General features: G+C 41.4%; 7 protein-coding genes across 7 annotated transcripts; 5 read left to right on the top strand and 2 right to left on the bottom strand.

The window, feature by feature from the left end:
- Positions 1-669: 669 nt before the first annotated feature.
- LOC308303721 (poly(ADP-ribose) glycohydrolase) lies at positions 670-42,887 on the bottom strand. The gene is made up of 18 exons (XM_080748205.1): positions 42,416-42,887; positions 42,175-42,263; positions 41,685-42,001; positions 38,103-38,612; positions 36,997-37,119; positions 36,589-36,660; positions 36,181-36,252; positions 27,998-28,090; positions 26,431-26,591; positions 22,324-22,403; positions 22,123-22,183; positions 21,960-22,035; positions 20,008-20,155; positions 11,611-11,689; positions 10,698-10,806; positions 7,820-7,919; positions 5,295-5,423; positions 670-3,234 (listed from the first exon to the last, which is right to left on the bottom strand). Exons 1-18 carry the CDS (start codon positions 42,517-42,519, stop codon positions 3,095-3,097), a joined length of 2,463 nt encoding a protein of 820 aa, XP_080604331.1. The 5' UTR covers positions 42,520-42,887; the 3' UTR covers positions 670-3,094.
- Positions 42,888-45,445: 2,558 nt separating this feature from the next.
- On the top strand, positions 45,446-57,230 carry adam9b (ADAM metallopeptidase domain 9b; the record flags this gene model as incomplete). The annotated part of the gene is made up of 16 exons (XM_080747293.1): positions 45,446-45,460; positions 46,261-46,340; positions 46,952-47,144; positions 47,284-47,346; positions 47,696-47,767; positions 47,906-48,075; positions 48,278-48,368; positions 49,128-49,258; positions 49,838-50,003; positions 50,500-50,592; positions 50,800-50,995; positions 52,166-52,271; positions 53,948-54,128; positions 56,177-56,263; positions 56,374-56,479; positions 57,094-57,230. The coding sequence occupies 16 exons, from the start codon at positions 45,446-45,448 to the stop codon at positions 57,228-57,230; spliced, it is 1,887 nt and encodes a 628-aa protein (XP_080603419.1).
- A 1,948-nt stretch (positions 57,231-59,178) lies between these two features.
- Positions 59,179-62,218, top strand: pstk (phosphoseryl-tRNA kinase; the record flags this gene model as incomplete). The annotated part of the gene is made up of 6 exons (XM_080747294.1): positions 59,179-59,460; positions 60,003-60,264; positions 60,625-60,826; positions 61,346-61,421; positions 61,539-61,632; positions 62,010-62,218. Exons 1-6 carry the CDS (start codon positions 59,245-59,247, stop codon positions 62,216-62,218), a joined length of 1,059 nt encoding a protein of 352 aa, XP_080603420.1. The 5' UTR covers positions 59,179-59,244.
- A 1,899-nt stretch (positions 62,219-64,117) lies between these two features.
- On the bottom strand, positions 64,118-66,913 carry LOC308303255 (zinc finger protein Pegasus-like). The gene is made up of 4 exons (XM_080747584.1): positions 66,829-66,913; positions 66,428-66,590; positions 65,659-65,850; positions 64,118-65,055 (listed from the first exon to the last, which is right to left on the bottom strand). Exons 2-4 carry the CDS (start codon positions 66,561-66,563, stop codon positions 64,127-64,129), a joined length of 1,257 nt encoding a protein of 418 aa, XP_080603710.1. The 5' UTR covers positions 66,564-66,590; positions 66,829-66,913; the 3' UTR covers positions 64,118-64,126.
- An 8,862-nt stretch (positions 66,914-75,775) lies between these two features.
- On the top strand, positions 75,776-82,169 carry acadsb (acyl-CoA dehydrogenase short/branched chain). Its single transcript, XM_080747682.1, has 11 exons — positions 75,776-75,817; positions 76,517-76,679; positions 76,947-77,047; positions 77,193-77,399; positions 77,846-78,016; positions 78,459-78,584; positions 78,680-78,772; positions 78,899-78,988; positions 79,243-79,380; positions 79,485-79,584; positions 80,125-82,169. Exons 1-11 carry the CDS (start codon positions 75,785-75,787, stop codon positions 80,199-80,201), a joined length of 1,299 nt encoding a protein of 432 aa, XP_080603808.1. The 5' UTR covers positions 75,776-75,784; the 3' UTR covers positions 80,202-82,169.
- Positions 82,170-86,718: 4,549 nt separating this feature from the next.
- Positions 86,719-88,315, top strand: LOC308303739 (homeobox protein HMX3-B-like; the record flags this gene model as incomplete). Its single annotated transcript, XM_080748235.1, has 2 exons — positions 86,719-87,010; positions 87,627-88,315. 2 exons carry the CDS (start codon positions 86,719-86,721, stop codon positions 88,313-88,315), a joined length of 981 nt encoding a protein of 326 aa, XP_080604361.1.
- Positions 88,316-91,543: 3,228 nt separating this feature from the next.
- On the top strand, positions 91,544-97,785 carry bub3 (BUB3 mitotic checkpoint protein). The gene is made up of 7 exons (XM_080747558.1): positions 91,544-91,681; positions 93,059-93,253; positions 93,894-93,963; positions 94,155-94,306; positions 95,134-95,292; positions 95,485-95,662; positions 96,207-97,785. Exons 2-7 carry the CDS (start codon positions 93,059-93,061, stop codon positions 96,425-96,427), a joined length of 975 nt encoding a protein of 324 aa, XP_080603684.1. The 5' UTR covers positions 91,544-91,681; the 3' UTR covers positions 96,428-97,785.
- Positions 97,786-144,179: the final 46,394 nt, after the last annotated feature.

Consider the following 144,179-nt stretch of genomic DNA (forward strand, 5'->3'; position numbering starts at 1 on the left):
ACAAAAAAAAGTACAAGTCAATAATGTAGGGCAGCAATTATTGATTGTTTTCTTGGCGATTACTTGATCAATTACTATCCTTTTTTTCGATTAATCGAATAATTGAAAAGCCTCTTTAGGTTTTATTAATGAATCAATGTCGATATATTTTTAATAATAGACTATATTATTCTGATGAAACACTTATGCGTGTCTCTATTTTTAAAGTTAAAGTAAAAAAAAGATCAAAATAAATATGTTATAATCGACTGAATCGATCAGTTCAATTAACTGTTGCACCCTTACTATAAACATCTGGAATCAAGACCATTTGCTTCATAACTTGTTGGCAGATGGTCAGACAGGTCGGTCAAAAAAGGTCAATGACGGTTGAGGTTCAGTGCATTGTGGGAAAATACGATACGATACCCCTGTGTTTCTATGGAGGGGGGTCACCAAAGGCTTGTTTGAAATCAGCAGGCTACAAAGAGTGACCCCCTACTCGGCCCCGGCTCTGTGGAGGCAGAGAATGCTACACTCCACCTCTGTCATCCATTTACAGGCTTCCCGAGACGCATTCAATCATCTGCACCATGGGGATTGAACTGAGCATACCCTGAAAAACCCAAGACCACAATGGAAAGAAGTCTTTGACTTTATTGTGTTTTAATCCTTGACGTGTTATTTCACAGAAAATCATGTGTTTCATGTTCTTTTCTTTTAATGAGATTCAAATAATAAATCAAATCCTATTCAAAAGAAAAAAAGCATTTAGGAAAATCAACACACACTACATTGCATATTGTCGCTGTCGGGCAGAAACCTCGTCCAAAACCGTTATCTTTTCAGGAAATGGAAAAAGGAACCTGCGTTCCAATGGATCAAAATGTAGCCATTTAGTCACCAGCTCTTCTTAATACTTTTCATTGGTTCAATATTTATAAAACCCACATACACACTTAAAAACCTTTCACTTTTACTTTCACAATTTGGGGAAAATAGCAGATCTGCAAGCTCAAAAGGAATTGTTTCACCAGATATATCGTTAGGCCGAGATCTCCAATCGTCTGGCTACGCAAGACTACATCCTGTAACCCATCATGAATAGTCAAATCACGTGGATTTCAGGCTCATACGTCAATGACGTATGACTCCAAATTGTGCAAGGTTTCAGCTTGATCAGAACCCATCGACTTCCATTAAAACATTTCTAAAAAATATTTCAAAACGTATAAACCTTACTGTATGTGGAAAACAGTATAGTGAAGGTACTTCTGTGGCCGACTAGCAGTGTGAATAAAAAGTTTGGCATTGATCCAGCAGTTGGAGATCTTAGCTCCAAACGCACACGCACAGCCCAGAGCCCACACGGTGAGCCTCTTGCAGTCAGAGCCATGCTGTAAAAACTACAACTGGGTCAGAAAGTGTAGTTACAGGGAATACACAAATCAATGTCAATAGTTAACACTGTTCATTTTTAACTACTTAAACCCTATTTTGTTGCCCGTTGTCCAGCAGGGGTCCATCCTTGGCATCATCCTTTTTCCCCCTCTACACCAAATCACTGAAAATAGCCAATCTATAATCTCATATATATAATGCGTTGCATCGCAATGCGTTGGGAGCTTGTAGATCGGCTATTTTCACTATGTGAAACCGACATACGTGTATATATTAAGCATTTAAGCCTACTCTAATTTTGAGAATTTTCATCTATAATGACATGCCCAAAATAGGGATGCCAGGGTTACTGTCGGGTAATGTCGTGTGGCATAGGCATCCCCTCCATGCAGATAAAAGATGAACCAGGGAAATCACATACAGTATAGGACCTCCAGTGACTGACTATCGCGTGTGACTGGATCTTCCCTGATCCACACTTTACTTAATGAGGTGTCATGTACAGTTTATATAAAAGGTATGACCTTATTAAACCATGAGTGAAAGGGCGAAGCAATAGCCGGGGGAAGATAAATGGCAAGGCTGCATGGGGACTGCCATCCACTACAGTACAACATCCACGGCACAGAAGACGCTCGTAACATTTGACTTCAGTTTATACTGTACGTCTGAAGGGCCGTGAATGCAACACCAATCATAAACACAAATCAACTGCTTTGACACGGGCCAAGTCACATAGTATTATTACAAACCAGATACCAAGTTAAACTGAACATTTTATGCAGTAATTTATTTACTTCAAATGTCATTAAAACAATTACCAAGCAGCCACATTCTCAGCTGTTATTCAATTTGAAATTACAAAAACAAAAGCAGTTCCATCTTTAAATTAGATAAATATAAAATAAAAACCCTGGAACACTGGAAAATGTAATCATTGTTAAAGAGGGACAGGATCTAACAAAGCACACGCAAAAAGACGATGTGGCATGCAGCCAATATCTGAGCTACAGTGTTATTGCCAATATAAGTTAACCTACAGAGGCTAAAAGCCCATTTCCCTAAGAGCTGGACTGCTCTTTAAATCAAATGCCTTTTCTGAGACTGCGCCAAGCTTTGCCAAGCCTATTCTATTGGTTTGGCTTTTTCCTTTAACTTGATTTCTGACAGCCAATTCAATTAGGCTGGAAATGTGTGGGTGTAAAAAGAAAGGGAAAAAAAAGGCAACATGACAAACTCAGAAGATGGATGGCAACCTTTGCTTCACCATTAAAAATCGCAATTGTGTCGTATCGAAGCTCAATCCATCGGAGTATTAGCAGCAGCCGTAGCAAAATAAACAGCAGCTTTTAACCAAGTGCCAGACAGAGCTTATTATCGTCTTGAATTCTGTTTGCCATTCCTGTCGATGATAAGCATGGCTCATAGGTTTCCATTTTGAGCTGTGAATAGATTAAATGGCATTTGATACGTCTGCCATTTTAAATTCAGGGTTCAGGTGAAGACAGAAAAAGAAAACATTTGTACCGTATTCATTTTGATTGGAAGGCAGAAAGAGAGTGCTTTCGCACATAAAGCCTGAGTTTAGACACGCCTGTGCACACCTAAATGTAAATCAGCCATTATCCGCCACAGTGATGTCTTCGGGAAGGTCAGGCACAGTGACTCATCGAGGCTACAGGCAACCTGACCTTAATGGCGGTCAGCGGGGACCCTACAGTCTGGAGTCTCGGCCGTGGGAGGAGTGGCCGACCTGCTGGTAGATGAAGGCGTAGAGGTCGACATCAGGGAGCTGGCTACGGCAGCTCTTACACACAGAGCTGTAGTACCGTTCCAGGAGTTGATAAACATCCCCTAAAGACAAAAGCCAGGAGAACATGGGTCAGCTGGACATTCAATAGGGCAGTGTCAAGGCAACGTGTGGAGAAGACCTCTTCCACGAGAAGCGGTTCCAAGTCGACTTATGTCGTCCAGGTAAAGATCATACCAATGTCATTGTCTATTCACAGCTTTGATCATATAGTTTTTTCTGTAAGGGCTTAATATTTGGACTTTGTGTTTGTTATTACAACATTACTGAACTTACCTGAATAATCCAAGTCGGCCAAATATAGCCCTGTCTTTGCAAATCAATCTACTCCTTGAAGTGCATGAGGAGGCTACAATGCTAGCCACATATCAAAATCACACCCGTGTGAACTGAGCGGTGCCCCCCCCCCCCCCCCCCCGTGTGTGTGTGTGTGTGTGTGTGGGGCCTGGACAACAGCGCCCCTCCCTTAACATGTGTGGTCAGAAAAGGTACTACCACAGGCTTGAGGCTACATACAGACCCACCCACATACAAACAAACATACCTACACACACGGCCACGCTATGGAGACGGTGTGACCACCGCTCAAAAACTCACTGACATGGGAGGATTGAACCTACCCGTGTTCAGACACCATTACTGGCAAAGCAATGCCAGGCTCCTAACATACTGGCAGTGAGGATTCCCAGGAAAAAAACGAATGGCTTGATATGGAATTAAAAGCAGTAACTAAATCTTCTGTCGGCCATTCCCTTTAGAGTCTGCAGGCAAAATGGCTGGGGATGATTTTAAATTTACTGTAAAAAGAATAACCTCTGAAGATTTTGAAACCGATAAAATCTGCCCTCAAATTGCCTGTTGTTTCTACCTACAGCCCTATCTGTAAAAACCCAGCATTTCTACCATCGGAGTCAGACGGGTATTCACTGAAAGGATGGCCTAAGGACTTTCCACTGTCTGTGACTATATATAATATAATATATATATTCGTTTCAACAATTAACACATTCCCTTCGATTTTTGGTGCCCTAAAAAAGTGCCCTAAAAAAGTGCTTCCGGTCTGGACCGGAAGCGGATACGGAAACACATTTCTAGTTGGCAGGACATAACCGATCATCAGCTTCCTGATCCTGTTTCTGTTTGCTTACTGTGTAAACACAGCTGCAGTTAACCCGAGAACGGTAGGTTGGATTTCCAAGCAGATTTATTTTGTTTGAAAGCTTTGAACAGCGTGCAAACGCGTGGTGCATGATCCTAGCACAATCGTGCCTGATGGACACGCACATGGCCACGTTAAAAAGGTAAGAAAAGTCTGGCAGTCTGATCCAAAAGACGATTTTGATTTCTGGCAGAGAATGTGTTAAGAATGAAGTTTGACCAACCCCCAATCACATTACGTTATCTTCAAATTAGAAACTATGTCAGGGAGAATATCCCACAATTTGAAAATATACCAGAGAGTAACGCTTTCATTAAGCTCCTACATCTTTCCCCGGAACCTTCTTCTCTGATATTGAGGACTGTCGTATAACTAAGTTTAAGTAAAGGCCTATTTAAAAACATGTGAGGTCTAAAGATAGCTCTCCCCCAAACAGACTGTACTACAGTAATCTGTAGTTGTCTTATCTGTAGTCGTCTCATCTGCTATCCGACAGTCAACGCTTCCCTACAATGTGTGACCCGAGTCACCCGACACAACAGTGTACCCGCCGCCCATTCAACAGCAGATTTCCGGCAACAGATGCATCACTTACCACCGCTGACGTTGGTGCGGTGGAGAGCTACCTTAAGAGCCTACAACATTTATTTGCATCAGACAGAGCGTACCGTACTGTACTGAATATAAATGTTGAAATTACAATCAAAGTGTTATCAGGAACATTTTGGAGAGAAGCTCAGAAAATTCCTTTCTCACGTTTTAGGAAGATGCTGAACTGAGTAGCAAAACATCACGTACCGGAATTGGCAAGATAGATAACCATAATTATGTATTTGTATAAAGAAAAAAGGAAATCAGATCCATCCAATTTGTTAGTGAAGATTTTAAAAATAAATAAAAAAGACAACACAAAACAGGAGCTGGCAGAAGGATTGCTTGACTTACCGACACGGACGTCCTTCTGGGTGAGGAACACGTGCAACTTGTTGACGTCTGTCATGAGTTTGCTGTCACCAAAGGTGAAATAGGCCACATCTCGTCCTGCCTCAGCAGCTGCCAGCATCTGGATCAGAGCTGTGGGGACAGAGGCCCTATGCGTGTTAAAGAACGGCACTCCGGGGAATTGACACAAAAACACTGTCTCCGTTGACTGTAATATTCTATGAGCTACTATACACAGACCTATACAGATTAAACTGAGTATTTGTTATTTAATCATTTATTTGTATTTATTTAAAAAGAAATTTACCAAATGAACCCTAGTGTCCCTATTCTGGGGATGACATAATAGGCAAAACATGTTATTGTTGGGACATTTTGTGAGCTTGTAGATCTGCTATTTTACTGTGCTGTATCCTTGACAATCTATCTAGTACAAGTACCACTTCATTCGTGTATTCAATTGTCCAATGAAACTATACTAAAATCTGGAGTTCAACTCCAAGAGAAAACCTTAGCCAATGTTTACACTCTCACAGGGGCTATTTTTCCTCTCCAAACTTATATTAGCCCTCTAGATTTTATGCATAAGGATAGCAAATTAAATTCTTCATTCACTGAATATACTGTACTACATACAAAATGCAGTATTTTGTTATTCTAAATTATACACTGCAATCATCAGTTGCTGTTTTATGTTATTCCCTGCGAGCAAAAGACAATTTCCCACTTTGTGTGAACCCACCACTCGGTGGCTTGTAGGTTCTTTAGAGTCACATACAGTAGCTGTGTTAACATTAAATGTGAGTGAAACCAGTCTCAGTGGCCCGTTAAAGGTAAATAATCCAGGGGATTGGTCTCTCCAACACCCCCAGTGAGAACACTGGATCAGCGACAGAATTAGAAAGGAAGGCCGGGTCTGGCCCCGGAGACTTCTGAATATTTAAAGAGGTTGGAAATAAGTCTCCTGATTAACTCTCAAATACCTGGAACGCGCCCGAGTTGCGTTAGATTTTAACCACTTTAACCATTATTTTATGCTTTAACTTTAGAAAAATAGCAGATATACAAGCACACAGCGCGGCACCGAGTGCCGCGCTGCGAGCTTGTAGATCTGCTATTTTTGAAAAATCTTGAAAATGAGAGCAAGTCTTTGAATATCTTTGACCGATCTTTGACCCGACTTCTAAATCCTTCCCCTAAATCATGCTGTTCTCAAACCTTTTCATGTTAAGGACCCCCAAAATGACAGGTATTTGGCCACAGACCCCCATCTCAAAATATGTTGTTCCAGGGACCACCCAGAAGTAAATATTTGAGTTACAAATGTTCGCTTTTAAGTAGATATATTCAAAGACTTGCAAAATAAATCATGATTTTTCAAAAATAGCAGATCGAGTGCCGCGCTGTGTTCTTGTATATCTGCTATTTTTCAATAGTTAAAGCAGTCAATAATCCTAGTCCTAAATGGATTAATGAGGGCTGCCTGGGACAAAGGCACATTAATGAGCAATGCTGAACAAACATGTGCACGTGAAGGCGAAGTTTTATAGTTCCACACTTGTCTTGTTGCAGCTCTCATCTCAGCGGTTTCTTATAAATGACCTTGCAACAGCTGCAATAGTCAATCGAACGAATCAATTTAATCAATTATAGAAAAGGTTATTGATTATTTTTCAAAAGTAAAAATAGCAAAACTAAAAATTCACTACGGGTCATGATACAACATTACACTAGATTGGCTATTTGCCATTCTTGCACTTGCTGTTGTACAACAAATGTAAGCAATAAGGCTAAAGTAGTTAACTAAACTAATCGATGTATTCAGTTATATGTGTGTGTGTGTGTGTGTGTGTGTATGTATGTATGTATATATTTTTTACGCTTTTAATGGATTAATGGATTACTTTAAGAAGTAGACCACAGTTGATTTAGAGTCCATTTAGAGTCCCAGCAGGTAAATAGAGGGGAACATCATCGGCATTAAATGCCCATTCCCCACAGGCATGTAATTAAGGGGACAGTGGGTAACTCTGCCAGTGGAGAGCTGCTACTTGGCACTAATTAACCAATATGCATAGACGTGTGTAGAAGAGTCTGCAAATAGTCTGGCTCCTGGGCAGGTGGAAAGTGACAACAGCGTAGGGAAGGAGGTAAAGGGAAAACTCGCTCCAGAAATGCGAGCTGCTGCTGTGCAAAGCCGTCCTGAACAAACCCTGCTCCCTGACAGTGATACAGGGCTCCGACAGAGCCCCAGGAACAGATTGATGGGCCAGGGCAGGCGATCAATTTCGCTATTAATGAAAAATATAAACTTTGTCAGTTGATCAATAAGAGGAAGGCAGACGAATAGGCTTTAAGTAAATGAACGCATTCCGTGGAAGACTAATGGTCGGCCACACTGATCGGTTGGAGGTGGAGCGTGAGATTCATCCAGCATCGTGTTCCTATACAGTGCCAGGGCAGAGTGTGACTGAATTGTACTCTTTTGATAGAAGCCGGTGAGGACGGTGCCTTTCCTTGGAGCTTACCTTTAAGTCGGGTGTCTCCCCTGAACGCACCACAGCCCCAGTTCCCTGTGGCCACCGGTGTGAGGTGTCTTTCCCCTGGGCGAGCAAAGCCACAATAGGCCTGCAAAAAAAGAAGTATAGTATTTTCACCAATAAAAATGTAAAGACAACAGGATGGCATAAAGAATCCATAACACAACTCTATTTTATACTATGTCATACGAAAGTGTTGCACCTCAAATATGCATAAAATACACAACGCATGTTCGCGTCCCAATGAGACACATGATGTTGTGTGCTATTTAAAAGAAATATCCTATGACAAGCCTGGTGTGCCAAAATACTAGGGGCACCAGGTAGAAAGTGGCTAAGTGACATTATGTGGTGACACCACCAGCCACATGCAGCAGTGATATGTCATTTGCTGGGTAATGCCGGAAGCAGGTCTCAGGTCTGCCTCAGGTTTTACTGTACTGTTCCAGATCATGATACATTTCAACCCCATATTCACACTAAAAATGTAATTCATAACACAACCCACGCAACTCCAGTTGCCTGCAGGCTAATCACATTATTTAACGCAGGTACTGTACACATTAAAGGTTTTAGATATCCGGTTGGCCTGGTGAAGCATACATTTTTTAACATTACTGTATATTGTTGGCCAGCTTCACACGTATTTCAACTGTTGTTATAATTGTGGGTTCCACAAAATCTAAAAAAAGAAATCTAAAATAGCCTACAGTAGCTCACATTACCATTGTATGACAAAGTATGAAACAGGGCTTAAAGGGGGTTGAAACCCTAGGCTGATGTTGGAGTTTGTTTTCTAGTACAAGTAAAAAACTATAGCAGATAAATGGCAGGCTGGTAAGCAATGCAGCTACAGCTAATGGTTGTGTTAGATTTAGGTGTGACCAGGGCCATGGGTGTGCCAATTAAGCAATATTACAAGAGTGGGTGTGCATTACCGTGGTAAATGGCACGACAATGTTGATGCAGGAACGAGGCAGAGCCAAGTTCCGTAAGCAGCGGATAACACTTCTGTGACCCACAAGAGTTAGTTTTTAAGTCAGACTTCTGTACTTTATTGTCAGTAGGTATGCCAATCTGTACTAAAACACAGTGCATGCAGCCTGCCATGTTTTCGCCCTGCAGTAGTTCTGAACTTGAACCAAAAATCATCTAAAATCAAGCCTAGGGTTTTATTCCCCTTCAAATGGTTTGTAAGGCATATGACCTGTGGGCTGTACAGTTTGGTGCATGTCAATACACATCACTTAAGGACTGCAGAAGATTAAAAGAAGAATACATTTGATAAGGCACTCATTAATTTAAGATTAATTTTCAGCAAGGAAACGATGCAAACAGTGCAAATGAATTGTTAAGTGCCCATCCTCTTTCTGACCAGCCATAAATTCTCTCTGCAAAAGGGCAGATATGACAGTTTGCTAAACAATCTTCCAAACAGGATTGATCTCCATGTTGGGGCATTCCTCACGCCGCTGTCAAAGCTGTCAAAATCCTCCATGCTTTCTGAAAGGCAGACCTGACAACATAAACATCTTGATTTTCTTTTACAAATATCTATCTCAGTCAGGGAGAAACTCTGTATGCCCTGTCCAGTGATGCACTAAATTGAAAGATTTATCATAGCGTCATTTCAATCAATCGAGGTCCTGAAATCATGAATACTCACTGAAACCCAAAATTAGGCATAAAGGGCCGTCTGTCCACACCAATACAAGAATGCTAACTATGAAGATAACTGTAATGATCCACAATGATAAACAATGACGTTTTCTTAGACTTTCTTAGACGTTAATTTTTAGAATCGGACTCAGGTCTTAATGGGTTAATGGGTCGACATTGACTTGTGGTCTACTTAAGCCCAAAGTGAACAGAAAATGTAACTGAGGCATATTAGTATTTGCAGCAACCTTTCTGCTTCTCTACTGCTTAAGAGCCACGATTATACAACATCAAAGCTCAACATCAAAGAACAGGGGTAGACTGCCCCCACATTTCCACTGTCGTAAATAATAGAAAGTGTTCTTATTCAGTCTACAACATATTATTACACTTACAGCATTGCTTGCCATTTATAGCCACTAGAAGGTGTCTTACAATAACCTGAAACTCTAATTAACTAATTTGGTATTATTGATTATTGATTGAAACGGGGAAAGCATCCATGTCATTTTATATTTTTGATTGCGACCATAGGTCGCATGTACTACTAAACCAGCAGATCCTGTGCGTGTGTGCGTCACAGTGCGTGACACCTCATCCCAGCTCAGCAGAAGGATATACAGTAGCTGACCTGTTCTGACATTACAATGATGTTGCAAATTAATTCCGTCCTTGTCCCTTTTATGCCCATATATGGAGATCCCTGATGTCATCAATCTTTGTCCCTTTTATGCCCATGTATATATTATACCCTGATGTCATACATTTTAAGCTATATCTGGGAATATGGACATATTGTGACAGAAGGTCGCAGTCAGTATGTAAACCGCCACATCCTGTCAGTAGGTCCGTGATTCTGTAACACCTCGATGTCTATAGCTGACCTCAATGCCTATGGCTGACCTGTCCCTTAACTGTATCAGGTATCTCCATATATGGGTAATTGGTCCGATATACAGTATATAATAAAGGATAAAATAAAATAAAAGTCCATATATGGGTATTCCCAGATGATGCCCTGTTAGGGGAACCACACCAGCAGAATCCATATATGGCCAAGACAGATGGTGCATTTCGGGGCTGGCACTTCGCTGGCATTTCGCCCACCCTGACTCTCATTCCTGGATACGCCACTGAGTATAACATAGGCAATATGTGAATAAGAAACACATTAAGGAAGGAAAGAAAGAAAGGAAGGAAGGAAAACCTTATTCATTTCTCTCTTGATCTTGTCAGGGTGAAACTGCTCCAGAAAGCCGTGGTACTGCAGAGCATCGATGGCCACAATTTCAGTGCCTCTTCTCTGCCAGGTATCCCTGAAATGAGTGAAAGGAGAATGTTTTGTTGTGCTACAAAAATCATAACAAAATATATTATTTTGACTGAAGTGCACACATATAATCATGAACCAAAAGGTATGGATTTCTCAAGTAGCCATTACGTAAGGGATAATGAATGGCTCCGCGGGGATTGACGGTGCATAACAGACCGAAGGGCTGTTATGTACCGTCAATCCCCAAGGAGCCATTCATTATCCCGCTTATTACCCGGCTACTAAATAAAATTAATAATTTGACTCAAAACTAAAAACAAAACAAAGTATTTCCTTGTTTACAGACGGCTGGAAGTGTTCCACAAGTGTTGCGCTGGGCGTCCTCCCAGCGCGACACGTCGCCTTGGAAAACAAGGAAGTGCTGATTAGATAAGGTCCATTTTCTGGTACTACTATTTCTCGCTTAAAATATTTTTAAAAACATTCTTAAGAGCAACGTTTCGTTGTAAATGTCGCTGTGTGTTTGTTTACATGACTGACATGTTGGATAAAGCACAAGATTCACGCAGTGCAGCTTGACTGCAGCAGGTGCTCAGAGTCTTTGATTAGGCAGCGGTCTGTTATAGAGCGGAGCGGTCTGTTATCAGGGAATATCGGACCTCTGATTTCAGCGCTTGACCAATCAGAATCAAGCATTAAAACAAGCCGGGTAATAAACACAGTGAAACAATTGTCAAACATTTAGCCTGCATTGGAAAGTAAAAGTTATTATTGATTTCCTAACCTTCTTTCTTCTTTTTTTAGTTTTTCAATGTTTGCCATTAAACTGTCATCGTAAAGTAAATACCTCTTCGTTGTGTCGTCATATCTGCCGGCAAATTTGTAGCTTTGTGCGTAGCCTGTGTATTTGCTGTACTGCTGTGCGCCTGTTGATCACACAGAGAAGGACTGGGGTCACTTTCCATTAAAAGGTTAATCAATTTATACCCCTATCTAAGCATACACAATTTTAATTAGACATGACTAATCTGGGGGCGAGCGCAGGTGTAACAGAAACTAGGGAGGGTGGAAAGACAACAGCACAGTCAAACAAGGAGGAACACAAATGACCTTCCCGTTCAATTAGGGCTCATTAGCAGCTGTCTGTTGAGCCTCTTCATGAGACAGCTGATTAGTACAGCTGCAGGTCCTTGGTCAGCAGGTATTAAGAGGCAGTCTCCAGAGAACGCTGCCACTACAAATAATCAGCTCCACGAACTAGCATAATCACTAGCTCGTAATAGACGCTGAAGTAGCAATTCTAGCACCCTGTGTTGCAACAAAGTCCTTCAACATACGTATGGGATAACATAAGTTTAAAACAGGGGACAGATAATGACTGTCATGGTGTACTGACGTCATGGTTATGCTATGAAGTAATGTGATTACATTATCATTGCCCATGCTATTCGTGTGTAAGAGTACGGACTTGTACTTGAAACAATCATCTCTATACACTATACACTAAATCTTCAATAAATTCACAAAACCTCTGTGTGCATGGGAGTGAGTGGGTGAGTGAGTGAGTGAGTGAGTGAGTGAGTGCATATCTCGAGAAACGTCTGACCGACCAAAAAGCATTTGACGGGGTGCAGACCTCTCAGTCCTCTCAGGACAACTATAGCCCCCTTTCCACTGCAAGGTGGAACCTGAACCAATTTTTGGGGTCCTGGTTGTTTCCATTGCGCACGGCCCGGTTTCAGATGAGGTCCCTGGAACCTTTTTTCGTTCCTACTCATGAGGTAAAACTAAACTTGAGTTCTGGAAACCTATGGGCGGGGCCAGCAGCACTGCTGCTCTTTTTTGGGACCTTCCCAGTTAGTTCTGGTTATATGGAAACGTAAGCAGAACTGGCTCCCGGAAATTCACAGGTTCTTGAAAGTTCTTGGTTCTGGAAAGTTCTGGTTCTAGTTCTGGGTCGGCCCTACAGTGGAAATGGGGCTTATTAGAGGGAACTGATGTGCACCTACTTCTATGTACAGTATTCATTTGACCTTCACAAGTGGACTGCCTCCTGGATCTTTCCAAGTCATCAAATGCAATGATCTTTCTTCCCATTATAAATAGTTCCAAATTGGGAGTGGGGTGTCCATGGTCAAGATGTTTCTGAAAGGCTGATGCATAGCTCCCTGCCACTGGCTAAGAATCGTGGCATTCATGTGTAAATTATATGACTGATCACAAAGTCTGATATCTATGGAGAAACACTGACTGAAAAGAGAGAAAAAGGTCAGAGAATAACGCTCATTATTGTGATGTCAAGGCAAGACTGGCCAAGAGGACATTTTCCACGACATGTCATGGTTTGCGGGAGAGGTCTCCACAGAGAAAAAGAGAGACCCGGGATCCAATCGACACAACAAACCAAATCATTTTAATTGGTATAAAAGGTACTGTTCTACCAGTTAGTTATCATTAGTCTGTTAGTTCCTGTGGTGATAAATTGGTCTGTACTGTAGGCTGAGAATATAGCTTATAGTGTATAGACTGAATACACTAAGGACACAAATCCACATCCCTGCATGTACAAAGCGGGGTTTTGTGCCGATTTTCATTGATGATTTTTGTTTTAGTATGGACTAATGTGTGTTTTGTGAAAAAAGTGTGAAAGGAGCCTCCTCAACACTAATGCTAGTTTCCTAAACAATATAACAAAATATCAAATATGTAAAATTATGATGTTTCGTAATATTACTGTTGTTCTACATGCTGCCTTTTCGTCGGAAAGGTCCGGTTCAACTACAATATGACGTCACTCGCAACTTCTGAAAAGCATTACCCCGAATTAGAGTTCGGAAAGTCGGAACTCTCCGACGAAAGGTTCAGTGGTCGGAGACAGTATGGACAGCCCTTCAGGATTTTATGAAAGATGCTTCTGAACATATTGCTAGTTTGACCACTTCAAATGCCGTAATCTTAAAATAACACAGGAGACATGGCTGGCTTCTATGGAATCCAAATGACTGAAATCAGTTGTGGCGACTGAGAACTTTAATCCATGCGAGTAGAGGCAATGATCTCTCCCAGCCCACCGCGTCCTGCTCGCCTGCGTCACGTTTACTGGTCAGGACCGCCATCGATGAATCATCTCCTTTCCCCTTGATACTATTTATACTTTTGACCGCCCTGATGGCAGCCAGAGATGTAGCAATCAAAGGGAATTCAATTAGGCCCGGGCACTCTTGCAAATTTCACTGTGGAGGTAAGATCCATTAGGCCCCCTGCTGCACGCCAGGACGTACCACAGCGGAATATGATTTACCACACACACACACACACACACACACACACACACACACACACACACACACACACACACACACACACACACACACACACACACACACACACACACACACACACACACACACACACACACACACACACACACACACACACACACACACACACACACACACACACACACACACAAAACAGCTGATGCTTGGACTTTTAGAATGGAGGAGCCTACCAACGGTGGGCAGGGTTTAATAAGGATGATGGAATGGAAGAGTCCATTAGCAGCGCGGGTCTCGGGCAGGTCTTCCCGCTATAATTAATTCTGAGCCCCAGTAATATTGTTAAGTGGCGTAAGTGGAGGGGCGAGATGGGGCGAGTGAGAGAGAGGGAGGACCAGAAAGAGCTCTGAAGGTGACTCCTTCTAAGGCCTGACATATACTATATTAGCTGCGCGTTGGTGTCGCAGACCGAAAACAGACGATCTACAAGCTCAAGCTCAAAAAAGGATATTCAAACCTGATATCCTTTACACTGCCAAATGTATAGCAGACCAAAACTAGAGCAGCAGTATAGCTCAGGTAGAGCGACCACTTGGGAAACAGAAGGTCCCCAGTTCGATCCCTGGCCCGCCCTGAGTTACTGTCGAAGTATGCCGACAGATGTTATAGACTCGTTCCATTAAACAGGCTTAAGAGGCTTGTATGCAGCAATTCAAGTAGTTCAATTCCCTGTTCAGATTACAAAGGTAAATTCAGTACACCTCTGCAAAACAAATGCATTCAGACATCCTTATCATGGGCTAAGTGGAACTATCTTAAGGGAGAAGCCAGATTCTTTGCAGTTACTCAGCCATATCCTCTTTGTAGTATTGATTTAAACATTCTGGGGTCAGCTAGCATGGCTACCCACTATTGGTTTCATTACACAGTGAGTCAGCTAAGAACAAGATCTAAAGGGAGTAAAATAAACAAAGACAAAAAACATTTATGGCAAAACGACAAAGTGCAAAGACAAATGAATTCTGATTAGTTGTTAAATTAGCTCATTTATATTCCCAATCGTAAGCCACAGAATCAAACTGGGTATTACACAGTTTGACTTGACGAGTCTCCACTGAGTTTCTGTTAGCATTCAGAACAAAGTGTCTGCCACAGATAAAACATAATGATAATTCCATTTCTGCAACAGAAAACCACTATCAACCCCCTGGGGGTGGTTCCTGCCGTCGTCTTGCTATAGCTACTGTTTTACCCAGGTATTTTCCACAGTAGCTGGGAGGGAATCCGTCAAAAAACATCAACTTTGGGCACTTGGTGACAAGTTTTTGATTTTTGGTATGGTGTTAGGTATGGTTATAAGGTTTACAAAAACCATCGCAAACAAGCTGGGCTCGCCCCCTAGTGGTCTGTTTGCAATGAATCAAATATTCGATACATCAGTAAATGGTTGAAACCCCAAATAATTGATAAAAGAGATTTTTCAATGGATTCTGTTACTATTGAGTATGATAAACAACATACTAAAAATTCAGGAAGAAATATCTACCGGAAAGGCTCCATTTTCAAGATGGCGTCCACGATGGCTGCCGGGAGCTGAAAATGCCTATAAACTGGGTTTTAATGTGTAAAATTCATAATAAATCTGCACTTGGTGAAGAGTTTTTGATTTTTTGGTATGGTGTTAGGTATGGGTATACGGTTTTCAAAAACCATCGCAAACAATTTGGTCTCGCCCCCTAGTGGTCTGTTTGCAATGAATACAATAGTAGATCTGTCAGTATGGTTGAAACCCAAAATAATTGATAAAAGAGATTTTTACTAGGAAAAAATAACTACCGGAAAGCCATCATTTTCAAGATGGCGTCCACGATGGCTGCCGGGAGCTAAAAATGTCTATTTAATGTGTAAAAAATCATATAAAATATGCACTTGGTAACTAGCTTTTACATTTTTACATGGTGTTAGGTATGGGTATAAGGTTTTCAAAAACTATCGCAAACAAGTCAGGCTCACCCCCTAGTGGTCTGCAATATACTGACCTATCTAATATTTGATTCATTGCAAACAGACCACTAGGAGGCGAGCCCAACTTGTTTGCGATGGTTTTTGAAAACCTTATACCCATACCTAACACCATGCCAAAATTCAAAAACTCTTCACCAAGTGCATATTTTTGAATTTTTACACATTAAAACCCAGTTTATAGGCATTTTCAGCTCCTGGCAGCCATCGTGGACGCCATCTTGAAAATGATGGCTTTCCGGTAGATATTTTTTCCTGAATTTTTAGTATGTTGTTTATCATACCCAATAGTAACAGAATCCATTGAAAAATCTCTTTTATCAATTATTTGGGATTTCAACCATATACTGACAGATCTACTATTGTATTCATTGCAAACAGACCACTAGGGGGCGAGCCCAACTTGTTTGCGATGGTTTTTGAAAACCTTATACCCATACCTAACACCATACCAAAAATCTAAAACTCTTCACCAAGTGCAGATTTATTATGAATTTTTACACATTAAAACCCAGTTTATAGGCATTTTCAGCTCCCGGCAGCCATCGTGGACGCCATCTTGAAAATGGAGCCTTTCCGGTAGATATTTTTTCCTACATTTTTAGTATGTTGTTTATCATACCCAATAGTAACAGAATCCATTGAAAAATCTCTTTTATCAATTATTTGGGGTTTCAACCATATACTGACAGATCTACTATTGTATTCATTGCAAACAGACCACTAGGGGGCGAGCCCATCTTGTTTGCGATGGTTTTTGAAAACCTTATACCCATACCTAACACCATACCAAAAATCTAAAACTCTTCACCAAGTGCAGATTTATTATGAATTTTTACACATTAAAACCCAGTTTATAGGCATTTTCAGCTCCCGGCAGCCATCGTGGATGCCATCTTGAAAATGGAGCCTTTCCGGTAGATATTTTTTCCTGAATTTTTAGTATGTTGTTTATCATACCCAATAGTAACAGAATCCATTGAAAAATCTCTTTCATCAATTATTTGGGGTTTGAACCATATACTGATGTATCGAATATTTGATTCATTGCAAACAGACCACTAGGGGGCGAGCCCAATTTGTTTGCGATGGTTTTTGAAAACCTTATACCCATACCTAACACCATACCAAAAATCAAAAACTTGTCACCAAGTGCCCAATATTTACGAATTCCCTCCCAGCTACAGTGTCTGTTGTGACTTGTGACTGCTACTGTATATGCTTGAGTACAGCGAGTAGAAATTACTCAACAGAAGAGGCCGCAATCAACAGAGGCCCAGTGACTGACGGGGCTCTCGTACTTGTATTCAATCAGAAGTCAGAATGGGGTAGAGGGCAGCAGGAACACATAAAGCACAAAGGGGTGATTGCTACAAGCAATGCTTCGGCCTCCTGCTGTGCCGGGACAGGACAGTGGTAAATTGACCGGGTCTGCCTTGTAGGCTGCCTGCTGCGTTCGACAAGGGAAGCAAACATCTAGTTTCCTTCTGTCAGATTATAGGTCAAGTACTAAAAGGAGAGAACCCATTATCGACCCGCCACAGTTCAATGCATCTAGATGAATTATTAGAAATTCACACCAAAAAAAGGGGTGCTTGTAAGGGAATATGTACAGTAGGTCACAGCTTCTCAATTAAGGGGGGTTCCAGGGGGTCTCCAGCAAAACGATTCATAGTTAGGACACAAATGGACCCTTACAAGTATGCAACTCAGAGTTAAAGGAGCTATAGTCAACTTTTTCTTGTTAAACGGATGCTAAAATAAAAATAATGTTTCGAAAATATTTTATAAAAAAATAAGCTTCATATGTGTTTCTATTCAAAAATGACCACAAAAAGCGTAAAATAATGATAAAATAATCATTTTGGCCATTGTCAGACACTTTGTTTACATTCTAGTCTATAGACTAGGATGTAAACAAAGTGTCGGCCCTACAATTAAAAAGTTGACTATAGCTCCTTTAAATGAATGGGATTTTGCAGTTTAGACTGGGGTCCCAGAAATGAAACAAATCATTTTAAAAGGGGGTCTGTTAACCTGGGATCCAACCTGATTCGATACGTACGTCTTTTTCTCACTTCTCAGTCTGGCATGCAGGGTCCATTTGACTCATATTACGTAGGCAAGTCAGGAACTGACTCAAGTTTTACATTGGACAACATTGGTCCCGCCCCCTCCACAGACCAATCAGAAGCCACAAGTCGTTTTCACTCGTTTGGGAACGGAGATGGGAGGCTTTCCAAACTGTTACTGTAAGTGGAGTGAGAAAAACAAAACGCCAAACGTAGCAAGCAGGCTGGATCCCAGGCTAGGGGTCCGTGGCCTAATGTATATCTCTGCTGTCGAACAAAAACCAGCTAACTCCAAAATGTTAATTTTTCAGGAAATGAAAAAATATCCAGCTCAAGTGGAGTTCGGAGGTTTTGTCCATCATTGATAAGAACAGCTGACAATGGATTTCCAAGCTAATTCATGCCTCTGTAGCTGCTCTGTCACACAGGGGAGAGGGATAAACCAGCTAACTCCAGCCGTCCAGCCCCTCTGGTGAAGTTAGCTGGTTTGGCAGACAGTTTGAGGATCCAATGGAGTTAGCTGGTTTTGTCAGAAGCGCATGGGATGCGATCGGATCTGGGGCATATGCATCGGGGGACCGAGGGAACCTGCATCGCTTCCATGTGCATCGCTTCCACGTGCGTCACAGAAACGGTAGTTGGTAGGCCAATCAGAGGCAGGTGGGGGCAGGGCCTTTATGTACACAGCCTCTAAGAACAGCTGAACCCATAGAGTTAAAATAGAGAACGGTTAGCCACGCCCCCAGCAATTCATTTCAATGCAAGTTGCTCAGTGGCGTTTGATGTACCCTGAAGACTGCAGGAGGAGCTGAATTGGCAAACTTTCTTTGCACTGTGATTGGTTGGCCGGTGGTCACACGGTGAAAGTTTTCCCAACTTTGTGATTGGCCGAGGCACCAAGCAGGCGCTCTAGGGTAAACAGTAGCCTTGCGCACACGCAGTGGTGTTTAACTCAGGTTAAGCTGCAGTACCTCAAACGGCCACCATGTCCATTTGGCTTCAACCCACACGCTAGGTTCTGGGGGCTTGGCTGAACTGCGTAACATCAGGAACTGGATTGAAACTGTAATAGATTCTATGAAATGTAATCTATTTGTTTTATATGTGCAGTCACGTGTCTGTCACTTTACCTAAGAATACAGTAAGACTGACTCAGCAACAGCTGTCGGGACCGTGGCTCCACGCGCGCTCCGACGTCATCAGTCCATACATGGAAGACTCTTCAGAATTGTATCTTTAGACATTGTTTAGGATACACCCTCTCAACTATTCTTGTCACACTGTCCGTGTATATAATGGGACCATGCCTGAGAAATGGGAGCGACAGATGGGGATGCGTGTCGCTCAGAGCTCTTGATAAGATTGTTCAATAAATGTTGTATTCATTATACTCCACCCTCTAAGAATTCGATTCAATTTATTATGTTATTATTTATATAAGTATGATGCTTAAAGAATTCTATTACAAAACATGCCAATAAAGCTCAGTTGAATTGAAATGATTAAGTCCCGGAAAAGACGCGCTGTTATTGGCCAGTAGTCACTTTGACTGGCAGCGTTCCCTCAGTTTTTCCGGACGTCCGGACGTCCGGCGTCCAGTCGTTACACGTCGCTCCAATGAACTGCAGCAGGGGATGAGGTATCTAACTTTTTATATCTATGATGGGATGCCTAAGACATCCACAGGCGTCTTATTTTTTTTACCAACACAGAGGTGTTCAATAGCACTGATTTATGAAAACAAAACTAAAAAACTGAAAAGATTGAGTTAGCTGGTTTCCGCTGGAGAGTGATGACATCTAACCTTGAAATGAAAGGGTTTTCAAATCACTTGTTGTGTACACAGTACAGTAGGTGAATCAAAGTGCTGACCTGTGACGATGAGGCACTCGTTTTCGGCCAGGGATTCGGTGAAGAGGCGGGACAGGATGAGCTCCGGGTTGACCAGGAAACGGATCTCCTCCTGGACCAGCCCGTTAGACGTCACGCCCCCTCCAACAAACCGGTTGGCGAAATCCACCTGCACATGATCAAAACCAACGGTTGACCATCAAAACCTAGCGTACCTTCATAAGAGTAAGTCAGTCATAATAGGTGATCGTTCTGCAAAATGTCACACTGAACCAACTTGTTAGTTGGTTGTATGCCATCCGCTTTCCACATACACTTTATCTATAGTGTAACTCATTGCAATGACTATCATTGTTTTGAAGCTAAGCTGTTTCCTACAACCTTTATTTTCGTCTTTGTTTAGGTTCTTTTTTTAATTATTTTGTTGGTCTTATTTTGGAAAGATTTATAAAAAAGATTGAGTGTAGAGGGGGGAATAAGAGGGGGCCATGTAGTAATGTTAGAGAGTAAACCACAGTGCAGATGAGCTCCCACGATACATTTGTCAAACTCAATGTATTGAGTGCCAAATTTGGACACAAGAGGAAACACACCATGATGGGGTCGAAGCCTTTTCTCTTCATTTCTGACAGAAAAGGACAGAGAGAGGCCTTACGTGCTGCTGTTACTCAGACGTCGGACGTCTGGATTCGGTGCATGCTCCACGACCCCCAGTTTACTTATTTTAGTCTGTTTGGCATTCAAAAGAAAACCTGCATGCAGACATGTAAACAGATCGTTCTGTTACGAAAGCAGCAACGTGGAACATATACGATCTCCCATTTCTGGGACTGTCAGTCGCGATCAGTGACCTGAGGATGGCGCGGGGCGGCAGCCACGTCACCGCTGCGCCAGGAAGCGGAGGGAGCGCCACAGAGCGGTGGCAAGTCCGCCGGCAGATCTCTCTGAACTGGTCACTCAAAAAAGCGGGACAGGCGGCCACCCTCCTAAGCTCTGCTTTGACAGGCTGTCAGCTCCCACCCCACCCCACCAGTGTGTCCATCAATCGTGGGGGTGCGGAGGAGCCCCCCAGAGCCGGTCATGTGTGCACATCAGCTGTCAGCTTGTGGCAACCGCAGGCGGACAAAAGGTGAAAGGGAGAGGGGGCCGTTGTGACATTGTAACGGAAGCGCGGCCACCAACGAGAGCAGCGGAGGCTCAGAGGCCGTGACCCTCGTCCCCGGCAGGCACTCCCACAGACACGTCACAAGTTCCCTCAAAGGCCCTTTCAGTGAGCAGCAGTAAGCATTCTGGGTGAAGGTCTACAGCAGTGGGGAACAAGGCAGTTACTGGTGTCTTGATTCTTTCATACAGACAGAAGATCAGAGTGTGAACTGCGAAACCCTGCGTTTTAAAAGGAAGGGCAATAGATAAGGGACGACTATCTATCTATAAATTAGACAAATCTATGTCTGTCTGTCTGTCTGTCTGTCTGTCTGTCTGTCTGTGTTTACATCATCCAATGGGAAAACCCTTGAAAATACACAGGGTGACTTCATCCAATGGGAAAACCCTTGGTGAGCTTCACATGACATTTCAGCCAACCAGACTAGCACACAGTAAATGGGCAAATCTCCTCTCCATGACTGGTAAAGTTCCTGTGACATCATAATTTCTTACTATAAAACAGGCGGGCGCAAATCTCTAGTAATAAAAAAGGTAGATAAAAGGCCATTGCAACTGGACTTTGAGTGTACAAATGGAACCAAATGATGGGTCCATTTGCTACTGTGCTACTTATACGCTGAGTTGATGGTGCTTGGGATCGAACCCTCCTTGACCCATGACCAAAGGCGGATGCTCTACAAATTGAGCTTTCTGGACATCCCTTAGGATGCCCTGAATATAGAAAACAGCAAGCATCATCCAGGGCATCCCAAAATACCTCCTGCGAATGCCATTACGTGCATTTGCATCACTGTGTTCGGTCTTACCTGGAGCATGCCATAGCCGTCATCCTCAATGGTCCCTTCACACGTAATGTGCAGCTTTGTGAGTGGAGTCTTTAGGCTGAAATGAAAAGAACCAAATCAAAAAAGAAGATAGAAGAGTAGATGCATAATACATTATTGACTGCACGCTGTCGAAATACCGTACCTTTTCCAGGTGGGAGGTCTTTCCAAACATTTTCTTTGGTATGTTACGAGGCCAGTAGGCACTGAAAAGCAAATGAGGAAAACAAAAACACATCTCAGCATTACAGCTTGAAGCCTGAATACGGAAATATACTGTATAATGACATTTTCAAAAGAGCCTACATGCTTTTGAGTTTAATTCTGCAGTGTCAGGAGAACCTACTTTTCTCAGTTACACTTTGGAAATAGCTCATCAGGGTTTTGAGTTTCTCAATCTTCTTTGGAAAGTCCCCCTCGAACAACCTAAAGGTTGAAGGAGAAAGGACAATTCATTTTTGTTCTTCACATTAACCCATTAAGACGTGTGGCTGGATCTACAAATCTAAATCAGTAGGTCTCATCACACTTCCAAGATTTATTTTTTAGAGAAGACGTACAAGCTTGCAGCACTGCACAAAGTGATGCACGGTAGGTTTTTTTATATCTGCTATTTTGTAATAGCCAACACTAAAATCTAAGGCCAGATCCAATGTAACCAATGCTGCAGAGGCACACGGCCTCAACTTTGGCCATGTGAGTTCAGTCATGCTTTAACTTTTGATGTGAATTAGTTTATGTCTCACTCAGCTTCCCTTTCACTCGCTGCCCGATTATGTAGGAGCTCCTCCGCTGTTATAACAATGGAGTTGCCCCGGGCCTGCCATCACCGAGTCACACTCATGTCCCACTTCACAGCACTCACACAAAAAGAGACAGGGCTCCCTCCTTAGGGACACATTAACAAGCCCTATGTCCCTTTGAAGGAGCATGGTCCTTGGGAGGTAAAATGTCATCCCAAAAGGGAGAGGAAAAAAATCCACAAAGGCTACTACAAGTGAGGTGCAGTGGAGTAGATGCTCTAACCAGCATTAAGGCCACTGCCGTCCTCTCCAGCCAGCTCTAAAAGAACTCCTCCACTGCCCGCCTCAAAATGCCACAACAATCAGAGAGAAATTTCATGTGAGCGAAATGAAATGACGACAAAGGCTTGATGCACTGAGAGCCCTTCAGGGCCAGGGAAAGTCATTCATCTAAGTCGACTCTCGCTCCCATTTCTCCTTTCTGTCACTGTGGGCTGGTAGAAACAATCTTGCGTCATGTAGTCCCCCGGGCAACCTGTCTTTGACGGGAGCTGGCCGCTGGTGAGAGCAAGGCTTTTAGTAATGGAGCACAATATGGTCTTTGGGGAATAGAGAATTATTACATAATTATATAATGCCAACTTATCCATCACAGAGCTGCGGAGACATGAAGGTCTATTTAGAGCACATAGAGTACTTTATCAGACAAAAATAAGCAGAGAGGCAGAGAGAGAGAGAGAGAGAGAGAGAGAGAGAGAGAGAGAGAGAGAGAGAGAGAGAAAGAAAGAAAATGTATATTTACAGGAAAAACTGAAACGACTTGTGGAAACTTTTCTAACAATAAATAGACACCCCAAACTGAATCACAGCTATAAATATTTGACTTGAATTTAAAGAATACTTCTTTCTAAAAAGGTGGCATTTATTCTAATAAGCCCATTTAAGTGCAATAATCCAAACATTCAATAACCTTACAAACCAAAATGGGTGAGATTGTATGGACCGGAAGGGTAAAACCTCACGACTTCTGGGACTCTTTATTCTAATGCAACTGAAGCATTGCTTCTATTTTCAATAACAGGAAAAGGCTAAATGTGAATGAAATGTTGATGTAGACTAAAGGATGTTGGGTTTCAGACTTCGGCAAACAGCCAATGGGCTTCTCAGTTATCGGAGCAGCCATCTGAGTCAATGTTAATCTAATTCCCTCCTCCATTTAGGTAATTACACTGCGATACCCACAGAGATGGGGGATGCAACTGAGCAGTGATCTGTCAAAACAAGACCACTGATCCGGCTGCCTTTAAGGATTTATTACCAAGAGTGCTGGTCCTCCACAATACTCCAACCCAATGACCTGCATGAAAAGCACGATGACAAAAACGGCGCGAACAGGGTGTAATTTGATCCTCTCCAAGACCCGTCATTGGGTATTTATTTAAATGCACACATTTAAATGCTGCCTACTGTATGATTCCATCATTCCAATGCATGATCAGGAAATGTGCATTGTGCTCCAATATGACAATTACCAACATTTCTTTCAAAAATAGCCAATCTACAAACTCAACATGTCGTGACGTGTTCAAAGCTTGCAGAACGTCTATTTTTGAAAGAGTTTACAGTTTTTGATCATTTTGGAGAAGATACGCCCAAAATTGCGATGCAGGGTTGAAAGTGCTTTTGAACAGGTATATCAGAGTTAAAGCATCCCTCTACACATCAAGTACCCTGAGGTAAGTCTGTCGTTAAAACCAGTGCTTCTAGGACAACATGCCGGACTTTGGTTGAGTTCCACCAGCAGAACCTTCTCTCCTATATCCTCCTTACCTCGACTAAACTCTCCTCTACTAAATCAGGAGGTGACAAATTGTAAAATCTTGGTTGAGGAGTAATTAATCAATTAAACGATGCACTCGTCTCACATTATATTAGTCCCATGGGGCTTTTGACTGCTGCTTCTACTTTATTCCAGGCTAAGGGAAATGTCTGCACTGCATTCAGTAACGTGATTAGACAATAAAATTGCACACAGTGGCTCTAGACACCGGCAATTGCACAGTAACTGCACTGCTTCATGTCTGTCTGTTGTGGAAGGTAATATATCTAACATTATACTGTGTTATTAATCTATATCAGTACAACAAAGAGATCATTTATCTTCTCCTCTCCCTCCTTTGGTTCCCAGTTACTGCCCGCACAGAGTACAAAACGCTGATGTTGGCCTACACAGCAACCAAAGGTATGGCACTCCCATATCTTCAAAGCCTGATCCAACCCTAGAACCCGTTCCGCTCACTCTGATCAGCTAACAAAGGGAAGCTGCCAGAACCTTCCCTAAAACATCTGGGACAATGCTCCACACATCCCAGACTCTTCTCTTTTCTGGTTCCCAAACAGTGGAACTAACTGCCCATTGCAGTTAGAACTGCAGACTCACTCCCAATCTTCGGACAAAATCTGAAGACTCACCTCTTCAGACTCCAATTTAGCCCGTAGCACTTGCCGTAGCGCTTTCCATAGCCTTAATGACCTTGCAGGCTTATGCAAAGCCTAAAAATATTTTTTTATAGATATGTAGACAGATGCCAGGTTCATTTGTGTTAAATCTAAATACAGTAAGAGTTAAGCTCAAGAGTTTCAAGAGTTTGAGAGAAGTGGGCTGTTATAGCGCCACCATGAGGCCAATGTGATACGTCTTGATTATATGACTATAGCAATAACCGATTTGCATGAGGTTTAGATGAAACCTGGAGGAGTTATATCAAACATTGTGTTTAGCAAAAAAGTTAAAATGAGCCAGCAAAACCACAAGGACCTGGTGTGTGTAGTATTCCTGTGCACAGTAGCAAAAACTGCTAAACACAAAAAGAATTGGCACTATAACAGGCCGAGGCCTCCAGTTCTTTAGTAAACATAAAAAACAAGAGAGAACTTCACCATGATCAGTTTCAATTCCAATTGTATCTGCAATGTCTCATCACTTCCAAAACACGTATTATTTATCTTGTATCCAGTTCTCGCTTCTCCCCTTTAATTTCGCTCAGAGAATGCTAAATGTGTACATAAAAGAACATTAATAAAATTTAGGACTAGAATTATTGAATGCTTAAAACCAGTGAAAAATAGCAGATATACAAGCTCACAGCGAGCTTGTAGATCTGCTATTTTTGAAAAAGTCGTGAAAATGTGTGCAAATCTTTGAATATATGTATTTTCAAAGCGAACGATTGTAACTCAAATTTTGCTTCTAGGAGGTCCCTGGAACGAAATATTTTGAGATGGGGGTCCGTGGCCAAATAATTATCATTTTGGGGGTCCTTCACATGAAAAGGTTTGAGAACCACTGACATAGCAGTCTCTCAAGAACAGACTAACTGAGCTCCAGTTAAGTGAAAAGGACCTTTTCTTTGACGATGGCTCGCCAGATTGCTGACACAGAAACATAGGTTTTTCAAAAACTCTTAGAAGGATTCAAAAGACACTTATAGAATCGGGTCAAAATTCTAATTTTCAAGATTTTTCAAAAATAGCAGATCTACAAGCTCTCAGCGTGGCACTCCGCGCTGTGAGCTTGTAGATCTGCTATTTTTCAGTGGTTAAAGCATTCAATAATTCTAGGCCTAAATGGGTTAAGTATTTTACAGTGTGTCATGTAATGACACGTCACACGAGGACAAGGCGTGTTCCTTCACTGCATGGAGCGTTACCTGGAGAAGTTGATGTCTGGGTAGTTGTGGTATTCAGAGTCAGACTTCCTGGAGTTGCGTCTGGGGAAGGTGCAGAAGAAGGCGTTGGCCAGCAGGCACGCCACCTGCTCCTGAGACATGGTGATGGAGTGGCTCGCCCCTTGTTTAAGGAGGGGTATCGGCTGGAGGGGTTCAGGGAGGCACAATAATTGTAGAAGGTCAAAATAATTATGTTGCACAAACAGGCTGCTAATTCAGCGCCACTCGGGCACTCATTTAGCCTTCTCGAATCAGTCATCATAATTACAATCAAGGCCCGTCTATGCACACAAGTGATCTATACTGTATGTCTGAAAACATTTTAATAAATAAATAAGCTGCAGGGTTATAAATATGCACAGTGATCCATATGTCTGAAAAAGGGTTATAAATATGCACAGCACTGAATAAAAAAACATCCCAAAATGACAAAAGGGTCTGTGCCACAAAGGCTATTGAGTAGATGTGGCAATCTCACATTTACTAGAGTTCATGGCCGTCACATTTCAAAAGCAGGAAGTGTTTTGCGAATTACTGTTTGAGGAGTATGTGCCATACTAAGGACTATAGATTGAACTGCCACAGAAATGTAATTCTCCGGTGCTGACCAATAATAAATAAATCAGTTAGCAAGTTAGTTCCCAATTTTGTGGAAGGCAGCGGTGGAGCACTGCAGAGAACACATTCTGCCTTGGCCTGCTATTAATCTCCATATCTCCACTTCAATGACAGGCCATACATTTCAATAGGCTGTGAGGACTAGAAGTGGCATTTAAATCGATCCAAGACAAGCTGCACAATTTTCTGTCTCATTATATTTGCCAAGCTCGCTCAGACCTGGGGGCGGAAATCAACTCATAAAACGAACACGGCAACTTTCCAACACAGTCTGCCATAGACTGGAGCTCAGTGTAGCGGACAAAATAATTGAAAGTCTTAAACTCTATATACTTCACTGACCAGGGTCCCTCAGGGGTTTTCCCTCTACACCAAATCTCTTGGCCGAAAATAGCCTATCTACAAACTCACAACACGTCACATTGGTGACGTGTGTGTTTGTGTGTGTTCGCATGCGTGTAGAGCTGTCTTGTCCCTATTTTGGCATGTCATTATAGCCCCAAATAAATTGTTCATCTACAAGCTCTCAACAAGCTTTATGACATGTTGTGAGCTTGTGGCTTCTTTCACCATGCGACATCGTACAATCAAAGCAGGGGTTAAGTGGGTAATCCTGTTTTGAGTGCTAGGTAGATTTTCTCCCTGACAGGTGATTAGCTGTGTGGCTGATAGATCTGAAGATCTGAGAAGATCTGTGCCTGTTGCAGATGTGTGGTGTCCTTCGTCATATGCAGGCCAAATTGCCACCATCTGACCAGCACCGCCATAAAACACCTCCTAAGTGACGGCCAATAGACTAGACTCCTTGACCTCACAATTTCCCAGCTGCCATTTGTCACGTCCTGACCTTTGGGGTCAAGCTGCTGTTGTAATGTGTTTACGTAGCAGACCATGATTTTATGTCCACCGGGCTGGTGGTGACAACTGTTACCTTGGTACAAAGCTCAGGGGCTCTCATAGCCAAACTCATCACCAGTGGCAGCAGCGAACCCAGCAGACTTTCTCTAGCATGAGGCTCCAGTTCCTGAAGGAGGGAGCGGGGAGAGAGAGTGAGAGGGGGGGAGAGAGAGTGAGAGTTACTATTTATTTTCTGCTGAAAAGCATTGACATTATTACATGAAATTATTAGCTGCCTAAGCTAATCAGTTAAGACAATTATTCTCAAACATTGTCAAGGAGGACTCCGAAATTGATATGTATTTTGGTCCCGGCTCCCTTTGAAGATGTTGTGCCTGGGAGCAGCATAAGAGACAATTTGTCATGATTTGTCAACATTAGTCAACATTTGTCAAAAATAGACCACTAGTGAGGACCAGTTATATGGAGACAAGGTTGAAAATGTGTGAAATGCTCCGGTAAGTCTTTAACTGTTCCTCATTTTGCTGGGGAAGCCCTTGGAATCCCCTCAGTCAGGACCCCTGGTGGTCCAGGACCTCAATTTGAGAACTACCGACTTAAGACAGATAACAGACAGCTTTCATTCATGTCAACATGATACTAAATTTGACCATAGGTGACCATTTTTGGAGCGGTGAAGCAGCTCCCTACAAACTAGTTTGTGTGTCTCCCTGTCCTCAACCCTGTCCGTAGAGTACAAATAGCTGCAATGCAGGACTGGGTCACTAAGTGGCACTGTTAAGCAGCCGAGACACAAACACACTATGCACGCTATGTTTCTTTAGTACAACGGTGCATGGCCAGTTATGTTTCATTAGTACAACGGTGCGTGGCCGGAGTTATGTTTCATTAGTACAATGGTGCGTGGCCGGTGTTATGTTTCATTAGTACGACGTGTGCGTGGCCGGATATAAAAACAGGAAGTTCAGGAACAGATTGAGAAGCCCACTGTTGTGCAGCCTAGACACACCCACACAGACACACACACACAGGGTAAAGCTGCTCAAATTCACCGCTCCACTTCGAACTGAGGTTTGATTTTTGCATACAGATGCGTAAAACAAACACAACAGATTAACACATTTACTGCCTAAAACGACTAAATTCAGGTTATCAAAACCATGCATTGACCAATCTGGGAACCTATCGCCAAAGAAAAGGGAAAAACAGCGAGATTATGTGTTGACTGTAGCAGCTGCACTCAAATTCCCATAATCCATTGGGAGGTGACTGTAGCCGCTGCACTCAAATTCCCATAATCCATTGGGAGGTGACATCATCAGGAAATGATCACCACTGTTGGAAGCAATGGAAAGATTTTCAGGAAAATGGATGTATATCAGAATCCATCTCCAGATCGTGTTCTTGATAAAACAAGCCCTTCTCTACGGACCATAACAAAAGCACGGATGGTTGCGGTTATAATTCTTCTTTACCGGGTGAAAGAAAAGACGAATCGTCGTCCATTCCCGTAAGTAATCTGATTACATTTGAACGATGGTGTGTTCATGGAGCCTTGAAGATAAGGTAAAAACACTGAAAAATCCCGGCAGAATCTACATCCGGGGTTATATAATAATTCGTTATTATATACCTGGCAATGGATGTGTACAGGATATGGATACGATGCCAGCAGTATTCAAGACACAAAAAAAAATGTAATAAGCCCCATTGCTATAATGACGACAGCTTAAATTTATAGATGAAATCCATAACGTCGATGTCTTACCCAGGACTCAAACCCGGGTGTCCAGCATGAGAGCCAGATTTTTACCGCTCTGCCAATAAGTCATCCTCGTTTGGTCAGGGGAGAAGCAGGTATTCTACCCGACACCAGGGTCTACATTTCTCAATGGAATAGTAGGCAGACCACCGCAGATGTTCTAGTTATATTGTATTAACATACTCTACCATTACAGATGAGTAGATAAACGTTTGGTCATTAAATTAAGTTCTGGATTAAAGCCTTAACCCACATGCATAAGGTTCAAGGTGTTTAGGAGTAAAACGGCTGCTGCTAGAAGACAGCTGTGATCGTTTCCATGGCTGTTAGCCGGGTAAGGTTCCAAACGCCATGCAGGAGACACGACTAAGTACTGATAAAAACACATGGCCTCAGCTGAGCTGTGCATTCGTAACAATATCGTCGGTGCACAAATGACACCGTGACTTCACGATGCTGCCAAAAGACTACTTGTATTTCAGACTATATATATATATATATATATATATATATATATATATATATATATATATATATATACATACATACATACATACACAGTATACTACACTTATTTACGGTCATATTGGCTGCCAAATGTCAGAATGATCAATCACAGAACAATTTCATCAAGGTTGCGGGGGCCATGCCAGCTGATTAAACAGGCTTCCTGGAAGAGATGCAAATGACCAGGCACACTGAGGGATAGATAGGACAGCGTGTTCCCCGCAGGACAAGCAGCCTTGGCTAGCGATTTAGCCCAGGACGTTTTATATTATGGCAAAGGAGGCCTGACTAAACTGACTCGTAAGTAATGACCTGCTTGACACCATAAACTGTTCCTCTGGGCGCAGTGAATGACGCTGGGTGACAGGGCGTTGAGAGGGGAGGGATGGTCGGTTTGGCTGAGGTAGCGCTGCTTCTAAATCAGCGGCAGACAGAGCATCAAATGAAGTCAACTAACATTTCGTATGACTTGAAACGGCTCTAATACATCACGTCAAAGTGACAAAGTAATCAAGCAGGGTGGGGGCGGGGCAGTCGGACGCTTGCAAGGAACCAGCGCAGCCAACATCCAGATTTACCACAGCGACTCTCCCCTGCTAGTTGCCTTCCAACACCAAGTGGTAATCCCCTATGTACAGTACTGCACTTTTATGCATACGACAAATAATGCTGAGTTACAACATGTTGCATTGTGACGTGTTGAGAGCTTGTAGATCTGCACATTTTGAAAATTAAAGATAGGCAAATAATTGTGCCAATAATGCCCAGAATATGGATGCAAATCTGAAAGTGATTAAAGACATAAAGCAATACGGGCGACCGCCTCTAAGGATGAGTGGCCATTTCAAAAACCAAAACAGTTGCACGCTCATAGCCATCAATATATCTGGGCCGCTCGGACCCGGAGGGGAAGGGAGCCAAACACAATCTGACGCTGTCTGTCAGGGTATTCTCTACTATTCATGAGGTGCATCTGCAGAGATGAATATTCAAGGAGGCTGCTTGCCCTGTCATTCATTCCCTACTCTTTCCTGACATTCAGACTCATCCCAATCTGGTCTTTTTACTCTGGACATACTATTGTTGTTTATTTACTGTGTATAAGTCATTGGGGGCAATTATGTTGGTGCTCTTTTATGGTGGTTTTGAAGGAGGACAGGGATTCACACTTTTTGGTGGCTATTCATTTTGGTGGCATAACAGTAGAATTAATTCATCCCCATGTTTGTGACAAATCTGAGGGGAATGAGATCTGTCGAGCTATCTCTGGTGTTGTGCGTGTGGGGCACTGGTCCCTTGAGTATCTTGAAGACAAGGCCCATTGCAAGTTGCTGTACTCTGTCCTCTACCCTGAGCCATTCAACCCAAGCATAATGAGCAGGGGTTAGGTTTTTCATTGATTGATTGAATATAAAACAGCACAAGTACAGTCAAAACACCCTGCCTAAAAGGAACACCCCAAAAAAGTCCTTGCAGTCTTGTTTCCTTTGAAGGTCCTTGGTATTTAATTTATCAACATATAAAGTAGGATAAAAAATAAAAATAAACATTCAATATCATCACATTGAGTCCTAGGTGTGAGTTTTAGTAAGCTGATCAGTTTGTTTTTAATGCCTTTGAGGTGCTCAAGTACCATGAGGTGCATGCATAGTCAAAATTACATTGGATGAGGGCTCCAGCTATTGTCTATATAACAATAATAAAATGTAGGGAACAAAAAATTAAGGGAACCACAAAAATGTATCAGTAACCCACAAATGGGTCCCAACCCCGCGTTTGGGAACCAGTGTTGTGGGGCACTCAGTTTTTGAAACACATCATCAATTGTCACCATGGTGAGTGTAAAACCATGCTGATTCATGGAATTTCATGCATTCACAAAGAACACACAAAGCACACAATAAACATTTGGGCTTTTTCCTTAGAGACACAATGTTTGGGCTGCCATTTATCATCAAAGCTCCTCAGTGACCAAACTGCACCTTGTGTTGCCATTTAAATACATGTGCAGGAATTGTACCTAGTGTTTTCAATAGATCACGTTTTTGCCTTCACAGCTTAAGCAAAGCGTCATCACTACTAATGCAAATTAGGAGATAAACCACTGCTCTAGACAAGCTCTGAATACATCTGGACAAGACGCTAAAGCACTAAACCATCTTCATCAATGGGAAATGTCTGTGCCTGTGCAACACCAATATAACACCCAAATAAACCATGCTGTGCTGACTACGATGACATTTATGGTACCAGGGCAAAAAAAATACAAAATAAAAATACATTTATATTAGTGTCAAAGTGTCAAAGATAAGTTTTGCTGTTAATTTAATTATCTGTCAATGACTTTCCTTTAAAATCATAAAATGTATGGAGTAATATTTAATATATAATGTAGTGGGAAATGTAGTGGAGTAGTTTAGTGTAAACTTTACCCAACCCGTTATTCACAAAGGTACAAAAGCTACAAATTCCAGTTTTGTGGTCAGCAATAAGGTTATAATGATTTATTATCCAATAATCTGATGTTTGGAGATTCAATGGTTGCACAATCTGTCACACCTTTAACTACTTTTAACTCAATGTTTTTTACCTTTGCCTATGACATCTCACAATGAAGCTCTACAATTATTTTAGGTCAACTGATAATTAGAATACAATACTTCTATTTGTTTTGTGTCACTAAAACCCCCATTCCAATGTGATTTATGGTATTACATACTGCTTTGCAATTTATTTTAAAGCATAAATATGAAATAATACAGTCTCTGAACTGTAATGTCAGGCATTTTCATTTCTTGACAAGCTACTAAACGTGACCTTTTGGCAGAAGATTAAATTACTTCTCTTGACTCCCACCTCCCGTTTGAGGGGCAGCAACCTCTGTCATCCTCATACACAAAATCCATTACTGTTCTCTGGCAAAATGACAGCAAAACATTTGACATACTGGGAAAAGAAACAGATATTACATGTATCTTTTCTCCAGATGAAAAATCAACCGGGGGAAAAGAAATGCCATTCCAGATGCAGTGAGACCTTGCCACATGCATGTTTCCCTGAATGGGAATAACGCCCAATTTATGCTCCGTCGTATGACAGAGTTGCAATCGGAAAATAGCTCATCTACAAGCTCACAGCGTACAACGGATGCAACGCATTGAGAGTTTGGAGATCGCCTATTTTTGGCGCCTGACACCCTCGTACGACGATGTATCCTTCTTCTTACAAGCTCCGGGAAGATTTTCTAATTGAGAGACCCATGTCAAAACATCACCATTCACCAGTTGATTCCGGTTCCCCTGGGAGTGTCATATGTGTTTGTGCACATAAGATGACACAGCACACATCAAGACAAGGTATGATGGATGGTCCCCAGACAGGGCAGGTGCAGAGACTGCCGACAGTGCCACGGCCAATCAACTAACAGTGCTCTAGACGGCATGACGCCACCCGGGTCAATTCTTCCCTCGGCTCTGAAAATAAAATGACTTCACCAATAGCAGGTCACTATAAAGGTTCTGTGCAAAGCAGAGCTTTAATAGCAGAACGTTCAATATTCTATTATCCAAAATGTTTCAAAAGCCTCTTTTCACCTATTAAATTCAATAAGCTTCGACCATGATTGCGACTGTAGGTCGCAGTTAACTATGAAAACCGGCACATCTTGTCCACGTATCTCTGTAGGTCACGCCTGACACATCACTGTGACATCACAGGTCTATGGGTTTGTCGCTCTGACATCATGCTCTGCCTCTGACATCACTGTGATGTCAGGGGAACCACTCTTAACAGAATGGGTTTGCCGCTCTGGCTTCACTGTGATGGCACACTAACAGAATCCCTTTTATGCCCATATATGGAGTTCCCTGATGTCATCAATATTAAGCCCATATCTAACAGGACTTCATATGGGAATGCCCATATATGGAGGCCACATATAGACAGATGGCAAAGACAGCCCATAGTATCTGTTCTACACTCTCCATGTATGGACATAAAAGGGTATGATGTCAGATGTCAGACATCATAGGACTTTCACATAACAAATAACTGAGTAAGCATGCTTGGGCTCTCACAGCATATCTCCATATATACATGGATCTCCATGTACATGGATCTCCATATATGGATATGGGCAACTGGTACGATATACATCACTGGCCAGATGGCAAAGAATTGGCGCATGTCGCCCTGAGGCGTCTTACTAGTTTGATATTGTGATACGCAGATTATTCGATTTATCCACTTGGGTTGGTGTTGTCAGTAAGGAATTGGGCAGAGGACATCATGAGAGTCACCATGTCCAGAACTGGAATGGCTAGAGCGCTTACTCAACTGGCTTATAAAAGTCATGTCTGTGGAACATGTTTGGATCATCTCATCAGTGAGGAAAATATACAGCTTTTATTATCTGTAGTACTGTTTTGTTTTTTCGTGTTTTCTCATTTTAAAGAGTAAATACACTGTCTGCAGTGTTGTGTTGGTATCTCAGATCATTTGAGTCAACAACACTGTGTAGTGGGTGCCTTTACAACACTTTACTAGTTAGTTAAAGAATAACTGAACTCTTTATCCTCTATATACTGTACCACATGAGCTATAAGTTACAGTACTTTGGTCTGAGTGTAGTGTAAAACACAGTAGGGATGCAACAGGCAGACAGTAGACACACAAACACCAGCCACAGTGACCCTCTATGAATGCTGAATTATGAGACATATGCAGGGTTAAACATAGAGCTTTATACTAGGCTACAATTGTCGCTTGGATTGGCTAAGACATTCACGCAAAGTTAATATTTCAACATATTCTTCAGTTTCGTTTTGAACAAACTGGAAAGGGTTTCCCAGTGGGATACAATGATCTACAGGCCAAACGGTATTAACTACACTATTAACTACAGAAGCAGAGTGGAGAATAGAATTAATTCTATTCTTTTGTTTTCATATTACACACTACACACACAACCTACACGCCTCCACAAGTCAAGAGTCAACACTTATATTTATGGCGTTAAGACTGAGCATGTGTGTTCAGTGTGCACCACACTACCTGGAGCATATGTTGTTAGCAAACCAAAACTGATGATAACAACGCACCCAACCCTATACCCACAATCTTGGCAAAATTGTGTGTTGGAAGAAACACACATTTCCAATAAATAGAAAGTAAATAAACACAGATTTATTTGTAAGTTAACCACTTTCAAATTAACCACTTTCAAATTGGCATCCCTATTTTGGGAATGTCATTGCAATCCATTGTGAGCTTGTGGATCGGTTATTTCCGCTATTCGTCATAGGCTATGTCAAAGTGTTTAGTGTTTTAACATGTTTGACCACTAACTATGTATCACATTGCAAATAGCTCTTTATAACACCCACCTCTCTTGGCAGCAGCAGCGGCCAAGTTGCAGACTGGAACCTACCAAGCCTGCTTCCGAATATGAATGCATGATATTGATTGATTCACATTTCCTATTACACATATGCCAATCTGAATCTAATCCAGTGTCCAATCAGGCATCCATTCCATATCACTATGGCTGCCACAAGTTCCAGCGGACAACAGTATCACTGGCTAATGAGCCATCTGTACACCGTCTTTGAACCAAGCGCTGTGAGAAGCACTAACATTGGTTTATGATACCTTCTGCTGGGCAATCTAAGTGCCATGATTGGACACCTAATGTGTCATTAGTCTGGACGACATTCATGTGTGTTCGTGTGTGTGTGTGTGTGTGTGTGTGTGTGTGTGTGTGTGTGTGTGTGTGTGTGTGTGTGTGTGTGTGTGTGTGTGTGTGTGTGTGTGTGTGTCGGTCTGTGCATGCATGTTTGCCTTAATTAAATCATCCTTTCCCAGTGATTGCTGCTCCATTTATATATGTATATATATATATATATATATATATATATATATATATATATATATATATTAGATCATATATATGCTGTATATACAGTATATTGTGTATATCTGGTGCTCACCTTGCAGTACGAATGCAATGCTGTGAAGTCCCAATTCTTGGCATGTGCAGTATTGTATTTCAATATTGCGTTCTGTAAGAAACAAATATTGTAGAAATATATTGCAATTTGCTAATAAAATGTAAAAGGCACATGAGTCATTCTTTTTCAATTGAATTATAATATTTATACTATATAGTATTTATATAGTAAGAAAGCATGAATAGTTTGGAAATATCCAAATTCTCAAATAAGAAAGGGCATCATCTTTCCTCATATAGTTTCTGGTATTATGGTGCCATCTTATGGCTGCATCTTGCTACAACAGTCAATTGTCACAGTTCTCATCACAGTACAATACATTAAAATAAAGTTAAGTTAACGCTGAAGTAATTACATTCTCATGATTATGACTTTGGCCAAACTTACCTTCACATCTTGTGAGCCTGTAAATTTAACTCTAACTAAAGACTCCTGGATCAGTACCCATCTTTTGGCTTCCTGTAAAAGCACCATAATCAATGTCTGCATTTACATTCAAATAAAAAGGTAAACCTTAAACCAGACACTCATAATACATTCCATAATCTGATTGTTACTTATTTATGACAAATATTTCAAGTTCACACTGAGTCTATAAGCAGGCTATATATAACAATTGTCGTTCTTCTATAATACAAAGCAGTTTTATTTGCCTTTAATGACAGATTACAGTAGTCTGAAAGGAAATGGGGGGAGAGGGAAGGGGAGTGACATGCAGCAAAGGTTGTTGTGATCGAGAGTCTAAACCACGACATGCGGTCAGGCTTGTCATTAGAACATATAATTAAAACATACCTGATTTCCCACTGGAAACAGGTTCCTGTTTGAAAAGGGCATCTTCACATGATGATCATCCCAAAGATCCTGGAAGTGGTTGGGATATGGAGCTGGAACTTTGCCATCTTGAAGAAGGTCCGTCTGTCAAGTGTGAATATGGCATACAAAAATAAAACAAACAGCACAAGTAGCGTTATTATTATTATTATGGATGAAGTATGAGAATAAAGCACACATTTCTAAATGTGATATGAAATTAGATTGAGGGGTTACTAGGCAGCATTGATGGAACAGAAGGATGTGTGTTTACAGGCTGCTCTTCAACTCGCAGAGTAAGTTATCCCGTCTTTGTTATGCATAAATTCTGATAGTATTGCAAAAATTGCAATTTTATTAATTGAGTACCTGAGACGAATAACAGTCTAAGTCCGGATTTTTTTTTTGATTTACCAGACTGTAAACCACAAAATAGAAGTTTTTAATTTAAGTCTTAATGTACTCCCCCCTCATTTTGTTGAGTTAGATTGTTTTACTTAACTCATATATATTAGGAATTATAAGACATAATACTTATGGAAAGTGGAAAAACAGTATATCTCCAGCAGTTTGTGGAACAACAGTTTAAGTCCATACAAGCAATATTCAGCAGACAAAGGGAGCAGATAACATTAAAACATTGTCAAGGGGATTGCATTAACAATTTGACAGATTAAAAATGACTAGTTTGTGGTTTACAGTCGGGTAAATCCAAAAATATATATATAAAAAAAAAATCAAATATGGGCTTTAGATCACAAATCTTGATATTGTGATAATGTGCTCCAAATGGTATAATTCCTAAAAGTGAGGGTATCATCCTTGCCTGCAACAGTAATATAAAATGAAAGGAGATTTCTTTTTCAAATACACAATATCTATTGGTGAATTTAAGGAGATCGTGAGAGCTATTGAAAAAGATCAAATTTGATCAATTTAGTTGAGTTACTGACTCAATCCCGTTCATACTGGTTTTAAAAGGGACGATATTGTCTGGCCCTAACTGATATAAACAGATTAGGAATTTACCTTTGGGGCAATTATATTTTTTATACTTAAGTCCCATAAGGAGTAGAAAGTGTTCAAACCCTTATCATGACTGTGTGATGATGGCCAGCAGTCAACCGAGGCAGGGGTTGGCCATTCTTTCTAAGCTCATTGATGGGGGTTCCCAGCCATGTGACGTTGTCTTCAGGGACGTGACTCCTCGCGCCTCCTCCACCTCCTCGTCCCTCTGCTGGAGGATCCTCATGACTGCCCTGTCTGAATCCGATTCCAGGTCTGCCTCCTCCACCTCCTCGTCCCTCTGCTGGAGGATCCTCATGACTGCCCTGTCTGAATCCGATTCCAGGTCTGCCTCCTCCACCTCCTCGTCCCTCTGCTGGAGGCTCCTCATGACTGCCCCGTCTGTTTCCAGTTCTGCAAGCTTCGGAGGAACTGAAGCCTTGATAGAAGTCGCTTGGTTTCCTCTCACTGTCCCAGTCGCTTGGTTTCCTCTCACTGTCCCCTGGAGTGACCTCCATCTCCTCATCCTTCCTGTGGTCACATGGTGACCGGGCACCTTCCTCCCGGTCATTGACAGCAGGCTCTTCAGGGAACTGTCAGGATTAGAAATTTAAGTTGACAATTAGTTGTCACACAAATGATTGTGATAAACGATTTAATTTTGTTTTTTTGGCATTGGAACAACAATTTTTATTTCTGTTTTTTCTTTTTTTTTAGGCTTCATAATCACCAACTGCACTGGGCAGATATGACAAATACTTAAAGGGATATTTCACTCAAAAAAGAAAAAAAAGAAAGTTTGGTAATTTTATCGTCTTTATCAGGCTTTTATGAACACCCTCACCCTGGACAGTTTTTAATTTGCTTTCAGTATTTAGATATTTGATGTAAATGTTTTCAGGCCCTTCCCGTCCAGGGCTCCTCCAAATACACACCCATTGTAACTTCAAACTCCATTTTAACCATGATAGATTTATAAAAAAAACACCCATTATTTTTTCTGGTGACTCATAATACGTGAGCTGGCCGTGTTTTTTCCGATAACTTTTTTCATTTATTTTTAATAATTCTTTGGGAAAATGGAAAAAAATAATACAATAAAAGAAATATTAAAAATAAATGAAAAACGTCATCGAAAAAACAGCCAGCTCACGTATTAAAAGTCACCAGAAAAAATTATATTCTTTTTTGTTTGTTTTTTTAAGAATCTATTATAGTTAAAATTGAGTTTAAAATAATAATAGATACTCATTTTCTCCTGCAAGGGAAATTCTGTATTTTCAGCCCAACCCAGCTGATTCGCGTGTGAGCCTGAGTCTTGTTCGGGGACACACATCGACATTGCTACCCTGGCCTGGAATCGAACTTGGGGATCCGGTTCCCCAGGCGGGCTCCCTAACCATTTAGCTATGTAGCCCCTAAAGGCTATGAAGTTTTGAAGTTACAATGGGTGTGTATGGGGAGGGGCGCGAGTTTAGAAACTCTAGGCTTGCTAAGGGAAGGAGCGCTCGTTTTCAGTTATTGTCCACGACATTGCAATCTGCGCGAAGGACAGCGGACCTTGGTCCTGCTCTTCGCACCCGAGCGCCGCAGGCGCGAGTGCCCGCGAAGAGCGGGCCAGGGCCGCGCGGCCGGCGGAGCGCCGCGCGAGTTACGAAGCCGTGGTGAATGCAATCGTTCTATTTACGGCCTGGGCAAGCGCACGATAAACGCAATGATAATTGGGTTTTGGTGCACCTCGCGCGGTCCAAATGACTACAACGGAGCGCTCCCAACCTCCAGTTCAGCCAATCACAAGCTTCAAAAATGAGTGCGGGGCGTGGTTTCCCTTAGCAAGCCTAGAGTTTCTAAACTCGCGCCCTGGACTGGGAGGACCCATGATAACATTTACTTCAAATATCTAATGAATCAAGCAAATTCAAGTATCCAGGTTGTTCATAAAAGCCTGATTAGACGATAAAATGACCAAAAGTTACTAGGCCTACTTACACATTTATAAAAATCATATAGGCTATTTAAAAAAAAGGACATAAATAGCTGATTTACAAGCTTATAACAAGTGACAAAGATCTTGTCGCTTGTAGATCTGCTATTTCATTTATTTTTGGAGAAAATAATATGGACCTTCGCTAAATCCCACCCCAAGAGATTGTCCAATCCTAGCTTAGCAACCGTTGCTAAGCTAACATATACATGGGTTTGGGTTGGCAATGGCATTCTTCCGTCCTCAGTTGACTTACCTGAGCTATCAATGTTTTTAGCCCGCACAGACACAGCCGCACACAATAATTTGCATTTTGCAACATTAATCAATTAATAATTGGACTGTCTGTCACGATAACGCGATGGTGACTATATACCATATTTTTCACCCCTTTTCCCAAGCTGAAATATGCATTCTGCACTCAAACTGCTCTAGGCTGTATGACTGTGTTGTAGAACATATACCTACACAGCATAACGTCGGGATAGTTACAACACTCACGTTACTCACGCGCCCAGGTGACGGCAATAATACTTATCACGCTATCACCGTAATCGTAACAAAGGTTAAAATCATATAAAACGAAACCATATACAGATCCGCAGTGATATGATGCTGATGTGTGTGTTAACGCCAATACTTTCGCATGCTACATCAATCACTATTAATCGTATGAGCGTATAAGCACACGTGTAGTTTAGGCTGTTAATGTTTTGATAGCAAATAATGTCATGGACATGGAGAGTTGGAGACAGTCCATAACTTCTAAGGCTAAGCCCAAGTTCCAAAGTTCAACACAACAGAAATACGGAACCACAGTGACAGCGCTGCCGCTGCCGTTTCGGATTCCGCACGTTAAAGTAGGCTATACTAATGTGTTCGTCCATTTGTTGTTACTATATGTAGTCTTCTTACCATCATGAGGTCTCTCGTCGTCCCGTCCATGACAACACCTGTCCCGACCTTGCTTTAGCTCAAGACTGACTCGAGTCTGACTTTTACTTTCGTATTTACTATCTACTGCGCGAAATACCAGCCAGACAGCATTCCGCAGATGTCACACAACATTCCAGCCCAGGCAGGTGGAATGCTCATATTTTGGTCCAAATTCTCTCTGTCCCTAACTGGTCTGGTGACTCTGGTGTACACATTTTAGATTCATGTTGTTACATGGGACCACAATGCAAACAATCCTAACCGATTTCTTATGGTCTTTATCTTTTTAGTTGACCTTGTATCAGTGAACTGTACTGTCCTGAACCTTTTGCTATGCAAACTTCGAATAAAGTATCAATCACTCGTGTATGAATTGTGGGCGAGCATTCTCCCTCTAACTATCCCAACTGTTTATTGTACATCTTTTTCATTTTTATTTCTATTTTTTATATTATGTTTTGCATAGTAGCCCATTGTATGTCATAGGCTACATGTGTCTATGAATTGAGTACTGTAAAATGTTTTATTTCTGACTGTTATGATGTTTTTTGCATAGTACTAGTAAAAGCCCCTATATATTTTAAAGAGAAAACATTTTGATTTTGAAATGATCAATTATTTACGTGTGGAAAATCCTTCGTGCATGAGTGAGAAGCACGGCTTTGTGTGGGTTTAGCGAAGGGTCCATTGGTCGATTATCTCAAATAATAAAATTGCGATTAGGCTACTATGTAATCAGGCCTACTTCAGAGGGGTGGCAGGGGTTGTTCTGGCTCTCTGTGTCTGGACAACATGCTGCTGAGGTGCATTCAGAGCCGCCGGCGTCGGTCATCTCTGGTTCGTTCAAGTCGCTGCACGCCTCGACAGTGCTCAGAACTGCTGTGGGTTTTAGGAGCCAGCTTTCAAGAGTATTCTTGAACTTGTGCTGCTGTCTGGGGCCCATTCTGTGTTGTGAATCCTTAGTGCGGACACCACGCAGACCTGCTTGTCCACTCTTTGACCGCTTATCCATTCCTGCCAGTTGTTTGATGTTCTCTCTCCTTTCTTCCACTGTCTTGTTATCTATTGGATACATAAACGCAGATGTGATTTTGCTGTGAATAAAATTATATATGTATAAAGATTTTCTTTAAATAAAAATTAAATAAAATATGTACACAAAGAAATATAAAAAATATATAGGCCTATATGATTTTGAATAGGTTGGGCATATCAGAGTTCTATGTTCCGGTTACCTTTGAGAAAAGTTGGTAGATATTTCTGGGTACCCAATTCAAACTTAAATCTCTTTGCAAGTGGCTCAAAGTCTGTGAATGCAGTCATTCTGCAAACGGAGAACAGTTCAAGGGAAACATGTATACCGTTACTTTGAATTCATAAAAAATACTTGAACAACCCATGCAGACAAGGAAAGGTAGAATTATGAGTTAGGGGGACTTAATATTATATGAAATGACTTGAATCCTCAATACTCACAATACAACCGGACTCAACACCAGCAGTGAGGTTTGGTTTCCAGAGCAGAATTTTAGAAGTCTTTGCTTCAACAGCCTGATGAGTCCCAGGCTGTTTCCAGCCATATATGAAACCAGCTGAACAGGTGGATAACAACGCGTCGTTATCTAGCTATACTTACACTAAAAGTGTAGAAGATACGCTAATTTGAACGTTAAGTGCCGACTGTCGTCTGACGTTTAATAATGTACTTACTGTAGCAGTTATTGTTGTTGTAAATTAAAATGTCCTTCACAGACTGCTGTCAGTCAGTGTAACTTTACATTGCCAAGCAAGCACGACACACAGTAGCAACTAGCAACAGCCGGAGATAAGCTAACCTAATGAGCGTGCAATGCTGTTAAAAAAGAACATAATTCGATAATACGTCGAGCCTAAAAGTGCAATATTTTAAGTGCTGTTTAGGAGGTTCAGACCAGGAGGATAACACAGAAACAAAACAAAACAACACCACAACTGCACACGCGCCGGTGCCTGAATGACGTCGTTTCCGGGTGTATGTTCAGCAAGCGAGGAGCTCATTCGGCTTGAGTTTCTTGCAGGTGGGATTTATGGCTGTTTGAAGTGAGCCGAGCCGGATCTCTGCGATCCGTTCCTTTTCAAAGAGCCGTTCAAAATACTACACGTAAAAAGTACAAACATTCTTTACTACAATGTACAAAATACACAAGTAGAAGTGTAATTAAAATGTACTTGAGTAAAAGCACTAAAGTATTGGTATCAAAATGCACGGAGTAGTTCACCCCCCAAAATGACTTTTTTTCTATTGATTACTCGTGCCATGGAGACTTGAGTTCAATAATGTGTTGTAGACTATTTGTATTATTCCTAAGACAAAAATATGATTACAGTACATTTAGCCCCATATTGAATAGAAAGTACTCAATATGCAGAACGTCACATTTCACAGGTTTTCCAATTAATAACATTTGGAAAAATCATTTGAAAATAGCAGATCTACAAGCTCACAATGTGTCGCAACGTGACACATTGTGAGCTTGTAGATCGGCTAATATTTTCAAATGGCGGAAATGTATATGGCCAAAATGCAGGCCTATATAGGGTTGAAGTGATTTGTAATTATAATCAAAATCTAGAAAGTAACAAAATAACTAAAAGTAACTAAAATGAGTCAGTATTTTGAACGGCTCTTTGAAAAGGAACGGATCGCAGATATCCGGCTCGGCTCACTTCAAAGAGCCATAAATCCCACCTGCAAGAAAATCAAGCCGAATGAGCTCCTCGCGTTCAGCAACGCAGAGCGACCTTTCGTTTGCCAACGGGTCTGAGCTGCGTGTAATGTATCTATTCTGCATCTAGCTTAAGGCAAGACCCCACAGAGTGAACATATTTAACGCAAATTTACTTCTGGGGGGTCCCTGGAACAACATATTTTGAGATGGGGTCGGCGGCCAAGTATATATCATTTTGGGGGTCCTTGACATGACGTTTGAGAACCACTGATATAATAGGCCGAAAATGTCTTCTAAAAAAAAATCTTATGTTGCTATCAGTGGTTCTCAAACTTTGTCATGTCAAGAAGGACCCCCAAAATGAAATGTATTTTCCGCGCACCTCCATCTCAAAATATTTTTGTTCCATGGAGTGCAGGGACCTCCAAATGCTAACATTTGAGTAAATGTTCACTCTGTCTGAATTTGGGTCTTGCCTTAAGCCAGATGCAGAATAGATACTCGTAGCTCAGACCCGTTGGCAAACGAAAGGTCGCGGCTTTGAAGTATCGCGATGTTTTCTCCTCCCTCTCCCAAACGATATGACACAACCAGATAAAAATTAGAAAGTATTAACAATAGTAATAATGTGTGACCTGACCTGTAACATTAAACCTGCTATCTGATGGCGCATAATTATAGTCAGTCATGTAGATATTCTATTTTTAGGAACAAGGATCTTACATTTGGGAGGATAGACAAAGACATTATAGCCTATAATATATGCATTAAAGAAAAATAGATTCTTGTATGAAAAAAGGGACCCCAATTTAAAAATGCATAAAAGCTTTCTTGTGGTGTTCATCCTAGTTGACCCTGTATCAGTGAACTGTACTTTCCTGTACCCTTTCCTATGAAAAACCTCTAATAAAGTCAATTAACCAATAAATTAAAATCAGATTAAAATACAGCTTGTCAATCACATTTAGACGTATGTTGACACAGTGACACATTGTGAATGGAAAATGATGTTGACAGATTATATTCTCGATCTACCTGTTTGGCCACATCCAGTCCCATGTGACTCACCTGAGCTGTGTAAAAAGAAAAAAGAAAAAAAAGAAAGAAAGAAAAGAGGCAGGTATTCACGCAGGTAGCCATCGGGCAGGTAGCTACATCCTGCTTCGGTCGATGGCTGTCCGTTAAATGGACACAAACTGGAACAATGAGGATCATGGTGAAAACACATCTTATATTCACTGCTGCCTGTTTTATTTGCTCCTCCATCGCAACAGTTTACAACCAAGGTGAGATCTCATAGTCTATTTTTGTACAAACATTTTGTCTATGAAGGAACGGGTTCATCTGAATGAAAACGTGCTGGAAAATTACTTTTCGGCTACTGTTCGGTTATGCATGTGTAGCCATGGTGAACTTGAATCCAGTTTTTACATTGTGTTTTGGTGCAAATTGGCCTACATGTTTTGGTCGTTCTTGTGTTTTGCAATGCAAAAGCAACAAGCAGAAAGCTTCACTCACATTGACAGACGCCCCCCAGTTAAACGTGTCCTGTCCAGCATCCATATATTTATAGGTCCTGTCCTGTCCTATCCTGTTTGTCTGGTCAACCGGTAGGCCTATCATTAGTGGATATTGATAGCCTACTGAATGATAACTGACATAGGCTACTAATGATAGCTGATATACTAATAATAGCCAATCAATTTATTTGCAATGTGTTTCTTTATTTTTCAGAATTTCTCCATGACGAAACAGTTTTATCTTCATTGTGTTTTGTTACACCTCAAATTATTCATAGATGGACAAGGAGCACGTCAGAAAAGGTGTGTGTCTGTGTGGTAACAGGTCAGGTGGGCAACTCGGACATCTGGGCACCAACATTTGCCATTTTGTCAAATGTTAAAAATCATTACATGCTTAAACAGTTTACAATTAAGGTCTAATATTTCTACGATTGCTACAAATTGCTACCAAACCTGTATATTCTCTCAAAATATTTTATTTTGGAAAACAATTCTACTTTGTGTGTGTGTGTGTGTGTGTGTGTGTGTGTGTGTGTGTGTGTGTGTGTGTGTGTGTGTGTGTGTGTGTGTGTGTGTGTGTGTGTGTGTGTGTGTGTGTGTGTGTGTGTGTGTGTGTGTGTGTGTGTGGCGCGCGCATGTCTTACTCCTTATACCTCTTTTTCATATGTATAATTTCAGACAGATGGAAAGGAGAGAATTTCATATTCCATTAACATAAACAACAGACAGCACATCATCCATCTAACAAGAAACAAGTATGTTATTGTTTCAAGCATTTTCTGAATGTAAATAATGGATGACACTGCTGAGATGAGCCTACAATGTACATGCTTAAGCTATCTGTGTTTTTCATGTGTTTGTCAGGAACTTTGTATCCCCAACATTAGTTCAGTATTCTCATGGCATAAGTGGGATCCACAAATCCACATATCCATGGCAAGATGTAAGTAAATACGAGCAATACTAAATGATCTAATTTTCTATTATTCTGTATGTTAAACTGGTTTAAATTATTTGTCACAAACTATCCAAAACAATATATTTTTTTATCTACCTAAAATATACATACTATTTTGTTGTTGTTGCTCAGGAGGAGCATTGCTTTTATCATGGGGAAGTGGAAGGATATGAGAGCTCACTTGTAGCTCTCAGCACATGCACTGGCCTGAGGTTTGTCATTCTAATTCTTTTGAAGGGTTGAGCCAAAGCCTAGCCTTGGGTACCCTACCCATGCATTGTTAAGCAGAGCCTTACCCCACAGAGACTACTACATTGACTGTCTCACATTAGTTATTTGCTTCATTTGGAAAATGTCATGACTTGTTTGGAAGATACTAAACGTACTTGCTGTTGCTGGGCATGTATAAAGGCCCTGCCCAAATCCTTACTCTAACAACAAGCCTGTGAACCTTTGTAGACGTGTGAGGAAAAACATAAAACCTTTGAACTTGGAACAGTGCCTAACCACAACATCACCCAAAAAAACATGCTTAACATTGCCTAATGTTAATGCATGCCCAACAGGTCCATTAGTATTTTCAAACTCTTTAACAATGAAATTGGACTAATTCCTGAGGATCTGGCCTTGTTTGAATGTTGGATATTGCATACAATTTTGCCAAAGTTTAAATTAATTGCACTTTCCCATGAGTGTCTTTCAGTGAACCCTGAAGTGTGCCCTTTATGCAATCTCGTTTTGAGTGGCATTTTCTTTTTTTTTTGCTGGCTTGTGGCTTAATTTCGCATTTAATTGGATTTTCAAATAACCTGCTTCCCTGCAGGGGTGTGATCCTCCTTGGTGATAAGAGTTATGGACTTGAACCAGTGCCCCAGTCTCAGAACAATGAACACCTTCTATACCTCCTCAAGGACATTGAGTCAGAACCCTTCGTCTGTGGAGTTGCCAGTGGCACATCTTTAACAGAGAAACATTCACAGTTTGAACCTGGGCAATCGCTGACCTCACTCCTACGGGTTAGGCTGAACTTCACAGTACTACAGTCACCTGAACAGACATTTACATACAGTTGTATAAGTCATTGCACTGGGAAATTGCTGAGGTTTTAACTGATCGCTTTACTTTTCATGTCTATTTTTCATCCTCTTTCAACAGAAAAAACGCAATTTGCCACAGACCAGTTATGTGGAGTTGGTGCTTGTCGTGGATAATATGAGGGTGAGAGGGTTTCATTTTCTTAACCACTTTCAACCTGGCATCCATATTTTGGGCATGTCATTATAGGCCAAATGTTTAAAAAGATCTACAAGCTCATCCACAAACACATTCACATTGTGAGTGTATATTTGCTCTTTTCAATATTCATACGGTAGTATACAGAATTATATGGGGCTTAAGTGGGTAAAATATAACAAAATACAAATGCGTATTTTTGATGAGTTGTTTACCTTATCTCTTTTTGCTGAGAAATTCACCAGCTACACAAAATATGACCAATGTATCATAAGCTTCAGGCCACTGTCAAGGCATCATTATTTCCATCTCATCTGTGTTTTTATATTCCTAGTATAAATATAAGGCAGGAAATGAGACGGCAGTGCGAGAAGAGATGGTGGAAATGGCCAATCTACTTGATGGGGTGAGGGTTTGAATACATTTTCAAATGATTGAATCTCCTCTTCTTAATTACAACTGCTTGTGTATGTAGAATTCCCAATGCCGTTCTCTTAATTAATTCTATTTTTCATCTTGTCTGCATTCATGTTGTTCATTCTAGTATTACAAGAGGCTGAATATCAGAGTGATGCTGGTGGGCCTGGAGGTTTTCAAGGAATCCAACCCCTTTGATGTGGACGGGTCTGCAGGAGAGGTGGTCTCAAATTTTGTGAAATGGAGGAAAAACAGCCTGCTGCCACGGATTAAACACGACATTGGGCAACTCATTGTGTAAGGAAGTGCTCCATTGTTTGGTGAAAACGGTGCTAAAAATAGTGTCGGGCTTAACAACTGTCATTGATTATATAATATTAAACAAAAGAGATTTCTGCCAAAGGCAGCTTTACAGATCTGTTGTTTGACATGTCATTTGATCTTTGTCACCTTTGTCTTGTAATAGTTTCAGTTTTTCCAACTTTACTTTGTTTCCCAGCGGGCGTCCTGATCCCTTTGCCGGCGGGGTGCTGGGTATGGCCTTTGTGGGCACCGTGTGCTCGGTAGCTTCGTCCGGAGGGATCAACGTGGTAAGTTCAACTCCCTTTTAACTTCTTAGCACCATCTGACACTGGTGCTGCGATGCTGTGATCTTTTTGTTTGAAAGCTGATACGGTCTATATTATTTATGAAGAGCTCTGTTAGGTGTGTTAGAGTTATTTTCACAGAACCTGAATAACACAGGATTCAAACAGGTTAGACATTAAGATCAAACCACTAACCCTTTAGCTTGTGGAATTCCACATATGTTTTATCATGTCTTCAAGACTTGATAATGTCATGACAAGACAATAATTCAGAATGTGAGGCTGTTTTGTTTGCATTGGGTGTGTGCTGCATGGCATTGTCTATTCACAGCTAAACAATTTTTCCATTACTGGCATTTTCTCTTTAAAATGTTACCAAACTTACCTGAATAATTTAGTAAATGTTAGTTTAACCATTAATGTACATAATAAATAAAGTAACTACGCAATGATATTTTGTATGTTTGGATTTCCTATCCCAAGCAAGTTTCAAGTCTCTGCAGGTTGTTTTTCAAGCCATACTGAAATTAATCGAATCCATTGGCTTTCTTGAAAACAAAAACTATGGTATGATTATTGATTTGGAAAATGGTCATCAGTAATGTCAAGCATAATATGCTTGACATACTATATTATAGTGAGATTGTAGTCAGTGGACTAAACAAACCAGCCGGTATGGACCTGTTAATGCCTTTTATATTGTAGCATAAACGTTTTGTTTTATGTGATAATGTACTCATCTCAGTATTGTCTTCACTACAGTTCAGTGGTGACAATCTAATCGGCACCTCTACAGTGGTGGCTCATGAAATGGGCCATGTCCTGGGCATGAACCACGATAGTGATGGCTGTAACTGTAATGGGTCCTCCTGTATCATGGCACCCACTGCCAGGTAGGAATTTAGACGTAACTATGTGACTCTGTTTACCGGTTACACAGCTCAGAGTTAATAGGAAGAAGAACCATCCTTTCTATTCCAGAATGCCAACACTCCCTGTCCCTCAGGTACTTTGCTATTCAGATAGGCATGTCATTGTCAACACCTATCTGAATAAAAAAGTGCCTGACGGACAGTTCTGGGAGTGCAGCACAAATTGATTGATTGAAGAATTTATTTGAAGTTTGCATAGGAAAAGGTACAGTTTCATGACAGTACAGATCACTGGTACACGGGCAACTAAAATGAGATCCTAGTAAGCTTTCGGCTTATTTACACAGGAACCACTTTATGTATCTCATATAACATTAAAAGACAGGCGGATAGAACACCGTACTTTGCATAGGGAATTGTCAGTGACAAAAGGGACCATATTCTGGTGTGTGTGCACCCGACAGGGAGTATTTCTATATTGCAGTATTGATACTTTTCCTTAAGTAAAAAGTACTTTTTCCACCACTGCTGTTTAGGGTTTGTACTGTACAGTGGCCTGCTGGTCTGCTCAGTGGTGATGTGTCATGTTCTCCCCCATAGTGGCGGCACCAGCTTCAGTGTCTGCAGCGGTCGTGACTTTGAGAAGCTGATCCTTCGTGGTGGTGGGATGTGTCTGAGGAATCAGCCCACAAATATAGTGGGCATTGCACAATGTGGCAATGGGGTTCTGGAGAAAGGAGAGCAGTGTGACTGCGGCACACCAGAGGTAAAGTACCTCTCAGAGGATATCGCCACAACACATGCTAGGATACTAGATTTACTGAATGAAGATAGATGTTACACAGAGAAAAGAGATTTGGAGGATTATTCTGGTGCTGTAGTTCATATTAATATCTGTTGATTGGTTGTTCAGCAATGCAATCAGTTTAACTCCTGCCACTGTGAATGACTGGCTATGGGAAGCCAATTTATTCAAACGAACAGTAAATTGCCCTTTAATTTATCTCTGATTTTGATAATCAGAAATAACGAGTGTATACAAGTGTCCTTTACAAGTACCCAGCCTGCCCTAGGATCAAGTTCCCTGCCCCTCAACAGCTAACACTAAACAATGGCCAGGACCAGACAATATGATGATTTTATTCATAAATAGGTCATTGAATAAAAACATTTTTTGGAGCTTTCTTTCTTTGTCTGCATGTCTTGGTGATGTGATATTATTGCACTCATTTCAGTACATTCTTTGTTACTCTGACCCGCAGGAGTGCAAAGATGATAAATGCTGTGACGGGTCCACCTGCAAACTCACCCCAGGGTCTGCCTGTGCTCAGGGAGAATGCTGCAATAGCTGTCAGGTCAGCCCGATTTACACGAAATTCCGTCTTATCGCTCGCTCGCAATTTTCATCGAGCCATGTCTTGCCTTTAGGCAGAACACTGTCACGTGCATTGCTTACAACTTTATTGAATAAAGAGAATAGATACATTTGGAAATAAATACCTCCTCACCTCTGTAATAAAGATATCTCCTGTAACACGGTTGAATGTCGTGCTGTGTTTCAGTTCAAAGTTGCGGGAACACAATGCAGGGAATCTGTCAACACCTGTGACCTGCCAGAGTATTGTAATGGCCAGAGAGGGTTTTGCCCAGAAGACTTTTACATCATGGACGGCCTAACCTGTGAAAACAACGCAGCATACTGTTATGAGGGCCGCTGCCAGACATATGACTATCAGTGTAAACATCTTTTTGAACCAGGTACGTTTGATCAGATGCACACTTCATGACTCGTAGCTAATTAATCACATGAATGAACCTTAGCGATCCTATTCTGGTCATGTCATAATAGGCGAGCAGAGCATTATGTGAAATTGGCCAGAAATGGCAGATCTATATGCTCACGACATGTTGAAAATGTAACTCATTGTGAGCTTATAGATCTACTATTGTTTCTGGTAAAAGAATCTCATAGCTAGATGATCAGAAATCCCCACCTGCTGATACACGTCAGGTGACAATCACGTCAGGTGACAATCTAAATTCAATTAATGGTGTGAAACTGGGTGGAAAGGCAGAACTAATGGAAAGACTTTAGGTTGGCCATTTATATGGTGAAGGTTTTAGTTGTGTGACATCAATTACATGAGGACAGTGTAATTAAAGGCATTATCAGTGGTCATTTGAAGAGGCTTGTGTTTCAATTCCAAGTACTCAGACACTGTCAAGAGACATATGTATGAAACACAGCCCCCTGTGATGTTCTGAATGAGTTGTCAGGCAGAATTCAGAGCTTACAGCAAAAGCAATGAAGTGTTTTCTTTTTATCTTTTGCCTGTACTTTGTGAGAGTAGTTTTGTCCACACTTGAATACCTGAAGAATAAGTACAGGGCTGAGGACTAGGCTGGAGCCATATAATGATTCAAGACTGTCCCTGTCCACCATTCCTCACATAGATAGGCTGTGCGCAATTTACCACACCCAGAAATCACACCAACAGGTACAAAAAACCTAATGCCCACCTGCCCTCCCTGTGTCACAATCATTTGAAACCCCATGCCCTAAACAATGCACTAGCTGTTTCTCTATCTAAGAGACCTTCAACTATGAAAGAGCTCTTGTTCTATGACAGATCCTTTGTCTTTCTCGGTTCAAAAAGGAGTATGGTCTAGTCTCCAGATATATATTTTTCCTTTAAAAAAAAGTATATGAACCAAATGTCGTCCATGTGCAACATTTAGAAATTACATGGAGACATACAGACAAACCCTGTTCTAAAGGGCTTTCAAATGAATGGATTTTATTCATTTGATCCCCCACCCCAAATATTTGTTGGACAACCTAGTCTACACAAAGTACAATGGCATTAAGATCAATCTTTTCTCCTTTTTTCCATATTTTACTTAACATAACATTACTGTTTTTGGCAGATGCGACAAAGGCAGCAGATATTTGTTTCCAGCATGCAAATGTAATGGGAGACAAGTTTGGAAACTGTGGACTAACTGGATTAGGATATTTAGCATGCAGTGTAAAGTAAGTATTCTTGTGTGTGTGTGTGTGTGTGTGTGTGTGTGTGTGTGTGTGTGTGTGTGTGTGTGTGTGTGTGTGTGTGTGTGTGTGTGTGTGTGTGTGTGTGTGTGTGTGTGTGTGTGTGTGTGTGTGTGTGTGTGTGTGTGTGTGTGTGTGTGATTATTAACAGCATGCCCAGCATAAATTTGACAGGATCATGCTCGCTAGAACTCGTGGACGTTGAAGCCACGTCCACAAAACATGTTGTTTATTAAAATGTTTAGTAGTCCGGGAAAAATGGGGGTGAACGTGGATTCGCCTGTAAAAGTTTTTTTCTCAACTGATTCTTGTAGCTTGGGGTCACCTCTTAAGGATTCAAGAGGATGACCAGTGATATCCATTGAGCATTTTTTTTTATTATTAACCCCTCAATGCCTGAAACATGGGCTCCCATTGACTTTCTATACAGGAGGAAAATACCCAGAAAAAGATTATTTTTCGGGGTATTTAAGGAGGATCTGAGGGGTTTGTCATGATGCTGAATCCATTGCAGGCATTTGTTTTGCACCAAAAACATTCCGTGGGCTAGAAATAGCCTCAGAAAACAATACACGTATGGGTGAGTATTCATGTTAGTCGGAGGCCTTAGGGGTTTTTTTTCTCGTGCTAATCAGTCTAAAAGTGCAAAATTTTGCACAGATGTAGCTCAGGGCTTGCTCTAATGATTTAGCTAGGGCGCCCGAGTCTGCGACATTCGGGGTCGCCACAGCGGCCAAATCAAGTTGGGCTCCCATCGACTTTAGTGATGAAAAGTGATGAGTCATCACTTTTCAGAGTTTTTTGGGTGTTGTGGTGACCCCGAAGGTCGCCGACCTAGCTAAATCATTAGAGCATGATGCAAAATGTTGCACTTTTAGACTGATTAGCACGAGAAAAAAAACCCTAAGGCCTCCGACTAACATGAATACTCACCCATACGTGTATTGTTTTCTGAGGCTATTTCTAGCCCACGGAATGTTTTTTGTGCAAAACAAATGCCTGCAATGGATTCAGCATCATGACAAACCCCTAGTTAGACCCCTCAGATCCTCCTTAAATACCCCGAAAAATAATCTTTTTCTGGGTATTTTCCTCCTGTATAGAAAGTCAATGGGAGCCCATGTTTCAGGCATTAAGGGGTTAATAATAAAAAATGCTCAATGGATATCACTGGTCATCCTCTTGAATCCTTAAGAGGTGACCCCAAGCTACAAGAATCAGTTGAGAAAAAAACTTTTACCGACGAAACCACATTCAGCCAAAAATCACCGTTTTTTTTCCCGGACTATAGGTAACTAAGACGCCTTTGAGCTGAGTTTGGTGGCAGTTCAGGGCGCTGTTTTTCCCTTTTCTTTGACGATGGCTAGCCTGATTCTTTCTCTGTTGGTTTGTAACAGCGCTATTGCATTTCTGCCTTCCAGTAGCAGTGGACTTGACAAATCCACATTGACATGGCATTATTTTTGATGTATTAATTTGTCATTAACTGCACACTACCCAGGCCAATCTATTTCAAACTGAACACTCATTTAGAATGTGTGAGCAAATGGACGGGATAAATCCCCTGAATGTCCTTTTTAGATGTTGCTTTATTGTGATTGTTGCATATAATACTGTCTGTGGGGAAACAGTCATTTATTCTCCTCTTATGGCCACTGCAGAGATGTCATGTGTGGGAAGGTCCAGTGTACTAATGTGGATGTCAACACACCGCCTCCTGGAGCCAGTGTCAGCAACACAATTATTAATGGCGAGAAATGTGTGAACGCAGACTTCAACTTTGGCCCTGATACACTGGATCCTGCCTACGTTAATCCTGGCAGCCCGTGTGCTGAGGGAAAGGTAGGTGGTAGAACCACAGATATAAAAAGCTAGATACCTCATCCGCCGCTGCAGTCCATTGGCGCGACTGGTAAAACAGGACTGGTGGAACTGTGGAAGGCACTCTGCCACCCCAGGGACTGATCATAAGTCCGACCTCTCAATATTCCTACCAGGTTAACACACAGGAAGCGTCCTTCAGAATTCCGGAAGCTTGCCAGTCCTCTTTTACCAACGCCCCAGAGCCGGAGGAGGCATCTACCTTTTTATGTCTATGGGTAGAACACCTATATGGCGTACATCTACATTTAATTGAGGGGCCTGGGTGCAAGAGTTGCAGTAGCCCAGGGCCCCACTACTCATACTTAACACCAGTGGTTCACGTGATGCTAAATTATTTTATCACTCAACAGTAAACGAACCAACATACCGTACAGTATAGTTGTGTACAGGGTATCTGCACATTTCTAAAGTTACAATTTTGATGACATTTAAGACCTTTTTAATAACAAATTGTCAAATATTATGTAAGAAAGAGTCAAACATGGAAAATACAGTAGCTGACCCAAAAGCCTCACAGTGCGAGGCGTTGTAAAATAGTCGAACTACAAGCTCACAATATTTCTGTGGAACAGAGTCAAACAAAATGTTATGCCTCAACTCCTACAATTCCAAGTTGAATACTTGTCAGGGTAGGGCGTCCCAGTTCAAATATTATTATTTTAAAGGTGTATTCAGTGATAATGAAAGTGGCCGGGGGTCATCTTGTCCCTTACTGGCCTTACAGCGTGGAAATGTTTAGTTTTGTATAGATTTTTTACACCATTATAATGTTCTCTTTTGATCATTAGACCCAATCACTGAATATCGGTAGGCCTACGTCTCCAGCTTCAGGATATCTATGATACTGATTTACTACGAGACTGTGGCATTTTATGAGTTCAGTAGTTTACAATCTAGGTATTTAGCAGACATAATTAATTCAGAGTGACTGTGGTTCTCAAAACTTTTATTTTGACCATCATAACTAAACATCATAACATAACTACGGCCATACTCTACCCTGATTGGTCGAGGACTGGCTGCCCACCTCTGAAAACCAAATCAAGCTATGTTCGTAACACGGGCCATGGTGGAAGTCCTTATATGGTCAGCACACATTCTATTGAGGAGAATGAATGGAAAATGTACAAATTATATTTTTATTTGAATGAAATACAATCACTGAATATACCTTTATTTTAAGGGGTCACAGGCGGCCTGAAAAGTTTGGGAACCGTTGCTTTTGAACCACTGTGCTGGATATTGTTTCAGCAGAAGTGATTAAAGTTCCTCAATGAAATCTACACACAAACACTCGCTCAGTTGTTCAAATGTTTGAGGAACTGTTTTCATACAAGAACAATTGGTATGCAGAAGGACAAATGTGACCTGAGAAGTTCCAGGGTGTGTTTTTTTTTTTTTTTTTTTTTTTTTTTTTGAATAATATGTTTATTAATTTTTCAAACATACATTATTTGGACAACAACACACTATACAATACACAACACTATACAAGAAAAGGAAAAATAGACAAACAAACTGAAACAACAAAAACAAAAGAATAAACATAACAAGCTCAGGCAATAAGATAAATACATGATGAGCGAAGCACACAATCCCCAGCCCCCCCACAACCCCCTCAGAATGGAGAAGACAGGCACCCGAACCAGATCGGAACTAGATTCACTGAGCACAGTTCAGCACCAGTCAAGAAACTTCAAGACAAGTGAAACAGCGACAGATAGAAGTCAAGGCCGACATGGGAACCCTTTAAGCACAGTAGCAGACAGTGTGGGCCCGATAAATCTTAAGTAGGGGTCCCAGATTTTATAGAAGGCGTCTATCTTGGAGTGTAACATACATGTTATGTATTCACAAGGAATACATTCCATTATAATATTGTCAGGGTGTGGTTTTTAAAATAAAGTTCTGGCTGTGGAATTATTTTAATGAATTCCTCTGTGACAGTCTACAAAGTGTTCCATTGCTTCATCAAGACATTTTTTATTATTTTTTTCCCCTTTCAGACTTGCATCGACTTCAGTTGCGTGAATGCCTCTTTACTGCGGTCTGACTTGCCCTGTGATGCCCGGAGTACCTGCCATGGCCGGGGGGTAGGGCATAAATGTCTTCACATTAAAGCACATCCTGAGGTCAATGTACTGTAGATGGCAATACATTTCTATAATGTTCAAATCTCACATGGTGGTTGTGTTGTCCTTAGGTGTGTAACAACCAGGGTCACTGCCACTGTGATGTCGGATGGGCTCCACCCGACTGTAACAAGCAAGGAAGAGGTGGCAGTGTAGACAGTGGTCCAGCTCAAATAGGTTTGTTTTGGTCACTTTCTTCGGTTTTATTTTCCAGCTTCTGTGCCAAGGGCCAAAATGGCTCCAAGGTAGCTGTGCCACGGTTTTGTATGTTTTTCTTTACTATGCAATGAAAAAAAATGATTTTTTTTTTATAATTTTTTTCCACACAGAAACGGACACAGTTGTTGTGATTCAGTGGCAAAAAGAATTTTGTCAATCAGACAAATGGTTCCAGAGATAGAGCTGTTTGAATCAAAAGAAGTGTCCATCCACTAGAATGGACACACATTTTCACACATTTTCTCAATCAGCTAAACGAGGGAGCCAACACACAAACAGAGAAAAGCATCTTTCTGATCTCAGGTCATTTTGACATCTTTAAAAAAAAAATGAAAAAAAAAATCTTTCTATATAAAAACCGTCATAAACCGTCATTGGCACACAGGGCTATTGGAAAAAAACAGTCAAAACCATCATCTGGCACAGAATGAGTTAATTAATGTTGGTCGGTATGTAGAACTCATTTATTGAGATGTTAGTCCAGTGATAATCACAGTACTTAAAATAAAGCTGTGGAAAGATTGCAGGCATACTACAATTACTAATTTAACTTCACATCTATTGTACTCCAGATCACTCTCTTAGGAATGGCCTGTTGATCTTCTTTCTGTTGATTGTCCCCGTCCTGGTTCTGGTCATTTTGGTACTGCTGTATGTCTTCAGGAGAGATTCTCTGAACCCTTGCCTTAAATCCAGGCGTCACAGGTGAACTTGGAACTCCATTATGCAACATTAAACGAAAAAACATATATTTGTTATACATTTGTTTGTTTTAGCAGTCAAGCGTGTATAATGTATCTAATCATGGTATTCTTATCAAACTATCTTATACATTGTGTTTTTGCAGGTCAAGAAGCAATGCCCGAAATGGTCAAGCAAATGGAAATGTTCAGGCCAGTCCCACAACACAGCCACCAATACAAGTTCCTCCTGCTAAGGTACCGTAAACAATGTCTTTTGCCAACAACATGGAAGCCAAGGTTTTTTTTTGCCATGAACGTTTTTCCTTCAATGGGGTGATGTAATTGAAAATAGAACCAGGAACTTTAATCAGCCAAACGAATAGATCATTCAAATGTTCAGATTTTGTCATGAGGAGTATACTGTAAGCTAGATTTTCTCAGTGATGATTTTACAACATGGAAAATGTAACGGTTTTTGTTTCCTTTTTGTTTTCCTTTTTGTTTTCCTTTTTGATTTAAATGCTTTCAGCCTGGCATTCCACTAGATACCTCAGCTCAACTTCCAGGGTAAGAACTGCTAAAGCTAAAGGATCATTTCTATATTTATTCGATATTACCTGTGTTTCTTTTTTATTTGGCTGAATTTCCACACAACCTGTCAGCAGTGGTGTAATGACCAAGTACATTTACTCAAGTACTGTACTCACTACAATACAATAATTTGAACTAGTTTTGATTATTATTACAAAACATGCATTACCCACTTCAGCTGCCATTTGAAAAGATCCTATCTACAAGATCAAAATGTGTCGTGCTTGTAGATCTGCTATTTAAAAAAAAAAATCTTTACATTTGAACACATGAAATGGGACATTCTGCATAATGAGTACTTTCTACTTTTGGTATTTAAGTACATTCTACATTGTGAATGGGTGAATGCACATCTCTGTAAAGCGCTATATACCATTTTGCATTCTAATACCAATACTTTTACACAAGTACATTTTCAATTCCGGACTTTTACTTGCAACAGAGAATTTTAAAATGGAGTACTTTTCCACCACCACCTGTCAGTTTCAGGTATGGAGAACTAGATTACTGGAATGTGGAAGGCAATGCTGCGGCGACAACACACCAACCTCAATCTCTGCCTGGCCCGGGCGTCCCTCCCAGACGTACACACTCGCCTCAACCACCGCAGGGCCCTGGGGTCCCCAGATCCATCCCACCCAAAGACATACCATAATGTTTTGTGGTCGTCTGACAACTGCATTTTCTTTTAACCACTTTATTTTGTTTGTTGGCAATTTCATGTTGAATGTTTGAAATGGATTTACTCAACATTGTCTATTTAATAAGATGCATTTGTACACTGTGATATCATATAACCTCTTGCCAGCACCTTTATAAGGTGTAGCAACTAGTTGGTAGTAGGTTAAGCCGGCAGTCTTATCCTTGTTCCTGGAATTGAATATTTTATATGTTAAGTACTTTGTTCTTTTCACACAGAATTGTCACAAGCTGTTGTACATTTTATGCTATTGTATATTTCTAAAATATTTTAAGATTGATTGTTAACTTTTTGAATTCTAATTGTAATAAAACAGTATTAAGGATGTCATTTGAACTATTAATTATTTATCAAGCCCTGTTTTATACTATAAAATAATTGAAGTGTGACAATCTTCAAGCTCACAGCATGTCGTATCTGAACTTGTAGATTGGCTGTTTTTTTTGAAGAAAGGGAAAAAACTTTTTTTTTTGGGGGGGGACACATCTTATATTTTTGAATATTTATGAAAGATTTTGACCATAATAAAACACGCCCAAAATAGTGACCCCAGGTTGAAGGTGATTAGTCTCTTGTCCCTGTAGTACTACATTCGTTGCTGCATGGGGCAGTAATGCGCCACAATGTATCCAATCCACATCAAAGAAGAAGGGTGAGAATGCGGATATGGATGGACTCGGCAGTAAACAACAACAGTGACCCCAGAACCATGCAGTGAACATAATGGTTCAACACCCAAATCAAACTACATGGATATAGAAGAAAACGCTGCGCGGTCACGGGTGTGCCTGTGTGTTGTGTGTGGTTTGCCTGCAGCTGGAAAGTCCAGTGTAGCTCGACGGATCAGCACACTCTTTGCAGAGCAGAGACTGAGATGCTCTGTGGTCCATTATGATGACCTGATCCCAGAGGACGCTTTTAGAGTTATGGAGGAGGGTAACCATGGTGATATGCAGCACCAAACGGTAACTTATCTATTTATTTGTTTATTTATTTTTTATTCAAGTGACACTTTACAGGGAAATTAAAAGAACAACATGCTGGTAAAAATCCCTAGAGTGTACAAAATGGAAATTGTTCATTTATATTATAAATATATTATATTATTTGTATTGTTTATTCCACTGTTTCTCAGCATCGGGTCCGGGGACCACCAAGGGTCCCCTCTAACCCTGAGAGTTTACAAATGAAAACAAAAACAAAACAGGGGGACCAGACAGACTGTGGCTTAATGCTTGCAGCTGTTCAAACTTGGGTTCTTTGAAATGAAAACTGTTGAGAAACACTGGTATAATCGTCAATGAAGAGTGTCTTCTATATGAGTACAAAGGACCCCAATAGAAACGAGCCTTTTTTTGGCTTTTAAATCCTCTTAGCAGATCCTGTATTGAACTGTACTTTTCCTGTGCTGCTAATAACGTATTCAATAAATTAAATCAAGCAATCCCTGAAACTTCAAAGACTGTATAGCACTGTAACTCATTAGTCATTTCCATTTTCCTTTCAGCAAACTGAATGGAAGATGTATAGACAGACAGTGCTGCAGTGCATTGAGCAGTTCTTGGAGAAGCCACAAGTGTTAGCAGAGCCACCTGCCTCTTGCCCCCTAAACCGTGCCGCTTGGAGACGATGCGTCCAAACTGCGCTGGCATCGGGCAGCGCCCTGGAGGGCACCTCTCAGACCGAGCCATCACCTCTAGTCTTTCTCCTGGATGACAATTTCTACTATCCAAGCATGAGATATGAAGTGCACCAACTCGCAAGAAAGTGTAAGTTCCAATGGTGGACGAAGTGTTGAGAATACTTTTCTGTTTCTGGTTTGACACAAATCTTGATCCGAAGGTCAAAATTCAGTTCATTCAGATCTACATGCTCACAAGTTGTTTGCATGTATTGTAGATCTGCTATTTTCACAATTTGTGCCTCTAATATTTGACAATTAAAATTGTCCCTTTAGAAATCTGCATAAACCCTATACTCTTAAACTTTATGTTAGTTTGTTTACTGCTGAGTGAGAAAACAATGTTGGACATTAAGTTAATTAATCATCTGGGGTTGATCCACAGGTTGAGGACCACTGTAGGCCTACTATTGGGTGAAATTGATGTTTTGATGGATGTTTAATGCAGATTCACTGGGGTTCTGCCAGGTGTACCTTCACTGTCCTGTGGAGACGTGCATCAGCAGGAACCAGAGCCGATCCACTCCATTACCCAGGGAGGTGATATTGGAGATGGAGGAACGTATGGTGTCGCCAAATCCACAGAAGAATTCTTGGGAGAAGAACAGCATTGTCCTCAACACCACAGATAGCTTGACCAAAGGAGACATGTAAGTCATCCCCAAAAACTTTAATAAACTTCTTTAACCCTGATGTCCCTAGTGCAGGGGTCTTGGGTTTTCAGGCCAAGGACCCCTTAGTTGACCCCTAGTTTCATTGTTTGGCAGCACAATCATCAGTGTATGTTGGATTCATGTCAATTTGTGTTTTAAAATATTTAACCACTTGGACCATCAATACTTAATAAACTTGACCTTTCACTCTGTACTTAGTCAGCTCTTTTTCCCCTCTACACCAAACCTTGTTTCCGAAAATAGCTGATCGCGCTGCGAGCCATTGTGAGCTTGTAGTTCGGCTATTTTTGGCTTAAGTTCTCAGAATATGGACACTAGGGTTCAAGTGGTTAATATAAAAATGTTTTTCTTTTTTAATATCAGCTCTACGAGCTCAGTGCTTTGTGGTGCGACACGTTTGTGCTTGGAGATGGGCTATTTTGAAAATGAAATCGAAAAACATTTGAGTATTGCCTCCCTGTCTTATTTGCATGTATGTGTGTGACATGCCTTCAGACAGAAGTTGATGGAGTTCATCTTGTTTGCACTGAACAACCCATTGAGTCCAGTGGAGGATCACACGGCGCAAAAGGCAAGTGTATACTTCCTACCTCAGACATGCAGAAAGTGATTGCAGAGTATAAATACTCAAACTATTGTAGCGTAAGCTTTAATTCAGTAAGTCATTCCATTGTTCTCTTTTCGTCAGGAGGCTGACCGCTTGAAATGTGCCACCAGTGTGATACACCAGGCTGACCAGGCCTGTCGACGCCTGGTCTCTGAAGCCATGAAGAGTGCCAGAGGTCTGTGTCCAGTCTTCATTTTCACATTTCATTTCAGTTTAGTTCAAGACAGGGCAATAGATCTTTTTTTAAAGACTGTAAATTCAGTGTACCTCTTTGGCATTCTCATAAAGCAAAACATGTTATATACTGTACATTTTGGAAATGTGTGTTTGAACAGCTAAATCCCAACCAGTCTCCAACATTTAAGAAAACACCAGTAAACAATGTTTTGTCAGGTGTGGAAGAAGTCCACTTTGGTTAACTTGTCCAAGCTCCTTTTAAACGAATACCAGGAAATGTACAGTATATTATCAATATAATATTATTTCAGATTGTGTGATCAGAAAATGAGCATGGACATTTAAAAATGGCTCTTCTTGCTGCTCTGGTTCTAGAAAATAAAGCGCCACCTGAGAGCTTGAGGTCTTTGGCAACAGAGCTGAATGAATCCAAGACCAGATTTCTTCACACCATGCGGAAACAATTCCTCGAAGACCTAGCTGCCACCCAAGAAGAGATTGATGTTGACCATGTGGTGAAAGGAGCGGTGCATGTTTTTGACCATGATAAAAATGAAATCTTGTACAGATTTCTTCAAAAATGACTGAATGGCTGTTCAAGTTATAACATTTTTTTTGTTGCACCAATCAAATACTACACAAATATTCATTTATTAAAGATGTATATGTCTGTTTGCTCATCTACTTGACTGAATCTGACTTGGGATTCGATTGGTTTAATCATCTTAATTATCTTGGCAAATGTCAATCTATAATCAAATGCTAGCTATTCTTGGCATCAATCGTACACAAAATCATCGATCGCATACAACAAAATCACTTCATTAGGGTTTAATAATTTAGAACTAAATGTTAATTTGTCATTTTAAACTCACATCAGACAAGACATGTTTATCAAAGGACAATTGTTTACCTTATTCTGGATCTGCTACAATACAAATTATGAATAAGTTCATATTTAAAAATAGGCACCACAATATAATTAATGCTACAAGGCTTGTAAAGGGGATATTTTAAATATCCTTTGAAAACACTTGAAAGGTAACACTTTACAACAATTGTATATGTATATTATTCAAAGTACTAATAAATTATTTGGCTCGTGCCATCTCCAGTCATGGTCCTGTGAGGTATGTACACTGTAAAATCTTAAGTGTTCATTTAACTGAGTGTACAAATGGACCGACAAGGGTACATTTTGGTTCCATTTGCACATTCTGGGTACATTAACGCAGTGGTTCTCAACCTTTTCAGGCTGCAACCCTCAAAATAATTCTATTTGAACCCCACCCTGACAAGCATTTGGAATGTAGGAGTTGAGACATTACATTTCTTTCAACAGATAAACATTGTGAAAATTGTGAAAATAGCTAATGTACAAGCTCACGACAATGCAAGATATTTTCAGAATGTTTGATGCAGTATGGTCTTTTCTTTAAAAAAGGACATAACCCAAACCACAGGTTGAGAACTGCATTAACACTCAGGATTTTACTTTGTACTAAGAGATATGCAAGCATGACTAAGGCTAACAGTGAAGACCACATATTTTGATGTGATAAAAGTATCTGTGGCAAATATCTGTGGTAGATATTTTTTTTATCTGTATCTACCATCCACTTTGAATGAGAAAGATTTTTTTATCCGTTATCTGGCACAGTGGGAATGGGCCTTAAGTCCACATTAGGCTTCCCCAACAAAGCCCGGAAACTGTCTTGAAAATCAATATGGGACATGCCAGTAGCTGACCGGATACCATATGGACCCTTTTCATCGTCCCTGGTTTTATTTAGTCTGGAAACCTTTCTTGGAAGTCTATCCCCCTCTCCAACCTCACCTGTCTGCCTCCACATTTTCCTGCCTAAATAAAAACATAAAAATGTATTCAAATATATCCTGACAATATGGAGTTCAAGGTTACAAAAGAAAAATAGCCCAAGTTCCGACCTATAATCAAAACATAAAATCTTAAAGAACTGCAATAAGGCAAAGGCAACGCAACACATGTCACATTTGTAAACGTTTACAGTTGATCAGTGTAAAAACTGAAATGTCATACCAAAGGAATCATCTAATAGCAGAGTAAAGGGGCATCCACACCAACAATAATAAACATGAATATAACTAAATTATTTCTAACTCTCAAGTTGATGGCAAAGTCCACACCACAACTCAATTATAAAAATGACAGCAGCGAACTAGATCATCGGGACCTGGATGAATAGAAAACACAGGGCCACAATGGAAACAAGCCCTCAGGTCTTTTTGTGTTCTCTTTTTAGCATCATTGTATAATAGTACCACTGTACTCTTTGTAAACTATTATAAAGTATTCAATCAATAAATCACCTTCAGAGCGATTAAATGAACGATAGAAATATTGATACCCAATCAGCCCCACATCATTATCGTTATATTTATCCTTATAGTTATTATTCTTGGTGTGGCCAGCCCTTAAGGAATAGCTAAAACTATATGCCATGTGTGGAGAGTCACTTTTTATGCTGTCCACGAGCAAAGTGGCACGCAAAGTCATACTTGTCCCTGCATATGCAACCACAGATGTTGCACTGGAACGGGTGTTCATAGCCATGGCAGCCCATGTGAATGGTATAGAGGATGTTATCTGAGTAGTGGATATCACAGTGGTGGCATTTTTGCAGTTGCTGTTGGTCGGGTGTGTTGCCGCCGGCAGGGGCGGGCGTGCTAGGCTGGCTGTTGCAAACACTCGAATTGAGAGTGTGTGCATGGGGTTCAAAGCTGAGCCCCGGCCCAGGGCTGTACTTCCTGTGCTCCGAGGGACAGGACTCCTCAGTCAGAGGTGACGTCTGGACCCCGTTTGTTGACACAGAGACCTGGTGTATGATGATGGGCTTCTCATCCGTGCAGGAGACCCTGTCAGGGGAAACGGGCGTCTGAGACTCGGGAGGCAAGTCAGGCATTTGGCCAGCGATTGTAGACAGCTGGTCCAGTGGGTTATCGATCGCAACGCCATTGACGATGACATTGCTGCCACTTCCACCAATGTCATGGGCCTTGGCCATGCTCTTACTAAACTCATTGTTATTCAAATGGTGGTGCAGCTCATGAGAGATGTCGTTCAGGTAATCCGACTTTGGCACCGCCATTGGGGGAGGGCTGAAGTTGAGCAGGATCCGTCTTCCGAAGCCCAGGGACGTGGTCCTCTTCTGCAGAACGCTCAGCATCCTCTTGTTGGAGAACGCAGAGCGCACCCCTCTCGTCGGCAGCAGCTTGTGGCGGCGTCGGCGGTGGTGGGAGAGATTACTGCGGTCGCTGCAGCGGAAGGCGCAGAGGTCGCACTTGTAGGGTTTCTCTCCGGTGTGCGAGCGCATGTGTGCTTCCAAGTGGCGCTCGTAGGCGGAGGCGAACGGGCACAGCTGACAGCGGTGGGGTTTCTCTCCTACAATGTGCCAAAGCGAGGTTAGTGTGGAGAAAGCAACACAGGAAAGGTCGACCTAAAACAAAGTCGACCCAAACTCGTTTCCCCAACAGGTCTGTGGCCTTAAGCTAGATGCAGAATAGACCGAAAATGAAATCTAATCTTTGCTTCTGGGGGTCCCTGGAACAAAATATTTTGCGATAGGGGTTCATCCGTGGAACAAAATATTTTGAGATGGGGGTCCGCGGCCTAAAACACATTTTGGGGGTCCTTAACCACTGATAGGCACATTCTAAAAATGTCTTCTAAATCCTAGCAGTTTTCCTGAAAAAAAAATATGTTGCTATCATTGTTTCTCAAACTTTGTCATGTCAAGGACCCCCAGAATGATATGTATTTGGCTACGGACCCCCCCATCGCAAAATATTTTGTTCCAGGGACCCCCAGAAGCAAAGATTTGATTTTGGTCTATTCTGCATCTACTGTAGCTCAAGGCCAAAGACCCGTTGGGAAACGAGTTTGGGTCGACTTTGTTTTAGGTCGACATTTCCTGCTACCGGAGAAAGCAATAATATACGATTTAAAAACGAATCAGATGCAAAAGGTGTGTGTGGATTACATTACCTGTGTGGATGCGAATGTGCTCTATCAGTCGAGCCATCCCTTTGTTGGCATAATTGCAATAACTACATTTATATTTTCCATCATAAGTCCTTTCCAAGCCATCCATGTGCATCTCCGATCCTTCTTCCAACGACAGGCTCACCTCTACAGACGGGGGGCCGAGACCATTCTGGTCACTCTTTGTGGTGCTGCCTAAAAACAAACCCACATACACATAAACTGAGTGTACTTCAATACAAAAGCGCCACAGATCACTTTCAACCCAGAGTCAAAACCAACAAAGGGTCAAACTCGTTCTTCTGCTATACCACCAAAATGTGGAAAGCCTTACCGAAGGCCATAAAGGAGTGTGGATCACTATCATCCGTTAAAATTGCCCTGAAAAACCACTTACAGGCAGCAGCCGTTCGCAACTGGTAAAAAACCAAACCTAGCCCAGCCCTACCCTCCCCTGCCCCTTCTTTGTATATACGTTCTGTTTGTTTAGACTTACTGTTTTCATTTTTCTTTTGTTGTTTACATTTTATTTTCTTTACATATCTACTGCATAGTACTGTGTTCTATTCGTCTGTCATTCAATGTTATATGAGATACTTTAATGGTTTCCTGTGGAAATAAGCTTAGTCTTTTCATGGATCTCCTTTTAGTAGACCAGTGAATTGTACCGTCATGAAACTGTACCTTTTCCTATGCAAACTTCTAATAAAGTCTTCAATCAATCAATCAAAAAGATATATACATTGACTAATTATACATGTTGATATCTCACCTGGCTGAAATGATTCTCCCGTTTCTTTATCCCCGCATACAGAACCAGAGATCATGTTGACATGCTGGGTTTGCTGTGTGAGATATTCTTGGAATTCTTTCACAAAATCCACAGGTTCGGTCTTAATATCTTCCATGTTTTAATCTTCAGTGCGGATTCTTGCCTATAAGGTCGTAAAAAGCCAAAGTGAAGAGGTTCATTATTATCAATAAATGTGAGAATATTTGCATGTAATAAATAATATGACAGCGATAATTACTGGATGTTAGCAAGGTAGCGATGACAACTGAAAGAGAGCTCACATTAGCTACAATGAACGAGCTAGCTGAAGTCAAATTTATAGTTATTTTAAGAACATCAGCTATTAAATAACATGTATACGAAAATCATTCGTGTTTTACCTGCAGGATGGATCCACGAAACGCCGAGGTTAAAAGTGTTCCTGTTGGCTAAATGAGCGGATAGCATTAGCAACGCCGGTTTACTATTTTCTCCCTTCTGCCTATTTAATATCGGACCGTTTAAAACGTTACACCAACATCCTTCTTCTTTTTGAGGTTTGCATGGTACGCTACCATTGGTGACCTATCGACCTTTGTGACCCCAGAGCCCACTATTTTCCTAGTTCCTCCTCTCAAACAATTTATACACTGTGACTGTACGTCTTTTATGGAGGACAAGTGATTTCAAATAAAAACTGGTCTGGTACAGTTGTTATTTAAAAGTAAATTCGCCTATCAGGTAATAATTTCAATGATCTGTCTTTAATTATTGTATGATTTATGACATCATTTGTGTGATTACTTTTTATTTCATTTTAGAGGAAAAAAGAAAGGGGTACAGGCACAAAATATCACAATGATTGCAATAAAAAAAAAAAAGTGGTATACTATTATAGCTGCCACTGGCTTGATCATGAGAAACATATTCCAACATACTGTATATCCACATGCACCTGTATTGTACCATTTATAGAAAATATATTTACACAAAAAAAAAACAAAGTACACATTAATACAATACTATTTTAGCAGTTGAGTAGAGTAAAATAGTTGACATATTTGCGCTATGTGCTAATCAATAACACAAAAAGTAGCCTATAACTTCACATTAGATATTTGAACACTGAATGTTGCAATATTCCTTGTGAGCACAACACACAAACATATTTTTCACAAATCGAAACAGAGCAGTTGACCAGCAACAAGCAAGGCTAATATATAAAATATACAGTTGTTATCAAACCTTAAAATCTGTGGTTTAAGTTTCTTTTCTAGCACACACCATGCAAACATGAAGCCTACATCTCACAAATCCAGTTAAGCTTCCGAGAGCAAGGCAGGTCATTCCAGGTTCCGTCAAAGAGTTCCACACAGTCTTCTTTGCCGCTCATATTGTTAGGCTCCCCTGCCGTCCAGAAACCTTCACCAGTGTTTAGAGAAATAAGTAGTCAGGTCATGAAAACAAGGCCAAAAGAAGTGACTATAGGCCACATTAGCACTTTAAAGTTTAAACCTGTATACTGTACATTGAGATCTGCTATTTTCAAAACAAAAAAAAACGTGAAATATTTCTGAAACGACACACATCTTTATGAACAACACAAATCTTGTATGAGGGTCTCTGCTACAAAATATCTTCAGATGGTGTGACATGTTTGAGAATCACTTTAAACAAAATTAGGAAACACGGCCAAACTAGACTTCACTCTGTCGAGGTGCCAATTTGCACTTTGTGCACCCATAGTCAAATATGGCTGGTAGTTTGCGTCTCTTTCCGAAGAAAGCGACAAGTGTGACCAACAGAACGTGCAAGTAAGGGTGATGATAGCTGTCTGTGGGTATGTGGGTAGGCAAGTTGTCACTATCGAGGTGCCAACTTGCGCCTTGTATCAGGTCCCACTTGTTGGTTGGTGGTGACCTCACCGAGAACGCTGCTTCCTCATTGGCTAAAGGCCCAGCCAACAAGATACGGTCACATACATACCCACCCACATACCCATCCACAGAAGGCTGTCATCATCCTACTTGCGCAATCTGCTGGCACAAGCAATAACCAACTACACCAAGGGTATTCAACAGGGAGCTTATAATATATCATTTCTGTTAAGCACTTGTGCTTCATTTTTGCTCTGTAAAGCACTTTGAGCTGCATTTCCTATCATGAAAGGTGCTATAAAAATAAAGTTTATTATTAATATTTATTATAATACACAGACATGGCAACACTGACCTTCACCCTGCAGGGTTGTCTCATCCACCCATTGCCAGGTGCCCTCAGATGCTCGGTCAGACAAGCCAATCCAGGCCCTCTAGCCCTCTAGTGTGCAAACTTTCCAGGAAGGGAAACACTGTAGTTTCCATGAGCAATGATGTCATTGGTAGGCACGTTTCTGAACTGTCCACAGCCGACCTCTGAGAGGCAGAGGTTATAGACAGAAATGGTGGACCAATTATGTGAAGATAAGGTTTGAAATGGGCAAAGTGCTCCTTTGAAGAGTTGGAAAGACATGTTGATAACGTATGTCTGATTTATGTGTTTTGATTGATTGATTGAAGACTTTATTAGAAGTTTGCATAGGAAAAGGTACAGTTTCATGACGGTACAGTTCACTGGTACAAGGTCTACTAAAAGGAGATCCATGAAAAGACTAAGCTTATTTCCACAGGAAACCATTAAAGTATCTCATATAAGAAGACAGACAATGTGGAATAGTGGTACTGTAGCTTTGTATGACTGCACGTGTAGAGATAGTGTTCTCTTACCTGGGGCTTTAAGAAGTAGCCTGTCAAACAACTCTTTATCTGCAGTCAGGTTTGTATACATGGTATTGAACTGTTCCGTCAGGTTGTCATAACTGATTTGTAACTGGTTGTTTTGGGTTTTCAATCCTTGTATGTCAGAATCATAAAGACCCGTAAGTCTGCTGTCTGAAAAAGGGAAATGTCAGAATGAATATGTGGAGAAAAAACTGCCCCTATTTGATTTGGACCTCGTCTTAACCACTTAAACCCCAGCATCTGTATTGTGGGGAATGCTTTTCGCTGAAAATAGCAGATCGACAAGCTCACAACAAAAATGTGTCTGTGTGAAGACATAATCATGTAATGTGCGATAAAAGCCCAATTATTGAAATCCCAAACACAGAATTGACTAGGACCATGACACAATGATGCCTGAGTCAGTATACTATACAGTGGCTGACTTGTCTCCAGATTTTCTTCATAAGAGGTAGGATACGGATTTAATTAGTGCAGAATTGTTATTATTTACTGTGTAGCACATTGGCATAGACACTATGGCACATTAGGTCCACTAGTATGAAGGTCTTTATGTGTGTATACCACTAATTTCTTTTGACCATTGTAAAGATAAAGTCTGACAAAAATGCCTGTCTCAGGCCCTGATGACAAAAAAAAAGGTTCAATAAAATTCCTCACTATGCTGCACATTTTGTTACATGAATTTTGGTAGAAGTATATAGAAACTATAGGTTTTTGTTTGTCAATCTGTCTGTACAATACTCACAGTGCACTTGTAGACCTATGATGACAGCCAAGAGGAGAAAGCATAGCACCCCCAGACACACTGCAGCAGTTATAGACCGCTGGGCACAACCTGAATCACATTATCACAAGGAAAGTTTCACATATTTGGACTAGGAAATGGTCTGGTGACCTAATATGAATGCATAATCACCAAGAATGCTAGAAAAGAAAAACAGGAGGTTTTGCTTGGACGTCAACAATATTCTAAAAACCAAACCTGACGAGGCTTTATTATTCCATGCATGCATTAACAAAGTATGAAAATGATTGTGCATATTGATTCAGCTCATAGTGCATGCATATTATCCTGAGAGCTGACACCTGATTTCCCCACTAAAGATTTCTCTTCTCTTCTCTTCGATAGACCATTCAATTTTAACACATGTACAGTAGAAGACTGCCACAGTAACCCATGATTTAATTGGTGTGTGTAGTTTAACCTACCTGAAAAATCCACTTTGTCCCTCGTTTCAAGTTCAGTATCTTCCAAGTTGGCATATACTATATCATCTTCATTGTTGGATTTAGTTTTAATGAAACTAAAATGATCTACCTCGTTTAAGTTCTGATATAGGCCTATTTCCTCTGCCATGTTTTCTATGTGCATTAACTGCAAATCTCTACGTTTTTGTTCAGGCAGGTTGACTGTACGCTGTCATCAACACTGTCATGCACTTACTTTTTGACTAATTGAACTATTCTTGTCACAAGATAGTCACAAGTGAAAAGATTTCTCAATCTCCTTTATGTTATGAGGAACTACAATGGAAAAAATAACTATGCTGTCTGCGCTATTGTAACCTTTCTATATTGACTCATCTCCACCACGTGAGAACTTCTCTCTGGTCCATAGGTTGTTTATTTCTGGCAGCATAAGGTGGGACATGGTCTGCACTGACTCACAACTTCATGTCTGTGTTCTGTTCCAGGTCACATACACAGTCTATGACAGTGGTTTTCAACCTTTTTCATATCAAGGTCCATTATTGTCTCCACCAGCCGAAGGCTGAGGGAGAGTATGTTTTCCCCTCCGTCCGTCCGTCCGTCCGTCCGTCCGTCCGTGCGTCCGTCCGTGCGTGCGTCCGTGCGTCCTCGGACTCCTCGCAGTTTGTGAACAGCTAATCTCAGTCACCGTTGGCCCGATCGCTGCCAAACTGAGCACACACACTCCCTGGATGCCAATCTAGAACCTCTGCCCCACATTTTTCAAATCAGCCTCATGGTGGCGCTATAACAGGCCGATTTGTGTGGCCTGGTTGTTACCAGCTAATCTCCGGCGCCGTTGGCCCGATCGCTGCCAAACTGAGCACACACACTCCCTGGATGCTAATTCAGAACCTCTGCCCCACATTTTTTAAATCAGCCTCATGGTGGCGCTATAACAGGCCGATTTGTGTGGCCTGGTGGAGACCTGTGCTCGGAAGAGCACTGCTTCTAGTTTATTCTGCATTTGAGCCACACACACCACCATTTGATGTAATTTAGCCTCTCAGACCCAAGACTTAATAATATTTTGTTATGATTTTGTCCACAATTCCATGCTGATGCTATATTGATGTGTCAGGAGAGATAACATTTTCTAATTATGTAGACTACTTACTTATGTAGAAGTAATGCAGATGTTTAACAATAATTTAACTCTTGAGAGCATAAAATTAATTTTACATTCTGAAGAGTTAAAGATCTATAACGGTTCATTTGGTTACCAACTCTCCTTCATTTAGCTGGGGACCACCTAGAATCCCTTCAAGGACCACTGGTGGTCCCGGACCACTGGTTGAAAACCACTGGTCTATAATGATGATGTTGCCCATCCAAGGCCAAAGGCGTTCTAACTTCTTATTTGGTCATCCGGATAGCTGGTCCTGAATCTCAGGTGCTACATGGCCATGCAAAGGGTCTGGGGATCTTAGTATAATCACATTATTCTAAGATCTCCAGATAGTACGGAGGATTGAGGGTTAAATCGTTCACTTTTTCATAAAAGCGTGAAATTTGGTACACTTGTACAGTTTGGGGCCCTGAACATTTTCAGATATGGAGCCATCGCAAAAACGCCCCCTGGTGGCCATGGTGGCCATTTTAATTTCCACCATTACCATTGAATGTATTTTGCATCATAACTCCTGAACCGAACAAGATAATACAGAATATGTGATGTCTACACCTATGTTTTGATGGTCAAGGATTCCATTGATATCATGTACAACGTACAACATCATAACATGTTCAGGTGAATGGTTAATAGTCAATTCAGTGATGTTGTGAGGTAGTCCCGTGGTTTTGTCCAAACATTTTTCACTTTTTCATAGAAGCGTGAAATTTGCTACACTTGTACAGTTTGGGGCCCTGAACATTTTCAGATATGGAGCCATCGCAATAACGCCCCCTGGTGGCCATGGCGGCCATTTTAATTTCCGCCATTGCCAATTAATGTATTTTGCATCATAACTCCTGAACCAAGCATGATAATACAAAATATGTGATGTCTACACCTATGTTTTGATGGCCAAGGATTCCGTTGATATCATGTACAACATCATAAACTGTCCAGGTGAATAGTTAATTGCCAATTCAGTGATGTTGTGAGGTAGTCCGATGGTTTTGTCCAATTTATTTTCACTTTTTCATACAGGTATGACATTTGGTACACTTGTACAGTTTGGTACACTGAACATTGTCAGATATGCAACCATCGCAAAATCGCCAATTGGTGGCCAGAGGGAGAGCAGAGCCCAGGATTACAGCTTAGGCAATTGGCACTGGGTGAAAATATGGGTTACAAAAAGTATTAAAATATAACTAAATAATGTGTTTTGCGTCTAATTTCCTAAACCATACATGATAATACAGAATGTGTGTCTACACCTATGTTTTGATGGTCAAGTATTCCATTGATAGCGCGTACAACATCATAAACTGTTCAGGTGAATGGTTATTTATTAGTCAATTCAGTGATATAGTGAGTATTGCAACGAAATAGATGAGATTATGCAGAATAACATTTCAAGCATATTTCATGTCATCCCACATCCTGATTTACTGTTATGATGGTGTCCACAATAATTATTTATTTTTGGTTGACTCATCTCAGTGTTTTTTTTGTGAAGATCTGTCATCTGCTGAACCCCTTCATGAAGCAAGTACCTTCCTGCCAAACGGCACAAAAAATACATGTTACCAATCATATGGTATGTCATAGCATAAAATCTGCTGAGCTGGTTTACTATATTGAGAATGTGCAAATGAAGAAATTAAGTCTGTCTTTAGTTTTAAATAAACTGTACTCCTGCCACCTAGATCAACTGAGCCAGGAACAGCAGGGATGTGCAAAGAATGTTAGAGAGGCAGGGGCTGAAATGTCTGAAAGGCCCTTTTGGTGGAAATGTCGAAAATAGCCGACACACCGCTCAGCTATTTTCGGTGCTTGATACCACACTGAACTAATCAAGTCAATACTGGAGATGTGGTGTAACGGCATAGATTTCTACACAGAGAGGGACATTCTTTCAACATAAAATGCTGCATTCAGGTTCAACAAAGTTTGGACAAGATTGCATTCTCTTGAATGCTGCCTTCAGGTATGGCATGGAAAGAGGGCATTTGCATTTCTCCATAACAAGGACCTGTACAGGCAACTGCCGAGGCTCAGCAAGAAGGTAGCAGCTAGGAGGATGAAGCTGGCCGGCCACTGCCACAGACATCGGGAGCTCCCGGCCAGCAGGCTGGTCCTGTGGGAACCAACGCGCAGGCGATCGCGAGGATGTTCCGCGTTAACGTATGTGGACATCCTGAAGAAGGATGTGGGAGCTGAAAGCTCTTCGGAGCTGGCCGGGTGTATGGAGAACCGGAACGATTGGAGACTCCGATGGAAGCTCATCTGAGGACGACCGAGAGAGAGAAAAAACACATTCATGGTGTGGAGAGGGCACTTTTTACAGACGAACAAAAGGGCTGGGGCTCAAGACCCCTTTGATGTCTATGTGTGCCTGAGGAACAGACATCAAGGGTTAACTCCACACATTTAAAGAATAGGGTTAGGGTCAGTACCTGTGTCCTGAAAAATCTACCAGCAGAACATATCTCCTTGGCAGCCTTTCATGCCAATAAGCTGCAACCAAAGTCACCCCTGCCATCTCAGCTCTCCTTCCCCTATTCCCTGATGACTCAAAATCAGTGGCCATGATTCATCATGCAATGAATGTTATCAATCAAGCAGTACAGAGGGTACATCCAGGACAAGTACAGTACCTGTTGTGACTTTGGACCTATTTAGCCAAACAAATACAGTGGAATTGGCCCCTTTCACATGGAGAAGGAGAAGATAATTTTGTGATTGTCTTAGGAGGACTGCATATTGAGATGGCGGCTCTCAAGATACTGGGGGACTGGCTAGAAGGTAGTGGTTGGATGGAAGCCATTGTCCAAGCGAACATGGCGAGTTGCAGAGTCCTTTCTGAAAGCTTCAACCAAAAGAAAGACTTATTGTGGACACTAATAAGTAACATAACAGTAAATTATGCCCCAGCTAGCGGGATGGCATGAAATATGCTTGAAATGTAATTCCGCTTAATCTCATTTATTTCATGCAATCCTCACTGAATTGACTATTAACTATTCCAATGCACAGTTTATGATGTTGTACACATTATCAGTGGAATCCTTGGCCATCAAAACATAGGTGTAGACAATACCTATGCTGTATTATCATGTTAGGTTCAGGAGTTATGATGCAAAATACATTAATTTGGTAATGGTGGAAATTAAAATGGCCATCATGGCCACCAGGGGGCGTTTTTGCGATGGCTCCATATCTGAAAATGTTCAGGGCCCCAAACTGTACAAGTGTACCAAATTTCACGCTTTTATGAAAAAGTGAATAATGTTTGGACAAAACCATGGGACTACCTCACAACATCACTGTATTGACCATTAACTATTCACCTGAACAGTTTATGATGTTTCACATGATATCAATGAAATCCTTGACCATCAAAACATAGGTGTAGACATCACCGATTCTGTATTATCATGTTTGGTTCAGGAGTTATGTTGCAAAATACATTCATTGGTAATGGTGGAAATTAAAATGGCCGCCATGGCCACCAGGGGGAGTTTTTGCGATGGCTCCATATCTGAAAATGTTCAGGGCCCCAAACTGTACAAGTGTACCACATTTCACGCTTTTATGAAAAAGTGAATAATGTTTGGACAAAACCACGGGACTACCTCACAACATCACTGAATTGACCATTAACTATTCCCCCGAACAGTTTATGACATTTTACATGATATCAATGAAATCCTTGACCATAAAAACATAGGTGTAGACATCACCTATTCAGTATTATCATGTTTGGTTCAGGAGATATGTTGCAAAATACATTAATTGGTAATGGTGGAAATTAAAATGGCTGCCATGGCCACCAGGGGGCGTTTTTGCGATGGCTCCATATCTGAAAATGTTCAGGGCCCCAAACTGTACAAGTGTACCAAATTTCACGCTTTTATGAAAAAGTGAACGATTCACCTAAAATCTGACCTCAATCCTCCGTACTAAGACCCAAAGGTGCTTTACATTCATCTATCCATTTCATTATTTTCAGTGGAGACGAGACGAAATTGATATACAGCGCCCTCTACAGGTATTCAGTGTACCGGGTGTGCGCTGCTGTGTACAGAATTTGACAGGTCACTATTTGTGACGCAACACCGTTTGCTTTCCTTCCCCCAGCCTTGTTGCCCCCGGTTCCTTCTAAACGGTGCACGCACCGTCGTTGCGAGGACCCGTATGTAAACATTAGGAATCATGGCTGCACCGCTGACCAGGGTTTTCTCGAAGGTGAGACGACAAATATATCGTGAAGCGACATGATAGTTGGACATCATAATGCATACTAGCCAATTTAGAGCTATAACATCTCCCTGCAATGATAATAATAAAGTCTTGGCACGTGTAAACAACGCAACGCCTTCACTGTAACGCTGTTACGCAACCTGTTCTATGCTATCACGTAACGTTATTACTTAATGCATGAGGCTTCACCTTAGGTCCTTAGATCAAAATGATACACTTATGTGCACTTATACATTCTTTGCATTTCCAATTAGTCATTCTTGATACTGAAAAATATGGATGAAAATAAATAGACAAGTACTTAAAGGACCACTTCACTTAACCCATTTTCAACCTGTCTTCATATTGACCATCACTAATAACTAATAACTGGTGCTCATTTTAAGCAAGCCTGCAGTTTCTATTCACTTGTATTCTCCATCAATGATGTCAATGGTAGGTGGGTTTCTGAACTGTCCAAAGACAGCGCTCCCCTGAGACATCACAAAAAGTAGATAAAACATAGTATTATCATTATTATGAGCATTAGTTAGGACCAATTATATGAAGATAGGTTGATAATAGGTGATGTGGTCCTGTAATTGATTCAAATTCTAGTTGAGCTCAAACTGTGTTCACTGAGTTCAGTACTTAAGTCTAGCGTAGCTTTATTCCAATTAATAACTGTCATTAATATGATTTTAGGTTGGTAGACAGCTCTCTCGACCATGGGCTTCATGGCAGGCTGGGCTGCGGAGCAGGTCTTCGGTATCTGCCCCAGATATGTCACCAGATCCAGATGGGATTGGGGTAGCCTTCCCTCCGCTGCAGACCTATTCTGAGGAGGAAGCAATGATGAGGGACGCAGGTGAGATATGGGCAGCAGGAGGTTCCTGTGGAGCGGCCGCAGTACTCCCGTGTTGATCCCTGACTCCTCTTGACTTCACTTCAAAGCATTTAGAGAGCAAGACATTGCTCTAGTCTCTAATTGTGTTGCAGATTAATTAACATTCCAAAGTACTTTGGATGAAGTCAGTATAGAATTGCAGATTTAGAAGACACGCAGAACATTGCATCAGTAGTTCTGAAGCTACATCAATTAAACTTGAAATATATTTCCTCTACTTTTTTACAGTGAAGAAGTATGCTCAAGAGCGCATTGCCCCATTTGTGTCAAAGATGGACGAGAGTTCACACATGGATGATGAAGTGATCAAATCACTTTTTGAACAGGGTGTATGTGTTTTTTTTAATTCAATTTCTCTGCATTTGTGAATTAACATTTGTGCTGAAAACAGAATGAAATCATTCTAAAACGCCAGTCTGATTGTTTTTCTAGTATCAGCGATGCCCATGTTGTATTTATTTAAACTTTTCCTAGCTAATGGGCATTGAGATTGACCCAGACTATGGTGGCACTGGCTCGACATTCTTTTCGTCCATTCTGGTCATCGAGGAACTGGCCAAGGTGGACGCCTCTGTGGCTGTCCTGTGTGACATTCAGAACACTCTGATCAACACGCTGGTAGCCAACCTGGGGAACCCAGCACAGAAAGAAGAGTACCTCAACCGCCTGTCCACTGACACTGTGAGTCATTTTACGTGATGCCTTTCATTGGCCTGAATTTTAGACTAAAACCAGTAAATATGTTTTGTATTAAGACCTGAGGCTGATTCTACAAAAAATGCCTTCTAATTTAGTTGTTCTCACACTTTACATATCTTTCAAAAATAGCAGATGTACAAACTTGCAGTGTGGCATGAACTGATGCACTCTAAGCTTGTGTATCTGTTATTTTTGAATAGCCAACGCGAAAATCTAAAATGACACATCTTGGTTTTAATAGGTTAAGAAACTGGAGAACATGTTTAGCTCAAATTACTTGCGCAAGCAGAGCGCAAGTTGGCACCTCGACAGTGCATTTCTCATTTAAAAATGTAATGGATGATCAACAAATAAGCAGCATTGTAATGTGATCAGTGATTGATAATCTTTCAACTGTGCATAATGCATATTGTTTTCATGTCCCACAGGTTGGTAGCTTCTGCCTGTCAGAGGCAGAGTCGGGGAGCGATGCCTTTGCTTTGAAAACGCGTGCGGAAAAACACAAGGACTATTACGTCATCAACGGATCTAAGATGTGGATCAGTAATGCAGAACATGCTGGATTGTTCCTTGTGATGGCCAATGTAGACCCCTCCGCAGTGAGTTAAATTCCTTCACCATACCCCATTTTCTACTACTGTACAATTTACACTATGATGGGGAACGCCTGCGTGATACAGGGGTAAAGTACACCACCGTGAGACTAGGGTTCAGTTCCTCTGCGTTGCCTCTGGCTTGGCCGTGCACTCCAGGAGGTGACAGTGAGAATGACTACATGGGGGTCATTGGCATAACACAATGAGAAAAATGAAAATCATGCACAAAAATGTATACTGGGTATACAATATAATACTCCAGAATGAGACACTGTTATTCTTTTTGCAAACATAAATGTTTTAGCTGGGTTATAGCTACGAATAAACAAATAGAGGTGGGAACTTTTGATTCTACAATAGGATTTATTTTTTTGAGCTGATCACAATGCAAATGTCTGGTCTTATGATAATGACATACAGACTAACTAATGTTTCTGTTTGACAGGGATACAGAGGAATCACCTGTTTCGTTGTAGACAGAGAAACAGAGGGCCTTGAGATCGGCAAGAAGGAGAACAAGTTGGGTCTGCGTGCCTCTTCTACCTGCCCTCTCAACTTTGACAATGTCAAGGTGAAATCAAGTACATCCATCTTGTGGCACATCGGAATTGTCCACTCTGAGGGAATGGCATAATGTTCTCATGTCTAACTTGTTCTCTGTTGTAGGTCCCTGAGAAGAACATCTTGGGCAAGATTGGCCAAGGATATAAATATGCCATTGGAATGTTGAATGAAGGAAGGATTGGAATTGCAGCTCAGGTAAACCTCTGAAACAATGAATCCCCAAACTCTTTTCACATTTGGCAAATAAAACTAGTAAAAAAGATTGTGATGTGAACAGAGAATATATTTAAGCTTCACTAACATTCTGTCAAATTGTCACAGATGGTGGGCTTGGCACAAGGCTGTTTTGACAACACGATTCCTTACACCAGACAGAGGGTGCAGTTTGGCAAGCGGATCTTTGACTTCCAGGTACAGCTTCAGAAGTCACATGACTTAATAATATTATATAAGTATAGAGTACCGAAGTCCTGACGTCACTCACTCATCCCCAGTAATGTCTCTGTGGAGAATAACATTGGGCCATCTTAGAATCGTCTCGTATATTAATAAAACATAAAACGTGACCAAGGTAAGGTGTGTGAATTATGTCAGGCTTCGGTGTTCTATAGCTAATATCTTTCAGCATAACTTAATTTTGTAATTTTGTTTGCTGTGTATTTCAGGGCATGCAGCACCAGATAGCGCACGTGGCAACCCAGATTGAAGCCGCTAGATTGCTGACCTACAATGCTGCACGTCTAAAGGAAGCTGGGAGACCTTTCATCAAGGAGGCCTGCATGGCTAAATACTTTTCTGCAGAGGTGAGCTGGTTGCAGTTCAGTACAAAGTTGACTTTTTCAGTGTTTGCCTGTGTATTTGAATTGTCAGTGTATACTTTAAATATCTACTGTTCCATTTTATTTAGGTCGCAACTCTAACCACATCAAAATGCATAGAGTGGATGGGTGGGGTGGGCTTCACCAAAGACTACCCTATAGAGAAATACTACAGAGACTGTAAAATCGGTGAGTGGCTCATTACTTTGTCTGTTTGTTCTATTAAGGGTGACTTACCTGACCGTAGCTAAAGCTTAAGTATTAGACCTTGCAACATGAACAGTGCATATTTCATGTGGGGAGGAGGAAGGTCAAACTACAATTGTTAGCGTGGAGCAGAGAGAAGGGGCGATAACAGTGGCAGTGCTGCCCAGGAGGCCAAGTAATCTGATCCGCCAGGAATTCCCTTGTCTGACCTTGACGTGCTAAAAGAAAGAGAGGGAGGGAGAGAGAGAGAGAGTCATTTACCACCAGCCACCACAGACCCAAAGTAGCCCTACAGACAGAATGACACTTTTCCTTTCGTCAATTCCACTTTCACTCTTCATTCTTCCTGCTGCCTAACTGGCAGATTGACTTACATAATAAGATAGTTGTGCCCCTTTGTCCCCATATTGAAAGTGACATATCCATGTGTTTCCCTGTGGAATTTGAAAATTGTGTGTGATAATCTGTCTTTTATCATACCAGGGATGTTTCATTTTGTTTACATGTTTTTGCTCTTTTCAGGCACCATTTATGAAGGCACAACGAATGTCCAGTTATCCACCATGGCCAAGTTCATCGATAAGGAGTATGACTACTGAACTCCGCTAGGCTGGATCCTCATGGGTTTGCACTCTTCTCTGTGTGACACTCCGTTTATTTTACCTTACTTTAGTGGGGTGTATTGTGTGACATGTATTGCTGTAGACGTCCTTTCTTTGGTGAAGAACTGTCGTACAACTAGATACAGTTTTGGCCTCTAGTTTGAGGGCGTTAGCAACTGGCATCCCTGTGGCATGTCAATATTATTTGGGAGAAATGTTGAAAAATAGCAAATCTACAAGTTGTACATCGGCTATTTTAACACTTATGTTGCAATGATTTTTTCTCTTCAATGTCTCGCGTTGCCATGGTTACCATAGACTTCCATGTAATTGTGTAAAAAGTGCACGCCCATGCCTAGATGATGCACCACGTGTGTAGATGCTGTTCACAGCTTTCAAACAAAAAAATTCGCTTGGAAATCCGTTCAGGCATTCATGATTTCAGCCATTATGTTTTCTTCAGATGTAAACAAACATGGCTGCCATGTTTGAAAGAATGAGTTGGTATGGGGGTTAAACATGCAATTTCGCGATCGCGATCATGCCTAATACATTTCTGGAGGTCCAAAAGAAAATTTGAAGAAGAAAAAAATTAAAAAAAAAAAAAAGTTTTTTTTTTTTTCAAAAACGGCCCAAACTCGGGAAACTCGGGGTTGGCACAGCAGTAGTACCAATACAAACTCGGGAAACTCGGGGTTGGCACCATATGTGTTAAAACATTTGAACAGTGGTGTACTGTTTTTTAAGTGGTTAATGTTCATCTTTTATTTTTGGTCTGTGCACCTTATCCAGTCTATGGTTCTCCAAATGAAAGGGATTGAGGGATGTAATATCGGTAATTGGTTGAGGGTTATACTGTATATGGCTGTTATTAGTCAAACTTGTCAACAAAATATTGAATATTGCTGTCAGGAACGCCTCCTCCGCGGTTTAGAATCACATTACTTTGGAATGTTTGCAGATCCTATTACCACCTGCATGGGACAAACTGTGTTGTTATCAGCCCAATGTGCCAGTTTACCCGCCTTCCAGCTAGAGGCCTTGCATTCTAGTAATGGCACTCCTTCCAGAAGGGCCTATTTTCAAATGAAAATGAATGAATGAGCCTTTTTTCTTCAGTCATTTGGGCTGCTGATTAGACACAGGGTTAGATTCTCACGTTAAATATTGGTCGGTTGTTATGCTGTGTGTAACTCTTATGAACTTGTGGTTACATTTACCAGCTAATGGGGTTTCTGGTGGGAATCTTATTTTCTCCCTCACACATATCACTATTTCCATAGGTCCATGAATAGCACACATTCGGTGTATGTCAGATGTAGACCTATGCTAACTGTGCTGTCCTTTAATTAAAGCTACAGTCCCTATGTTTTATGTTTTGTGACCGAATCTGAACTACAGTAAGCACAGTGTCCAATCCGTTGCACTGTCTGCTTCAAATAACTTTCTACCTGACGCCAGTCTTTAGTGGGAAAGCTGGGACACCACCTCCAACCCACTGCAGATTTGCTTGTTATATTGTATTCTATTAACATAAAATGTTTCATTCAATTAGTCCCGGATTGTAGCTTTAATGCTAATTCTCTTTCCCAGAAACCTTTTCTTAATTAAATTGAGCTTTTCCGAGGAATAAGGAAAGAAGAACTCCAATGTTACTGTTTTGTTCTTTAGTTTTTACAGATCCACGCGTGTTTTCGGTATGAGTATTATGTTTTGAGATGTACTGTATTGATTGGGATTTTTGCTAAATATGTCAGTGCCTTTGCAGTGTATCAACATAGTTAAGTTTTATTCTATGAATTCCCAAGACTCTTTTCTTTTGTAACACTGTTTGCTTTTAGTGTTTTCTGGGAACAGTATATGTTGTCATTCTGAAAGGCTGTCAAGAAAACCTTTCATGTCATCCATTGAATTTTTGGATTAGGAGTAAAATAATCTTTAGAATTCCATAAAGAGAACCTTGGAAATTATAATAAATGTCAGATATCATATAATATATTCATGCAGTATTTTCTTCTTTTTGCAATAACATACATAACAGCTGATGTTGTTATGTTCCACCACTAGATGGCAGCATGCTCTTGATGGACAGCCCAGGAGGTGAAGGTTATGACAGCTCCTGCTTTAAAGAGTGGTAAATTACCACATCTTCTAATAGCCTGTCACTGCTAATGTTATTTTATATCAGTTTAATTATGCCTGCCTCTAATATGGGAGGGACCTGCCTTAAATAATTCATTATCCAAGTGGCAATTTGTCAGTGTGATAAGGCTAATTAGATTTCCATTGCCTATATGTGTTGTCTATCTAAAACCAGGGCTATTGTTATGCACCTGACATTGACAGTGACTAACTACACAGGGGCCTGTATCAGCTATCACTCTTGTTAAAAACTTGTATTGTAAGGGTACCTGTTCAACAACTAGAAAGCCATTAATCACTGACATTACTTCATAACAACAACATAATGGGGATGGAAAATAATTGGAACCACAAGAAGCTAGAATGGCAAACAGACTGACAGTGGGATGAACAGGTTACAAATAATGGTGGTGTGGCCCATTCCAACCCATGACTCTGTATATGTACACAACAGTAAAATGTGTGACAATAGATTAACCACTTTTAACACTGGCATCCCTATTGGGCATGTTAGTCATTTACTCCAAGACAAGTGGAGAGACAAAGTGAATCTCGGGTTGAACCTTCAACCTTGAGCTTTAAGTTATAGTGAAAACATTTCAGGATGGAATATAATGGTATAGGGGACGCCAAGTTGAAAGTGGTTAAAAATCATTTTGGGGGTCCTTCACATGAAAAGGTCTGAGCACCACTGACATAGAAACATAGGTTTTTCAAAAACCTTAGGATTTGAATTTTTCAAAGGCTTGCACACATTTTCACGATAAAAGAAAATAGCTCGCAGGGCAGCACTTGGTGCCGTGCGGTGAGCTTGTATATCTGCTATTTTTCAATAGAGCACAAAATAATGTGTTCCCAGTCTAAATGGGTTAAACCCCCACCCCTATGAAGAACATTCATGGGGGCCCGCCCCGCAGTGAATTCTTGTACCCAGGGCCCAGAATTTGGTGTGACACCCCTGTCTCAGTATAGCTTCTGGCTCCCAAGTACAAGAGAAGAACGGTGGCCTATTGTGAGGTATAAAGCTGCTCTGAAGTCAGCCTTGTGATGGATTACAGTCTCATCAGCACCCTCCAGCTTAATGTGCGTCCTGGGTGTTAGGTTAAGATATCAGTAGTTCAGATGTATAGGCCTGCAGGTAATATACCGGAAACACCATAACAACAGCTTTAAGATCTCATTATGCCACATGTATACTCATGATCCAACGATATAACATATATTGACTTATGTGAACCACGTTACACCAAACGGAAAGGCTATGCAAATTTCCCCCCATCTGAGTCACTAACCTTGCCTTGTTACATGTTCTTTTTTCTCCTCTTTTTTTTTGGAGGGGGGGGGGGGGGTCTAATGAACGTCATTTCAGCCTTTGATGGAAGTGTTATTATCTGGATTACACTTTACATCAGCAAACACAGCTCAACCAGCCCCCTTCACCGCCCCCATCTTTAACACGGCTATGAGACCTCTAATTACGCAGGGATTCAAGTAGCTTTTCACAAAACAGAGTGTTGTCCTTGAGATTGGGGCGAGCTCAAAGGACAGATTGCATCCGTGTTTTAGTTTGAGCAAATCCAATTTATTTGATTAGCTTTATGCATATGTCTGGACGTCTAATTAAATAACATGGTTCTCTCTGTCTCTCTCCCTAAACAGATGGCACTTAGAGCACCGTTTTGTGCTTTGTAAGTTCATTTTGACCAAAGACCAACCTTATTTTTCTTTGAGAATTAAATATGACATTGTTCATACCCCAGAGAGAAACAGGGAGTGAAAAATAAGGTCGGTGTGGGTGCCTCTTTATCACTGACCCACATGATGATGACAGACGCTAATGTGACTGTATTGATGACTGTCAGCCAGACATCCGTCATGGCTCACTCAACAAATACACTGTGCATATGGGACCATTCACAAATAATCCAGTGTACCTCTCCTTTTATATCATTTGGATGTTTACACCTCTGCATGCTTGATGCGTTTGAGCAGCAGAATATGACACCGTGCACATAACCACTATTATGTCACATTTTTCATGTAAAAAACTGAAATTCTTTGGTGTCTGGCATTTTGTTTTTTATAATGCAATTTTGGGTCATGTGTGGAATGGCTGACTTGGATGTATCAGACCAGATCCCACTCCCCCATGTGAAGGTATACAAATACATTAATTTAATCTATTGTGTTCAAATACAGTAGAGTAGGCTATTGTTAGATTTTTTTATTTTTTTATTTTTTGACAGATACAAGGCAAGCAGCAAACCTATGCATGGGTGGGAATGTTTCCTGCATGTGTCCATGGGTTTTGGCTTTTTTGTGAAGCTGATTTGACGGGCCTTTATCACAAACTCATATTTATGACAATGACAAGCAATCAATGTTATGTCTGCCTGTGGCACTTCTGTAATAATCACATTATAGGCATAATAGGCCTATATACATTCAAGTGAATGAGCACCAGTGCACGTGAAATGTAGGCAATTGTGCATCTTTCTTGAATGAAGTGACAAAGTTGGAACTCAAGACAGCTCATTATTTTACGTTATCTTTTTATCATGCATTATCATCGTTTGTATTATTTGGCTATATTTTCTCTTACTGTTTCATTCTTGCTGCTCGGCCTCGGACACCTGAATTCTCCGGGGAGAATTCTCCGCCTAAAGTTAAGCAACACAAGAAAACAATATAAAATTGCTGTTTGAATGAGCACTATAAGGAATTTGATAGCGCGTCTGTTGGTGGTGGGAGTGCACGTGGTGTTCATAAATAGTTTAGTACACTCTTAAAATTGTTGGGTCAAAAACAACCCAAGTTGGTTATTTATGTAACCCAACACGTAACACTGTTTTGGACCAGCCCAACATGGGTTATTGCAGACCAACAGGGTTGGGTTAAGGCTGTGACCCAGCATGTTGGGTTGGGATTGTACAACCAAGTAATGGGTTAAAAGTGACTTTGCTGTTGGGTTAATGTGATACTGCTGATGGGTTGGAATCTAACACCCAAAAATGGCTTAAAAGTGACCTTGTTGTTGGGATTGTACGCTTATTCACATTAAATCTATTCATTTTTTTTTTTTACAACATTTTCTTCAATGACATTTTTCATGCTTAATCTACTCAAGGAAGAATGCATGCGGAGTCGTGGCAATATATCACAATTTTGAACACAACAGATTATGTGGTGCTTCACATTAAAAGAACAGCAAACCTGTTTGTATGTGTCAGTCTGGACCATCTTAGTCATGGTTTCTGTTTCTGTAAGCAACTATGTTTTTTTATATATTTTTTAATTAGGGATTATGACTGGGCTACATCCACTGCGATCATCTACAATACAATATTGTTTTCTCTATCTAAAACCATAAAATAATGGAAAAGTTTGTAAAAAATATCTGTATGGGAGCACAGTTGCATGCTGGGTAACTGCCCACCCACTTAGTTTAACCCAATAGTGGTGCAATTCACAAACCAATGTGTTGATAGACAGAGAGGGCGGGTCTATTTTAACCCAAGTTGGTGCAATGCAGTGAACCATGTGTTGGGTAAACTCGAATTCAAAAGCCTATACCAACACTTGGGTTATGAACTCAATGCATTTTATATGATGATGTGGGCGGGCCATCCATAGCCCAACAGATGGTTTACTAATTTTAAGTATTTTTAATCCAATGTTTGGTCATACTGACCCAACCTTTGACCCAACAGTGTCAACCCAGCAAAAGGGTTGAACATTTGACCCAACATTTTTAAGAGTGTAGGTGTGCGTGCGTAAAACGTGCGTGCAATTTGCGTAACGTGCGCCGCGCATATCGAGGAGGTGTGTTCCTGGTTGGTTCCTAGATCTAAATAGAGCATTTAGTCACTTTAATGACAGGTGATTGTAAGCATTCATGGCTTAAACATTGATAATTGGATGATCGATGGGCGCGCGTCGCTGAGCCTGCAGCCATAACGTGTTAAGGCCTGGGCTGGGCGCACTTTTTTTTCTCCTTTGGAGTCTATTCTTGTCCTGTCCCCTCCCTCATGGTCCGCTCCCTGTTTCATCTCAAATCCCATTTGCCATTGTATCTGCCCAATCGCAGAGACTGGGCGCATTTAACTTGGATGACATTTTTATTTCATCATTACTGTCCAGCGCAAGTTTGGCGCATTGATCATCGCGTTTTCACTGAGCTCACTATCTGGATGCAGCATCACGGGGTTTGCTCTGTCTGTCCCACTCCCTGCCCTCGGTCGGTCGTCTCCCAAATAAACGCAGTATAAAGCGCGGCGATAACTTATCCCAGGAAGATCCGAATTCTTTTGAAAGGGTTGCAAAAGCGCGATGTTTTCATGGTGATTTACTGGACATTAAAAGGTAAACGGTAATGGCAGACTCGACCGAGGCGCAAGAGACCTGTCAGCCTGCGAAAGATTCACCGTTCTCCATAAAGAACCTGCTGAACTTTGACAACAAGCCAAGTAAGCCCAAAACCTTACTCTCCTCCTCGTCCAGAGCGGTGTTTGAAGGGGGCTTCTTTTCTCGTCTGGGTGAGCTTTCTTTCCCTCGGTTTGAGTTCCCATCCCAGAGAGTCGGACTATCAGCGCACTATTTGGAACGAGCGTCTACCTGGTGGTACCCTTACACGTTGGGCACCTCAGGACAGCTGAGGACTGCAGGTATGCTTTTATTCTACAGTTCTGTGAGGATGATATCATGAAACAACACGATTTGAGAACAATGAAAATAAACAAAATAAAGGGCATCCCTCTGGCATTCTATACAGCATGCGCTTTTGTCAACTGTTGAACGTCTTTCACTGCACATGATCACTATTAAAATAGGCCAATGTAAAATAAATGTAGGCTGCTATTATGATTAGGTCCTAAATGTCACAATGCCCCCTCCTATGATTGATTAGGAGAATGTCCATCGTATTTTGATACTGCTGCATGTTGTTTGATTGTTTGACATGTAGGTCTATTAAATTTGCTTTGCTCTTATACAATTTGTCTGTGCAGAATAGGCTACTGAAGTGGTTCTCAAACTTTGAAATGTGATGGTCTCCCCTTAACTTTGACAGTATAGAAATGGAACCAAATTGACCCGTTAGGGTCCATTTGGTAGGCCTACACTGTCAAAGTTACGTCTGTCACTGTCAAAGCGTCAATTTAGACCCCCATAAAGGAACCTAAAAAGAGTCCCTGGAATCCACTTTGAGAACCACTGGGCTACTGTGAACATTTATAAAATAAAATAAAATAATCTTATTTTCAAATTCTGTGTTTCTTGCAGTGTCAGAGAAGGCCAGCCTGAGAGACATCATCTCACCGGTCACAGAGAGACGGTCACCAGACTTCCCAAATAAGGGCAGCAGCGGCGGCAGCCACCAGGACGAGAAAGAGGACGATGACAGCAAAAGCCTCGACGACATCGTGCTGGAGGAGAGCGACGTGGAGGGAGGAGGGGAGCCGAAGAGGGAAGACGTCGGAGACGACGCCGGAGGAGCAGACGACTGGAGAAAGATGGACTCGGACAGCTCGGACAAGAAAGCGTGTCGGAAGAAGAAAACGCGCACGGTGTTCTCCAGGAGCCAGGTGTTCCAGCTGGAGTCCACGTTCGACATAAAGCGCTACCTCAGCAGCTCGGAACGCGCAGGCCTGGCCGCCTCGTTACACCTGACGGAGACCCAGGTGAAGATCTGGTTCCAGAACCGCAGGAACAAGTGGAAGAGGCAGCTGGCCGCCGAGCTGGAGGCGGCCAACCTGAGCCACGCCGCGGCGCAGAGGATAGTGCGCGTCCCCATACTGTACCACGAGGGCAGCGGCGCGTCGGGCCACGGCCACGGCCACGGCGCAGAGACTGGTTCCTCCACGGGGAGCTCGCCCGCCGGACAGTCCCTCTTGTCGTTCCCACACCACATGTACTATTCTCACCATCACCACCCCATCGTCACGTCAGTCCCGTTGCTGAGACCTGTTTAAAAAAAAGAGGGGAATAAAAGACTGGTTGTTTTCATTGTTCACCAATATATTATTGTGTTTTTTTATCGAGAGGAGAGCGATTTGCGTTGGATGCAAGTTTTCGTATGATTAAATAACACATTTGGATTATTATTATTATTGTTATTATTATTATTATTCCATTATAATATTCCATTATATATAAAACATGCCACTTAAATGTAGGCCTAGGTTTTTAAACAAAACATGCCATCGATTAGTTCAGAACAGGCTACTGTCAATGTATATTTTACAGATACTGTGTATGTGTTTGCAATTTTAATGTGGGATTTAATATTTTGATATTTTACAATATTGTGCAATAGCTACTGTTGGAGTGTAAGAGTTTGTCGACCGTTGTCCACTCCTCACCAAGATAGTCCTAATTTGCTAACAGAAGACAATCATAATCTTTCAAATCCCTGAAAAGGATAAAGCCCTTCCACGGTTTCGTTTTTGCTCACGTAATTTTCAATCCATAGAAGCCAAATAACTGCAGCCTGCATTGTTGTGTTTAAATTTGTATTATTATTATTTCATTTGTTTGTATTATTATAATTGTTAAAGCAAGTCTGTAAATCGTGAAATTTGGTCACTCACCAAGAATAAAAAGAAACAAAGAAATCTTGGGAGGATAGCCTATATGTGAAAATATTGTTATTTTAAAAATTGCCTGCATGGGAATGAAACTAATTTGTAAAATGTACAGACTTTGCTATAAACATTCTGGGGGTGGAATTGATCACTATTTTGAAATATTGATTATTAGACATTTTGAGTAGTCATTTTTGTCTCGGATTGCGTTTGGAAAGGAACTCTTAATAGATCCAAATTTGCGGTATTTTTAGGCCTACTAAATCATGCTGCGCGTTATAGATTATAACCGACTTTAATAGCCTAATTGACTCGATTTATGAATTATCGATATAGTTAACACTGCATATTTCTTTGAAAGATGATCCCCTATAATTCATTTGAAGCATTTGGAAGAATAGACTGTGGACCTTGTGAGGCCTATTGTAAGGTGTATCATTTTCAGCTTTAAAGTGGTTCAATTTTATACTGTCACTGTCTCAGGGGGAAGGCTAAGCGTTCCTTGTAATTGTGATGACTTTTGAAATTAATGAAAAATAAACATTACATAAATAACTAGCCATAATATAAAGTTTTGTCACTAGCGATGCCTGGCTTATACTTTTATGGGTTTGTAGACGTATAATAATAAGTTCTTTCCAAAAGCATTTGACAACATTATTAAGAATAGGCTCTATGGAAATCTATGGGGAAAATTAAATATTCTAGGTTTTCCTGGAAGACAGACAGACAGACAGACAGACAGACAGACAGACAGACAGACAGACAGACAGACAGACAGACAGACAGACAGACACTCTCTCTCTCTCTCTCTCTCTCTCTCTCTCTCTCTCTCTCTCTCTCTCTCTCACACACACACACACACACACACACACACAACACAACACACACATTACATTAGAAACAAATCAATGCATCCAGCAGGTGCACGCATTAAACAATTAAGCAATTAGGGTTTAGATTAATTGATCATATTTTCATAACAATGGAAAAAGGGGTTCATTACTGGGGCATGGAGCTTCAGTCAAGACTGATGCGCAACTGACAAGTGTTTCAAGGAGTGACTAAAGTAACAATTGTGCATTTTATATCAGTATGGTATTTATTTATTTATGTATTTATTTTGTAATTGATTGAATACTTTATTACAGAAATGTATTCAGCACAAGGTACAGTCAGACATTAAGGCTGTAAAGGGATAACACAAAAAAAGTTCTGGGGACTTGTTTCCATAGTCCTTTCACTGTAATTCATCAACATAGCTTAAAAAAAACCATAACACACATCAACAAATACAAAAACACTATAGCATGCACAAGAGTAAATGGAAAACGGGTTGTAGTGCTCTGATCTGTGGGGGGCATGATCCTGCATGGCATGGTTTGGATCCAATATCTGCCGGAAGAGTCACTAGCTGAAAATCTATGCCAAGTTATAGGGTGATCACCTCCCCATGATCACCTCACCTGTGATGAAACATTATTAGTCATATCTCTTCCAGGATGTCCCATCCACAGGGCACACGGGGTCAAGGAATGACGAGTTTGACGATGAGTAACCTATGCCAATGATGTGAGTCATATATGCTATGGAAGTCATTCAGAATCCGAACAGATCTTAATCCAACTGAATGGGAGATTATGCTCCATATGGAGCTCCACCACCATGAGAGTGAGGGAAAGGAATAAGGATGGAATATTTTAGGTGTTCCATATAGTCCATCCCTCCAGCCTAGAGTTCCAGAGATTGTTATACTGACTACACACATAATATTTCATGCAGATTATAGCCTAGGCAATGTGTAATCTGTGGCCTATATAGCCTATAAATTTAGTTTATTTGATCACTCACATACCTTTATACAAGTCATATCCACATAGTCATTGTTACAGGTGATCAAAAGGAATAGGCTGAAGCTGAAAGCTTATGGATGCCTATCCGTATTCATGGAGAAAAAACATTGATAGTTGTGTTTAAAAATCAAGGATACATTGGCCTAATAGCAGATATGAAAAGAAAGAAGAAAGGGAAAGAAAGGAAATGAAAAATGTAAATGAGGATAAAGGAAACATAATAAAGGGAATACCCATAGGCCTATACATCAACAATTGCAATTCAGGAATCAGAAATATGTTATAAGAGTAGTCCATACAATTCTGGTTGGATTGTGTGTGTGTGTGTGTGTGTGTGTGTGTGTGTGTGTGTGTGTGTGTGTGTGTGTGTGTGTGTGTGTGTGTGTGTGTGTGTGTGTGTGTGTGTGTGTGTTATAGATAGGCCTATATGAAAACAAAATATCATGAAACTAGTTCTACACGGAAGGAAAATCCAATAATATTCATAGCTCAGTAGGCGTGTGTGTGTGTGTGTGTGTGTGTGTGTGTGTGTGTGTGTGTGTGTGTGTGTGTGTGCGTGCGTGCGTGCGTGCGTGTGTGTGTGTGTGTGTGTGTGTGTGCGCGCCGCGCGTGCCCCTTATCACGTGATCTACTATGCTGCAACGGAAGTGTGTTTACGTCGTGAATGTCCCATAGGAATGTCCAGCCAATCGAATCGAAAAGCGGGCTCTCGGCGAATTCGTTTGAACCAATCAGAACGCTCCCTGAGCACTGAGCAGCAGCAAGCAGCAACACATTGCATGCAGTGCTTGGTGGTTAGCTTAGCCAGGGGCTAAATATCACTTTTATATGAAATATAACCGCAATAGCCATCGTTATCACACACCGGAGAGTTGAAGCGGTAGGACGCGAACATAAAACGGTCAGTATAACGGCTCAAATAGCAAGATTATTTGTAGTAATGTTAGGAATGACGTCTCTCGTTCCGTGCAAAGCTAACCGTTAGCAAGCAACGGCGGGAGGGAGCCGACGCCACGGGCTCCGTCTATTTGCTGAGTGTAACCGAACAACACGGCGTGTTTGTTGCGTTTGTGTCTCATTAAACTATTCGATTCAAAGGAGCGTTATTTGCACGAGAAGACATACGTTTACATTGCCAAAGCAAGTGTGTGTCACACTATAATAACAATAGTTTAAACAGGTGAACACATGTATACATTTGGAGGGGGTACAGCATTGTGTACACAGAGCTAGCCTATGTCACATTGTGTCGTTATATATTCATGTTATATACAGGGTATAAACACGGATGATCACGCATGTTAAACTAAGACAAAGGCAACATTATGCGTCAGCATCAACATTACATTGATGCGTCGCTCCACTGAACTAGGATAGATCAGGGGAAACTACTGTAGTCTACTGCTAGTCAGCTTTACCTACCAGTGATTTGTAAGGTGAATGAATGTTGTCACTTTATTACGATCATCCGACATCCCTTATGTTTAAATTATGTGGCGTTTGTACTGTATGTCTTGTTTTAATTTCACCTTGCTTCTAAAAAAAATAATACAAACTGTCTTTCAATTTCAAGGCTGACTATGAATTGTCCCCCTACAGTAAAACCCTGTTTTAATTTAACACTTAGGGTGTACAAATTGGACCCAGAGGGATCCATACGGGTCCATTTAGTTACATACAAATACAACCAACCAAAATCAACCTGATGATATTACACAGTAATATCAGGTTGATCGATTCAGAAGGGTAAATGCCTCACATGTACTGTAGCTGTCAGGTTATCTGCTGAGATGATGTGATAGATCAGTCTCATGCTCCAGATAATGATGGAACTGTCTTTCATTGCTGTGTAATTGTTACAGCCGTGAAACTAATAGTTAATGTAAGAGAAGCTGCGTTTGTTTCATTAGAGCTGCACTATGTAACTTTCCTCTTCTACTCCGGATTTGAACCATTGAGCTTTTAGACCCTGCCTGCTTGCCTAGGATTGGATTGGTCAGAATTTGTGTCAAAACCTGTGTTCAGGGCCTAGGCTAGTGGAGAAGTGACCTTTGGTACGATCTAAATGTCTCAGTGGAAGAACAGGGAGATATTGTATTGTGGTGTACTTTGTTTTTATTTTTGTAATTGATTTCAGATATATGCGAAAGTTAAATCTGTGTTGTTGACTGCCACAACGCTGTAGTTGTGTCTAGTAAAACGACCTTCAATGGAGTTCAAATGAATGAATTGTGTCTTGTTGTAAGCGCAGATCTTTGTGTTATCTGAACTCCTCCAGATGACGGGCTCAAACGAGTACAAGCTGAATCAAAGCCCGGAGGATGGCATCTCGGCAGTCAAGTTCAGCCCCAGCACTGCCCAGTTCCTACTGGTCTCCTCCTGGGATTCCACTGTCCGCCTTTTCGATGTTGGTAGCAACTCAATGAGGATGAAGTACCAGCACACCGCCCCCGTCCTAGACTGTGCTTTTTTTGTAAGCTGCAAGACAACGCTATACGATAAGACAAGACAAGACAGTGGTTCTCAACCTTTTCTGGCTGCGAGTGTAGCAGAGTGACTCATTGTCTCGGCCTGATGGCCTCAAAAGTCTAGTATCTCCTCCGGTCCACTGGGATCATGTCCCTTTGGATCAATGGTTAAGATAGTGGACTTGGGGACCGGGTTTGAATCCCGGGTGTTACGCGACCCCCCCAAAATAATCATATTTGAACTGGGGACCCCCCACTCTGATAAGCACTTGTAGGGATGATGGAGTTGAGGCATTTACATTTAGTTTGACTCGATTCCACTTCCACAGATAAATATTGTGAAAATAGATCTACAAAGTCACAATGCCAAGCTTGTAGATCGTCAATTCTCGAAATTCTTGCCTGTTTCACCATTTTTTTTTAAAGTCTAGTTTGATTTCTTTTGACGCCTTAATGGTATTTTCTCTTTACCTTTTCTTTTTTGAAGCATTAAAAAGGTCTTAAAAGTCCTTAAATTGTCACTTCACTGTCATATGGGGTCCCGACCCACAGGTTGAGAACCACTGCCATAAGATACTGTTTTAGTGCATGATGCCAATGACGTACTTTGAATTCATGTAAATAAATATCACCTTCTGTTTGCAGGATCCGTCACATGCTTGGAGCGGTGGTTTAGATTCACAGTTAAAAATGCATGATTTGAATACGGATCAAGGTAAGTCTGCCACAACAACTCTGGGTCAGGGTTCATGTACATTGGAATAAATAAATCATTGCATGTAACTCGGTTACCAAGCCCTTTCTTTCTCCAGACACTTTCAGAGTTATTGAACAAATAACCAGTAATGATGTGAGTCTACAAGCTCAATAGCTGACTTCATTGCGTTTCATATTTTCACTAAATAGATACAGTGGTTGGAACACATGACGCCCCCATTCGCTGTGTGGAGTACTGCCCAGAGGTCAATGTCATGGTAACTGGAAGCTGGGACAGGTCCGTTCGGATGTGGGATCCGAGGACACCCTGCAATGCTGGAACATTTTCACAGCCTGAAAAGGTAGTGTACACATCTTATATGCTGATGTTTGCTGACCACATATGACAAGTAACAACATTTTAGAATTTTGTAATAAATATGTTTTAAGCAGTGATTATTTTTGTAGTTGCAAGAATCCATCACGGATCGGGTTTGTCACATTGTGATTTGGAAATAGTCAAGTGAGAAACGATTGCGGTTTATTCATGACTTTGTTTAACCAGAAGAGTCGTTAATGATTCACGATTGCCTGGCAACAGAAAATGGAGGCGATTACAAATTGGACAGAGAAAATTAAATGTTGAGGGGAAAACATGGACAGTGGGGTTTAACTTAAGCAATGCAATGCAACAACAGGTATACACCAATAAATAAATAAATCTACATTGACTGCCAAATTCATTTTAATGTCAGAGAATGTTAATTGCAGATTTAGTTTAAGATACTGAACTCAGATCTGTTGGTGCATAGTCCATGTACAAAGCTAACAAAAACATATACTTTATTTAGTTTAAAAAACGACTATGTAAAATAATCTAACGTGAGTGTGCGAAAGTATTCTTCCCTAAAATTTGGAGCACCCGATGTTTAGATTCAGATATTGTGTACATTGCAATGGATTTTTGTAACAACTCAAAACCTATATAAGTTTGACTGGATTCCTCCTGTTTTGCTGCATAGTAAATATCTTTGCTGAAACTAGCATATCTACTAGCTCACATTGTGTTGCGTCTTTCGCAAAATGTTGGCCGTAGGATGCTAGTAATGGTTAAAGTGGCAAATCAAGAACGCCTAGCCTACCCAGCATCTTTTACTTTCCTTCATGCATTTGTGTCTGTGTTAAAAAGGTGTACACACTCGCCGTGGCTGGAGACAGGCTGATCGTTGGCACAGCTGGCAGGAGAGTCCTAGTCTGGGACCTGAGGAACATGGGTTACGTACAGCAAAGAAGAGAGTCCAGTCTGAAATACCAGACGCGCTGCATCAGAGCCTTCCCCAACAAACAGGTAAACGTTTGCTCCGGATCAGCTCGATTACCAAGTTCACACGTTTATACATGTGTAAACATCTAGCGCACAGAACAGATTGTGCTTAAAACAACATAATGAACAAATTACAGGATATCAAGTTGACTGTACAAAATTAACTACCAGTGAAAAGGTCCAATTGCAACATCAGACCCTGTCTCTTTGCTCCAGGGGTACGTCTTGAGTTCAATCGAAGGCCGCGTGGCTGTGGAGTACCTGGATCCAAGCCAGGAGGTGCAGAAGAAGAAGTACGCCTTTAAGTGCCACAGGCTGAAGGAGAACGGAATTGAGCAAGTCTACCCCGTTAATGCCATCTCATTCCACAGTGTTCACAACACGTTTGCCACAGGTACGCCTTCTCATCTCAGTTATTCTGTCATAATTAGAGCCCGACCGATTCCCGACTTTTGGGTCTGATCCCGATTTTGGAGGGTCCTAGACCACCCAATGATCAATGTTTTGACTGATAGAGATGAAGAAAAATCTTGAATGAATAAATATAATAAAAGATTTTTATTTTATTTAACCATTTTCAACATTACAAGCTCACATTGTCACAGTGCCACACATGTGAGCTTGTAGGGCTGCTATTTTTTGAAATTTGAAATTAGTGAAAATCTAAACCGCTTGTATAATCCAATACCGAAGACACCAAAAATTTGGCAAAACCGATAAAAAAAAACAGGCTCTAATCATGATATACAATTGTTTGGCTGAGCACCTCCTTTCCTGTCTGAACCTATTTATTGTTTACTGTCCCGTGACTGACAGGTTTAGAACTACCAAGGTTTCGTGAGGAGCACTCCGTTGTTATTATAGATTCTAATCTGAAAGAACGCACATGGGGGGGAAATGGCATTTGAAGCTGACCTTGAATCCTCTCCTTCCTCCAGGTGGCTCAGATGGCTTCGTGAACATCTGGGACCCGTTCAACAAGAAGCGCTTGTGTCAGTTCCACCGCTACCCGACCAGCATCGCCTCGCTGGCTTTCAGCAACGACGGCACCATGCTCGCCATCGCCTCCTCCTACATGCACGAGGAGGGGGACATCAGCCACCCGGAGGACGCCATCTTCATTCGCCAGGTCACTGATGCCGAGACCAAGCCCAAGTGAGTCCTCTCTCTTGGCCCACACGGTCCCCTGCGCCACACAGACACCGTGGATCGCTACTGGATTTGCGAGCGGGCGCGTTTACATGGAGCATGCACAGCTGCGGCTCATGCTGATCCATATCTCTCTTTTCCACTTTTTCAATATCCGACAGTTGACAGACAGATGAGAGGTTGAGTGAATCCTAGCATTATCAGTTTGTATATCGATGGGGTTGTGGTTAATACATGGTGAAGCAGAACCCATAGTTAGAAAATGGTGACTAGAAATGTTTTAATATTGAACTTCAATATGCCTGAATAATACATTATTTGTGTCCCCACCAATAAACACAATGATAATGGCGAGCACTCACCTAATTGCAGTTCTTTTCTTCTTTGTTAATTGTTTCTTAAACCACTTGAACCCTGTCATAGAAGAACAATAGAAAGAAAATAGAAGAAAAATAGCAGTTCTACAAGCTCACAACACAACCTGTGTTCTGAGCTTGTATATCTGCTATTTTGTGTTGAGGGAAAAGAGGAGGGGGCCAAGTACAGACCCATGTGGGACCCCGGGCAACGAAGTACATAGGGTTTAAGTGGTTTAAAACAACAGTCCTCTAAAGACACAATTAGCCTGTGTTTAACAGACATACTGGTAAAGATCTGTGGTAGATAGTCTAGGACTCTCCCCGAAGCCCCCTTACATCACTTAAGACAGATTTCCAAAGCAATTGTAAAAACATAATAGACAGCTCCCTGAACCCGCTTGGATTTTTACTAGGCTTAACCAAGTTTCAAGTCTTTCATTCATAGAGTAAACATCAAAATTGAGGCCACAAGCCATGTTCTCTGACTGTAATCTGTTCCTGTTTTCCATCCGTGGGCAATGGCCAGTCAAGGGCTACTGGGTCCATATTGGTCTTTTTCACCCAGCCTTATTGATTTTTATCATGATGGGTGGTTTCCCTCAGCTTTCTTTTGACCTCAGAAAGAAATATTGCAATGAAACCCGTGGCCGTTAATGGAGTATCACTTGTCTCCACCACATTGGTTCAGCTGCATCTGTGAGTTGATTGGGAACTCTATTTCTCGTGTTTTTCTCGTCCACAGGTCAACTTAAGTCTAACTACTTTGGAATTTCTTATAACACTTGAAATATCTGCTGGCATCCAGTGTACTGTTGACCAATTGTTTCTCCACATTTTCATCTTTTCCTGTTAAACAGTATGTGTTTTTCTACTGTTTTGTAATTAATATTTGACTTTTTCACTTGTCTTGTCACCTCTGTTCAATCCTGCTCTGTAAAATATATTTGTTCTCTATTCTCTATTTCTTTCTATCACTTTGGTTTGGAAAAGACTTGGCAGACGAGGATTGTTGCCGATTGTATATTACCGCAGCCATTTTACTTTGACTTTTATTAAGATGTTTGTTGATATATTAAAATATGTTTCTTTGACATTGTTTTTATTCATCATTTATTTGTATTTAGTTTTTTACTTGACATTGACATAAAAGTGACATTGAAAAGTGGAATGTGCATGAACTCCTTTCTAAGGGCATACTTTGGTAGGTGCACACATACAATTTCTCCCCAAAAGAAAAGCTGTGAGATGTGAGGAATGTGTTGAGACGAGCAAGGTTCTCTCTGATGAGGTGTTGAGGGAAAGTGATGATCTAATGGTCTTGCCGAGGGCTCCACTTGCCCCCAGACAGTGACCTCCTTTGTTGATAGACATCACAGGGCTACAGCCTTAAGTAACTTCTGCTATAGCGCCAGGAGCAAAAACCATAAAAGCTCTAAACTGAATGACCTGGCCACACTGTGCCGGGAGATCCTGACTTGCTCTGAAGTCTGAACCCTTTCTTGCCATGTCTTAATAGTCGGAAATAGCCTTTCTACAAGCTTACAACATGTTGCATTGTGAGCTTGTAGATGGGCTATTTTTAACTCAATTTGGTATAGAGATTTAAAAAAAAAAAGCAGGGAACCAAGTATAGACATCTGGAGTACCTTAATCAACAAAGTGTACAAGGTTTAAGTTAACTTCAAGCAGCCTAAGGCTCAGGTGCAATATTCTGAGTGAATTTACCACATATCAGTCCAGTGATTTGTTGTTACCTTGGTGACAGAGTTGACAAAAAGCAGACCCTTTTATTTCAGCCCTGTGCTGCATGAATGAAACGGAGCAGTGCCCTGCAGAAGACTTAAGTAGTGCTTTTTTCCCTCAGTTCACATTTTCTATGGCAGCAAATGCAATTTATAATGCCCTTCAGCAAAAGCAGGAGAAGATGGAGACGTCAATTATTCTATTTAAGAACTACAATTTTTCCTAATAGGTCTATCTGCCTCCAGCAGTATCCTGGAAATGATTTGTTCGCTTGGTTAAATGATGCAACTAATTCCCATGATTGCTGATAATGAGTCAGTCTTTGTCATTGGGATTCTGACTGCAGCTTAATATGAAATGGCATTCAGTTTTGGAAGGCAATTACTGCTCATGCGCCAGAGTAAGCCAGGGTTTGTTGTGGAGGCCACAGTAAATTACCTTGTTTCCTGTCATCTTTGGCTTCCACTAAATTGGAAAATTGACTTCCCTGAGTGAGCATTAGAACCGTTAAGGTTTTCATCCCTGGACTGGGTAGCTGTTTTGCGGTATACGCAATCTTGCGGCCCAATTTGTAAGCTGCAATACATTTTAATGATTAGAACATTGGCAGTTTCCTTTTCAGCAGCCAAAACGAATGGCAATAGTTGATTAGTAAACACATTTGTAATAAAACTATTGGAAAAAGTTATTCATTCAGGTTTTCTAAGGAACTGTGGCCTGTAAAAATAGCCGATCTAGAGGCGAACAATGTGTTGCATCGTGGCACGTTGTGAGCTTGTAGATCAGCTATTTTCAGTGAGCGACACCATACATTAAGCATCAGCCATCAGTGTCTTCCTCCCAGCACACACGGCTTGTTCTCCCACTTGTCTTTTTTCCTTTTAGCCTTTTTGCAGTTAACCACATCTGTGGTCGTGTGGCCGGGCTCTGGTTTCCAACCACTGAAGTGTTGCAGACAGTTTGGCTCTACATGAAACCATTACATGACAATTAAAAAGGGGTGATTGTGCTCCCAACAGCCTGTCATGTACATTTAACCCGACCACAAAAGGCTCTTATGATCGCTCGGGAGGGGACGCATGACCTTCAACAGACACCTTATCTCTCAAGACTGCTTTCTAATATTATATCAGGCCAATGATACTATCTCGCATGAGCCGCGTAGAAATGGGGAAATCACATGATCCATCAGTAAATATTGACAATGTTCTATATATTGTAGCCTTGCTTCTGTTTCAGTGCCATGTTGGCTGTGGGGAGCAGATTGCAGTGACACCTTGTTCTGTTGCAGTGAATTGTTATTTCTATCATTTAGAATGACTAGGTTATAATAAATTAGACCTCCCTAACCTTATGTCAGAGGATACCTGACATTTAGTACAGTAGAGTGAAAAGATTCATCCATCGACAGAAAATGACTATTGACTAGTGCGAAAATGTTTGATTTAAGTATTCAAGTATTCAATTGTCAACTTCACCAAAATGTTCATGTTTGTCTTTGTTACGTGTCATGAAATGCAAAGTTATAACATGCTGAGCAATTTTAAGGTGCACAGCTAATTTCATGGCAATCCAGCCAGTGTCTTAGAGATATCTTGTTAAGCAACTGACTGAATTGTCATCCTTAGTAATAATCATGAGGTAATTTCCAACTGTGTTATCAAACATATAATTTTCCAAATGTCTGTCTGAGTGAGTGTCTGTCTGTCTGTCTGTCACAGCGTTTCTCCTCAGTGGCTGGAGCAATTGATCTGAAATCGCATCACCATTAGCATATGAACACACCTGACATAACTGTGAAGCCCGTTTGTCACTTTCACAAATCATATGCTGTATACTAGCATTTTTATGGTGTATCTATATCTATTCTGCATCTAGCTTGAGGCATATCTATTCTGCATCTAGCATGAGGCAACATGTTTAACCAGCTGTGTGTGTGTGTGTGTGTGTGTGTGTGTGTGTGTGTGTGTGCGCGCGCGCGGGGGGGCAGGGAGGGGGGGATGGTTGTCTGGCCCTGTTACAGATTTTGTCCAAAAATCATGCAGATCGGTACACAGTATCTCTGTAGCCATTAAACCAAACGGGTATTTCTTACATTGATGCTCCTACATATTATCATGCAAGCACCAGTTAAAGTTACTTTCCATCCCTCATATACTGTGTGCACAGTGCACATCCCATAACCCACACACTGCACATAATTTCGGAGCTCATATCTTTGAACGGGTAATGGCTAGTTTGATATAATTTACTAGTAAGACGCCTCAGGGCGACATGCGACCTAAGGGCAAGGTTGCACCAATTCTTGGCCATCTGGCCAGTGATGTATATTAGGGATGTTAATCGACGCATTATTTACGAATCGACGCGTCGAGGCCGAAAATCGACGCGTCGATCGACTTTTTTCACTTTTTTCCCCGCTAAGCAGCAGCTGAGAGGAGAGCACAACGGCGCATTACTATAAGCAACACAACTTATGCAGCTGCAGTTGCACCCATCAGAACTTGCATCAAAGCCCTAATAATAATTATAATAAATAATTGCTCTTCCTTGTGTTAGCACAGTCTGTTCTCTAGAGACTAGAAGCGGAGTGACAAAGTCCATGGAACGTAGAGGGAGCGCTCAGGCTGGCACCCCAGGCTAGTGTATGTGGAGCTTTGGTCTGCTCGCTCTGACTCCCCGACCGCGTCCACGGGTGTGTCGCATTAACGACGAGTAGTGTATTTTGTGTTGTTTTATTGTCAATCTTGACAAAATCACTGCACACGAGGCGACGCTGCCATTAACAAGCGAACTTTCGTGTCAAGCATGCATGCGCGGCATTGCGCGCACACAGGCATGTAAACAAAACACATCCTGTCAGCGCGCACTGCTATGACGCGTGCACACGAACAGACCAGCAGTGTTTCTCAACCTGTAGTACGCGGACCTCACTAGCGCCGTATGCATGCGAATCTGCGATGCATCATGCATGCATGCACTTACACAGACGTTCCTTTTGAGTCGCGGTGAGCATGAGTCGGTTTTCGAGTCGATTTTCTTTCACATCCCTAATGTATATCGGACCAGTCACCCATACTGTATATGGAGACCCCCTTGTACCCATATATGGAGATCCATGTACTGTATATGCAGATATGCTGTGAGATCTCAAACATGCTTACTCAGTTACCGGTATTCGTTATGTGAAAGTCCTATGATGTCTATGACATCTGACATCATAGGGTTAGGGCTATATTCATTATGCCCATACATGGAGATCCCTGTCTGTAGAACCAGCCACACAGATATGGGCTGTCTTGGCCATATATGGATTCTGTTAGTGTGGCCTCCATATATGGGCATTCCCATCCTGTTAGATATGGGCGTAATATTGATGACATCAGGGAACTCCATATTATGGGCATAAAAGGGATTCTGTTAGTGTGACGTCACAGTGAAGCCAGAGCGTGATGTCAGAGCGGCAAACCCATCCTATTAGAGTGGTTCCCCTGACATCACAGTGACATAAGAGCATGATGTTAGAGCGACAAACCCATAGAAAGAACCACAGTGTCAGGCGTTATAGACAGACAGAGATACGGACAAGCTGTGACCGTTCACATACTAATTTGCAACCTACGATCGCAATAATAACCCTAAGCTGGGCAGGAATGAAAAGTTGCAGGTATGTGAAATAGGCACTTTTAACATCATTTATACTTACTGCAGACAGATTTTATTTAAATATATCCCCCCCCTCCCCCCCTTACAAACAGGGCTATTTCAGGACAGCCACTAGTGGGAAAAAGACGGAAATGCGTCGAGATAGGATGGAGTCTTGGCGTCCTGCAGCCTGCACATCCCGGCTAGGCAGGGTAACCTGAGCCTCCCCCTCGGCCCTGGCTGTGGTCTGGCTACCCGGCCACAGTAACTCACTCTAAAGCCGCCCCAGCCCCGGGGCTGCTTTTAAAAACATTTGGTGGGTGAGACAACATCTCCTCAAGAGCATTGTAGTTACATTACAGGGCTTAATTAGACGGCAGGGCTCAGGGCCATACAAGCCACTGTTATAGGTTTCACACATTCATCCAGCCATCCATCTCCTCCCAGGCAGGCAGCATGTGGAGCTCGAGTCCAAGGGCAAGTACACCTGGGACCTGTGGTAGTAAATCACAGCATCAACGGCGTCTGACAGGGGGAGGGGGGGGTCACTGAGTTTGGGCTGGAGGTCCTACACAGGCTCCTCTGGGGTGCAGGTGGAGGGGGGTGGGTGGGTGCAGATTAACAATTACAGTAGGTCCTAACATGTGCTGCCAGAATGAGGCTTGCAAGAAATAAATGGTGAGACCAAAGTAAATTCACCACAATATACTTGTATTATAGATTGAGAATCATGGTTAATTTCTTCATGATATTACAGTATATGATGGTACTTGGATCAGATGTATAAATGACTGATCTTGACTGGGAATAGCAAAGGCATTTCAAAGTGTGACTTCTAGATCATTGCAATCACCTAGTATTGCAAAGATCGAAAGAGCAGAGCAGTGGTTGTGGCTTTCCAATTAGGTTACTCTTCATGTCATGGACGGATTAACCCCCGCGAGGGCCCCTGGCCGATAATTTTTTAGGGCCCCCCCACCATAACCCCTCCTCCCTCCCGACGCGCACTACCCAGCTTGGATTTTAAGCCATGATGATCATCTGTGTACCAAGAAAGCACCTGTAGACAACAGAGGAGGGGCCCACACATTTGATTTATGATTAAAATATACATTTATTTTTTGTATATTGTCAGTGACCACGTGGGCCAGTTCCCCCAAGGGCCCCTGAGAGCCAAGGGCCCCTGGCAACAGCCCCACCGGCCCAATGGTTAATACAGCCCTGCTTCATGTCATCTGTCACACTAATGAAGGGACGGGGAGTCGGTGCATTGGTATCATTTTAGGATGGTTTCATAGCTAGAGTCAACATGAATTGAATAAAAGTTGCTACGTGAACAGATTAAAGGGGGCTAAATGTAAACATAGGGAACTCTCACTGGTGTCCTTTTTGTTCACCCAGATAGGAAATTAGTCCGGGCTCACAGACAAGCTGTAGCCTTATTACGTTTGATTATTATTTAAGCATTTTCTTTGACAGGCAAACTGCATATCAGTTTAAAGTGTTTTAAGAGTTAATGGCATGCTGCATAGTAGGCTAAGTGCCACTGGCTACACTCATCAGAAACAGCATTCCCATGAATAGCATGTCATTTCAAACTGACTGGGTCATTATACTTCCTCAAGGGGTGAAACCACAAGTACTTAAACTATAACTGATACACGTTCTATAGAGAGACACCTGTCAAGGCTCTGTGAGAACAGAGGGCAAGGCCCACGCCCCAGACAACAAATTCCATTGGAAAACAGAACCTGTTGCATTGTATGAGCAATCTGCGGTCAACTTCAGAGTGACAGCCAGTTTCTATATACTGTCATCCAATGTCAGAAATGGGTGGGGGGTGACTCCCATGGGGGACGGCAGAAAACACTTACTTGTTATCCCCGTTTAAACCGAAATCGGATTGCAGGCCTTTTCAGGGGAGCCTCTTTGTATGCCTTCCATGCCTATGAAACGCTCTGTCATTTAATGGGTTCGTGGCCATAGGGCAAGGGTTACAGTTTATCCTTCCTGCAATTAGCATTCACGGTTAGCTTAGCAGAACTAATGCACCACATCTTTGAGGCTCAAGTTCCCTGCGCGCCTCCGCCTGTCCTCAGGCGAGTTTTAACTGACTCATATCCGTTTCAAACAGCTTTATAAGTAATTATTGGCAAAATCCCCTGAAGTATAACATTTAAGGCAAACTATTCTCTGCCTATTAAAGAGTTGGTGTCCCATTGTTGCATGTGTAAACTCTGAAGAGCAAAGATAAACGCATGCAATCTCGTTGCAGATTTACGCCCAAGGGGTTAAGGGGGCAGTAGAGCGTTGGTGCGTCACAGATCTCGATCCCCGCCGTTTTCCAACATCCGTCTGCTCATTTCGTGATTCACACGTTCCACATTTTGCCGATCTTTTCTGGGTATCTCCGGCTTGCTCTGCCGACATTTAGGTCAAGACGTCGTTATCCCATGGTAAAGGAAGACTTACACCGACACCATTGTGGGACAGGTTGTGGGCCGAGGTGATCTCATGGGTCTTAAGTGACATTTGTGCACAGGTGAAGCAGCTTGAAGCAGCTTGAAGCTGTTCACCGCGATTAGCTTTCCCAGTGTTGTGTAATATTACACAGATTGAACAAATGGATGATCACAGAGGTGGACCACATTGTTTGGGAACTATGGCAAAAATGTAGGTTTCATGGTGGATTGTGTGACTCCTGAATGTGCCGGTGAATCTGCCTGCCTATTAAACTGGAAGAGTAAAATGAAACCAGGAAGAATTAAACGTTATTTATGGCTGCTATTGTTTGATGACAAAGCAATAACCTATCACCAGCGTGGTTTAATGATCATTTTGTTGGAGAACCATGACAACAATTTAGGTTTCGGGTGCAATGGAATCTCTCCCTTAACTGAATGAGTAAAATGATACTGGAGAGAGCTTAATGTTATTTGTTGCTTTGTTTGTGCAATAACAAAGCAACAACCTATTAGTTTCATTGAATGATTTATCATGTTGGCAAACCGCTTCACCTTTAAATCAAATTATTAAAATAATAAGTATTAGCTCAATGACAATTCTTTAAGGTATGGTTAATAACTGGACTTATTTAAGAAACAGAAATCATGAATTTTCACATGTATTTAAACTTAAACCTGTGGTTAAGAAGCATAAAATCGATGTTATTGATTCTAAAACACATTTGTCTAACAGCTTTTTGTCTGAGTGATTAGTGACTGTAGTAACATACATTACCGGCCATGACAGAACAAAATCAATGGCACAAAGAGACATACTTTCATAAACAGATTTTGATTATTGGATACTATTAACATTTCTGAATTCAATGGTGTGGAACGGAGTGTTGTCCCATTGATTCAAATGCAGATTAAGTCAACTAATGTGAAAACAGCGATCAATGTATGAATCTCTAGCTTTGGTTCTGTGTCCAGCATGGCAATGCACCAACACTCCACACAGCCTCCACCAAAGCCTGCCTCTAATTCATCATCATCCACACTCTCTATTATTATTGATGACTCTTGCCTCAGGCCAGTCCATTTGTTTTCAGATTTGTGACAGGGCAGCAGAATGCTGGATGGAGGTTTATGCTACAGCTGCCGCCAGGAGCACTCTTGTTTATCTATTGATCATCATACCTCCCAATAATCTGACGCCTGTCACATTTGACAACATTATGTGTAATGGGTCAGAGGACAGGGCTAATGAAACTGTTTGAGAGATGGATGTTGTTATCCGACGCATTAACCTTGCAAATAGCTGTCAGAGGCGCAACGTGTTTACCCACACTCTGATGGCAGGGAACCCCAGTTCTCTCAGTAGAACTACTGAGACAAATAAGCATGGCATTGGCCAGTGGTGAAAACAGCACATTGTGGCAGGTTGCTTCTGGAATATAAATCACACATTTGAAATGAGTTTGGCCACAACAAACATGCGAGAGAAAAAAAGAAAGAAGGATAAACAGCTAGGTTGAGACTGATGAAGCATCCCATGGCTGCTCAGAGTCAGACAAGAGGCTATGCCAACAGTTTCCCTTCTATCTGATAATAGATAAAAGTCATTTTGGACCTGGTTATGATCAGAACATCCTTCTTTTAGCACCACCAGACGTTTCAGAATCTCACTATATTCATCTGCACTATTCATCAAATTTGGCAAAATTGTTTAATTGTGAGATTTATACTACATTTTCACCATGGATTATTTGCATAATTATTTGCAGGCTGTGAAGGCTGCGGGGCGGAGAATATGTTTTCACTCTTGTCCTTGTGTGTGTGTGAGGGGGGAAATCGCGCTCTTTCGAACGACCATCATTTCAACCGGAGGGTTAGCGACTCACCCCACGGAGGTTAGGGTTAGGGTGAGGGTTAGAGTCGGTTGTCGAAAAGATGATATGTAGTAACGGCGACACGCTCCCTGTGTGAGGTGCATTAGTCCACAGCTAATATCGCAAACCACTTTCCAGTAACCTGGAAACTACTATCGGCGCCAAACCTTTTGTGCACGCTGCCATTTGACCAAGGAAGAGAGTCGTAGTCACTCAAGTCGAAGACACTTGTATTCACGTTTTACAAGGCAGGCGTGCCGACATGGAGGCCTTGAACGAGCCGGTAGGTGAGCGAGTGCCTGTGGCGAGCAGCCTATCCACAGGTTTCCCAAGGACTTTACTGGGGAAAAGGGGGCGTGTTAATGTGAGCTTCACTTCCTCCACACACCTGATTCAAATCACTTAACAAAGCGTAATCACTGGAATCGCCTCCAATTTCGGGGTTTGATACGGTCGGGAGCGGAAACCACCTATGTCATTTTGTAGTCCTAGACGGACTACACTTTGGCCGGAACTATCAAACCGGAAACAGTTTTAACCCAAAACAATTCCCCGCACTCAAGGACAAACTTATAGGGCCTACCTAATAAACCCCTTGATGCGGCGTAGTTTTGCTTTTGGAAAATATCCTCTTAGGAAAGACTGGTGATGTGAGGTTAAGGTGGCACAGGCTCACAGCAGCAACAGCAACCAGTCAGAATGAAACAGCTACACACACACACACACACACACACACGTAATAAAGGACATCCTCTGTAGCCTGTACAATGTTAGAAGATAGAGAATGACATTATGACATTATAGAAATCACATTTTTCCCGAGCATTCTGAGAAAATCCATAAGAGAGGTCTCCAACAAGAGGCATAAAGGGAAGGGTGAACGCTCCCCTCCTCTCCACCCTGGCTAATGTCTCTCTCTCTCAATAGTTAGGGACAAAGAGGGAAAAGGCTGTTTGTGGGAAGCACACACTCATACACACCACCAAGGGTGTCTACAGTCTACAGTAATTGGCTACGAAGCTTTGTTTCATTCACTTACTGTCTTTTGTTGTTGCAGATTCTTCACAAGTACAGTATGGTGCTTTAGAGAAAGAGGTGGAAGAGCCAGCCATTCTATATGGCACCGTTTCCCAAACAGTGGGTCGGGACCCATTTGTAGGTCGCGGACACATTTTTATGGGTCCATTAATTTTTTGTTTCCTAAATTTGTTTTTTTAATTATTTCAAAAACATTTTCAAAAAACATCCCAAAAAGGTTTTTCTTAAAAGATAACTCTTGAGAATGTAAAATGAAACCAAATGGACCTAAGAGTTCATTTGGTTTCATTTTACATACTCAAGACCTAAAGATCTATAAAGGGTCCAACTCTTCATCATTTAGCTGGAGACCACCTGAAAAAAAAAAACCTTAACCCACTGGTTGAAAACCACTGACTTACAGCACAGACTGAGTTGTTGTCATTTGCATAGATTGTCTTCAGCAAAACTGTGTAGGCTAATCACATTGTTGTAAAAAATAAGGACCCTATAAAAGGGTAGAATGATCTGAATGATGATGTGTTTATTAGGGTTGGGCATTTTATCAATATAATATCCATATAGTTATTTGAAACTAGAAACTCTCGTCTTGGATTGTGTATATTGTGATATGGCATGAGTCTTGTCTTTTCCTAGTTTTACCCATTTAGCCCTATTTTACATTTTCAAAAACAGTGAAAATCAAGCTCACAAGGTTGTGAGTTTGTAAATCCGCTAGTTTTGCTATTTCTGACATTAAAAAAAAGTATATTTTATCACCAATATTAATAGAATAATATTGATAGAAGTATTTGGTAAAAAAAAAAAAAGTACATTTGATTTAGCTCTGGTGCTTATTACACAGTATAGGCTATTCATTCTAATTACAGGGCAAGCTCTTCATTCCAGAGGTTCTGAAAATGCTAAACAGGTCATGTGAACAATAAACAGGCCTATCGAGACAGGCCCATTGAGACAATATTGGATGCAAAGCAATCTCCACTTTCCAGCAGAGCTGAGTACCGTACATGAGTATACCGTACTGCCAGAGAGTTTTGGTAACTCCAAGGGTCACGTTGTGTTTATGTGGTGACACAATCAGAAGTCTTTCGTCAACTCCTCCAGCGCACATTATGTTTCCCCACTTGAACACATCATATAATGTAGGGTTGTTGGACACTCAGAACAACACAATTTCATGTCTAGGGTCCTTCAGGTGGAACAGGTTTGCTTCAGCATGTTGACTGGTCACAACCTTTGCTGACTTCAGTAGAACAACTACAGAAGATTGGGATTCACGTTGTATCATATGCTCACCCCATAATCTGGTTTATACCAACACATAAAGGACCATACTGGTGATGTCATTGTCTATTCATATAGTGTAGCTTCGGCTATATATCATACATGAACAGATATTTTCATTTTAATGTCTTCATTTTTAACTTGAGTTTATGTTTAGTTCAAAGTCAGTGAAGAGTTACTGAAATGACTGGATCATTGAGTAAATGTTGTCTAAAGGATTTATAATAAGGATTTATAACAAGTTACATGCGTTTGAATGTTGTTTGTAGATCAATAATTTCTCCAGTGGCCATTTTTGGCTAGACATCTTAATTTTAAAACACATCAAAGCACATCAAAACACATCATTGCCAGCAATAATGCAATAATGTCAAGTATGAGAACTCATAGTCAGTTAGCACATTATATACTTTGTCGTATGACGGTTTCACATGACGAAAATAGCCAATCGACAAAGCTCACAATGCGTTGCTTGCAGGCTTGTAGATCTGCTCAAATCTGCACCCAGTAGTTCCATACTATTATCTGTGTGACCTACAGAGCAGCTTGTTCCGTGACATGTGTCATATTAGAGGGGTCTTTCTGTCCCCCTTGCCCTGCAGTTCAAGTGTCCGTTCCAAAGGAAGGGTCAAACCATTCACCTGGACAGAAACTCCCCAGGGACGGGTACTCAGTGACCATCTCCATGTCCAGAGGTCAGGGACGGACACCTGTTCTTACCACAGGGTCAAGACCTTTGGTTTCCAACTAACTGAACAAACAGGTATGATGACTTCCTCATGTTCATCTGTATTAAAGTAGTGACAGCTGACCTCAAAACTGCCTCGAAGTCAATCATCCATCGTTGATAGGTTTCTCTATTTTATTATATTGTGTAAGTTGTCATCACATGCATACATACTGTATTTATAACCATAGACCACTGGCTCTCAAAGTGGGGTCTGGGAACACCCAGGGGTCCTTGGGAGGTTCACTCCACTTTAAACAATTATACCTAATTTTATTTTTTATATATATCAGCTATATTTTCAAAAAATGTTTACAAATCTTCCCTTATAGGGGTCCCTGCAGGCAATACCTTTTCAGAAGGGTCTCTGCCGCCAAAATACGTATCAATTTTGGGGTCCTGGTCTGGACATGGACATGAAAATGTGAGAACCACAGACAACTACGCGTCTCAAAATGATGTCTGTGTATTTGACTAAGGGTTCACAGAGACCCAATATCCGCTAGGATTTCCCTTTCAACAGAACCCTCATTGATCCAGCTTCCTCAGGAATTCTGAGTCAGATCGGTTTACCTTGTTAGCTTGTCGCGCTGTGTTCTGGTCTGATCTCCACGTTGATTTCCGCCCTGGCATCCCCTCCCAAGAGCGGCAGGCCACCCTACCTGACAAGAGTCCCCTTTGTCCCTGTGGCCAGCCATCCGTCCCTAATCCCAGCTCCTTGACCATTCTTGAAACATCATGCTTGCGTGCTTTTCAAAGACCATGGCGAGCCGCTGACTGACGTGCACCATCTCCTGGCCGAGGCTTTGAAGAAGCCTTGTTGTGGAAGTGGTTCACTGTTAACAGCTCATCTTGGCCATGGAGAACTACAGTAAGTCGCATAAAGTGGAGATAAGTGAGGTACACAGCTAGGCGAATCCAGTGTTAATTTAATTTACATACAAATAAATTGAACCATTTGGTTACATTTGTACATTCTCAAGAGGTAAATTAAAGCTGCTTATTTTAATGTATAAAATGTTATCCTAACCAATCTGTATGGTGGAATTATGTTAATGCAATATAACTAGCACCCAACAGTGGTTGGAGGTAGCCTCCAAGTGCAATGTATCCCCTTGGAACACCTGGGTTTGAATCCTGTGTAGGACATTAAACCTACGGATTGCAGATACAAAATGTGGATTGACAGTCACAGTGCCATACTCAAACAAACAAAACAAAGAAAACACAATGTTTCACTTAACTCATTTTATTAATTTTATCACCCGGTACAAATAGATGTAAACAGATAGGCATTTGATTACATTATACACTTTAAAAACATAATGTCAATGTGTCAATCATGCTTCTTAAGTATATACTGAAAGTGCTTTTAAACATTTGACACATCGACCAATGAATAATGTTACAGTATTGGAATAAAAACCAGCATGCAGCCATTGTTTTAAGAAAGGTTTCCCTGAAGTGTTCTATATAAATGAATCCTGGACCATCCTATAGATGCTAGTTGTCCGTTTGTCAAATTATGTGGAGCACAGGGCTCTAAAGCCAGAGTGATATACTTAGTTGTGCACGTGTATCACACATTGAATATAGCATAATGTACAAGCTTTAAATGCATCGCAGCGTGACATGTTGTAAGCTTGGGTATAACATTTTCAGTGCTCTACACCATCACACAACTATGTATAAATCTGTCTTTATTTCCTGAGAACAATTCAGTTCTGAGCCGAGAGAACTCATCACTAAACACAGTGTTAATTTAACTCGCAGAGTTAAATTAATTAAAACTCAGGATTATTTATGAAATGATAGTTAGATAGTTAGATATACATGATAACAGTTGCATAGGTCATAGAAGCCCAAATGCACCCCATTCACCCAAAAATAGGTTTAAACACTTAACCCTATTTTATGCTTCATTGTATGAAGAAATAGCTGATCTACAAGCTCTTTTAAATGTGTGAATATATGTGAATATTTTTTAAATATTGTGTGAAAATGTGTGAAATCTTTTGTCTATAATGACATGCCCAATATAAGGGCTCTAAGTTGAAAGTGGTAAAAAAAACTAAACAAATACAATCCTAAGTACTTAAAAAGAGAAGTATAAAGGCCTGTCTAGTCTCTCCGAAACCAAACCTTTCGTTAGTAAAGGTCCGGTTCGACTACAAAATGACGTCATTCGCGACTTCTGACAAGCATTACACCCAATTAGAGTTCGGAAATCTGCACGTCGGAAAGTCGCAACTCTCAGAAGAAAAGTTCGGTTTCGGAGAGACTATGGACAGGCCTTTAGCGAGAGCATGAAACCTCTTAGAAAAACCAGTCACACTAAAAATATTAAACCTAAACATGCTAAAAAAAAAAAGGTGGGCAGTACTGTTTTTACAACTGTCAAAGATTTGTGCCCCGAGGCAAATCGTAAAGCAGTCATTTTTTTGAAGAAGTGAAGAGCTTTGAGTACTGTGTAATGCTGTTTCAGGTAGAGAGATGCCATGCACACAAGATACCGTCCAAACAGAGCGAGCATTTTCTATCAAATTAGCCAAAGGCACTGATATCTTGATGGAAAATAACTTCATTTTGGCCACTACCAGGCACAGTAAATAGAATTGCTAGCTGTTAGCGCAGCGCTACGGGTTGGGTAACTGATGGGAAGTAAAGGTTGATTTATACTCGTTGTGGATCGTGTCGCGCATCCAAACAAGCTCACAACATGTCACTCCGTGACGCGTTGTGAGCTTGTGGAGCTTTATTTCCGCTGTACGACACTGGCCTAAGCATAAATCAGTGGGCACTCACAGCCACAGAAACAAATGCTTCTCGTGGCTGAGGCTGGGAACTCTTGAATATGTTCTCATCCCCTCTCTGGGGTAGAGTATATTAATAAAGCACCTTACACAGTTGCACCGTCTAAACAGACTCTAAATCACTCCCCATTAAACCAATAGAGGCGATAACGTTGCATAGTCCTCATTGCGCTAGAGGCCACCCGTTTTTAACTGCCACTAACAACACATTATGCACTTCAAACGTGAACCAATTTGACACAATCAGCCAACATAATGGATAATTAATGTCTGGGGTAAAGTGTGGGCCAGCCCTAGCAATTCCAAACAAGAGAAAGCTAATCAGGCTAATTGTCTGAGCCAATCCTCATTAGCATAATAGTGTCAGAGTGTGACCGGCCGCTAGGTGAATTAGGGATTTTATTTTCCCTAAAACTGCAGAATTACATAATGTATGATAAACAATAAACAAACACGACTGTAAAAGGCACTCGTAATAAAATGTAATTGCATTTTAAGTATCAATAATAAACCGAATTAAGGAGTTTGGCTCCTACACACTGAGAGCCTGTAATGAACAACAATTCCATCCCTTATACAGTAAGATCTGTGTGTTAATTTAACCCAGAGTTAATAGATCAACTCAAGAGTTAATAAAGCATTAATAGATTCGTTTAACTCAGGGTTAACACAGAAAGCATACAAACAGAACCAAATGGACCTGTACGGTTCCATTTAGTAAGCTTGTACACTGAGGATTTTACTTGTATCATCGGCGGTGGGGCCACGCCCTTCCTTCACCAACGTTACGGGGGGTCATATGCTGAGTGTGATGCTGTGGATGCTGTTGGCTGGTATCTTGGCATCGGTGTCCTCGCCACAGATCCTAAAAAACACCTGGGTGTTGGACGGGATGGTGGTGGTGGCGTTCAGGGGTTTGCTCAGCCAGCCCTGAGCCCCACGCTTGAACATCTTCACCGTTACCTGCAGAGGAGACGGGAAGAAGGAGGAGAACGGACAAGGTTTTACAGGGTCATTCTTTACATGGTCATCTCAGCTTGGATTCCCCGGGTAAGGAAAGGTTCGCCAGGGTCATGACCCTGACTGAGACCTTCTGACCTCCGTCTAGACCTCGGCTGGAACTCGTGGCCTTCACCTTTGACCTCTACGTTTACAAGCTGTTGTGTCTTCTCTGGCCCTTGAGATGAGAGTACCCAGAGCACAATGGCTGTGAGGGCAGTGGGCACTACATTAGTACTCAGCAGGGTTTTTACACAAGTAAAAGTAGCAATACCACAATGTAGAAATGCTCTGTTACAAGTAAAGGTCTCTATATTTTCACTCAGGTAAAACGTGGTGCTTTAATTTACCAGTTCATATGTTTTATGTCAACAATCTAACAACGTAACAAAGATAATAAAGCTGTCAAATAATCTACTTGATTGGTTCTAGCTTTCACTGAGTGCCACACTATACCACACTATTTTTTCACTGAAAGTACCACACTATTTTTTGCTTGTATGGTTGAACTAACATTAAACTTGAACGGGCCATTCTGTCGGTGGAGTTCCGTACTCATGCGGCCACAGTTATCTCCATACATGGAGTTCCGTGCTCATAAGGACTCTCATACATACACACAAAGCCAGACATAGGAGCGGTTAGCACCACTCAAAAATGTGTATGTACTGAGACGTACATTAGTGTCAAGCAATTCATTTTTTTTAAACATGTGATGCTTCAGACAGCTGGGAGGCTCTTTGTTTTTTAACCCGAAATAACAGGGGCCAGTTAAATTGCTTAGACTTAAGATAGATGCATAGTCCACCAGAACAGTTAGATTCGAGAGGGCTCCCAAGACCGAACTAACGTCCGACAGGCACAAGTCAATTCATACTGCCACAGAACACTTCTGTGTTCTGGAAGCCAGACACCACCCACCACGGCTTGTGCCGTTAGTAGCGACGCACTCGAGCAGTGTACGCTACAGCCAGTACTGCTGTCTGATGAACAGTGCCTTTTCTAGCTATAGGTTGCATGTTTATGAATGGTCACTCACTAGAGAGAGATTACAGAGGTGTTTGCACCTCCTGGAAGTTGGATCATGTCTCTTCCAATCTGTGACTGCTTTTCACTCGGATCACTGCTGACAGAATTAACATGAACCTGGGCTGAATGCGAAAACAATCACAGTGTCAGTAGCCGAACTTTAGTTCAAGTATTCACAACATCTTGTAGACACCGAACACCCAAAATCAGTTCTGAGACAGCCCACCCAAACCTCTGAATGATGTCATATAGTAGTCTGTAGCCAACCGAACACATTCCGCCTGTTGGGCTCTAGAGGCCGGGATTGGATTATTATCCAATTTCAATCTGCCGTCCCTATTTTGGGCATGTCATTATAGGTATAAAAAAATATTTTTGCATTTAGATATTTATTTATTACTATTTTTTAATGTTTGAATAAGGCTTATAAAGTGGTTAAATAAAGTTCATGGGTTTATGTTTAACCTATCAGAAACTTACTTGAGTTTATTTTTATTTATTGTATTTTTCTTACAGCATGAAGCTAAAGGTTTTCAAATTGATTTAAAGATTTTGCACTTTTTTGAAAATGTGGCACACACCCACCCCATGACACGAGTAAATAATAGTGACACCCCATGACTGAATAAATATTAAATTAACCTTTTTGCAGCTGTGAGCATTTTAATTCTTCTAGAATCTCGAATAGACCACCATTAATTATTTCATGTCGGTTGTCAGGCGTAACACACTTTAACACTCCATCAAAATGGCCCATTATGTCTGAGCCTGACGGGGGAAACCTTAACTACATTTAGACATGCCGGTAATTGAACCACATGCTTTTAAAAAAAAAGAATGGCTCGCCGCGTCTCTTGTTTGGCTGCATTTACAGCGCATAACGGAATATCACCGCGCCTTTTCAGCGTTCCCATTTTCTTTCACTTCAGCATTAGGCAATTTTTCAATTATCATTTTTTCTTTCATCTCTGGCTCTCTATAACGCCTGGGCCTTTTAGTTAATGGCAGCGACAGTTGGAGCCCAGTGTATCGGCCCCTGTCCATTTTGTGGGTCATTGTGGATGCCCAATAGGCCTTTTATTACTGCGACATCAAAAGGCAGATAAGCATCAGGAGTTGGGGCTGGGGGTGGGGGGGCAGCCTATGCTAGATTCATTCCCTCTTCCCTTTGTCTGCTATTGAACATGATCATTTTAATAGTGAAGAGGTTGGTGGGCTCCGGGGGGCTGACGGGGAAGTGCTACACCCCAGAGGTCCTATGAATATGAGCCAAGTTGATAACACAACTCCAACGCGCGACATGCCCTCAACACCTGCACACACTCACTGTTCACCTAATTATCTACCAACAAAGGCTGCCGCAATTTCAGACACGCATCCGTGTGTCATTTACTTTAGATATTACGGGCAGATCGAAGAACAACAAAAAGAGACGCACGCACGCACGCACGCCCGCCCGCCCGCCCGCCCGCACGCACGCACGCACGCACACACACACACACTAAATTGTGGCTTACAGTATACAGTAAGTTGGCTGAAAGCCATGTGGCTTGTGTTACAATAGTGTCAGACACTTCAGAGTGTCTATTATCATTAGTGTCTATTAATTTGGGGCTTGCTTAAAGAAAGGCATTTTTGACAGTGGCAGACAGGAAGCTATATGTGGGATTAAAATGAGCCTGTAAGAAACAACAGTCCTTTTACGAAAACCGCTGCTAAATCAGCATTATTTAGCTGATTAAATTAACTAAAATAGAATGAAAGATTCATATCACTAAGGTAGTAGGCACGAGGTAATACTCAAAAACCTGTCAAAACTGGAGTAATTCCACACAATACAATCACACAACAATCACACAACATTTCAAAACTTTTCCATAGCTTTTCCAAAGTATTTACCCCAATTTCCAGGTCTATAGCAATCATTATGGTGCAATAATGATACTCTTAAACCAGTGTGTTATCAATCCATCAAGATAGACTCAAGTGAAGGCATCATGAGACAAAAAGAACAGATCTATTGCATTGCATTTTACCATGTTACATCTTTCGAATTAATGTTGGACAAAAACAATGTATTTCATTGCTTACAGGCAGGAACCTTAATGTTGGACAAAAACAATGTATTTCATTGCTTACAGGCAGGAACCTCCTTTGTGCTTTTTCGTAAATGAACACCCTACTTGATCATACTACAGCGTCACACAAAAGCATCAAAAGTAGCAGATCCACAAGCTCGAAACGCGGTGTGAAGCGAAGGGTTTTGAGCTTGTAGATCTGCTACTTTGGCTAATTTTGCTATTTTCCAAAACATTTGATTAATTCCAAATCTTTTCCAGGCATGGAAACGTTTTTCTAATTTCAAAATATTTCCAGGACCGTGGGAACCCTGTCATTTTGTTGTTGGAATGGCCAGAGCAATACTTCTGCTCAAAATACCTCCATCCAGTATAGCCTGGGATCGCTTCCAATTTCGGGCTTTTGATCCGGTCGGGAGCGGATGACGTCCTACGTCATTTTGTATTCAAAACGGACTACAATTTGGCCGGAACTACCGACCGGAATCAGTTTTAACCTGTTTTTGCGCATGTGCTAAACTGGGAAAAAAACTGATTCCGGCGGTAGTTCCGGCCAAAGTGTAGTCCGTTTTGAATACAAAATGACGTAAGATATCATCCGGTCTAGACCGGATCAGACGACCTCTTTAGTAAACGAATACCAGGCTTTCTCTCAGGAAAGCCTGGTGAGGCGAGGTTAATCCAGTAAGACTCCCTAATTGGGAGATAAGCGACCGTCACGTCATATACTGAAACTTTAGAAGGCAATCGTAGCCATTCAGGAGGGAATATGGGAAATGGGACAGATCCATGTTGATGACATGACTTTAGAGATACTGTGTACCGCTTTGCGTGATTTTAGGCCAGAATCTGCAGTGTCCGAAAATGTGTTCTGCAAAAATGGGCCTGATGGTGGCGCTAGAAGAGGGCCATGAGAAATCAGATTGTGATTTGCCATCCAAGGAGAGTGTGTGCAAAGTTTGGCATCGATAGGGCCAACGGTGCCAGAGATAGAGTAGGGGCAAATGTGTGACGGACAGACAGACGGAGAGACAGATGGACAGACAGCCGGTGGAGCTTTTCATAGTAACTTGCGACCTGATGGTCGCAACAAGACTGAATGGTGGAATTTACAGATGAGTTCCAACTTCAGGCCCCAGGACGAGAAACCATAAAAATGTAGTGCGAGTTTACAGTAGGTGGGGAGGGTTTTTCTGCATGCTCTACCATTACATCAAACCCTCCTCCCTTCCAAAAAGGCCGGAGTACAGCACACAGGAAGAAGGGTGCGTGTCTGTGTCTTTGGCACCAAATCAAAGCGGGGCTGCAGGGCAATTCCCGTGTGGTCCAGTCCAGTCTACCTGCCTGCCAGCTCTTCCTCGTGAGAGCACCATGGAGACAGTGTGTCAGCTAACAGGGAGATGTCACTGCACGTAAATCCTAGACACTTGTCTCAAGTGTCTGAGGGATTAACGCGTGTACAGTATGAGGATGGGGGGGGTGGGTGATCTGTATCCAATCCACAACAGAGCAGCAAGGCGCAGTAAAGCAGCTACAGGCATTACACCACGGTCATATGATATGTCCTTCTGGAACGTAACACTGTGATCTGAGTGTACTGTAAAGGTCCTTCACACGCATAACACCCTGGCGATTCATTCACCCCGTAAATATCTATTATTGTTATTATTTGATTCAGGAGCAGCCCTTTGTAGCCCTATATCTCTCCCAAGTTAGTCGTTATGCCAATTAACCCTCCCCACACACGTCTGGGTTGCCACTGCTATTGTGCCCTCCTGGCTCACCTGCCAGTCAGTGAGGAGCCCCCACCGGGAGCACGTAGTGCCTCCGTCCTGTCCTACTCCTCCTGTTCAACACTCCCGGCTGACAGGTGCTGCCCCAGCCCAGTCACTAGCGCAGAAACAAAGATCAGGGTTGGGATCCATAAGGATTTTTAAGGATTCCATTTAATTAACCATTCCTGGGTCCAATTCCTAACGATTAGTGTTAAAAAATAATCTACATTGCTTATATGTATGTCCTAATTTTGATTCACTCATTTATGGAAAATAAAAATAAAAATAATTGATAACAAAAAAAAAATCTACATAAATTCAATCATATAGTTATAGTACATACAGTATAGTATACATATTATTGTAGAGGTTCTCAAAGTGAGGTTCAGGGTCCCTCTGGGTTGCTTGAGGGGGAACCAAATGGACCCGTCATTTGAACACTTTCAAGTGGTATGGTGGTCCTTGAGAAATTGAAAACCACCACCGGTATTGTAATTGCATGGCAGACGTGAAGTCCACACACCAGCTCTGACAGTGTGATAAACTGTTGCTTGTGACATACAATCACACAGAACACGAATATTGCGCTGCGATGAAGCGACGTCATGTTTATTAGGAACACGGTTGATTTTTCTGAGCTTCCGCACCGCAAACAAAGGCAGCAACCTGTATGAATGAGGCATCAACTATATGAATAGATTTGCAGTTTTGTATAATTTATTCACCAAGCCTCCGGTGCGTAAGAGCCTTTATTGGGAGATAATTATACCTGCTACATCCTGTAAAATGTATAGCTGAACATCGGGACAAGTCAGAGTAAGAGAAGCACTCGCCGCCACCCAATGTGGGGAATTGTCTTGGCTTCAGTCTAAGGCATCAGGAGAAAGTACTTGCTTTTCATCAACCATCAGGCAGATTTTTTCAAACTTATTTTTGGACACTGCTCCTACAAATTTTGCCCTAAAATCACGCAACTCGGTACACACTTGCTCTACACTCATCTCATCAACATGGATCTGTCCCATACAGCGCCATCAGGCTGACACATACATTTTTGGACACTGCTCCTACACATTTGCCCTAAAATCACGCTGCAACCTGACGGTCGCTTATCTCCCGATTAGGGAGTCTTACTGGTTATGTTATACACAGTAAAATCCTGTTATGTTATCCATTTGTATACCCGCTGAGTTAGTGTACAAATTTAACAATTGTTCACACTCAAGAGATAAATGACAGCATTTTACTGTGTAACATTATATTTGACCTTTCTCAGGCACCTTATTGTGTTCTGGGCTGAACTTAATCTCAAGTGCAATCAGTTGTACACTAGCCAGATAATGCGTAGCCCTACATTTAACCGAAACAACGTCTATCACTGGAGGTGAGTATTGTCCGCGGGTCTCAAACTCATCTGTTCAAGCGCAGACAGATCCTGGTAAGTGTGCATGTACATGTATATCGTCGTTGTCGGGTGGAAACCTCGTATCTCCAAGTTTCAAATTTGTATGTTATTTCGCAAAGTAAAGCCCTGCTTCATCGTACAAGGCCGTCGCACAATAGTAGTGAAAACAGCAGATCTACAAGCACAGAACGCCTCAAGGTGCGAGGCATTGTGTGCTTGTAGATCGGCTGTTTAAATCATTTTTAAAATGAAAAATGCAAAACGAACGGTTTTGGACATACAAGGTTTCCACCCGACAACGACAATATATGTGTTTGGGGGAGGACAGGACCCTTGGGCTAAGGGTGGGAGTCAGACAAAGGCCTCAGAGCTCACCTAACCATGTCTACCCCTGTTCCCCCTCTCACTTTCTGTGTCAGGGGAGCTGTCTGAATGACATCACTCCTCACATTTCAAGAACACCGACCTCTTCCTCTTATTTACCGTCTGCTAATAGTCATAAATCCTGCCACTGGTTCACTCTTCACCTTTTGACCTATTTAAGCAAAGACGACAGCTCACTCCCATTTAAAAAAGAAAAAGAGAAACACCTCTTACAAATGGCTGCTGGCAATCTTTACCCTACAAATGGAGACCAGTGCTCTCTCTAACCTGCAGGGTCTGGAATGGCAGAAAAGTCACCATCACAAACCCTCCAGTTTAATCTCCCCGCATTCATATCTGGAAGAGGCACATTAACACAAGGATTCTCTTAGGGCAAAAAAAAAAACATCACAAGGTATAATCTGTTAATCTGTTTACATTTCAGATAGTATCAGTGTATACGCTTTTATGTTTATCTCTAAACAGAATTAGTCCTCTCCGATTATTTATAGGACTGACTAATTAAAATGTCTGACAGGTCTGACGAGCCGCGAATAATACCTGGTACGTTGTAACTTGTTGATATGTGCTGGTGTTGCGTCGCAATGCGCTGTGGAGCTTGTAGATCGGCTATTTCTGGCGTGCGACACCGGCGCACAACTAAGCATAAATTCAGTTTAACTGTGTATATGGACGTGTCTCCGCCTGTGAGTGTGTTGCCATTCACAAAGTTCAGATTCTTCTGCTGATAAACGTAAAGAACACGAGCAGGGGTATCAGTCATTGGGGGCTGTTACCTGGAGCCATGGGTGCAGTGTTTCAGGTGAACTCGGAGTGAGCGTAACGCCACACCCGCCTCAAGGAAGACGGCAAACTCTTTGTTCCCCCTCGCCGTGTCTCACCAAGACACAGATTAAGCGAAGGAACGCCTGAATAACACGCCTCCGGTGGCTGCGCATGGCACAACACCGTTGACAAGTTGAGCACATAACGGGACTGAAAGTGGTTGGTTGTGAAAATAATAATAATAATAATAACTATTAAGACGTGATTTCGTGTCATGTCAACTCGATGTAAATAATGATAATTGGGGAGGTTTTGGCACAACCCCTATCTGAAAATATTTTGTTCCAGGGACCCCAGGAAACAAAGTTAAAAATGTTTGATTTGCACAACTTTTCACATTTTCAAAAATAGCAGATCTACATGCTCATAGCGCAGCACAAAGTGCTTCCATTTTCGAATAGCCAAAGTATAAATTAATGCCTTTTAGCTCAAATCTAAAATGACATAGATGCTTTCCCAGTCTTAATGGGTAAGAAAAGAAAAGAAACACAGCTTTACAAACGGCTGATAGCAATCTTTACTCCATAAAGAGGACCGGTGTCCTCATCCTTTCTAGGGTCTCCAATGGAGAGATTTAATTTGCCTATAATTTTGCCTTGAATGACAAAGAGGGCCAAAAGAGGGACGTCAGATTGAAGGAGGTTAACTCAGAGAGTGTCAATTCAAGAATCACTGTGATGCATTCTATGAGTCTATGATGTACTGGACTGGTCATCATCCGGTAAGATGTCGGGTGACATCACGGTCTAGCTTGGTAACCGCATTTGCTCAAAGCTATACAGTACGACCTAAAAAAATTATAACTGGCTGGTTAACTTCTGAATAGCTCTGCCTGTTGCTTACAACCTGCCTCGGTTATAACAGGAAGCCATTAGAGTCTCAGCAATAGCCATGTACATCCATTCACCCAGCATCTTGACTTTATTTCCAGCCACATAAGTGTATTTTCTGTGAGAGGTTAAAATATGAATCTCCCGTTTTCTTTTTTTTTCTTTCTTCAATGGGTCTGGTTGTCTGGTTGACTTGAGGGGCCACGATCTATGACTGATTTAATTTGCCCTTCACAAACATGTCTAATGACATTAGCCCCAGAGCATACACTGACTGCCCCCATCTGACTCCATTAGCTCCCAAATCGGGTTTAAAGACCATATTGATGCCGCCCGTTATTAAGGGTGATTATCAAAACAACGGACAATGGGCCAAAGTGTCTGCTAACTAGTTTATCTGTAATTTCACATAACTGTAACAGATGGCAGGGCCGTCAATTATATATACTGTACTGTACCTGCTACATACTGACTGTACACATCACAGCAGCCCGCTGTCGGGATATGCAGTGTGCGTCAACCCGGGCTTGAACAGAGCCACACAGCGATGCATTCTGGTACTTTCTTTTTGCCCATATAGGCGTGCAGTGGATATATGGACAGAATACACACCAACTCAATTAGAACTAGAAGCAGTGCTCTTCCGAGCACAGGTCTCCACCAGGCCACACAAATCGGCCTGTTATAGCGCCACCATGAGGCTGATTTAAAAAATGTGGGGCAGAGGTTCTGAATTAGCATCCAGGGAGTGTGTGTGCTCAGTTTGGCAGCGATCGGGCCAACGGTGACTGAGATTAGCTGTTCACAAACTGCGAGGACGCACGGACGCACGCACGCACGCACGCACGGACGCACGGACGCACGGACGGACGGAGGGGAAAACATACTCTCCCTCAGCCTTCGGCTGGTGGAGACAATAAGAATTGAGTAATGCCGGTATAAAAATCAATTGCTATGTCTTAAGGCAGGGGTCTTCAACAGGGGGTCCGGGACCCCTAGGGGGTCCTCCTCCAGTTTTTTTCTCCGTTTTTATATTAACAACTTGAACCCTGGCGTCCATATTCTGAGAACTTTAGACAAAAATGGCAGATCTACAACAAGCTCACAACGCTTGTAGATCGGCTATTTTGGCAAAGAGGTTTGGTGTAGAGGGGGGAAAGAGCAGACTAAGTACAGTAAGAATTGACGGTTCAAGTGGTTAAATATCTGAAAACACAAATTGACATGAATCCAAAATACACTGAAACTATATGGTACATATGGGTTGTGGGGCTCCCTGCTTCATCTTTCTCTCGGCTAAGGGGTCCTTGGCCTGAAAACGTTGAAGACCCCTGGTCTAAGGAGATTCGTTTAGGAACTGAGAACCTGTCATTCACAAATGACCAGGTGGTCAGTGACTACACTGTGAAATCCTGATGGTTCATTTACCTCTTATAGAGTATACTCAGAGGATACAATTGTAGGCACATTTGCTTACATTTGCTTATTCTCAGAGTAAAATGAACACTCGGGATTTTACTGCATCTGCATAATGCACATGACCACCATACTGTTCTGTCCATGCCACTTCCCCTGCTTCAGTCTCCTCAATTAAGCAGAATAGCTTTTGAAACGGTAATTAAGAGGCTCTGCTCTGCTCCAGTATTCATGCCTTTCAATTGATCATATCTTACAACATACAGATTTAGTTTTCACTGTAATAACCTGAAGCGCCCAGAACAAATAGTCATTCATTTATTTAGTTGGTTTATCATCTAGAACATTTTACTCATATAAACTCAACTTACTTTCTAAGATAGACTACCTCTAATACTTGATGGTATTTAGTACTGTATACAAATTATTAGATATGATCCTTTTACGAGACAGCATTTCATTTAACCATGTAAATATGTACACCTAGGGGCGCCCGCTGGCCTGGTGGTCAAGGCGCATACCATATACTTGGCTATGATGCCTGCTGGCGTCGCCGGGACGACCTTTGCCACATGTCGTTCCCCATCTCTCTCCCCATTTCCTGTCAGCCTACTGTCCTATCAAATAAAGGCATAAAAAGCCCAAAAACAAATCTTAAAAAAATATATATATATATGTACTCCTATATCTATATCAGAAACAAGAAAAGAAACAGACTACCACCTTGATCATAAACTAGTGTGTTAGAAATTATGCCAGGTATCACAGGCTAACTCTGACAACAGGTTATTGTAACTAAATCAACAAACTTTAGTTTTTTCACAATAGGGATCATATAAATCAGTGGTTCTCAAAGAGGGGTCCAGGTTCCAGAGGGTCCCCAGCAATAAATTGTAACCGTTTAATCTATTTAAACATTGGCTATTGAAAAATAGCAGATCTACAAGTTCACAGCACATCACCTCATGCCGCTCTGCAAGCTTGTACATTTGCCATTTTATTTTTACTGCCACATAATAATTCCATAATTCAGATGGTGTCCGTGGCCAAATATGTATCAATTTGGGGATACACTTGAAACAGTTTGAGAACCACTGATATAAATGATGTGAGAAAAGCCTGTGCTCTAGCAAGGATACACTGAATAAGGACAACCACAAAAAGGATGCACAAGGTAAGCCACAGCATAAAGTATGCATGTGCCTAGCATACTAGTGTACTAGTTCTCTACCTAGTATGAGTGCAATGCATGAATGATTAAGTGCAGCAATAAATGTGCTTGTGTGCATATCTGCATAACTGTCAGAATCGAACAGCCTTTGAAATAATTCACTATTAAAAGACGTGTCTAAACGCACTATGGATTTCATACTACGTATTCAAATTTATTGAAACTCGGCCTCCATTACAAATGCCAATATGCTCATTCCCCACCCCTTGTATTAAATATGAATACGTAAAACATGACCTCTATGTGTTGATGTTTAACTAAATTAACAAAAGAGTGCTTGAAAAGCCCTCTGAAATGCCAGGCATGGTGATCCGGTGGGTGAATTTCGAGAAAATACATCGAGTCATCTTCAAATCGACCAACGCAGGAACTCTTTGTGGGACTCTTCAAAGTGGCTTAGCATGCGAGTGGGAAAAAAATTAGATTTGCTAAGTTTAATCACAGCCTATTACAAGGCTGCTTTCATCATTGCCTGCCACTGTACAAGTGCTTGCACGCCGGTGTCTTAACTAGTTCATTACAGACACTTGTGGTCCTACAGCACTCGTCTGCTGTGTAATTGCATGGCTAGCTTTTCCCTGTAGCTTCCTACACACACTCTGGTGCAAATTATTTCCAATACCAGTTTCCCCCTTCAAGAGCTACGTTGCAATTACAGAAATCTGAAAAAGAGTGGTAATCTCGTCACACTTTTCATCTGTGGAGAAATGCCCGCAACTCTCAGGTCTCTTTGTTCGTGGGAATTGTTCAAAACAAACTTTCTCCCCACAAAAGGTTTGGAGAGTGACAAGAGCTGAGTGAAAACAATTAAATGTACACTATAAATGAGTGTTAATCTAAATGAGAGTGTAGAAATGGAACCATATGGGTCAATTCTTACACTCCAGAGGTACTTACACACAAAGAGTGTTTATTTTGTGCACTTGATTCACATTAATTTAAACTGCTGTTTGCGTCATGAGTACATCCACACAGAACGTGAATTATTATGTGATGAATAAAGTCATGCAAATATATTTTCGAAAACAGTTAAGATTTTTCGCCAGAATAAAAGCATCAACCTGTATTAATGAGGCATCGCCAAATCATTAGTTTGATAACAAATATTCACCGGCAAATATTTCACAAACTGTTCACAGAATTCAAGCCTTTCACATACAGGTTTATGCCTTTATTTCAGAAAGGTGAACTTGTTCCTAATAAAGATTATGTTACTTTATCGGCACATTAACATTCAGTCTCTGTGTGAATACGTACAGTATACTACGAGCTCACATCGTGTGCAAGGTTGTAGATCTGCTATTTTTGCTATTGTTGATAGCAGTGGTTACGTCTGTCTGTGAATTTTTATACATATTGAACCAATGAAAAATAAATTAACAAGAACCTGTGAATAAATAACTACATTGGATCCATTGGAACACAGGTTCCTTTTTACATTTACTGAACAGTTTTAGACAAACGAGGTTTCCACCCGACAGCAACAATATTTTCAGGGGAATGAATTGATCGCACACAACGGTGTGTCCTTACAAACATTTATAGTTAAATTGACACTCAGGAATTGCAGTCTGAATCTGTAAATCCATAAATATGTAGCTGTTGATCAGACATCACGTCACCAGAGATGTGTGATAGGCCTATACCGTTTCCAAACATTCCAAAGTCCACAGACGTTCAGTAAACTGAAGGGACATTAATCTCTATATGCCGTCTTTTGGCTGCGACATTCAGTTCATAAAAAAATATGATGGGAACGCCTGATTGTTGTTTTTTATTTTTTTTACTTTTTTGATCACTATGATGGATTCATAAGTCTATATATCATTACTTTTTCATCAGCAATCACTCATTCATATTGAAGAAGTAATGGGTATTACTCGAGATATTTCTCAAAATGGCTCCCCCTCCTCCCCACACACACGCACATGCATGCACGCGCGTGCGCACACAAACACACACACACACACACACACACACACACACACACACACACACACACACACACACACAGAGAGAGAGTAACCAACAAGCCACGCCGGCTGCCAATATTATCCATTTAGGCAGCAGGCTTCAGAGGCTCTGCAAATAGCCAGCTTCTGTCCTTTTGTGTGCCTCCATTCATTAAGAGCACAAAGCGCTTGATGTGGCTCCTCTGTGCCTTTTCAGCGCTAAGCACCGAGCGCGCGCAGCCACCCTGTCCATTACAGGCCTCTGACACATGCGTCCTGGGAGAGAGCCTAGTAGTGAGGAATGTCAGCCAAGAAGATATCAATTAGCTAAATCTGTGAGGAACCTGTTGCCCGGTCGGTCGGTCACAAGAGACTTGATGCATCTCTGTCTGGCAACAAGGTAAAGATACCGTATGATATCGGTCTGGCCGATATATATATCGATCTGGCTGATAGATTCTGCAGTATATTTGACTTTTTGAAAACATCGATATCAACAATTATGCAGCCGATGAGGTAGTTTAAAAAAATAAACGATCTGCAGGCAGGCTCTATTAGATCGGTGGTTCTCAACCTTTCAGGCCGCGACCCCCAAAATAATCATATTTTAACTGGGGACCCCGCACCCTGAGGAGCACTTGGAATTGTAGGAGATGGCATTACATTTAGTTTGACTCGATCTATTCCATTGTGAGAATAGCCGATCTACATGCTCACAACGCCTCACAACACGAGGCGTTGTGAGCATTTAGAACTGCTATTTTCACAATTTCTGCCTCTGATATTTGACAGTTGGACCAATGTTTGACCATAGGTACTAAAAAGGTCTTAGATCAATTAGATCAATGGTAAAAATGTCAGCACAAATCTCAAATACTTCTAATCAAATACAAGTTTTTAAAATAGACATTTCAAATGTTGCAAGGGTAAACAATGGTCTAGGACTCTTCGAAATGAGATAGGACAAAAGTTTCTCTGGCAACAAGGGCGTGATTATTTGTGCCAATCCCTAGAGTGATCTTGTAGACCCCCCCCCCTCCCCCCAGCTGAATCAGCTGAGCTGTGTGGTCAGGTTACGGCCAAAGGACCTCAAACTGCTGCTTCTCAAATATGCAATAAGAAACACCGCTGGCTGGGTCCACTGTGATTCAGAAGACTGTTACAGCCAGGGTTCCATTTCAGCATCACCACCTTTAGACAGGACAGGCGTCATACAAATTGGTCGATGAGAAAAGTGTCTGTGACGCGACACGTTGTGAGCTTGTAATCAGCTAGTTCCTCTATGATTTCTGGACAATTTTGAAAGAAATCGTATAAAGTATAAAATAGGCTTAAGTGATTAACGCTTATGCCACATCACAATATTACAATAATCTCATATTACAATATCGATATAATATCGATATACTGCCCGGCCCTAGGTTCTGTGAAAGAGGTTACTAACAGGGGGAAATTTAGATAAGCAACATAAGTGAAATGAACTCCCTTTCCCTCTAGCCCTTTCTCTCCCTCTCTCGATCCATACAAATTGAATGAAGCCGGCACCGCGGTCTAAGAATATAGTCCCATAATTAATAAATTACAGCCACTCTACTCAATCATTCTCCACTTTGGGGACACGCAGACCTCCCGCTCTCCGCAGAGTAATTGACGAAGCCCACAGAAAAAACACACTTTGTGGCTGCGCGGTGGCTTTGTGCACACATCTGGTGGTGGCCCGTTCCTTGCATCCAAACAGATGCACCGAGTGGAACTGTAGGTCATCATATCACAGCTCTTCTTGCCTGGTGTGTTTACAACTCAACAAAATCAAAGGCATGCCTTATTTCCAGGCTCTGAAAATGTGTCTGGGGAGCGATCGGGTTTCTCTCACACCATCATGCTTCCCCAAGCAGCTGCTATACACACACTAGATAAGAGCTATTCTTTTACCAAGACGGAACGAGCAGAAGAGCCTTGAGGGATGTAAAGAAATATATACAAATTGTCGGTTATTACAAATCCAATAGCCCTAATGGAAATTAAGTGCTCCATCATTCTTTCCTGCTAATGATCAATCTCCACAACAGTTCAACAACTTTAAACCTACAGTATGTGTCCCAAGCTCACAACAACGCATCGCTAGTGGAGATAGGGGTGTCGCACAAAACTCTGGGACCTGGGTACTTTAAGTATTGAAAAATAGCAGATATACAAGCTCACAGCGCAGCACCGAGTGCAAGCTTGTAGATCTGCTAATTTTTTTTAATCATGAACATTTGTCTTCAAGTCTTTGAATATTTCAAATCCTTATTTATTATTATTTTTATTTTTTTTGAAAAACCTATATGTTTCTATGTCAGTGGTGCTCAAGACCCCCACCTCAAAACATTTAGTTCCGGGGAACCCCCAGAAGCAAGATTTTAGAGTTGCAAACATATTCAAAGATTTGCACACATTTTTACGGCGTTTCAAAAAATAGCAGATCTACAAGCTTGCACTGTGAGCTTGTATATCTGCTATTCTTCAATAGCTAAAGTAAAACAATTATTAAGGCCCCTCCTCCTCGGGCCCTAGTAACTCAGTCCCACTTTTCCCCCCCTTGTGACACCCCTGAGTGGAGATGAGCTGAGAGGTATCAGAACATTGAATTCATAGAACAGTCACACAGAGAAATAAAATCTGTTCAGTTTCATTTATCTGTGAAATATGAGGGAAAGTGTTTTACATCGTGGTAGATGGCTAACAGACTGCCTCCATTTACAAACACATTTCTTTCAGAATAATGTATTTGGTTGAAGCCCAACGTGTCCACTTGGGCCGCACCAGGGCCCGCGTGGAGACCGTCTTAATGACTGTTGGGTCACGGATCGAATGTACGGGCAGCTGCAGGGGACGACGACACTGGAGTGTTGGGGGGAGGGGGGTTTCCGGGCAGCCGGGTGGGTGCACTAGACTAGAGCAGGGGTCTTCAACAGGGGGTCCGGGACCCCTAGGGGGTCCTCAGAGTTACTACCGGGGGTCCTCCAAATCATTGTGAGGTAGGAACATTTTTTCTCCTTTTTTATATTAACGATTTGATCCCCTGCGTCCATATTCGGAGAACTTTAGCCAAAAATAGCAGATCGGCTATTTTCGGCAAAGAGGTTTGGTTTAGAGGGGAAAAAGAGCAGACAATGTACATAGTGAAAGGTCAGGTTTTTTAGGTATTGGTTAAATATCTGAAAACACAAATTGACATGAATCGAAAATACACTGATGACCGTGCTGTTAAACTATATGGAATTGTGGGGGTCCCTGCTTCATCTCTCTCATCTGTAATGGACGCTGTGGCTGGCTAATTCCCACTGCGCCGCTAAGGAGTCTGACCTCTGTCTACCTTCCGTGTCGCTAAGAAGACAAATGTGAGTGGCAGTCATCCGAATCTGCGCCGTAAAGCAGCAGGAGAAACAACGAGCCACCACATTTGTGGCGCGATCTCATAGAACATGCTGCAAGTAGGGCACGGTCATTTTCCTTATTTCTTTCCCCTTCAGATTATAGAAGTGCAGATAATATACATTGAAATCTGAGATAAGTTGAAGGTATACTTACAGTATATGAAGGTTGTTAACCCTCATATAAAGAAGCTGAGAAAAAGGTGTGCAAAAAGGTGTAACATTTGTCATCTCACACCTCTGACAGTACCTCAGACTCAGCCTACTAGTTTAACCCATTAAGACCTGAGGACGATTCTAAACATCCCAACAGTTTTCTGAAAAACGTATGTTTCTATGTCAGTGGTGCTCAAACTTTATGCGTGTTTGGCCGTGGACCCCCCCCCCCCATCTCAAAATATGTGGTTCCAGGGACCCCCAGAAGCAAAGATTTGAGTTACAAATGTTCGCTTTTAAAATATATATATTCGAAGATTAACATTTTTTAATAGCCAACGCAGAAATCTAAAATGACATACCGGTAGATATGCTTTCCCGGTTTTAATGGGGTCAAGACCATTTATTTATAAGTATTTTTTATACTAAAAGAGCTGTTTCTTTTATTGTGCGGGTTCTTCCACATTTAAACTTGATATGAAATAAGAAAAGCATGTAATAAACAACAATCTAAACCATTCCCTAGATTTGCACGATTTATTGTTTTCCTACTTGCAGCCCAACTTATATCAGATCATATCACATTTGTATGCTTCTTGACACATTTTCACAAAAAACTAAGCATTGGGGCAAGTGTCATTGCCTGTACATCAGGGGTCTTCAACAGGGGGGCCGGGACCCCTAGGGGGTCCTCAGAGTTAAAACAGGGGGCTCACCTAATCTTTGTCTGATAAGATCTAGTTTTTTTACATTAACCATTTGAACCCTAGCATCCCTATTCTGAGTGGAACATTAGCCAAAAATATTATACGTATATATATATTATAGTTTTAGCAAAGAGGTTTATAGAGGGAAAAGAAGAGCAGACTAAGTATTTGATGGTTCAAGTGGTTAAATGTCTGAAAATAGACATTGCTCCAACATGACTGTCAAACAAGTCTAAGCTGTCCAAGAAATCTATTAACATTTTTAATCTGCAACACAATTTTAATCAATATGTATTGGGGGTCCCTGCTTCATCTCTCTCTCAGCTAAGGGGGCCCTGGCCTGAAAACGTTGAAGACCCCTGCTGTACATGTAATAATTTGTGAATGAATTAGTGAAGCGCTTCGTTTTCAGGTGCATCGATAAAACTGTTGATAATCACTGCCACACAGTGTCAAATGGCACCTGGAGAGGAAACATCCAGCACATCTTGTTCACTAATTAATGACCTTGCACTAAAACAGCCCACTCTGAATCCCAAACATGGACCAATTAAATAAATAAAAAGTGAATGGGCGCAAATGCTGCTTTTAGACAGCGCTTATGTGCAATTACCTGCCTATTCAAATCATTCAATCGGCTGATGAATGCACATAATGAGAATCTTCCCATCGCATGGAATACTTACCTCAATAAGATACTGGCGGCTTGGAGGGCTTATGGGAGCAATTCATGCCCAACGTGCAAATATAATGGAAGATCTAATATTTGAGCAAAGATTTTTGCAGATTCAATAAATTAAACTTTTTATATATATAAGTCTTGTATTTGGTTAGACTTGGTGTCAGACATTATTTCCTAACTGAGCATCCGCTCCTCAAGTCACTCTAGATCTCCAGTATATAGTTACAAAAGTTACAAAACTGAAGGTTGTAGTAAAGTCAGTATTAATGCATCAGGAAAATCCAGAGAGGTAAACAAGACAAGGCTCGTCTAACAATAAACGGTGAATGATTTGGGATGGGTCGATGCCTGTAACCAGGGTGGCGAATGGCACCAAATTCAGAGAGGCTCAAATTTCATTTCATGAGTGAATTTCCCAAAACTTACAGCACTACTGCCACCTGCTGGTGTTCAGAGGAAATGTAAATCATTCTGTTTTCCCCCCCAGTGATGCTGCAGTACAACAATTTATTGCCACATGCTACCCTTCGCATAACTGTGAGTCTGCGACACACTGATTGTCCATTTTTGTTATATTTTGAATAAGGCTTAAGTGGTTATGTTCACATGTCAAGTTAGAACGCTTCCCGGCATGGAGCACCACTGACATAGAAACATAGGTTTTTCAAAAAAAAAAAAAGAAAACTTAAAAGGACTTAAAATATTCAAAGACTTGTGAGCTTGTATATCTGCTATTTGTCAATAGTTAAAGCACAAAATAATGCGTAATAATGCGTTCCCAGTATAAATGGGTTAAACCCCCTCCCCCTATGAAGAACATTCACGGGGGGCCCGCAGTGGATCCTTGTACCCAGGACCCAGAATGTGGTGCGACACCCCTGGATCCCAGTGCCAGCGCGTACAATGATGATCCATTTGGCTTCTTGCGTCACGTGGACTAACCTGAGGGGTGTGGCCCAGCAGAGCCCACAGCGTGTCAGAGGACAGGGCCTTGACCCTGGTGAACTCCAGGGTGTCCGTCTCCTGGCGGTCCAGGGCCACGTACTGACAGCTCTGGAAGTCTCCCTTCAGCCGCTCGCCGCCATGCAGCTCCACCAGGTCCCACGTCCCCACCTTCCTCAGGAGGGCCCGCACCGCCTCCATCTGCTTGTACGACAGGTGACCTGTATGCCACGCGGACACGGTGGTGGAAGAAGTACGTCACATTTTTTGACTTAAAGTTATACTGTGCAACCTTTTCAATTAAACAAATCATAGATTTGATCTAACTATTAAATCACTAAAGTTTTAGAAGACCCACTCCATGAATTTCAGCCCCTAAAGCCTTCTGTAAATATGTTTTCTATGATCCTGGCCGGGGTCCGGATTTCGCGGCAAAATTACGTCATCTGCATCCTTCCGTATACGTTGTCTCCCTGATCATACACTACCGGCCAATCACAGCACGGATCATACACTCCCGGCCAATCACAGCCGTCTTCTCAGGAAGTAGCTTGCCTCAACAACAATGTTTACTCTGGTGTAGGATTCGTAGCCTGTAACTCCCGAACGCCGGTGGGCGCAGGCGGACGCGGAGGTCCGCGGCGGCCCGGGTGAAAAACGGCCGAAAAAAGCTAAGTAAAAGTATCAATAATACAGCAATGTCTGGAAAATTTACTTGAGCAAAGTACAAAAGTATTGGTATCAAAATGTACTTACAGTACCAAAAGTATAAAGTACTCATTATGCAGAATGTCCCATTTCACAAGTTTTCAAATGTATAAAATGTATATGAAAGAATCCTTTGAAAATAGCATTTTGAGCTTGTAGATGGGCTATTTAAAATGCCCAAAATCTATATAGGGCTGATGTGGTTCATGTATGTTTTGTAATCATAATGGAAGTAATACTAAATAAGCAGATATGTACAAATGTTCACGCAATCTAAAAATGAAGGAATTAATGGGAAAATGGTCTATACTCTATATATGTACGATAAATGGCTGTGTGAATAGACCATGTGTGAGTCAGATATGGTCCTTTAACATTTTACCGCACGTCTAGATTATAACACAAAATTCCTAAAAACACATGAAAGGTGAATCCACTCACCAGACAGCCAGGAAGGCGTGAGTGCATCCGACATCCAGGCTACGTAGCCTTCTCTGAAAGAGGCGAGGAAAGCGTCTATCTGGCCGTGGGAGACCAGCTCCCTCCTCTTCCTCAGCTCGTCATCAAGCTCACACTCTGGGGAGAGGAAGACGACCTTGGGGAAGAAGAGGTTCTGGCGTACTGCCACTCCGTTCCTCTTCAAATGCTGACACAGGTCAGCCGTCTTGGTCTGGAGGGGGATGAAGAGGGAGTCGTACTGTGTTGCATGCCAGTGTGTGTGGCACACCGGAGAAATCTACAATCTCACAACTAGGGTTGGGATCCTTTAGGATTTTAAAGATTCTGGTTCCTATGATTCCCTCTTAACGGTCCGATTCCTTAACGTTCCCTTTAAGGATTCTTATAGGGGGTTCCAAAAGTACCCTAACAGGTCTGTAACTCTCTGAGAGGTCTTTGAAATATAAAGGTTTGAGAACCACTAGTATGGCAGTTGCATAGCAGACGTGAAGACAACCTGCCAGCTCTGACAGTGTTATTAAAAGCGGTTCCAGAAACGGTTCCATACGCATTTGGAACCGTTTCTGGAACCGCTTTTAATAACACTGATTCCAGCTCTGTAATGTCCTCAACGGTGTGTGACAAGGCGCCCAACCCAGTATAAATCAGATAAAACACTTTAAGGCGGTGAGAGCCGTAGAACTTGACTGATATGAATTATTCTTTCATGAACAACAAGGGTTTCAAAGACAATCTGCCACTTGAGGCAGATGAGGTATGAGGATTCAAATCGGATTTCAAAATCAGCTGCAATAGGTTCAGGTAGGTGAATAATGTATAGGGCAGCTTTTTGTTGAAACAAAACAAAGCCTTATCTTTAAATTATTAATAAACATATCTGCTGGAACGGCTACCAACACAACCCGACACCCCCGATAAGCAGACAGCGATGGATGCTAGAATTTGTGGTGTGTTCTCCTCAGTATTTGTCTGATTTCTCTAGCCTGACCTGTACTTTGGCACTAAAGGTTCCCATTTACTCCATTCTCTCAAGTTGACATTATCTGTACTCAGAATAATGTCAATCATATTGAATATAGCTGAGCTTTACATCAGTCAAGTCTGCCAAACTACTGGCCTTGTGCTAAATTCATGATCTATAGTGATGGAAATGTATGACTCCTAACAAACTCAGGCACATATGGTTAACAGCTGCGTTTAGGCACCTGCCTACTTTACTTTCGGTGTTAACATAATAATAGCTGTTCAAATCAAGAGCCCCCATTTTGGAAAGGCTGGCGGGCCTCACTGCCGTGTTTGTTTAATGTTATTTCCATACAAAACAGTCAGTGCAGCGCAACTCGACATCTTTAGCACAGCCATATTCAAATCACATGAAAATGCTGCACTTTGCGACAACATTGGAAACAAACAGTTTGTTTTTGAGTGGTTTCGAATGCCGTTTCTTAACTTTGAGCAAAATGTGCCACTTTACCGTGATAGCTTTGAGAGGGTCCTCCACCTGCTCGATGGAAGTGTTAAAGGTTTGGTCCTGTTCTCTTTGCTCCACATGCCAGCTGTGTCCCTGTGCAGACACTCTGCCTTGCCAGGGCTTGGCATCTATGCAGAACACACCTTGGCCTTTGGGGAAATAGACAGAGAGACAGGTTATAGAGGAATACAAAATGTGCTTCCCAGTCTTACTGTGAAAGCACTTTCAACCAAGCGTGCCCATTTTGGTCATGTCATGACATACAAGCTCACAACATTGTGATGTATTATGAGTTTGTAAAACAACTAGTTTTGCTTACTGACTTAAGTGGATTTCTCATTTATTGGACAGCATAGTGGATACAGCCAGAAACTATAACTGCACTCTGTCGAGGTGCCAACTTGACACAAACCTGTGAGGATAACGACACTGATGTCATCTTTGGTTGGTTGAGTTGGTTGGGTGGGAATGCGCAGGTTGAGGAAAACATTTTCCTTTTTCACCCCGGTGAATTGCCTTGAATGTATAAACAACAAGAGGGCAACACGTGAAAAGAAGTACCAAACAAAAGTTCAGAAACTGTATTTACGGGTTTAGAACGAAGGTTGTCTTTACATACAACATCTTCTGCCCACATACCTGACATATTTCATAAAGTCATGTAGGCCTAGTGTTTGCGCAGGCTGCGGGCTCTGTCCTTGGGATATTTGCTGGGCCCCTGAGCCTAAATGAAACTGGGCAAGTCGGCTTCCAAGCTGAAGCATTCTAGGCTATATTTGGAGCAACAAGAACAAAGTAGTAAGTAAAAGGGGCAAGGTGGTGGCAAACATGTAAAGCCAAAAGGGCTTGATTCTGAGTTACATAAAGTGTCAATTAAGTCAAAAAGTCCACAAGTCAGTTACCTCAAAGGATATGCCAGCATTGCCAGTACATTGGAAATTGAATTCAATATTTATTATTATTATTTTATGTTTTTTCCCAATAACATGTGGCACTCACTTTACAAAGTGTGTTATCCTTTATGACAGCTATGTACACATTTATCAAGCATGATCATAGGTCAATGGCATTGTGTTTGCTTATTTTGTTATTGTAGTAGTTTAGGTTGACTTTAAAAGCGTTTTGAAAACAGGCTACAGGAAGCTCCAGTGGAAGCTCAAGGCAATGAACAAATCCCAGAGTGCTGCAACATCAACCCTGCGTCGCTGCGTGCCATACTCGCAGTAAGCTTTTATGCATTTATCCTCCATCTCACAATTCTGTCGCTGGCCGAAATTGACAGATCTATCTACAAGCTAAAATCGCGACGACACGGTGTATTAAGCTGTTTAGATCTGCTCTTTTCAGCAAGCGACACCGCCGTACAGCGGAGTATAAAACAGCCCAGGCTTTAGAACAAAGAACAATACATACATCGATCTTCTTGGAAAAGCCGTTGACGCGACGAGAAGAGATCAGCACTTTGACATTTTCCCTGCGCTCAGCGGCGGTCTATAGAGGATTAATGTTGTTATTTTTCCGAATGATGAGCAATGTTCTGTAACTCGAACGCTGTTTCACAATTCCACTATTTTCAGTCCAGCGTGCCCCTCCCCCAGTCCCCTCCATCTGGAAGAAGTAAACAACAGACCACGTGGAGCATCAGATTTCTCCCAGGGAAATGTGACGTCACGTCAGCGTATACGTCACCGGCTGGCAAGTAACCAAAATCTTATTCTTATTCCAAAGACTTTCTTTTGAGCACAGGTAGCCAACGTGGGAAAGTGTAGGCCTAATATATTTTGTAAGTCAAAATTATAAATTAAATTTGCAACATTTAACATTCAATTTTATGTACAGGTTCTGTCTGGTCATGTGCTGTAGCAGTAGGCTACTTACTATTAGTGCATCCATCCATGATACAGTGATGCAAGCAGTCATAATATTATCTTTCACGTCCAGATTTATTATTAGCCCAATTCCACATGACTCCTCATACCCTATTTGGCAGGACACATGGTTCTATTATTAAGTGGAAACAAACATAATTTAATTTAATTTATGTTGATGGCTGGCACTGAAACAGGGACTGTTAAAAAGTTGTCTATTATGTGAGCACAGGCAGGCTTTTGGTTGAATAGCCTACCTTTTTTGTACGATTTTACAATAATGATAAGGATAACACAATAATCCCTATGGGCTTTCCATTGTGATCCTGTGTATTCAATTCATCAAGTGTATTCAGGTCATCATCATTCCCTGACCGGCATTACAATTGTGGCAGGATGCAAGTCTATCAGGCAGCAAATGTATCATAATAAATGTCATCAAAGACAAAGTTGCTGCAGGAGTCAGGACATGATCTTTTCTTCTCACAGCAGTAAATGCCAAGTGATTTTGTGATAATAAATCTACAGTACATTGTGTAGCACTATTGTGTTCAGGACAACAAGATTTGAACGCTGAGCTATACTGTTAATTCAATATAGCATAAAATCTTCCTTACTACAAAGGAGAACCCAACCCAATAATTTATATTGGCCCTTAAAACATAAAGTGTCCTATTTTTAAACCACAATAATAAAGATGAAAGATATTTGTTTCCCTTTGGAAGACAAAATGATAGAATGGTGCCTTTCATTGCATTTGCTGGAGAAAGCTCTGAAACATGGTGTATTTCGTTTGTGTCTTTCTCTGTTTGCAGATAGTCTGTATAATTTGCCCGTGTGCAACGAACAGGATACATGCATCTCGCTCTGGTCTGCAGGGAGGATATTAGAAAAGTGATGAAGAATATTTAATTCCACCGTAAATACACAGTGAATATCTCAATGTAGCGATAAACAATATCCGGATAACACAAAATGCTATGAAAGAGCTTAATATCAGGAGAAGATAGCCAAATCAGCTCATGCAGGCTCAATGAAAGCCAATAAACCGAGACACTCTGGTGCTTCTGACCTTCACTTCTGGTTTAGATGGGACAGATAAAAGCAGGCACAACCTCAATAAAACCCCAACAATGGAGTCAAATAAATAGATATCAAATTAAAGCAGCGGCGATATTGGCTGAACTGCCACAGGAACTCATGAACGAAAGCTTCTTTGTGAAATGTAATATGGTCTACAATCACCTTGTGATACAGCTCCAATCGTTTTCATCTCTTGGCTCAACATATCAACACATAAAATCATCTTGTATTGGAACTTGCAAATGACTCCTAGTTTGGCCTTTTCAGTGGACTTTTATATCAAATATTTCTATGAGTGTCCTTTCTATGACTTTAATTGCATCAGTTTGGTGGGGGGGGGCTTTAGTGGGTATTGGTGGAGGAAGTTGGCTGCAAACACAGTAGGGCCTACATAGCTGTTTGAACTTCTGATCAAACTGGTTGCTTTTCTACCCCTTTTTGTACATACTTTAGTAGTTATAATTGGTTGTGTGTTGTCACTGGCCTGTCTAAAGCTAACCTTAATCCTAACCCTAACCTCACAAACACTATGCCTAACCTTAACTCTAACCCTAACGTCACAGAAATGATGCCTAAACCTAACCTCAAAACCCTGTCCACCTGGGTGAAACATCCGGGAAAAGATATTCTCCCCTGCATAACTATAGTTCACTTTTCCAGAAGGTGGCATAAACATTTCCTGTTCTGGGTCAGTTTCCATAGCTTTCATTTGATTGGCTCAGTAGCAGATTTGACTCTCACTTCTTTCCACTGTCCACAATTATGTAGAAAAGCTTTTCTTTTCTTTTTGTTGCCAGACTGAGATTTTTTTTTTATATTTTATATTTATATCTTCAATCCCTCAAATCACAATTCTCATTTGTAGAAGTAATGACCTTGTGACATCACTGATGTTGTGCTCACTAATTTTTGCTCATTTCCTTTGAATTATTGATGTGAGAGATTCGCCATATGCTCTCTGGAGATCGTCGTCTATTCATATCAGAAAGAATTATCCATTTTACAGTGAAGGGCATAAAGAGCTTAACTGCCCCAATCAAACAGCATGATTTCAATCATGTCCAATCTGTTTGAAATGGGGTTGCAGCTGGGTGACCTGAAATAAATGGTCTTCCTGGGTCTCAATCCGCTGTATAATTAGCGCAATTTCACCTGAAGAAAGACTCAGACTGCAGACAGAATCAGAAACAAAGCAAATCACCTTACCAAATAATGTGACCCAACACCATGCATGTAAACATGCTGAATTCAAGATGTATAACAAAACAGAACACTAACAGCTTTCTGATATTAAACCCTGTTGGCTTAAACATTTACTGTGAAAGTGTGTGAAAAGCAGTTTTGGTATATGGCGGTGAAGGGCCTTCCACTTTCAACCTGGTGCCCCTGATATTTTGGGCAATAAATCTAACATAAGAAAGGTTATTTTACGTTAGAATATTCTTCTACAAGCTCCATAAGCTCACTAGGATCTACTGTACAAGTGCCACACATTGGTTGCAGATCGGGTATTTTAGCAATTTTTGAAATGGGGCTTAAGTGGCTAATTGTGACTGGCCTGCCTCATTAATTAGTTATGCCATATGAAGAGGTAATTTGTATGCTAAAGTTTAATTGTTCAATTATAACTGACCATGAGTGGAGGCCTTGGTGGCGTTTCATTATGTTTGAGAATAGTACCGAGCCCATCTGTAATAGTTGACAATTACAGAGAGAGCCCTTGTACTAAGTTGTTTGATGTGGACGGGCCCTCTCAGTGCTGCATGTGTGAACCAGTATGCAGTAAAATCCTCAGCATTGATTTAATTCTGAGAATGCACTTCTAATTGAACCAACTGGACCCATTTGGTTCCATGTATACACTCAGAGTTACAAATGGATTCACAAAATACTGAGGATTTTGCGATGTGCCAACCGGGGATTGAAATGACATTATTATATTGTACACAGTCAGATGTATGTTGATGAATGAAGAAGGATTTGAATTATTATTATTATTATTGAATTATATTATTTGAGTATTTTCTTTTAATTATGCATCCTCTTAATAATGCCAAATAATTCCCTGACAGTTCTCAGGCTATATAACATGCATGATTCAGGCTGATCCAGTACTTTGTCTGCATTTCACCATTTAGACCTGGAACACATATACTGTGTTACCTTTCAAGCCGGGAACACCTCTGTAGTTGTTGCTATAATTCACGGTGCTACGGTATATAGCAACATGAATGAATTGTTTCATTTTTTTCTCTTAAAAAATAAATAGAAAACGTAAAACCTTTCAGGAATTCTCTGACCAAAAGCTTACAATAAATTACTTTTGCACAGATCAGAGTGTGGAAGCTCTTTTCTCAATGTACTAGTAGCCTATTACTTCAGCTAAATGCTACAAAACCCGACGAGCAGTCTGTTTTTCCTTAGTACCTTAGTTGAATAATGTAAAAAATAATTAGTGCTGTTTTTATGTTGTTCAGAATGATCACAGAAAATGCTGGCATTGACCAACTACCACAAAAAAGTGGTATCTTACTATCTTATATTGATACTACAATATCTTATATCGAATAAAAAACAACATCCAAGACGGAGATCCAAGCATGATGTCAAAAAATTAAATACAAATGTGTGTGTGTGTGTGCGTGCGTGCGCGCGGGCGGGCGTGTGCGTCTGCGTGTGTGTGTATATGTATATGTATGTATGTAGTGCCTTGTTATATTCATGACTACAAGAAGTATAAATTGTAAAAAAGAATTGTAAACATGCAAAGGAGAGGTTGCCACCTAGAGGCCCATATTGGCCAAAACATTTTACAATTTAAAATGTACAATTTTGGCATTTAGCAGACGCTCTTAATCCAGAGCGACTTACAATAAGCAATATCTCTGAGAGTTAAATTAACCCTTTTTTACAGTGTATAAGGCTCACTGACACTGAAGGACATTCAAGGCATATGCCTGTTTTTAGGGAACACAAGATTGGATTATACCCCTCTTTTGGATGCCCATTTTCTCTATCTATTATCTCCCATCACCTAGGCACTGCAGGGAGATGTGGTATATGTGTAATAAAGATATTTATCATGCAATTACAGCTCCAGAATCCGTTTCTGATGACCTGGGATGATGACCAATGATTATGGTCCATTTCATGCCTCTCAAGGCCCAGATGGGGATCTACTAACTAGACAAAGGAGGGTCCCCTTTCCTCCAGCATGGCAGCTTTTCAAGATCCTCATTAGTGTCACAAATTGAACCATATGTGTCCAGTGTCTAATTAGCTCCATTGCATGAGGGGTGAAATGTCATTAATTGAATGATGGACCACCCTCTTGAAAAACTGAAATATGGAGGCGTTGATATTCTAACATTTTGGATTTTATGTTGTTTGAACCATGCACTCTATAGCACACGCAAGGTATGAGCAGAAATTGTAAATCCTTTTATCAAAACATTGCTCCAGGACAAACCTTTTCAGCTTGAGACCGAAATACTAAAGTGCATAACATCTACATTTATAAATGACTGGCAGTGGTGGAGTTCTACCTGGAAATGCATAGTATTTCTATGATAAAATATCCTTCAGGACATGTATAATCCAAAATATTTTATTATCCAGATTTGACTGTAGTATAGTTAAGCCAGTCAAGTCAGTATCAAACCCCATAAACGTTACATGCATTCATGGCGTCTGGAGAAGTCACCACTGGTCAGGGGGGTGTACGTTTGACACGAAAGTGACCCAGAAGACGCCATGGGGGAGAATAAGGGACAAATGATGAACAGGTGCAGTCTAAATGGCCACAGTGTATAATCCATGTCTTGTACCCCAAGTAACAGACAAGTCATAGAGTAGATCACGCCTCCTAGGAGAATTGGAGGCACACACTGGAAGAACAGGACATACTCAATGTCAAAAGCCAATAAAAGGTAAGAAAATGCCTGTCAGTGTGACAGGGGGCCCCTTGAACTACACGAAACCTTGCTGCTTTGGTGGACATAAATAACTACCGACTCCCAATCGACAGAGAATACTGCTGGCCTGTTCCAGCTGGTCTTTGTAGCGAACAGAACAGCCAAAGCAGGAAATGCACTCAACTTGAGCAGGGTCGAGTTCAGCAGTGTTTTTGTTCCTCCGGGTCATGTTAGACCCCCATGGAGTTTACAGACCGGCTGGATAGCTCAGGGGGTCTTGTTGGACATTCTCTCAGATTAAAGAATTGCTCATTCTGGCCCGAGGGAGAGGAACAGTTCAGCTGCAGGAGGGGGTGTAGTCTATGAATGGGCACCTTGTCAAACGCTCCAACAGGTAGGCAATGCAGAGTTCCCCTCCTCCCCCAAATCTTCTATTTTAGGGGCCTGAGAGAGGTGGCCTGCTAAAGGTTGCATAGCCTGCCCTTGTGTGTTTGATTTACACTGGTCTCAAAGGAAACTGTGGAAGAGTGCAGTGAGTGTAGCTCTTTAGTGGTATGTTCAACACACTGTAGGCAACACCTTTTAAGTTACCACATGAACCCTATTGTCCCGATTCCATGACATAACAGGCGAACATTCAGCGAAAATGTAGATTGCATCAAACATAAATTATGTTGAATGTAATAAGGCAGTGTACTATTTGGCAACTGTTAGATAACTTTGACTATCATTTGTGCTGATATGGCTGTAAATATACCCAATGATTGTGTAGGTGAGAAAACATAGACATTCTGTTCCATTACAATATTGTTCTCAGTTCAATAACATACTGTACTGTAGAAACACTGCATATTGAAATAATAAAAATAACCTTAACCCTTTCATTGGTGCCTTGTAAAAAAAAACGATCCTTTCATGTTTGTCCAACTCCATACGCACAATCTGAGACAAGGGTACAATTGTGGTTGTCACCAAACACTGACATTTTTTTCTTTCTTTCCCTCTCTAAATTCCCCATATCATTTCTACACAGAGGAGCAATTTGTCTGTCATGGGCTGTGGGGCATCAGCCCCGCTTTGGGGCTTATTACATTGACAGCACTGTTATTAGCGGTAAGCAGAGCCCGTGGCCAATGAATCTGCCCACTGTTCAGCAGGCAAGGGCCTTTTTCAGTGATTAATTTGATAAATATATTAATTATGAATCTGGTTGACAGTACAATCAGATTGTCAGGCTTCCAGACGGGGGCCTTTTGTGATAAGTCCGCTTTGAGATGGGGCCAGCTCGGGTTTCAGGAGCTGTCATCCCCAGGACTCAGCCTCTTATCAGCACCTGACCCATTCACCCGGTAATTTCCTGTGTGTTGTAATTAAATGGAGGCTTTCTGATTGCAAGTGACTCTCTTTAAAAGAGGTGCTTCTTGGGTTTCGGGCCACGCTCAATGCCCTAACCGTCTCTCCTGCCCTCTGCAGGACATAATGAGCATTGACTGTTCTTAACATTTTGGCAGTGGTTCTCAAACTTCTTCATGTCAAGGACCCCCAAATTGACACTTATTAGCCTGCGGACCCCCATTTGAAAAGATATGCCAGGGACCCAGGGATAAGAGAAATTTTTTACGGCTCTTGCTGTGATTCCCAACCATTTTAATTTCAAGGACCCCCAGTTTGACATGCGTTATAGGCTACGGATGCCCATTTAATGGCCTTTCTATCTCTTGGACCCCAATTTATATTGTAAAATCAATGTTAATTTAACTCTGAGAGTGTACAAACGGGTCCATTTGGACACTCTACACCCATTTAGACCCCTAAGGTTCCATTTGGTTCCTAACTATCATTTAGCTGGTGACCCACTGGAGCTCCCTCAAGGACCCCCGAGGGGTCCACGGACCCCACTTTGAGAACCAATGCATTATGACACCATGGATATTCCGGGACGTAGTCTGCTCTGCGCACACGCCTGTAACCTGAAAGACATGAATATGTGTCTTTATAATGGCAGGGCCTGGCCAGTGGCCAGACCCAATGAACAAAGTAAAATTAGTTTAGGGCCCCTGCGATTGGTTTGGGGGCCACTCCCTCCAAGATAATATATTTCCCAGATATTATTTACTTCTTTTAACCACATGAACTCTATCGTTCGTCCCTATTCTGGGAACAACATTCAGCTAAAATAGCCAATCAGCTAGATCTGTTATTTTCGGTGGTTATAACAGAAAAAAGGAACAGACCTAACAGTAGTAGCCCATAGAGCACTAGGGGACACTGGTCAACTAAGAACTGTACATAGGGTTTAAGTGGTAGAGGGAAATAGTAAAGTTTTAATACTGTGCCATGTCTGTTCTACCATTTTGATATTGTGCTGCATTTTAATATTGCAGGTTATGCTACCTTTCATTAATCCTAATAGATTCCTGTTGGTGTCAAGTCTCATCATTACAGTTAATGACCGAAACCCCATAATATACTTGTAGGGTTTTAGTC

This window comes from Nannobrachium achirus (genome assembly GCF_963921795.1).
Source record: "Nannobrachium achirus genome assembly, chromosome: 18".
Classification (NCBI taxonomy): domain Eukaryota; kingdom Metazoa; phylum Chordata; class Actinopteri; order Myctophiformes; family Myctophidae; genus Nannobrachium; species Nannobrachium achirus.

Coding starts and splice junctions, on each gene's coding strand:
- acadsb (XM_080747682.1), top strand. CDS start 75,785: ATGGCTGCACCGCTGACCAGGGTTTTCTCGAAG. Junction 78,017..78,458: donor CCAATGTAGACCCCTCCGCA/GTGAGTTAAATT, acceptor TCTGTTTGACAG/GGATACAGAGGAATCACCTG. Junction 79,585..80,124: donor CTACAGAGACTGTAAAATCG/GTGAGTGGCTCA, acceptor TGCTCTTTTCAG/GCACCATTTATGAAGGCACA.
- LOC308303255 (XM_080747584.1), bottom strand. CDS start 66,563: ATGGAAGATATTAAGACCGAACCTGTGGATTTTGTGAAAGAATTCCAA. Junction 65,851..66,427: donor GGGAGAATCATTTCAGCCAG/GTGAGATATCAA, acceptor GTTTGTTTTTAG/GCAGCACCACAAAGAGTGAC. Junction 65,056..65,658: donor GCACATTCGCATCCACACAG/GTAATGTAATCC, acceptor GGCACATTGTAG/GAGAGAAACCCCACCGCTGT.
- LOC308303721 (XM_080748205.1), bottom strand. CDS start 42,519: ATGGCTGGAAACAGCCTGGGACTCATCAGGCTGTTGAAGCAAAGACTT. Junction 42,264..42,415: donor GTGTTGAGTCCGGTTGTATT/GTGAGTATTGAG, acceptor CTCCGTTTGCAG/AATGACTGCATTCACAGACT. Junction 36,253..36,588: donor CAGGCTCACAAGATGTGAAG/GTAAGTTTGGCC, acceptor TGTTTCTTACAG/AACGCAATATTGAAATACAA.
- bub3 (XM_080747558.1), top strand. CDS start 93,059: ATGACGGGCTCAAACGAGTACAAGCTGAATCAAAGCCCGGAGGATGGC. Junction 93,964..94,154: donor TGATTTGAATACGGATCAAG/GTAAGTCTGCCA, acceptor TTCACTAAATAG/ATACAGTGGTTGGAACACAT. Junction 95,663..96,206: donor TCACAACACGTTTGCCACAG/GTACGCCTTCTC, acceptor TCCTTCCTCCAG/GTGGCTCAGATGGCTTCGTG.